The following is a 144,179-nucleotide window of genomic DNA, read 5'->3' as shown; positions in this document are numbered from 1 at the left end:
GAATGAGAATAAAGCACCATTTCTGGCAGTGAGTCCAGCACACATCAACCTATGAATAATATCCTGGCACACATTCTAGGAAGGGTTCTGAATCTGTATCCTAAAGGGTTAAAAGTATGTCTATGACTGTTATAGAGCTTTAAAAATGTTTATGTATATTAATTACTTTCTCTAATTTTCCTCACATGAACATTTTGCAAAGTAAGAAAAAAAATGTCATTTATTTTTAACTAATGAAAGGGAAAAGCAGAGAAGAAGAAGGGACGAAGAGAAAGGAAGAAACCAGGGCCTGCTGCCATGGTGGTACAGGTGTGGCAGTCCAACACGAGTACAGGACAGACCTGGAGGGTGGTATTCTCTGGAATTCTGGAGTCAAAGAATCGACGTTTTGGCTCTGATTTGAACTTGTGAGAATATTTCCAGTGGCCTTTTTACCCTCTATTTATCAATGAATACAAGGTAGCCCCATGGAGGTAGTAGAGGGTAATGGGAGTTCCCTACTGGAGAGAAATGTCTTTTGAAGGGGAAATGGCATGATGGGTTTTACTCCTGGTTTAGAATTGCTGACACCTGGATCAACCTCCAGTGATTTTATTGGTACTGATTAAAGAAAGGAAGGAGGGGAGGGGGTGAAGAAATGGAACAATACAAAATTCTCCTATTCATAATTTTCTTTAGGGCCCTCTTTGAAAGGAAAGGTGGGACCACAGATTATTTCTTTCCATCAGTGTTTTCTCAGGTATGGTAGGTGAACCCCACTGGCACACAAACCATGCATATTGCTACAGGGAAAGGCATTTTAAAACAGTTTTTCATGATATATATTTATTACATTGTGTACTAGAAAAAATATACATTAAATTCATGATTTTATCATAGTGATAAAACTTAAAAAAATGAAATCCATTTTTTTTAAACAAAAGTTCAAGCCAATTGATATGCACATATTAGGTAAACTGCAGAGTTGGTGGTACATGGATAGGGCAAAAATCAAGACAGTATGCATGTCCTTAGACTGGGAAATACTGGCAAAGGTTGACTTACCAGACCTTTCTGAAAGAGGTGAGCTTTGGGCAGTGATTCAGAGCAGTGTTTCCAAACGTGGGACTGAAAATATGTGGGGCTGGCTGAGAGCTTGTGGAAAAAGAGATTCCAGGTCTCTGCCCAGAGATTTTAGTTCAGGAGGTCTGGGATGGGGCCCAGGACTGTGTCTTTTCATGAAGCTTTCCTGGTGGCGCTGGTGAAGCTGTTTGGGAAGCTCGGAGAAGGGAGCGGTCCCCTCTTCGGGCCCGGAAGAGCAGTAGTTCTTCAAGATAATTAAACTTATTTTAAGTATTTGCTGGCTGTGAAGCCTATTCACTGCTGTTGACTGTCATCAGCACGGCTTTGTAAACTTTTAATTTTTAAACTGTGCCTCTGGGTCTCAGCATTGAGAGTGTGTGTGAAAATTAAAATACACACAAGTGAGCACACTATACCCCTGCCAAAAACACATTTTAATCTGATTTAACCAATTAAACAAACAGGAGTGAATTATGCCATTAGGCTCAACAAGGCTGCCAGAGCAAACCGACTGTGTGGTGCAGACCAGGCATGGGAGTCATAAAGTGCACGCTTCTAGAGGAAAGGAGATGCTTCTAGTGGAAAGGAGATGCTCGAGTGGAAAGGAGATGTTCGAGTGGGAGCTGTTTCACGGCAAATTGATGTTTACTCAGTGAGTTTCAGAGGAATCATTGTGAGGCAGCTGGGAGGGAGGCTCTGGGTGGCAGCACTCTGGGATGGAGAGCCGTCCTTGGGGTCCCCGCAAGGGGAGAAGGCGAGTGAGGGGAGCACACAAGAGGAGGGATTAAAAACTGAACCACAGCAAAGAGGCTGAGGGGATGGAAGACTAAGAGAAAGCAGGTAGCACCAGGCACAGAGACTCTACTGAAGGGCTGGTAAAGTCCTTCTCCAGAATATTATCCCGGAGGCCATTTAGGGAGTAGAGTTAATTCTTTTATAAAATCATTAAGAGCAAATACACGTTGGGATGCCTGGGTGGCTCAGCAGGTCAAGTGTCTGACCCTTGATGGATTTAGGCTCAGGTTCTGATCTCAGGGTTGTGACATCCAGCCCTGCATCAGCTCTGTGCTCAGTGGGGAATCTGCTTGGGATTCTCTGTCTCTCTCCCTCTGCCTCCGTCCCCTCGTCCCCTCTCCCTGCTCCCTTGGGCATCCTCTCTCTCTAAAATAAATTAAAAAAAATTTTTTTTAAAGGTGCAAATACACATCTATGTAGTACAGCAGTGAGTATCTTGAATTTCTTGTAGCAGTCGTTAGTTCAAGGGCTCTGTTTTAGGGTCCAACTGGGTGTCAGGTTATATATCCTGATTTTAGGGTCGGAAAAAATGGGAAAAGGATCTGGGGTTAGAAGCCCGAGAGGGCATCCAGGTGGCCTAGCTCCAGTGTTGGGACATATGAATTGCAGAAGCTCATGGACTCCGGGCAAGAGCGGATTCCTGGACCCCACGCAGAGGCCAGGCCATTCAGCAGGGTTTCCAGGAGTAGTAGCCACTGCTTTTCACTTGCTTCCAATCCGGAAAGTCCTACTCACAGATTCCTGGTCAAATTATTCTCTTTGTCTAACGAAAACTTTCATGTCATGCTCAAGAAACTTGGGACAAAGATTTATCTTCCTTCTTTTACTGTTGCCTCTATCAGGTTCTTCATACACACAAACTTTCAAGACTAGCTCCAGTCTTTCAGTCCCCCCGCCCCTTTTTTTTGCAGTTGTTCTTACAGAGCCTGATGTTATGCGATTTTGGATGCAACTTTCGAAGACCTTGGCCTTAGGACAATGCCTCGGTTATGCTGCAGAGTGATTAATTTTTTAAACTAAAAGAATTTGACTTGTTGAGGGGCGGGGAGGAGGAGCTGGAAAACAGAGCTTTTCCACTAGGTGTCACTCTTGATCCAATTAAGCCCGCCAGCGGCGTTTATAAATAGAAGCCTACGGTCCCCACCTGTGGGCTCTGAGGTCCCCTCCCTGGTGACCTGTGTCATGTTCTCCGGAGGACTAATTCCCATCACAGCCGCTTTTGTTGTGAGACCTCTCGGGAGGTGGAGTCTGAGCCTCAATTCACCGACTTTTTTTTTTTTTTTTAATTTTTTTAAATTAAGGTCACAGGAGGGATCCCTGGGTGGCAGAGCGGTTTGGCGCCTGCCTTTGGCTCAGGGCGCGATGCTGGAGACCCGGGATCGAATCCCACGTCGGGCTCCCGGTGCATGGAGCCTGCTTCTCCCTCTGCCTGTGTCTCTGCCTCTCTCTCTCTCTAATAAATAAATAAAAATTAAAAAAAATTAAATGTCACAGGAGCCAGCCCGTTTGGGGACCACAGTGGACTCTCCTGTGATTAGAGCTTCTGCTACCCAAATGCCTCCAGCAGGACCCCGAGGGCAAGGCGACGGTCAGGGGCCCGGGTCTCATCCAGGCCACTCTGGGGCAGTTCCCGAACCCAGGGTTGCTTGGCTTGGCTATGAGCACTGGGCAAATTCGAGTCATTTCTCGTCGGCGCTGCCTTCAGGGACTGAAATGCACGGGGGCAATTTAGGATTTACAGGAGAAGCAGCGATCTGATTCAGAGAGACTGGCTGGGGTTCTAATTAAAATATATATCTTATTCTTATTTAAATATTGCTATTCTTCAAAATGTAAGGAGATCACCTTCAGAGAAGAAAGTGGGCACTAATAAGTAATATTTGTGTAATGCTTTCTGGTTCAGGAGGTTGTCTCAAATCCGTTACTGCTGTTGTCATCAGCATAACCTTGGGGAATGGGTTCCTGTGTTTCTGATTGGGCCTACAGCTGTGATGCCCTATGCTTGTCAAACTGAAATTTTAATCCAGAAACTGTAAAGTCCTTTGAACCAGGTTCTTAACCAAGGTGTACATCAAAATGTCCTGGTGAGATCATTTTATGTAGTCCCAGACCCATGCTGGACATCCTGTCCAGCATTCCCTGATACTGGGCTCATTCAATAAAGAAACACAAAGTAGGCATACAATATTACATCAGGGAGTGATAGACATTTTGGGAAGAAAAAACACCAGACTGAGGAAGTAGAGAGTGACAGGGGTGCTATTTTAGGAAGGCTAAGTTGGGGAAGGCCAATCTTTTGAAGGAGGGGACATCTGAACTCAGGCCTGAATGAAGAGGGGCAGTGAAGTTTGTAGATGCAGATGGGAAGGATGGTCTAGCAGGGGGAACAGCAGGTGCAAAGGCCCTGAGGCAGGAGTGTGCTTGGCATGTGGAGAAGGAACAAGAGGCCAGTGTGGCTGGAGTGGAGTAAATGAGGGGAGAGTGCGAGAAGATGGATTTTGAGACTGCCTGGAGCCAGATGTTCGGCCTTCAACTGGTATTGCACAACTTTTAAAAACAGGTGCAAGCACTAGTTTTCACTTCTCTAATGATCTTTTTTTCTTTTACCTTGCCAAGCAATGAAAAGGAAAAACAGGGAAGATAAAAGCACAGCTAAAATACAGCCCTGATGAGCTGCCACCATTGCAATCACCATGAAGCTGCAGTTCAGGGCTGTTAGAGAGACCAAGAAGACTGAAAATGGTTAGTGGTGAATGAGTAGCTGCTAATTTGATAATCACCGTGAATCCGAGTGAAACAGATTTGTTCGCCTCACTGTCTACAATTTACTTTTATTTGTGATTGAATTGTAATTTCCATTTAAAATCATTATAAGGAAACAATACGTTCCCATCACGCTCACTTAAGTGCCATCCTGGAGTTTTTAGTTTTGCTTTAACATTAAATCTGGTCATGCTGTCTTTCATCCCCACCATCACGGCTTTCTCTTAAGTAGATGCTGTTCTTTTCCTTGTTGTGTTTATCGCATGGGGGCAAACCATACATGCCTGGAGAAACAATGATCATGTTTCACTTCCAGGGTAAGTACAGATTGGTTACATTAGAAATTTTCTCTCAAGTGCGTTAAAGAACTCTTCCATAATTTTGGGAGCAAAATCTTTCATGGGTGTGATTTAAAAAATAGATTTATTAAAGCAGGATTAGGTTGTAATATCCATAAAGTTTAAATCCATGATAAATACAGCTACGTTAAATAGATAGTATTCATATGCCCAGATTTATTATTTTAACTACCACCTGGAAAATAAAATGACATACTATGATTAATCACTTGCTTAAGCCAACTGGAAAAGTCAGATGAGAGGGGGCTTTAGGTGAGAAATGCAGGTAATTTTGCCTGGTATAGCACACTCAGGAGCCTGCACTCCGAATGGCTGGCACAGGTAAGGGATAAATTCAGAAAACACACACCTTTGATGGCCTCAGAATATGGCAGAAAGGAAGCAGGTTGTGGAAGTGCATGCAAAAAGCGACCCTATATTTATTTATAAATTAGATACATTCAGTAATGTCTCGAATGATATTCTCACAACATTGCCAGTGGAAGGTGGTTTCTGAGTGATTCCATTGCATATCGACATTTCCTGAGATGAACACAAACTTGTGTAGTAACAAAGAAGAGCATGTACAATGAAGTTTATATACTTTTATATTATAGAAAAAAACACCACTAAAAGATACTTTTTAAAAAAGTATTGTTTGTTGCATGGTATGAAGACCACATCCTGGTTTCCTCTTAACTTGCTTTTTTTTTTTTTTCCTATCTCACCAATGAGTTATTGATTCCTACTTATTTTACTTCAACACTTTGTCTTCCACAATAGACAACCATAGATCAATGTCTCTGTAAACTTTTTCTTTTCTTTTCTTTTCTTCTTTCTTTCTTTCTCTCTCTCTCTCTCTCTCTTTCTTTCTTTTTCTTTTCCTTTCTTTCTTTCTTTCTTTCTTTCTTTCTTTCTTTCTTTCTTTCTTTCTTTCTTTCTTTCTTTCTTTCTTTCTTTCTTTCTTTCTTCCTTTCTCTTTTTTTAATTATAATCACCCAAACTCTACACCACCCAAGAAGGGATGATCTTCCCATGTAGCTGTTAACTGTCAGTGCTCTGGGGATTGGCCTCAAGGAGTTCTGGGTTCCGGACCACACTGTCCGCTATATCCCTTCTGTGCACTAGAGGGCAGCAGATGACAGAAGGACTCGTGGGTCGTTAAGGTTAACCTCCTACGTTGACAGCTTTCTGGGAGACAAGTGAGAAATGGTCCAGGCATAGTTGGCTGGGTGTCCTAGTGACTCTGTCATTCAGAAAGCCATATGGTTTATTTGTATTGGTGCAAATTAACAACAGAATGTTTCCCTCTCCTCTGAACTACGGAGATGCAGAAAATTAACTTCTGCCCCACTGTTAGGAATTTCGGAAGATGCCAGTGACACAAATCTACACACTTAGGAATAGGACTTGCCCCAAATAAGGTTTTGTGTTTGTTTTTCAATCAGACTTGCACCCTATACACTATCTATGTTGAAGGTTCTTGGTAACTAAATTTGAGGCAGGGCTGGTCTAAAGTTGAGGTGTGAAACAAAGGTGAGCTGTTCTTGCCCTTAAGATATAGAGAATACAGAAGCCAGAGAATATGGTACAAAATCTCCATATAATTAAGGGAATGTAAAGGAGTGGTGATGAAGTAAAGACAATACTAGCGAAACGCGTTTGACTCTGAATCAGGATTTGAAGAAAGTAATGCCTGCAGATTAGAGTACAAACAGGGGTTGAGAATGGGTGTCTACTGAATCCAGGCTGTAGAAGTACTTTGAACAAATACTTTAAATTTCTTAAAACTTGAATTGTATTTAGGTGGGCCGTGAACTTTGTAGTTTGCTGTACTTTCCACCATTCCCATCACCGTGCACCTAGAACTTGACGCGTTTCCCTTCCCTCAAAGACCTTTGTGGTTGCGACCCCATCTTAGAGGAACTGGGGGAGGGGACACAGGAGGGAGGAGGCAGACATCCAGGAGCTGGGGCATGAATATGGGGCCACAGCTGGAAAGTTGTGCAGAGGGTGTGTGATCATGGGGCTGCTATATATAGCTGGGTTGGCTCAGACCAAGGGAACTTGTTGAAAAATAGGTTAGAAGGAGTTGAGGGTAGTGGAGGTGGTGGTGACTTGAGGAGTAGTTTAGGTCTGGTACTGCTGTAGGCAGGCCTGCAGACGTTTGACAACGAGAGAGTCAGGAAGTCCTAGAAGATGCAGGAATCCACCTGGAAAAGAGGCGACCACTCTATTTCCTGTTCACTCTGATGCATGTTTTCCCTATGGGTTTAGATGATTAGAACTGTTCTGCTGAAAAGAAACTGCAAACTCTGAAGCCAAACATGACTGACATGTATGGATGTTGTCCCTTATGGAGTTTTTAGTTTTGCTAAAACTATACCATACCTCACCTCTCAAGTTGAGGGCTTGAGAGAATCAGCTCCCCACATCTCGGACATGGGTTTCTCCTTGCAAGATCTAGGAAGCACTGTGGGGGTGCCCACACACTGCAGCGGAGTCAGTGCTGGTCCTGCTCCAGGCACTGACTTTAATGGCCCACTTGGGGCATAGTAACTTAATGACTGCACTTTAGTTTTCTTATCATAATTTAAAAGGATTACATAAGGCAGTTTCAGAAGATCTGTCGAGCATTAATTTCCAATGATTGGAGCTCAGATAGGAAAGGTCAAGACCCGGCTCTTAAAAATAAACCAAGTTGTCAACCAAAAGCACTGCATTCTGGAGAGGAGTACTGGTAGCATTGCATTATGGGAGGAAGCAGTGGTGGAGAGGGGTGAAGAGGGTGCAAAGAGTGTAAAGTCTAACAAGATCAGACATGGGTTCCAATTCTAATTCCACCTTTTCCTAACCTAGTGATCTTAGGAAGGGCACGGAACTTCTCTTAGTATCAATTTCATTTGCAGAGTTGATGCCCCCGGGATGTGTCTGGCCCGGTTCTTTGGGAACATAAATGTGAAGGTGTTTGTAAGTGTCTGGCACATCTTCCTGTCTACCCTCATCCCATGTGGAAGTCATTCCTGTGAGAACCAGAATCTGGGCTGGGAGAAGGACTTTTAAGAGAGAAGGAGCAAAGTCTCAAGGACACAGCATCAAGAGTTCATCTACACAAGAAGAACTGCAGAGAGCATATGTGCTGACGTTCCTTGATTAACTCAATTAAAACTCTGAATGGTTAATATGCTGTTTGCAGGCAGTTTTGATTGCCACAGCATTTTGCTGTTGCTCTGTCATCACAAGAATCAAAGGAAGAATTGTGTTCAGAATCCAGAGGCTGCTTCTAGAGGAAGCAGGCAAAGTGCCGGCTGCCCCACTGTAGCGATGTGGCAGGCAGGGGCTGAAGGAGAGCCACTGGCCAATATGCCGCTCTGCTTCTGTGCCCATGAGGCCTGCAGGTCTTCACCGGAGCCTTGTTGCTTTCACAGAGGTCGTCTTGTTCTCCCCAGAGTCATTTGATTATGTCTAGCAAGAGCCGTTGCTTTTCAGTACACCTGAAGGATATGATGCACTCTTCTCTTTAAGAGAGGCCCAGGAAAGTGCAATGGTTTGTAGGGGATTAAGAAAGTAGAGTGGGTGGGGAGAAGGAGTGTCTCTGGGTGATTGAAGCAAGCCCTCAGCAGGGCTTTTCCTCTAGAAAATCTCGGTCAAGAGGTCAAGAGTCTTTTTTTTTTTTTAAATATTTTATTTATTTATGTACTTATTTTTGGGAGAGAGAGACAGAGAGAGAGAGAGCACACACAAGTGGGAGGTGTGTGGAGTTGGGGTGGGGTCAGGGAAGAGGGGGAGAGAGAGAGAAAGGAAGAGGGCAAAAATCCCAAGCAGGCTCTTTGTTGAGCACGGAGCCCAGCCAGATGTGGGGCTCCATCTCAGGACTCAGATCATGACCTGAGCCAAAGCCAAGAGTCGGATGCTTAATCAACTGAGCTACCCCAGTGCCCCAGGAGTTTAAACTAACAATAAAGTAATGTGATCAATAACTAACTGGAAAGGCCCATCTGGTTAGACTTCATCTTTTCCTTAGATGAAAATCTGTTTTGGATAAGGACTTTGGATGGTTTCGAAGGCATGACGTCACTAAACATGATTTCACAGTTTTATAGGATTACAAAGGAAATTTCTGACTGATTTTTTTTCCTCCTGAAGTGAGGTCCAGAACTACTTGTTAACATCTGAAATTCTTGGAGGCTTGGTCAAAACTCAGCTGTGGATTCCTAAGGACAGAGCAGCTTGTTTGAGCTAGGTGGGAGCAAGGCTTGGGGTGGTATGGGAAGAAGCAGGGGCATAGGGCGAGATTCAGATGGGAGAGGAGCCACAGCGACTGGCTTTTAGGTAGAAGTCAAAGAAGGGGCGCTGAGATGACTTCCTGGGCTGAGGAGCATTTGTTGTGGGAACAGGTGACAGGTCAGGACTCTGGTGAGGCAAGTGAGCCACTTGGGCACTACATGTAAGCAGGTGCCCACTATCAGGTTCCTGTGGGTGCAGGGTCACAGCCTGAGAGTGGGTGCCTCCTGAAATTTTTATTATGGATGGGGGTGTGGCTTGCTCATCCTAGTTCAGGCCCCAGAAACAGAGTAGGATGGAGGGATGTTCTGGCTCCTCCAACATTGTTTCAAACTTAACTCCTATTTTGGTTACCCAGAGGTTTAGATAAAAATCTAAATAGCACACTTTTGGGAAAGAAAGTCTCAGATGATTGTGAGGCTTATATTGCAATAAAGATAGTGATCACAGCTTACCGAGATGTAGACATTTATCATTTATGGTATAAAAAGTAAAAAAGAGAGAGAGAGAGAGAGAGAGGGAAATCGTCCTCCAAATTAGGGTCTGTCTATATTCCAGGTATATGGCTGGAGAGCTGAGATTGTTTCCCTCTTTCCTTCCCTTCTTTTCCTCTAGCTTTCTTCTTTTCTCTTTCAACTTTTTTCCTTCTATTTCTTTTTTCCTTTTTCCTTCTCTGTTTGACATGACTGAAGTGACTGCCTTTCTTTTTTTCTTCCTCCTTCCTTTGCTTCCATGGCTTATAACAGATTCTAAGGGGAAAAAAAAGAATCAAATATCTGTTTCACAGCCATTTCATAAACAATACTGGCTCCTTTCTTTTGGTACCACAGGCAATGAAAAACACCGTGGGAGGACATTTGTGACAGGATAGTGATGAATTCATGACGACTTGGCAGCGTAGACTTGAAACAGGTCCACTGTGTTTCTCTGCATTTAGCCGAGACCAAACCAGAATGAATGCCCATGGGTGCGCAGCTGGATACATGAAACAAAGAGGTTTTCTAGTTTGTGATGAAAGGAAAATTATTTGGGGGGGGGGGATTCTACCCAAACCAGAAGTTGAGTTTGTGTTTGTTTCAGCCAAACTGCTTCAAACCCTGTCATATACTTTCATGGACCTCAATTGTTGCGGAAATGTTTTTAAAGCCTTTCAGCCTTTGTTAAACCTCTCCAGAAGTTTATTTCAAAATGAAGGAGTTACTAACATTGCTTTTTCCAACATTAGATCATATCTAACATTTCTTACTTTTAAGCAACTTGAACTTTTGGAACTAAGTTCTGTTTTAAAAAAATTGCATTTGCAAGTAGTTGCATCTCAAGCGAAACAGATTTCAGATGGATTGAAGTATTCCAGACTACTTCATAGGAGCAAAGATTAACATGGTTCATTCTCCTTTTTCCTGTTGTTTGTATGATAAAGAAGATGCAACATACTGCATAAAGACAAGAAAACAAATTTTCAGTGGGAGCAGGAAGGCCGTGTATGGTTGTGTAGAATGCACACTGCACAATGCCGGGGAATCTGTTCACATCAGAGCCATCGTATATTTATGACACTAATTTCCTAGCAAATGGCTTGGAAATGTCTTGGGCAAGTGACTCCTCCCCAATCCCCATCCTCCAATTTGCAGAAAAGGTGCCATCTGGGAAAACAGTGGCCCTGATGATGAGTTAATATTTGAATGGTTTATTTTTGCTCCTTTGGTCTTAGGCCTGTAACTGAATTGAAATGATTAGTCTAGATTGGTTGTATCCTGCTGTGCTTAAACTTAGGACCTTTCTCCCAACTTGCTGATCATTCCAAAATAAGCAAACAAAACCCAAAGCATGGGTTATTTGCATTCTTTAGCTCCCCTGGCTTCCATTTGCTTTCTCCTGAGCCTAACGGGCTTCTTGCTGGGTTCTTCCACTTTGTCCTCACTTTATGCCAGATGCTGTTCTAAGCTCCTGATGGATACTAGCTCTCTGAGTCTTATAGTGTTAACCACCCTTTTTCAAAGGATGAGGCAAGTAAGGCTCAGAGAAGATAAGTAATATTCCTGTGGCCACACAACCAGTTAATGGCTGAACTAGGATTTGAATCCAGGCAATGTGGCACCAAAGGTCCTGCTGTTAACCACTCTACTCTTCTGCATTTCCTGAGCTGGTCTCTTGCTCCTGAAACCTGGGCCATTGTAGTCCTATTTAAACTGCTCTGGCCATGCACAGCCAGACAGCAGATATCCTACCGCCTTTACAGTGCCATTCAATTGGATCTCCGCTGGGCACTATCATGTGGCACCTTGCTAGACCTCCTTGAGGACCAGCCCTAACTTACACCAATTCCCAAAGGCCTGGTTCCCTCCAATCTCAATTTTCGCCCATTTTCTGCTGACCCACAGCTGAGGCTCCAGCATGATTTCTGGTGGACCTCCCTCCCCCTGTCCACCCAGTGACACATGAGGACAGGAAGGGGCAATTACTATTGAGGACCATGCAATTCCTGAACCCTGATATGCTGCTGAAGTTAGGAATCCTCATTTTTATTCTCCTTTAACCTTTAGACCCACTGTGGCAGCCTCCTCCTTTTTAAGGGACTTATCTTTATATTCTCAGCACTTCATAAGTCTGCCCGAGATCCTTGCTATATAGATAGAATTTATTTCTTTATACTTGCTTATTCTAGAAAGGATGTAAGAAAGAGTCTCAACTATATGCATGTATGAATGCAAAATAATGAGAGAAATAAAATTTAAGAAATAAGTGGCTAAGGAGAATAGGACAGAAGGAAAGTGAGAGAGTTTGGAAAGGTCAGATAAAATCAAGAGTAAGGCTGTACACAATACATGTGCTGTAAGGCCCTGCACGTTCACTGGTGATAGGGTCTGGGTGGGGGGGCAGGGCAATGTGGAGGGAGGGGGGGAGAGGGTAGACAAAACAATGCAATCCAGGGTCACTGTTCTTGGCTGGATTGACACTGTATAGACTTTAGAATGTTTAATGTGGCTTTTTAAAATCATGTTTTAGGTAAAACCAGTTCCATGGAATTTAATAGAGAATAAAAAGAAAAGCGGGCTGATGGATATAGCTTGTATTTCAGTAAGTTTGCGAAACGCAGGGTTAGCAAAGCAAATACATTTCTTTACTAATTTTTCGTACCATGCTCAGGTGTATGGTAGGTCTCTAGGGAGGGAGTTAGGGTTACAGTTATTTCCAGATTTTTTTCAGCACAGGGGTCATTCTTTTGGAAACTTAGAGAACCACTAGATTCTGAAGAGATTTTGGGAAAGGAACTATTGATGGACAAGAAATGTTTTCCTGAAGGAGTTATTTTTAAAAGAAATGATCAGTAATTTTAAGTATATAAAAACCAAAAATATCCACATGGGAAAAATACAGAAAAAGTCAAGGGAAAATGACAAACTGAGAAAGGATGACAGATAAGACAAAAAGCTAATTTCCTTAATATTTAAAAAGTTAGGATAACTTTATATATATAACTTTATATGATTACAAACCCACTAGAAAAATGGGTGAAGGGCATGAACAGGTAAAAAGAAAAAAATACTTTATAAAAATGTGAAAAATACTTATCCTTACTCACAAATGGAAAAACACAAATTCAGTAAAAAAACCCGAGCTGCTGCTTTTTCACTTCCAGTGTTGTGAAACCTCAGGAGTTTGTTACTGTGTTGCATTGGCCAGTGCGTGGGGACACAGGAAGTCTCCTTTACTGATGGGAAAAGAAATTGCTGCAAAGACTTGAAGGGGCAATTTGGTAACCTCTGACCACATTTTAGGACCTCCACCACTGCCATTGAGGTCTCTGAGCCACTACATCTCTCAGCTGCAGTGCTGCAATGGCCTCCTGCTTCCATTCCACTCCCTAAAGTCCATTCTCAACACAGGTTCAGTTCAGAGTTAAGTATTTTATTTTATTTATTTTATATTTTATTTTTATAATAAATTTATTTTTTATTGGTGTTCAATTTGCCAACTTACAGAATAACACCCAGTGCTCATCCCGTCAAGTGCCCCCCTCAGTGCCCGTCACCCAGTCACCCCCACCCCTCACCCTCCTCCTCTTCCACCACCCCTAGTTCGTTTCCCAGAGTTAGGAGTCATTATTTCTGTCTCCCTTTCTGATATTTCCCACACATTCCTTCTCCCTTCCCTTCTATTCCCTTTCACTATTATTTATATTCCCCAAATGAATGAGAACATACACTGTTTGTCCTTCTCCGATTGACTTATTTCACTCAGCATAATACCCTCCAGTTCCATCCACGTTGAAGCAAATGGTGGGTATTTGTCGTTTCTAATTGCTGAGGAATATTCCATTGTATACATAAACCACATCTTCTTTATCCATCATCTTTCGATGGACACCGAGGCTCCTTCCACAGTTTGGCTTTTGTGGCCATTGCTGCTAAAAACATCGGGGTGCAGGTGTCCCGACGTTTCATTGCATCTGAATCTTTGGGGTAAATCCCCAGCAGTGCAATTGCTAGGTCATAGGGCAGGTCTATTTTTAACTCTTTGAGGAACCTCCACACAGTTTTCCAGAGTGGCTGCACCAGTTCACATTCCCACCAACAGTGTAAGAGGGTTCCCTTTTCTCCACATCCTCTCCAACATTTGTGGTTTCCTGCCTTGTTAATTTTCCCCATTCTCACTGGTGTGAGGTGGGATCTCATTGTGGTTTTGATTTGTATTTCCCTGATGGCAAGTGATGCAGAGCATTTTCTCATGTGCTTGTTGGCCATGTCCATGTCTTCCTCTGTGAGATTTCTCTTCATGTCTTTTGCCCATTTCATGATTGGATTGTTTGTTTCTTTGGTGTTGAGTTTAATAAGTTCTTTATAGATTTTGGAAACTAGCCCTTTATCTGATATGTCATTTGCAAATATCTTCTCCCATTCTGTAGGTTGTCTTTTAGTTTTGTTGACTGTATCCTTTGCTGTGCAAAAGCTTCTTATCTGGATGAAGTCCCAGTAGTTCATTTTTGCTTTTGTTTCTTTTGCCTTCGTGGATGTATCTTGCAAGAAGTTACTGTGGCTGAGTTCAAAAAGGGTGTTGCCTGTGTTCTTCTCTAGGATTTTGATGGAATCTTGTCTCACATTTAGATCTTTCATCCATTTTGAGTTTATCTTTGTGTATGATGAAAGAGAGTGGTCCAGTTTCAGTCTTCTGCATGTGGATGTCCAATTTTCCCAGCACCATTTATTGAAGAGACTGTCTTTTTTCCAATGGATAGTCTTTCCTCCTTTGTCGAATATTAGTTGACCATAAAGTTCAGAGCCCACTTCTGGGTTCTCTATTCTGTTCCATTGATCTATGTGTCTGTTTTTGTGCCAGTACCACACTTCACCACTGCTATTCAACATAGTACTGGAAGTCCTAGCCTCAGCAATCAGACAACAAAAAGACATTAAAGGCATTCAAATTGGCAAAGAAGAAGTCAAACTCTCCCTCTTCGTCGATGACATGATACTCTACCTAGAAAACCCAAAAGCCTCCACCGCAAGATTGCTAGAACTCATACAGCAATTTGGTAGTGTGGCAGGATACAAAATCAATGCCCAGAAATCAGTGGCATTTCTATACACTAACAATGAGACTGAAGAAAGAGAAATTAGGGAGTCAATCCCATTTATAGTTGCACCCAAAAGCATAAGATACCTAAGAATAAACCTAACCAAAGACGTAAAGGATCTATACCCTAAAAACTATAGAACACTTTTGAAAGAAACTGAGGAAGACACAAAGAGATGGAAAAATATTCCATGCTCATGGATTGGCAGAATTAATATTGTGAAAATGTCAGTGTTACCCAGGGCAATTTACACGTTTAATGCAATCCCTATCAAAATACCATGGACTTTCTTCAGAGAATTAGAACAAATTATTTTAAGATTTGTGTGGAATCAGAAAAGACCCCAAATAGCCAGGGGAATTTTAAAAAAGAAAACCATATCTGGGGGCATCACAATGCCAGATTTCAGGTTGTACTACAAAGCTGTGGTCATCAAGACAGAGTTAAGTATCTTAAAACAAAAGCAGATCATGTCACATACATGTCTTGCTTAAATCCCCCCATTGGCATCCCATTTTATTAAGAATAAAAGCCCAAATTCCCATGCTATGTGGCCCTATATGATGTGGCCCTAGAATCTCTTCCATCTTATCTCTTATTTTGTCCTTCTTGCTTCCTTTGCTCCAGCCACACTGACCTATTTGCTTTTTCTTGAACGTGTCGGTGATCATTTCATTCTAGAGTCTCTGCATGGCGTCTTCCCTCTGCCTGGAATAGTTTTTCCTGCAAGGCCAAATCCTGCACCCGCTTCAGGTCTTGGCTGAAATAGCACTTTCTCAGTGAGGCCTTTACTGAGCCCTCGATTTAAAATTGCAAACCCGATACCATTCCCTCTTGTTCTTATTTACTTATTTCTGTAGATGTTACCATCTTCTAATGTACTATATGGCGAACTTATTTATTGTGGTTTTGTATGTTTTTTTTTTTTCATAAGAATTTGAGCTCCACAATGGCAGTATATATTTTTTTCTTTATTCATTGACAATGCCTGGCAAGCTGTTAGTGTTTATTTACAAATATATTTCCAAATATTTGTTGAATATTTTTTGAGTTTATTGAATGCCATTTGATCCAGCAATTCTACTTCTAGGAATTTATTCTATGGCACACTTAAGTGTACAAAGCAACATAAACATTGATAGTCATTGAACTAGTTTTTTTGTAGCAAAAGATTGAGCAGTTCTCTCAAGAGACTAAACATTTCCTGAAAGGGGTTATTGAAAGGATTGGATAAAGTGTCAAACCAGAGAGGTTTAAGTTTATTCTATGTTCCACCACCCCTTAGAAGGTGGGGGCTGATATTGAAGACCAGATCAATTATAGTCAAAACAAATTACACCTCTGAATAAAAACTTGGAATATGTACATGCATGTGGTATTGTGTTTTTCCTATTTCTCCCAAATTGTGAATAAGGCTCAAAGTTGAGAACAAAATGGTGTTCAGTTCCCACATGCTAAATAGAACTGCCAGCAATTATGATCAGAGACTTCCATTTGGTGCTGAATTAACCATCACTTCTGCCCCCACATGCTTTTTTTCTTTTTACTTTAAAGATTCTATTTATTTACTCATGAGAGATACATGGGGGGTGGTAGAGAGACACAGGCAGAGGGAGAAGCAGGCTCCATGCAGGGAGCCGACCTGGGACTCGATCCCAGGACTCCAGGATCACGCCCTGGGCCAAAGTCAGGCGCTAAACTGCTGAGTAACCCAGGGTTCCCCCCACCCCCCCAACATGCTTATGTAAAAATATTAAGGAATAAGTCCAGTGGTTAAGGTTCCTTCTCCCAAGATATAGTGAAGGGGCTTCAGAAGACTTATTCATAGGGATGGGGACTGTTGGAAGAAGGTGCTGAGGGTGGCTGATATTTCCTCACCTGGCTGGATGCAATTCTGTGTGGAGGCTCACTGTGGTGTTATCATTGGAATGGAGTTTACTTGTTGAGAGAGCTTAACAGGTGCTCAGGTGGCTTGGAGGTAATCTGAACCCAGGGACTACTTATCTGGAGACTTCGGCGAGGAGGCTTGCAGGGGTCATCTATTGCAGTGAGAAAGGATGGGGCTCGTATGCTTGGGAAGAGGAAGTGGGCAGCCCCCACTTGAAGCTCTCCATGTCCTTTGGAAAAATGGAATATGAATTTATAGGATACTGGATCTTCATGTAAAAGAGCATGAAAGAGAGAACTGAGATACAGGCCATGAGTTTATCCAGGAAACCTCTGGGCCAAATGGATGTACAGGATTCAGAGACTGTATCAGTTTGCTAGGGCTGCCATAACAAAAGACCACACATTAGGAGGCTTAAACAACAGGAATTTTTATCTTCATAGTTATGAAGGCTAGAAGTCCAAGATCATGGTGTCAGCAACTTTGGTTTCTTCAGAGGCCTCTCTCCTTGGCTTGCAGATGGCTGCCTTTTTGTTGTGTTCTCACATGGTCTTTCCCATGTGTGTGGGCAGTTGTGGTACCTTTTTGTATGTCTAAATTCCTTTTTCTTAAAGGAATACCAGTCAGATTGGATTAAGGTCCATTCTTTTTTTTTTTTTTTTTGCCCTTTTTAAAGAGTTTATTTATTTATTTATTTTTTATAAATGTATTTTTTATTGGTGTTCAATTTGCCAAAATATAGAATAACACCCAGTGCTATTCTATAGCCCATCAGGTGCCCACCTCAGTGCCCGTCACCCCCACCCCCCACCCACCTCCCCTTCCACAACCCCTAGTTCATTTCCCAGAGTTAGGAGTCTTTCATGTTCTGTCTCCCTTTCTGATATTTTCCACTCCTTTTTTCTCAGATTAAGGTCCATTCTAACAGCTCATTTAACTGAATCACCTCTTAAAGACCTTATCTCCGGTCACATTCTGAGATATTGGAATTTTGTAATTCAATAAATGAATCTGGGGGGACACAATTCAGCTCATAACAGGGGCCTAGATTTTTTATTGAGGCTGAAAAGAGGGACAGATGCCACTCTCTGAGGTGGCTCTCAAGAGTAGAGGAAGGCATGGAGAAGCTGGACACTACGCCAAGAAAATCATCCCACCCTGCCGGAAATATCTCCCTATCAGCAGAGGCTACTAGGAGCCTGTGGAACTAGATGAAGCCAAAGCAAGACTGGGAGAGCCTCCCAAGGATCCATAGGCTTTCAGTGATGTAAGAAGTGATGTAGAAGATGCTTCTGGTCCTCCCTCCAATGCAACCTGCCTGATCCAGAAAAGGAACCGGACCCTTTCCTTCTCCCTCCACAAAATGAAAGGGCATCTCCCCACCTGGCAGTGCCAGGTTTTCACCTGGGAGAAGAGAGGAGACAAGATTTAAACTGGATATAAGGTGGGAATTTTAAACAAATTAAAATGAAATTTAACTGACAGTGGCAAGGAAGTCCTAGGATCTGCTGAAGAAGTCATGCAGGCAAGAAAGGAGCTTCTGCAGAGTTCAGCTGAATGTAATGCTTGAAAAAATAATGCTATCACAATTTAAACTCTATCTACTTGACATTTCTCAATAAACCAGATTGCTATCTCTCTATATGAATAAAGGAGCATTTCTTGTAAAATATAACAAATGTTTTTTGTTTTTAGTAGTTACCTTGGAAAGGGGAGCTCATGATGAAGGCCAGGCCAGTATGAGCAGAAAATGTACTTTTTCACTCTATACCCTTTTGAACTTTAAAAAAAAACTTTTTTTTTTCCTTTTGAACTTTTAAAATAAATATCATGTGTGTGTATCATTTGAAAAACCTCAAATAATTAAAAACTAAAGTGGTTAAAATTTTATGGTACTAATGAACAGAAGCCTGAGTTCAGAAATAGCCCTGAAAGATAGACCAATTCTGTATATGTTAAAGCAGTGCAAACAATAGTTGTCATAGGGTGAACCAGGGAAGCTCATAATGGGAAGAAGGTGAGGCAGGCTGGGCAGGAGGAGGAAATCTAGTCTATGCATTTGGAACAAGGTCTGAAGAAGATGGAGGGGAAGAGACTTGGGCCAGAGCTTGAATGTTAGAAACCAATGTGAACACTGCTGCTGGCTTGAAGGGAGATAAATGTTGTGACAGATGCCTGCAAAGCTTTTGGCAGGGAATGGGGTTCCATTTGGTATGATGCATTTCAAGGTTAAGCTCCTTTGTGTCATGTAGATATGGCATGTTTTTGGCTCCAGGCTGAACCTTGGGGTTTGGGATTTATATAATTGTGAAAGGCATTAAGTCAAGAGGCAACGCACAATGATTTGGTGAGTGACATTTGCTCTAATTCCTTACACATACATTGAAGCAATAGAAATCACCCCCAAAATATCAGGAAAGGATTCCAGCAAAATAGGAACAAAAGAGAGAGATCATTTAAGTCAACACATATGTTAAGTTTATGCATGTATCATTCATTTTCCCATACGCGATTCTTGGGTGTGTTAATAAAAATTGTAAAATCATCTCAAAAATTGGCTTGAGAGTGGGATGATAACCCTATCATCTTCCTGGAACTGACTTGGGCCGGGAAAGAAGAAGCTCTGATTCAGTGAGGTGCTAAACTGGATATCAGACTGGAGCAATAAATGTAACTCATCCACACTAATGCCTGCCATTATTTTTTTTCCTGCTATTTGACAAGATAAAAGGAGCTAAGGTTATACAATGGTAACATAAATAGTAAAAGCTGCGGGTATCTGCCTTATTTTAGAAGGAGTCTTTGCTGTTGAGGAACACACTCCAAGGAGTCTACTGGAGCTTATAAAAGACAGCTGTTGGCTTTAATTTGATGCTTGTTATTCATTGAAGCCACTGGCTTTGATGGTGTCAGGCCATTTATGTTACAGAGTGTCTCCTCAAGAAAGGACTTATATTCCAACCCCCCTTGTCTCATAAACACTCTCTCTCCATTGAGTTTTAAAATGGAAAATGTTTTTGCTAGTTTATTTAAAGCCTGGATGGTGTGAGATGTCAGGAAGCTGACTGGGAAGGAGAGGTGCTCTCTCTTTTCAGAGGGACTTGAATGAGTAAGGATGTCATTAGGTTGAAACTGTTGAAAGACCTCTTGCCAGCTTGTGGGTAGCGGTGGTGAAGCCTGTCCAGAATGTAGTAGCAATACAGAGTAGGTATGGAGACTAGGTCCAAATGAAGGTTTTTGAAATTTCTATTTTGGTTATGCTTGAAATCAAGCCTGAAAGTTGATATTTTCAGGAATGTGGGTTAAAATATTCCACTCTCTCCACCTAAACCTTTATTTTGCTCCAGCTATTTGGAGAGAGGGCTTCTGTCATATGCAATAGGAGGATTTTTACCTGTTACTGTAAAGTACTATGAAGAGATTACAACAAAAATTTGAGAGGTAGAAAGAAATGAAAAGAAACACCATAAATAGGACAATTAAATCACAATAAAGACAAAAGATTAGGAGCTAAAATGATAGATGAATAGGTGATTTAAAACAAAGATGTAGGGGATCCCTGGGTGGCTCAGTGATTTAGTGCCTGCCTTCAGCCCAGGGCATGATTCTGGAGTCTGGGATCAAGTTCCGCATCAGGCTCCCTGCATGGAACCTGCTTCTCCCTCTGCCTGCCTCTGCCTCTCTCTGTCTCTCTGTCTCTCATGAATAAATAAATAAAATCTTTAAAAAAATAAAACAAAGATATAAACAATAGATGATTAAAAATATATCAATAACTCTGAAAAAAATGGGGGTGCCTGACTAGGTCAGTCAGTTAAGCATCCAACTCTTGATTTTGGCTCAGGTCATGATCTCAGGATGGTGAGATTGCACCCCACATTGGGCTCTGGGCTCAGCGGGGAGTCTGCTTGAGATTCTTTCTCTTCTCCTCTGCCCCTGCCTACTGCTCACACTCGCATGTGCGCTCTCTCTCATTAAAAAAATAAATAAATAAAAATAAAAATAAATAAATAAATAAAAGGGAGAAAAGATGAATATAAAAGACTAAAACCTATGATGTAAAAGTTTAGAATATAAAAGTAGAGGAGATTAAGATTAAGAAAAGAAATTAAAAATAATACTAAAAAAAATTAAGCCAAAAATCTTAAAGACTAGACAAAGAAAAGAAAAAACAAAAAACAAAACCCAGACCAAAGTAAATCAGCGAGAGTCCACACAAAGTTCAAGATGGTTGTTGAAAAAAATTGTTGTTGGGATGTCTTCCATGAGGTAAAGAGCCAAGAAAGCAGAAAGCTCTTAGCTTGAACAGTTACCTGTAAATACGTAAGGATGTCTGCTAATTACTGACACAGAGCAAAACAGTGGGGGAAAAAAACCTAGCCTTCTCATCCTTGGGAAACCTGAAAAGTGTTACTCATCCCACTCCACCAGCACACACACAATAGGTACTTGTCCAATTCTTTATTGTCTGACAATTTGGCATATTATGCATACAGCCCATAGAGCCCAGTTATAGTCAATTAGACAACTGGCAGGAAAAGCAGGGAGTCACTGGATTCCTTTTTTCAAAGTATTTCCTTTTAAAGAAGAAATATATGGGGAATATGACAGCAATAAAATAGCTATAATTACTAAACATCAATAAAACTATGATTCCATTTGAGTTTACATGAGATGACAGATTTTAGCTTTGTGTTCAACAGTCTTTTAGTTCTTGAAATGCTAGAACAAGAAAGCAACTTTATATCCAATTTAATAAAAAAAATCTTTATAGTATTTTTTTATAACCCATATTTTTCAACTGAGATTCAGATAAAAAAGGATTTAGTTCAAATTGAAAAAATTTATTGGGAAAAATATTGGTATGAATGACCTTGCTAATAACTTTTTCACAAAATTAGAAATAATTAAAAGTCAATTCTCATAGCCCTAAAAACTCAGGAGACAAAAACCCAATTTGATATTCAGACTCTAGAACAATATGCTATATGAAATTTCATCAGTTTCTCCCTTTTTCTGTAATCTAGAATGCTGAGAAAACATGTTCATTCACAAAAGCTATTTTTTTCTTTACTTGCCTATACTACAGAATTTACTGTTACATTCAGTGTCAGTTTTTTTCCCTTGCTTAAAGTGTTTCCTGAAATATCTCAACTGCAGTTTCATGTATTTTATGAAATTCATTTGGAATACCTGTGAGAGTTAATTTTTTGTGTCTATTTGGCTTGATCATGGTACTCAGGTATTTGGCCAAACATCTATGGATGTTTCTGTAAAGGTATTTTTTTATACAAGATAAATGTTTAAATTAGTAGGCTCTGAGTAAAGCAGATGGCTCTCCACGATGTAGGTGGGACTCATCCAATAAGTTGCAGATCTTAAGAAAAAAGACTGACTTCTCCGAAGAGGAAGGAATTTTGCCAGCAGCCTGCCTTTTAACTCAAACTACATTAATTCTTCCCTGGGTATTCACCTACCTGCTTACCCTAGAGATTTTGGACTTGCCAGCCTCAATAAGTACATGAGCCAATTCCTTAAAATGAATCTTTCCATATATGCACACATTCTATTTGTTCTTTTCTCTTGAGAACCCTGACTCATACAGTATCCAAATTCTTTGAACAGCAGAGAATTGAAGGAGATTTATTTATTTTTTTGCAATGGAAAATGTACTTGGCTCAGAAAAAAAAATATCCACTCTTGATCAATAGAGTGCAATATCAAAATGTTGTCTGCAACATCTCAGAGGAATGTAAGTATCTTACCTCTTTCCTCCATTAAATATTTCTTAAATGAAACATACTTAATGGACAATTTTAATTATTATGAGATCTTCATAGGTTGCTAATCTTTGGGATTCACAAAAATGAAGTCACTCTAGTCTTCCCAACCCAGCAGTTCCCCATGCCCTCTACCAAGAACTTCATATAGAAAAAAAATACATAATGTTTTTCTGATAAGTGCTGGCATTTCTTTAAGAACATAAATAATTATTTAAAGAATTTTCTTGACATGAATTAATTTTCAGCATCCTCTATATTATTAATTCTGAAAAGATTATATAAAAGGAAATTGTTCTATAAATATTAAGAAGACTTTTTAAAAAAAGATTTTATTTATTTATTCATGAGAGACACAGAGAGAGAGGCAGAGACATAGGCAGAGGGAGAAGCAGGCTCCCTGCTGTGAGCCTGATGGGGAACTCCATCCTGAGACCCTGAGATCAGGACCAGAGCTGAGGCAGACACTCAACCACTGAGCAACCCAGGTGTCCCTTAAAAAGTCTTTTTTAAAGGCAAATTTGCAGAGTAATTATTTACAGAGTAATAGGACAGGAATAGGTAAAACAATTTAGGAATATGGGCTGGAGAATGTCTTTAGCATATATCAAGACTCTTTATAAAGTTGCAGTAATTGGGGAGCCCTGGGTGGCCCAGCAGTTTAGTGCCGCCTTCAGCCCAGGGCCTGATCCTGGAGTCCCGGGTTGGAGTCCTACTTCGGGCTCCCCGCGTGGAGTCTGCTTCTCCCTCTGCCTGTGTTTCTGCCTCTCTCTCTCTCTCTCTGTGTGTGTGTGTCTCATGAGTAAATAAGTAAAATCTTAAAAAAAAAAAAAAAGAACTGACCTTATAAAGCAGTGGGATAGACCCACAAACCTCAAATCATAAAGGAAAAGATTTTTGCCTGATAAATTTGGTATGCAAATTTTACGTGGCAGGTATCATAAGCAAGGTGAAAAGAAAAGACATTGACCAAAATAAATTATTTTCAAAGCATATAACTGAGTAAGAATTAATACTTTGAATATGCAGAAAATTTCTATAAATCAGAAAAACAAAAGCTTAGTTGGAAATTGGACAGGAGATGTGAATAAGAGATTAATATAATTAGAACCTGAGTGGCCAATATGCATATGAAAAAAATGCTCAAATTCATAATCAGGAAACTGAAAATTTAAAAATGAAGTTACTCAGAAGGGGCATTTCATACTCATTAAAAGTCTGAAAATACTGAGTATTATTGAGGATGAGGGGGAATTAGAAACCCATACCCTGTTGATGGCAGCATAACTTGGTATGCCACAGTGACAGCAACTTGACTACATCTAGTATAGTTTAAGCTTCCTATACTCTGACATATATGCCCTAGAGAATGCTTACAAACATGCACAATGAGACGCACAAAAATACTCTTTGGAGCATTACTTCTAATAGCCAGAATGTATATATAACATTTTAATAGAGAGATGGGTAAAAATTGTGGTATATTGAATATATATAGCAGTTAACATGAACAAACTGTGGTATCACTTTGAATAAATATAGAAAACGTGGTACTGGGTGCCTGGGTGGCTCAGTAACTGAGCGTCTGTCTTGGGCTCAGGTTGTGATCCGGGGGTCCTGGGATGGAGTCCCACATTGGGTTCCCCGCAGGGAGCCTGCCTCTCCCTCTCCCTTTCTATCTGCCTCTCTCTCGGTGTCTCTCATGAATAAATAAAATCTTTAAAAAAACCCCAAGAAACAAAACCTGGTACTAAATGAAGAAACAAGTTGCAGAAGGATTCATAGGCTAAACTAGTACTGAAGTAAATCTTTTAAACCATCCCACATCATCCCACATCATCAGATATGACTTTGGGGTAAATGCACACAGAGTAGAAGTATAAACACATGGACAGAAACAACAGACACCGTATTCAGAGCAGATGAATTAGGAAGGGTGAAGAATTTGGGAAGGTTGCAAAGGAGTTTTAAATATACCTATAGTGTTCTTCGAATCTGGTGAGGATGGGATAGAAGTGGAGGAGGAGCTAGCAGCACTGGTTGAAAGCCTCACTGCAGCAGTGAGTGGTTGCTCCATTGTTGGGCTGGCAGTGCCTTTCTAATTCTAAGCCAGGGCAGACAGTGGGGAGGGGCAAAGCATCTTTCCACCTTCTTTTCAGCCATCAGGTTTTCTGCGACCCAGTGCCAACACATTCACGGATCACCAATTGTACTTCTCAATCCAATTCTAAGGGCTTTACAAATAGTGGCCATTTCTCTAGATTTTGGCAATGAAGTGCCAGTTCTAGTTTTTATTGCTGTGAGTTCTCATCACTTACTGGGGGGCTTTTTAAGCATCTATATTAGTCAGAGTAGGCTAGACTATAATAAATATATAATAAATAAAAAAATATAATATATAAAAATATAATAAATAAAAATGCCAATCGCAGTGGCTTAAACTAGCCCATGTTTCCTTCTAGTTTCTTTGGTATCCAGTGCAGCTATTCCTGGTCAAGAGGCTTTTCTGGGTAGTTCTCAAGTGTACTCATTGATCTAGGCTTCTTCTATAGTACAGCTCTGCCACCATAGCCATAGGGAGGAGAGAAAGATGGTGACAGATTGTGAAGGACGGTCGACAGCCAGCTCTGAATGTGGTATACTTCACTATGGCCAATGCCACTAGCCAGAACCCAGTCACAAAGGCCCAACTAGCCACGAGGGGGCCAGGGAATGTAGCTTTTCTCTGAGCCTGAGAGGAAAATAAATGAGTTCGGTGAATTTATAGTATAGTCCAGCCACCACATTTTATTGAGAACATAAGACTCTGAGACAGAACTTAAAACCATTATATTTTGTTTTTTTTTTATCTTTTACTTTTAATTATTTACTTAGTTATCATTAATCAGGTGATAAGCCCCTGCAAACTCACCACCCTAAATAGAAGCAAGGACCTTGACAAAATCCTACAACTAACTAAATGATCTTTCCTACCTCCATCCTCTGCCTCTCTACACAAGATTACCATCATCCTGAAACTGTATTGATTGTTTTATTGTTTTTTCTTTAAAAAAAAAATCAACCATTGTCTTCAGATAATTTGAGATTCACACACAGTTGTAAATAGTAACACAGAGAGAATCTTTGTGCCTTTTACCCAGATTCCCTCAGCGGCAACATCTCGAAAAATTACACTACAACATTATAAACAGGATGTTAACATTGATGCAGGCAAGATATAAAATATTTCCACCATGAATAGGATCAGTTATGCTGTACTTTTATAGTCACACTAACTTCCCTCTGGTCCTCAATCCCTCCTTAGCCCTGGTAACCCCTAGATTGTATCTCACTTTTATAATTTTGTCATTTCAAGAATGTTATACAAATGGAACCACTTCATTTTGGGAGTGGAATTTTTTTCTGTCTCAGCATAATTCTCTGGAAACTCATCCAGATTGTTTCATGTTCCAATATTTCATTCCTTTTAATTGCTCAATGGTATTCCATGGCATGGATTCACTGCAGTTGCTTAACCATTTACCCAACAAATGGTAACTAGATTGTTTTCAATTTTAAGCTATACAAAAAAAGTTCCCATGAATATTTTTGTACAGCTTTTTTTTTTTTTTTAACATAAAGCTTTATTTCTCTGGGATAAACGCCCAGCAGTGGAATTGGTGAAGTTTGTGTGTTAGCTATCATGGTTCTCTTGTCTTTCCCTACAAACTCTAGAATAACTTTGTCTACATCTACAAAACATCTTGCTGGGATTTGGTAGATATTGTGTGAAATTTGTACATCAATATGGGGGAAACTGACAGCTTTATTATATTGAATTTACTAATCCATGAAGATGGTGCAGCTCACCTTTTATTTAAATCTTTACTCCATTAGTGTTTTATAGTTTGTAGTACAAGTTCTGTACATGTGTTATGAAGCTTATACCTATTTTTGTGCAATTTTTTAATGATATATTTTTAATTTCAGTGTCCACATGTGTTTATTGTTAGTGTATAGAAATTTAATTGATATTTCTGTTTATCTTGTATTTTGCAACCTTACTGAATTCACTTATTAGACCTAGGAGGTTTCTTTTTGGAAATTCCTTGGGACCTTCTATGTAGAAAATCATGTTCTCTGCAATAGGAATACTTTTATATCTTCCTTTCTGATCTGTATGCTTTTATTTAATTTTCTCACATTATTGCATTGGCTAGACCTTCTATGTGGAATGAAAGTGGTGAGAGTGGATACCCTTGTCTCGTTCTAATCTTAAGGAGAAAGGGAGAAAGCATTAATCTTTTATCATAAATATAATATTAGCTGTTGGAAGGTTTTTAAAATTTTTTTTTAATTTTTAAGATGCTCTTTATTAGGTTGTGTCTGCCTCTCTCTCTTTCTCTCTGTGTCTCTCCTGAACAAATAAATAAAATCTTAAAAAAAAAAAAAGTCATGAGGTTGTAATGTACAGCATGATGTTTGTCTTACAGGTTATAGGCAGGGTTTTTACCTACACTTACTGGGAGGAATAGGGATAAATCCATCTATGCTCCTGGAAGTGGAAGAAGCTGCTTTCCTTTTCACGTGGATAAAGTGTATTTTTGCTTTATTCTTTGCTTTTAAAGATTTATCTGTTTGTTTTAGGGAGCAAGCGAGAGAGCCCCTCTCCTGCTTATGTGCCCCCGCACTTGGGGGGAAGGACAGAGGGCGACTCTCCCCGCGGACTCCCGCTGAGCCAGCAGCCAGGGGGCTCAGCCTAAACCAAGAGTCAGAAGCTGTACCCCACCGGGTCACCCAGCTGCCCCTGTTTTTACTTATTCTAACTTGGCCTTTATTTTAGTTATTTTTAACTTTACAAGAAGAGCATCACGTTCAATCTATTCTTTAGGGCCTTTTCCCCCCAGATTAATATCACATTGATAGGAGTTATCCTTATATGGCCATAACAAGTCCCGTGTGGTTAATTCCGTCTGCTGTGCTTGCATAGCAAGGTTCAGCCACCCAGGTTACCGTCCATAGGTATTTGTGATGTTTGCAGGTTTTTGCTATTGTGAACTGTGCTTTACATGGGCGGTGGTTTACACGTCTTGTCCTACGGATGCTAGTTTCTTTCTTTCTTTTTTTAAGATTTTATTTATTTATTCATGAGAGATACAGAGAGAGGGGGAGAGAGAGAGGCAGAGGGAGAAGCAGGCCCCATGCAGGGAGCCCGGGGTCGGACTCGATCCTGGGTCTCCGGGATCACACCCTGGGCCAAAGGCAGACTCTCAACCACTGAGCCGCCCAGGCGTCCCGAAGTGTGTAAATCTTCCACTATATCATGCTAAATTCTTTAACAAAGTGGTTGCGCTAATTTACCTTCCCACTAGCTTTGTGGTACAGGTAACAGCAGATCCTTGCTGAGCTGAAGTCTCCCGGGGAGTAGGCCGCTGGGTGACTGTGGGGCTTCCCTCAAATTTCCTGCTCCCTCTGGCATCACTTGCTGTCAATTGTTGTGTTAATGACCCCAATATCTAAAAACTATTGTTCCGTATATTTTGCCTTTTTTTTTTTTTTTTTTTAGTTGTTTCTGGCAGATGAGTCACTCTGGTCCCTGATTCTCTAACTTGTTTGAAAGTAGAAGTCTTTTATAATCATTTTAACTCCAAATTTTCCTGTAATAATTGCCTCTTTTTATTTCCGAAATCATTTGTGACTGTTCTCTACGTATCTTGATTAGTTTTGCTAAGGTTTACTTATTTTGTTAGTTTTTTCAAATAGTTATAGTTTGGCGTTTTATCTTTTGTTGGTCTTCTCCATGTTTTCATTGATCCCTTATCTTGTATTTTCTTTAGTTTTATCCTGTTCCTTTTCTGATCTCTTAAGATGGACAATTAATTCATTAATTTCAAGACTTTCAATTTTTTCCTTTAATTTTATAGGCTATAAATTTCCTGTTTAAGGTTATAAATTTCCCTGTTTAAGGCTATAAATTTCCCTCCAATCACTGCTTTTCTTGCATCACACAAATTTTGATAAATAATTAAAAACCATTTAAATCAGTTCCAGGTATTTTAAAATTTCCATTATGACCTTATTTTAATCCATGAGTCATTTATCAGGGCCTTGAAAAATGAATTTCAAATAAGTGGGAATTGAAAATTTATATTTGTATTATTAATGTCTAATAATGTCTAATAGTATATTTTTTTTGGTAAAATTGTTGAGTCTTTATGGCCTAATTCATGATAAATTAAAAAAATTTTTTTTCATGATAAATTTTTATAGTCATCTGTATTTGAGACTTTTTATTCAAAGTGTCAGATGTGTATTAGGTTATATTTTTTAATATATCATTCAGATCTTGTATATCTTTGCTGTCTTTTTTCTCTATTTGACTTTTTGATAATTGAAAGAGGTGTGCTGAAATCCCTTACTATGATGGTGGATTTATTACTCTGTCCTTGCATTTCCAATAAAATTTACTTCATGTATTTTCAGGCAATTTTATTAGTAACCATGTATTTAAAACTACGTTATCTTCTTGGGTAATTGCATTAAGTAGTGGATTGAATTTTCTGTCCTTAATAATACATTTTACTTTGATATTTATTCTATATATTGTTAGTAATACCTGTAGCAACTTTTTTTTGGTTGGTTGTATTGCTTCATATTTATTTTTCTATCATTTTATTTTTATGCTTTAGGAATAGCTTTTATAAACAGAATATTTTAGATTTTGTAAAATCAAAACTGTGACTTTATCTCTTAAAATTTATTAATATTTATTTATGCTAGTTATTAATATATTTGGACCAGTTCAAAATATCTCAACTTACTATTTCTCTGGGTTTTTTTTTCTCTATTTCTTTTCACCCACTTCTTCTTCTCTCCTTTAAATTAATAGCTGTATCTACTCAAAATACTCATCTGAAAATTGTTACTGATCCATAAGGATAAGGTCCTCCTGATAGAATTTAAAATAAGCACCACTCCCTTCATTGAGAAAGTATGTAAAAATCATGTTATCTGAACTAAGCAGTGTTTTTAGTGATGCAACTGGTACACACTTTAGTGCAAGAAACTTAAGAACTGATGAACAGTTCACAGATCAACTAGCTTGGTGGACTACAGTTTGAGTTCTTAAATACCTTATGAGAATGTAACTCTCAACATACTGATATCATCTAAGTTTTTATTTTTATTTTATTTATTTATTTTTTAAAAATATTTAATTTATTTATTCATGAGAGACACAGGGAGAGGCAGAGACACAGGCAGAGGGAGAAGCAGGCTCCATGCAGGGAGCCTGATGTGTGGGACTTGATCCCGGGACCCCAGGATCACGGCCCCGGGGCTGAAGGCAGAGGCTCAACCACTGAGCAACCCAGGGATCCCTGCATCTAAGTTTTTAAGTAGGGTTTATTATAAATATGTTTCCTCTTTTTAGAATATGTTAATAAATTTATCTTATTTTAATTCAATCTGCTATGTTTCCTCTTTTATTTTGATGATAGATTTCTTTCTCACCCTCTCTCTTTTTTAAAAATTTATTTATTTATGAGAGACACAGAGAGAGGCAGAGACACAGGCAGGGGGAGAAGCAGGCTCCATGCAGGGAACCCAACTTAGGACTTGATCCAGGGACTCCAGGATCACACCCTGGGCTGAAGGCAGGCACCAAACCCCTGAGCCACCCAGAGATCCCTCTCACCCTTTCTTTAGTATAGCAACCAACTTTAGCATAGCAACCAAGGTATTTAATCTCTTTTATTCACATATCACTTGCAGCATCTCTTGTTTGTCCTTTTATTTACCTTGTTTTCATCATGGATCTTTGCACGTCAAACCTTCTGAGGCTTTATATTCCTGAGATGTGTTTATCAAGGCTTTAGATTTGTTTTATATTTGGGCTGTGTATAAAGTTCTAAATTCTAAGTTCTTTTTCTTTAATAGTTTGGAATAGTTTGGAAATTCTACTTCCTTAGTCTTTAGGGCAGTGTTGCTTCTGAATAATTTGATTCTTACTTCTTTGATACAATATGCTTTTCCTCCTTTTGTTAGATTTTAGGATTTTTTTTCTATTTCTTATTCTTAAATTTTAATATAATGTGGTGCGGATTTTTCTTTCTTTTTCTTACCGCTTTATAGACTATTTCCATCTTAGGCCTGTTATCTTTAAAAAAAATTGAACATTTATCTACATTGCTTCTTCAAATATTACTCCTCTTCAAATTTTTCTCTTTCTGTGATTTGGATTTTAGCACTTCTCTTTCTATTCCTTATGCCTATTGAATTTTCTTTTATATTTCTCATTTCTTTGCCCTTCTTTTCTGAGCAGTGTTCTTTTTAAAGCATATCATTTCTGTGTTATTTCAAACATTATAATCTTGTCTTTAAACACCTGCTTCACTCTTTTTAAAACATTTTTAATCCTGTTGATGCATTCTTTAATCCTAATGATATATTCTTTAATCCTATTGATACATTCTTTCCTTTAAAAAATATTAAGCTGATTTAAAGTTATCGGTGTGTGTATTTTTGCTTCTGATAGAATCTGAAAATCCAGATAGTTGTACTCCTCAAATATCTATCCTTTTGACTTATGGGTTTGTTTTTCCTGGGGTTATTCTGTCAAGCAGAGCATGTAGGGGAAGGTCAGACCCCTGCCTCTGTCATTTCCATTAGCTCAGAGGGTGGGAGTAGGGTATATGCATGAGGCCTAGGCAGTGAAAAACTCAGTCTCTCCTCACTCTAAAAAAAGGACTTAATGTAGGGCTTTTGCTCTTTGCTCCTCAGGAAAGAGTAGCTTTACGTGGGGATCTTCCTTAAGCATAGCAACTTAACTGGAGTCATTACTTTGCTTTGCACACCATGTCGCAGTAACTCCTGCCATTGATTTTCCTTTATTTTTGAGATCCCTTGGACCAAGTCTGAGTTGCTATAGGTGTAGGATGGATATTCTTTATCCCAATAATACCTTTTCTATTTTATTCTATTTTCTATCCTCTCTATACTTTCCTGGGCTGCTTCGTGTGCTCCCTGAAGCCAGTCTTTCCCTCTCACATCAGTTCAAAATAGCCCTTTGTCTTCATCTCAGGGACTTTTTATACCTCTCTTGGTGTATCTTTGGTTGGTCTTGGGAGTGAAAGTCAAGAACGATTGCCTGTTCACCTTCCTAGACGGATCTGAAAATGGATCCTTCTACTCTTTGCTACTGTTTTTAGGGACCATCATTTTTTTTTTCCAGCACAAAGTAACATAGTTTTTCTCATGGTTTCATTTTCATAAAAGGTGTTCAGAATATAAATAAAAATGTAGAATGTAAAATATACCCGAACTCCTTTGTGTTCCATTTCCAAACTTTTGCCACATGCAATCACATTTTCTTTTTATGATACAGGCTTTTTTTTTTAACCATACATTATTTTGAATGTATCTATTTTGATGTATTCTTTTTGTTTATTTTTATGATTCTACAGTGCTTATTTTTAACATATTGCATAACATTTTTAAAAATTATATACCAAAACTTACTAAAGCTCTCTTAGGTTTAGATTATTTTTACTTTTCACTATTAGAAGTGAATATAACATGTTTATAAATATATCTTTGTCTTTTGATTTATTGGTTTAGATTTGTTTTAAGAATGAGATTACAAGGTCCATGGATATAAAAACTTTATGACTCTTGATAAGTATTGCCAAATTGCACTTCAAAGAATGATGCTATTCTTTGAATGGCTTTCTATATACTTATTCTGATGTATACTTAATTGCATATGCACAAACTTGTTGTATATCACTTAAGACAAATCCTCTTCTTTTTACACTACTCTGATTACATTTTTTAAGGATACATTAAATTAAAATGGTGATAGACCATCTCCTTTTTTTTTAAACCACTATTACTTCCAAATAGCCCTGTAAAATCCTCTTAATTCTAATTCTAATTTAAGTAATTAGGAATATAAATATAAATTAAGACAATGGGTGACATTTACTCCCTCAAATTCTAGCAATATAGACAGCATGTATTACTTACATAGTTTGAGGTCTTAGGTGTCCCAGAAAGGTACAAATATTTTTTGAAGTCCATTTACTTCCACAAGTTGTCTGAAAGTCTGGCCCTCCCCCACTGTTTAGGATCATATAAGTCCTGAGGGTTTTGTATCATGCAAGAAAGTGATGGGGGATGGAACAAGGACAGCTATTAGACTTGTTGGCAATCCTAATGTCTAGTGCTCAAGCTTAGATATGATTTGATATAGAAAATGTAAAAATAACATTTTTTACATTTTGAAGCCCTGCTATTCATACCTGCTATTATTTTTAAACAAAAACTCTGAATATATTGCTTACATATATTGCTTACATCATGCTATATAATTTACAAGAGTCCTGAAATAATTACGGTTACTACGTGCCAAGCACTGTTTTAGATGTATATTTGATGCTTGTGGTAATTTTTGCTGCATAGTAAACAATGTCAAAATCTTGGGGGTTTACAATAATAAACATTTTCTCCTTTTTATGTCTGTGGGTTGTCTGAGGCTCAGCTGAGTTCTAAGATTGCCTGGCCTTGGCTCTGGGCTATCAGTTAGGTTCCTTTCTGCTTCTCTAGTGCCAGTGGCTGTCTGGGACCATGGTCTTCTTTTTGTAGACAACTGAAATGTAAGTAGGCAGGCTAAACTACACAAACATATCTAAAACTTATGCTTGCATCACATCTACTAAAATTCCATTGTCCCATGCAAATCACATGGCTAAGTGGAACTGCAGCAGGTTGGGATATATACTTTGCCCACAGTGGGAGGCACTGCAAAGTCATGTGGAAAAGAGTGTAGATGTGTAACTTTATAAAGAAGTGAGTGAAGAACTGAGAATAATAATCCTATGCACCATAATTCTCAATGCAGTTGTACAGATTGTCTCTTGTTAACTCGCCATCATCCCCATCCTCTAAATGATATTAAAGCTGCTGATTGTACTTCATTTTAGGAGAGAAGGCTAGTGTATTAAGTTAGCTTGGGCTGCCATAACAAAATCTTATAGACTGGGTGGCTTAAACAACAGAAAGTTATTTCTCACAGTGGTGGAGGCTGGGAGCATCAGATTAGGATGCCAGCATGACTGGGTTCTGGTGAGAGCTCTCTGTCTAGCTTGCGGCCTTCTCACTGTTCCCTTAAGTGGTAGGCAGAAAGAAGGAACCAGCTCCCCAGTGCCTTCTTATAAGAGCACATTTTGTCATGGGGGTCTACTCTACGTGTCAGCAGGTAGGCAGGTAAGGGGCAATGACAGACATGAGGTTTATTTTTAGTTTTGGACGTTCTTTATAAGTCACTTGCTTTGGTGCTGCCAGCAGCTGAGATCATCATCAGAGGTTTTCTGTGATTCTTTAAACCTTCTGACCTCTGAAAAGCCAGTCGTGGTTTTCCCTAACCTTGGCTCCCTTAGATCTTCCCATAATTTTGTAAGCACTTGCCATATTTTATTGAATTTAAGATGCTATCAGTTGTGTTGCTAAGAAAGGAAAAATAGCTGATTAGTTAGATTAAAATTTTTTTACCCCTAAGATTTTTGTTCCATATTTTTAGAAGAGGCTCTTTTAGACTTAGATAGGTTTTATGACACCTACACATACAATTGTACATACATAAAAATAAATATGAGCACAATAAATCCACTGTTAGTCCTGAAATAAATTCATATTCAGAATTTTGCTCTTCTGAATCATTATTTCCACTTAGAGTCCTTGGTGTGCGGTTTTCCATTCATCAGGAGGCATTGGGAGCACTGGTAGTGGATCATTTCTTCAAAGAGTACTCCATCATTACCTACTGTCTTTTCTTCCAAGCTGCTACCAAACATTCTGCCAATTTGGCTGGGATTGTCTTAATTTTGTATCAACTCCTATTCCATTTACAAACAGTACTTAAATAGTTTGTGGATTCGGTGTGTAAGGCTTTACAATGGTTAAGTCATGCCAGTGGGAATGACCATGAGGTTCTGCACTTCTCTATGAGCTTATTCTTTCTTCTTCTTGATACACATGTCTGCAATGCATCAAGAACTGATCAGTGGATTGTGTAGGGTTCCTAGGTATCTATTCCCAAGAATTTTAGCTAGTTCAGTTGGCATCTGTCTGTTTTCTGAGCACATACTATGACATCTTAGGGGAAGATCTCATTTTTGTATACCATTTTACAATTTAAAATTAAATCTAAAACCCATGGAATGTATAACAGCAAGAGTGAAACTTTAATATATATATATATGGACTCTGAGTGATAGAGATGTGTCAAGTGTTGATTCATTGATTGTAATAAATATTATACTCTGTTGTGAGATATTGGTGGTGCATGTGTAGAGCAAGGGGTATATAGGAATTCTGTGTTTTCTGCTCAATTTTGCTATGAAACTAAACTCGTTCTAAAAAATCTTAAAAAGTCTATTAAAATATTAAATATAAAAATAATCTTGTTATTGGTAATTATTTGCAGTTTTATAGGGTTAGGCTGCTTTTTATAACCTGTGTCATGATGTTGTTATCTTTAGCATCTTTAGTAGTGATAGTATCAGCACTTGAGTTTCTTTAGCATTTTCTATTTCACCAAACAAATGGTTTTATTAATTTACTCAATTGAATCACAGGTTACAGGCAATTAAGTAAGTTCTATTCATAGTCAGCAAGACGTTTCTGACAAATTGATATTTAGGGTCTTAAGGATAATCTTTGGTGGTACATAAATGATTCACAGAAACCTCTTTTTCAGCTCTTCTGGATGACTTGGCAATTTCTCCTGTCTTGATCTCCCTGTTAGTTTGAGTTCACCTAAAAGCAGAGCCTGAGATAAGGTTGTGGGTATATAGAGAGCACATATTTAGAAAGTGCTCTCTGGGGGTGCCTGAGTAGCTTAGTCAGTTAAGTGTCCAACTTTTGATTTTGGCTCAGGTTATGATCTCAGGGTCGTGAGATCAAGTTTCGCTTCAGGAGGGACATTCAAGCTCAATGGGGAGTCTGCTGAAGATTCTCTCTCTCCCTTTGCCCCTCCCCTGCTTGCTCTCTCTAAAATAAATGTATAAATCTTTTAAAAAAAGGACTGCTCAGGTGACTCAGTCAGTTAGGCATTTGACTCTTGGTTTCAGCTTAGGTTGTGATCTCAGGGTTGTCAGATTGAGCCTTGTGTCTTGGGCTCAGCGGTCTGAATGGAGTCTGTTTGAGCTTCTCTTTCTCCTTCTCCCTTTGCCCTTCCCCCTGCTCATGTTTGCACACTCTCTCTCAAATAAAATAAATAAATAAAATCTTAAAAAAAGGAAAGTACTCTCTGAAAGCATGTGACCCTCTAAGGCCACTAATTTCACCCTTGGGCCATTTACTGCCCCCAAGCCCCAATTGCCAGGGTTCTCTCAGATAGAAGAGTAGAGACACCTTATTGTTTTGAATAAAGGGAAAGAGCAATGATGAAAACTGAGAGTTGGCTACTGGGAAGCATATGCCAGTTTTATTTTTTCCCTGCATTACTTGCTAGTCCAAAATGCATAAAGTTGAGACAGTGTGATCTTATGACATTTATTTTCCCAGCCTTTTTGTATTTCTGCCTCTATAATAACTACTTGAGATGGATGCGTACCTCAAGTGTATCTACTCTGCTTTCTCCATTTCCTTCCAAACCCCTATAAGCCCATAGTAGATGAATAAGTTGGCAATCTTATGTGGAAGTCAGACCTTAGTGTATCTGGTTGACATGTGTTTATTTAGCAGAACTTGTTTATCCTCATCACATTTCTGCACATCAGATTCTGAACTGTGGTCACTCCACCTAGGCGTTGCCATCCCAGGAGGCCCTGCCAAAGCAGCCTGCCAGGATTGGTTTTATCCTTACTATGTCATAAATGTGTTAGGTGCTGTGGGAATAACAAGAAGTCCATGCAGTAGTGGCTGATTTTAGGAAGTATAGATGCATGCTCAGGAATAACCCTCCATGAAGGGAAGTTTAACAAGGCAGTAACTCAAACTTGGAGTGGTTGACACAGAGGAGAGCTTGGATGGCCTGGAACCTTTAGGAAAGGCCCCATGAGGGGGCCAGGTCTGAGTAATAAATTTGAATTGGGAGAGTAGTTTTGATAAGGGCTCCTAGGACATGTTCTGTTTGGAGATTGGACTTCCTAAGCAAATGTCATTTAAAATGTGATCTTATTCCTCTTTAATTACCAAATATTGTTGGAAGTTGTTGAAGTCTGCAGACCTTAAAAGCAGGCAACTTGATTGTGGGATTGAGGTTGAATGTGGATTCAAATGCTATGTTTGCCAAAGAGGTGGGTGACTGACATTTAGCAGTGTCCTTGAAGAGGCTTACCATTGTGTATGGAAAGCTCAGTTTCTGGAATGCCTGGCACCTCTGGATAAGAGCCATAGATGGAGTAGAACCTATAAAGAGGAGAACCTAGTTGACTTGCTCATTGGGGCAGCCAGACATACTTAGGTCCATGTACTTGGTTCCAAGCCATTGTGTCACCTGTGTTCCGCAGCACAGGTGGGAAATTGCTGGGGGATTGCTGGCTTGTTGGATGATGCTGACCAGCTCCTAGGTGAACTTGTACTTTGTAGAGCCGTTGCATACCTACCCGAACAGCTTTCATCACTAGGGAAGAGTACCATTTACTTTGGTTACATTTTACCATGGGCTATAGTGGCAGGAGTCTAAGGTGGCTAGGTGGAATATTAAACCTTCCTTTTATTTTTTCATTCCTTGTGAATCTGTGTTGCCCTTAAACTGTCACATGTTAGAGTTCACTTTCAGCTCTACAGGCCTTGAATGGTGTACCACAAGGACTTATGGTCACCTTTGGAAGGCAGAGTGCTTGGTTCTCAGACCTAGGTTCAAATCCTGATGCAGCAGCCCCTCTGATGAAAACTACGGGTTATTCTCTGAGATTCTTTGAGTCTTGATTTCCTCCTTTATATGGTGGTTAATTATTCTGTTTTATAGCCTTGTTGGGAGATAGAATAAAATATGATTAAAGTCCCTGGCACAGAGTTTCAGAGATGTAGTTTCCTTCTAATAGAACCTATTTTGTCAGTTGTGATACCTGAAGCTAAAGTTTTAAGAATTCAATTTGAATTTAATGAAAAAATAATATATTTATGCATTATTAAAAAAACAAAATGAGAAAAATGTTTAGATTTAAACCTGAGGAATTTTGAAGGTAGAATTATGGTCTTATTTCCTAAATGCATTTGTTTCCAGTGACTATTTTATTCACTTTATATGGAAAAAATTATGTTATATAGAAGAGATAGCCTTGGTATAAAGGCATCTGATGAAATGCAGCTAATTAAACACATAATTTGGTACAGACTGTGTACCCAACATATTTTGGCACATAAAATATTTACTCTGATAGACTGAAGCTGTTATTTTGAACTGGGTCTCAGTTGTTATTGAGACTGAGTGTTTTTAATCTAGCAAACGATAATGACTTCATCACTTCTGACTTTGTGTGTCTGGTTTCAGCCGGGAATGAGATTTTATTGCTGTGCTTTCAGCTTTCGGTAAGAGTGCTTGATAGACTATCACTGCTAAGATCCTGTTTTTGAAAAGAACATTAAATACTTGTTAATTTATATTTATATTCAAAACTCTAAATCTGTGCTAAACATAAGTAAGCCTCCTAATTATGATTTCCCTCCTATTTTCATTTTACGTGAAAGCCGGGAACTTGAACAGCACAAAAAGTAGATCAGCTCAGAGTTTCTTTTCAAAATGCCTTGGTATTTTGTACTCTCCCCTTCCTGCTTTGTTACGCATTTATGTTAGAAAAAACGGTATAGTCTTGGTCATATTCTAAGTAGGTATATTTTGAGGAACCGCCCCCCCCAGCTTGTGCTGTAAGAAAGCACTGTTTGAGTTTCAGTTTCATGTTGACTTAGTGTATTTAAATTTACTTCTTGAGTTGCAAGTTCTACTTTAGTTCAACCTTAGACCTTAGTTTCCTTCACGAAGTCTCAGGTTATGCTGAGGCTACTGGTCTGAGGACTACAATAAGTAGAAAGAGCTCAGTGTGCACATTTGAAAATCGGACTGCTTGGGTTCGAATGCCTTGCTGTACTGTTTATACCCCTATGACCTTGTGTAGGACGTTTAGCTGCTCTGTGTCTCTGTTTTGGCATCTGTCAACATGGGAATGATGAAAATGGCATTTAGCTATAAGAGTTCATTTGAAGAATATTTTGAACTGAACTGATAGAGCCCACATAAGTATTTAACACCTAATAGCAAAGTGATTACTAATAAATATTAATATATATTTTCTTTGGTGAAAATAGTTTTCAGAAAACTGGCAGGGGAGAGGAGGAGCCCTTGAGAAACATTTCAGTGCAACTCAGTGACCAATTGTCCCAGTTTTCCCAGGACTGGGTTTTTCAGTGGTTTTTTAGTACTGAAAATCTCTTGTCCTGGGAAACCCCTCATTTCTGAGCAAACTGGAAGAGTTGGTCACCCTTATGTTTTATACAGTTCTTTTTAAGTCTTCACAATAATTTTATGACATAGGTATCATTAACTGAATTTCTCAGATAGGCCGTGGCTAGTAAGTAGTGAAGTTTCTATTCAAATCTGCCTTTGAGCGACTTCATAGTCCTTGCATGCTTCATTACATCTGTAGGATAATCAAATGTTTTTGCTGTAATCTTATGTAGTCTTTCAAAATGTATAGCAGAAGCATATTTGGTTTAGAATAAGAGAATAAAAGATATTTAACTTCCATAAAGTTCATAAAAAATAGGTAAATAGGAATATACTGGACATGTAAGAATCATGCAACTTCCCTGGTCTAAGGTCTGAGCAAAGGTGACTCATCTGAAAGACTTGCTTTCTCATCTCAAAATCTGCTTTTTTGTAGACTAAATGAAATGAGCAGTTAGGTTACCATGAAGCTTAGTGGCAGGATATTTATATAATTCTAGTAGAGGATGTAAGTTTGTGGAAGGGGCCAGGAAAAACCTGATTTTACTACTTTTTTCTTCTTGACCCTTTTCTTTCTAGTCTTCTGCCAAAATGGCCAGACAGGTGTTCCTTACCTTTCTTTCTTCATTTCTTTGCCTTTGTAAAAAATTAATTGGAGTGGACACAAGTGAACTTTGTCAAATGGCAACATCAAGGGATGTCTGAACATAAGAAAGTCCTCATATTATCCCATTACCCTGTCTAAGCTTTTTATGTGACAGCGAGAGAACCATATCAGCTGGAATCCTTCTCTTGGTCTTCATGAAACAAATGCTCTTAACTCTAAAAATACTTCTACAAATACTTCTCACAGAATTTGCTCAGTTTTACTATTAAGAAAGCTAATGCTTATTGCCAAAGGAATTCTTACAGTGGTTTCCAAACCAGAGTTTCCTTAGTTGGATATAGCCCTAGTGAACCTGGGCCTCAGGGGAAGTCACATTTTTTATGTTCTAAAAATGGACTTGGGTATGACATTTAACATAAAAGCTGAAAACATTTAAAAATTCAATATGTTGATGTAAAATATAAATAATAAAAAATAAAACCAGTTATCTTAAAATCTGTAGAATCTACAAAATTTTAAAGAAGGGATCCTTTGTTAAACTAATTAATGTATATTAATGATGTATTTTAGTGTGTAATGGATTTGAAATGTGTAACTATTCAAATGCTTGGTTTTGCTATTTACAGACATTTTTATAGAAGATAAGAATTGAAATGGAAATATCCCAATTTCATCAGTTTGGTCTGCCTACAATTTTAATTGAAGACAAAACCCATGAGTAAATTACTTTTGCAAGTAAACTACATAGCTCAATAAAGATCACAATAATTGAAAAAAAACCCCAATCATTGAAAAATAGAAGGAAAATTTAGGATTATTCTTTATCAGTGGTTTTGAAAGTGTGGCTTTCAAATATCAGCATGGCTTGGGAACTTGTTAAAAATGAAAATTGATGTGTTCCACCCCAGACCTGTTGTTTCAGAAACTCTGGTGGAGGGGCCTCACAGTCGGTATTTAATCTTCCTAGGAGATTCCTGTACATGTTCAAGTGTGAGAATCTCTGGTCTAGACCATCTAGAAACGTGTCCAGTGGGTCATTAAGATGATATGCCTTTAGCAAGGTTTGAGAGTTAGAACCTAAATTGATGACTCAGGAATTAGCTAAACTCTTTTCCTCTTTGCCTTTGAGAGAAGTGATGATCATTGGACAGTGTTGTATAATAAAAGAATTTGAATTTTGAAGTATGAAGATCTGGTTTCATTTTGCTACTTTATATATGCAAATCGCTTAAGTACTTGGAGCTATTGTTTCTAATATATAAAATGGGGATAATGATAGCCTCCCCACAACTCAGTCTCATAGAATTGCTGTGATCAAATGCAGACTGCATGTGAGGGCAATTTTTAAATTATCTGGTGCTGTGCAAATGTTACTCTTCATATGATCATTACTGCCAGTATGATTGCAATTCTCAAAACTTACCTCCTCACCTCTTCTGTCTTTGCCCCATTAAAATTTAATTGCCTCTTGAAATTTAAGTTTGCAAAGCAGAGATTAAAAAAAAAAAAGAAACTGGAGACTTTAAACAAGAAGAACAGAGTTCTTGCTATTTCTTTTACATATGAAATGATACATATGGATTTTTCTTTGTTTCATGAATAGTCTTTTAAGCTTTTAATCCACAATGTAAAATGACCCAGTAGCACACTTCAGTGATACCGTAGCAATAATAATGCATTTGGAACATTAACTGTCAAATTTCCCTTACATATTTCAAAAATTGTTTTACATTTTTTTTTTTCTGGTTTAACCTCTCTTGACACCAGTGAACTTAAGGCTTGTAATTGAAGGATAAGTGAGCAAAAAAGCAGTTCAAGTGATAATATATCCATTTCAATTCCTATTTTCTGGACGGAGACCTTTTATGCTAAGTTCATGGGAGAATAAATTTTTATGACAAAATTATAACCCTCAGATCGATGTTACTCAGGCAGCTGAGATCTGTCCTGATATAATGGATTTTGTGACAATGAAATGCAAGACAGTCTCCCAAAAGCTTTGCCTAAGGAATTTCTGACAGTAGCCTATATGCTACCAAAATTTTCAAGATGCTATTATGACTCATTTCTACTCATTACAGAAAAATGGTTTGGTATTTTAATCATAAAGATACAGTCGTGTCAAAGAGGAGAAAGAAGTGTAAAGACATAATCTTTGAAATATTGCCGTGTATTCATATTAGCTGAGCTATTTAGTAAATGTTGCTTTTACTGTGGCTTTTATTTTTATTTTTTTATTTTTTAAGAAGATTTATTTATTGGAGAGAGAGAGAGAAAGAACACAGAGGGAGGGGCAGGAGAAGAGGGAGACAGAGTCTTAAGCAGACTCTGTGCAGAGTGTAGAGCCCAACTCGGGGCTCAATTTCATGATGGTGAGATTATGATCCTGAGATGGTGACCTGAACCATAACCGAGAGTAAGATGCTTAACTGGTTGCACCCCCAGGTGCCCCTTATGGTGGTTTTTAATTTGGAAGCTTGCATATATTTGTTATTCCTAACAAATAGCAAATTTTGGAAGGTTGCACGCACTTGTTATGCCAGTTTGACTTCCAGTCATAATATTCTGCATGTTGAGTGAAAGGAGTCTTCTGTAAGGCGAGGTGTGTTCTGTAATAAGAGGTAATCCGAACTTCACATAGTTTCCTGTAAATTCTTTCTTCCCTAAGTGATACTACTTCTTCTCCCATTTCAGTGGGTTCATATTTTTGAGGGAGAATATGTAAAGTTATTTCAAAATATTGTAACACATGCAGTTGAAAATATAGCGTCTGCAAGAGCTACATATTTTTTCTTCCCCCCCGTCAATTTTATTGAGTTATAGTAACATAAACATTGTGTAGGTTTAAGGTGTGTACACTCTGCTGATTTGATACATACATATATTGTGAAATGATTATCACAATAGGGTTAATTAACACCTCTGTCACCTCACATAATTACCTTTTTTTTTTTCCCATTTCCGTGAGAACATTTAAGATTTACTCCCTGAGCAACTTTCAAGTATATGTTATGGTGTTGTTAACTACAGTCACCATGCTCAGTGCTAGATCTCCAGAATGTATTCATCTTTTAGCTGGATGTTTGTGACTCTTGAACAACATCTCCCCATTTCCCTTAACCCATGCCTGGCAGCCACTATTCTGCTATTTCTGTGAGTTTGGCTTTTTAGATTCAACACGTAAGTGACCCCATGCAGTATTTATTTATCTTTATTTGTCTGACTGATTTCACTTAGCATAATGCCCTCAAGGATCATCTGGGTTGGGGACACCTGGGTGGCTCAGTGGTTGAGCATCTGCCTTTGGTTCAGGGTGTGATCCTGGAGTTCCGGTACCGAGTCCCACATCGGGCTCCCTGCGTGGAGCCTGCTTCTCCCTCTGCCTGTGTCTCTGCTTCTCTCTCTCTCTGTGTCTCTCATGAATAAATAAATAAAATCTTAAAAAAAAAAAAGGATCATCTGGGTTGTAACAAATAGTGATTGTCTTTTCTTTGGATAAATCTGACAGACTTACGGGGACTCCCTTATAAATGATAAGCTTCTTTCTGTTTGCTACTTTTTATATTCTGTTTGTCTTTGATTTTTGCCTGTTTTATTGCAATGTGTCTTGGAGAAGATCTTTAGAGTTGAATTTAGTTGGGGACCTATGAGCTTCATGAGCTTGGATGGGCAAATCTCTCCCTAGATTTGGGATGTTTTCAGCCATTATTTCTTTAAATAAACTTTCTGCCTCTTTCTCCCTTTCCTCTTCTGTGACTCAGTAATTTGCAGATTGCTTCTCTTGATGATATTCCATAATTCACATAGGCTTTCTTCACTCTTTTCATTAATTATTATTATTTTTTCTTTTCATTAATTAAAAAAGCTTTTTTCTCTGGCTGGATAATTTCAAAGTCTTTTATTTCTTGGATTTTTTCTTCTGCTTGATCCATTCTATTGATGCTCTTTATTGCATTTTTTTTTCTATTGCATTTTTTAATTTCATTCATTGTTTTCTTCAGCTCCAGAATTTGTTAGGTTCCATTTTTATGATTTCTATCTCACTGTTAAACTTCTCATTTTGTTCATGTAGTGTTTTTTTTTGGGGGGGGGGAGAGGGGAGGAGAGTTATTTTTCTCGATTTTCTTATAGCTCATTGAGCTTCCTTAAAATAGCTATTTTGAATTATCTGGTAAATTGCAGGTCTCCATGTCTTTGGGGGTCAGTTACAGGAAAATTCTTGTTACCTCTTGGTAGTGTCATGCTTGTTTGATTTTTCATGTTCCTTGAGATCTTACGTTGCTGTCTTCACATTTGAAGTAGCAATCACTTCCTTTAGTCTTTATTGACTGACTTGGGGAAGAAATACCTTTCTGTAAGTCCTGCTAGGGATTCTGAGGTTTTTTTCAGAACTTCTGAGGATATGCCTGTTCTACGCTTCTTGCCCCCTCTTGTGGCAGAATTCTTAAGCTTGTAGGCCTTGTCCTGAGCTTGCGGTGGACCAGACTGGGTTCTGATAGCCTCCCTTTTACTTTTCCAAGGGCAGAGCTAAATGTTCAAGTTTGTGGTTTCTTCTTGGCCTGCAGATTGAGGCCAGCTTTTGGCACATGTTCACTATTTGTCTGCCAAAGCTTGTTCTCACTGCTGTCAGGAACACACACATGGACCCAGCCATGGAGTGTGGGTACATGTGTATGATGAGCATGTAGCACTATGGTGCTTGTGGGTGAGATGGGAGGTATGCATGTGAGCTGTCTCAGTGACTCGTGGGTGGACCTTATGATGGCGTTCCTGATAAAGTTAGAAGCTCCCATGTCCTCTAGATATGTTCCAAACCCTGGCCTCCCAACTGCTGATTGCTTTCCAGTCAGCTCATGACTCAGTACTCTGGAGGCAAAGGATAAATGGGCCTCCTTGGCAGCATCCCACACAGCTGTGGAAGCCAGGTGCTCATACATATTCTCTCCCTTTCCTCTGTGGGAAAAATTGCAGGCCAACAGGGCCCTCTTGGGTTGAGCTGTGCCACCTTGCAGGAGAGGTGATGTAGGTAAAGTAAAACCGTTCCTCTTACCCTCTCCAGTGTGTTCAGACTCAAATATTTTTGCTCCAGTGGTGTGCTGGAATTTCTCCACTGGACTTCTGGACTTCCACATAACAAATAAATTGGCAGGCTTTAATAATTTTGTTAAATTTTAGGATATTTAATTTTCTTGGTTTTGGTAATTGGAAACGTAATAGGTATTTTATATATCTTTTCTGAATATTGCTAAGCAAACAAAAAAAAATCCATAGTAACAAACAACAACAAAAAGGAAGCAAAGTGCACCACAGACTCTAAGTTCTCTGAGTTGGAGTTAAGACTTACTTTGATATATGCAAATGTTTTTTCAAATTATGTTGGATTTTTCTGTTGTTCTTAAACATTTGAGGATCAGTAATCCTTAGACTGTAAAAGTTTGTTGAAAGCTTTCCATACAGGAAAATGTATATCCACACATGCACCTGTCACTTTGCTTCCTATCACAGCAGAGCCTTGGAGAAGAGCCACACTTGAGAGCAGCAGTTGTGCCATTGTTTTTGTGCGTCCAACACCTACCTTAATTAGGAAGCCACCTGACCTATCTTTAAGATAAGTGTACTTTGTTCCAAATACGAACAAAATGGAAATTAGTGGCTTACCTTGTGAGCATTTATTATTTCAAATACTATCAAAACTCTAGAAGGTAAGCAGGGCAGGCGAAGGGTGATTGTGTCTTACTGGATATCATTTGGTAGTAGATTCAGGATTTTAACCCAAACTATCTGATTTCTAGTCCTGTGATTTTGTACAACACAACATCATTCTCCAAGGATTTCTACCCAGGAAATGTCTGGAACTGTTATGCTAATTGTCATGAGCATAGGCTTCTACTATCAGTGTTTTTGCTTCAGTTCTCGAGGGCATTTTATGGTTCAAGATGATTGCTTATCATCAGTCATTACAATTGTATTTCAGTATGAAAGAAAAAGGGATGGAGAAGAAGGACCGAAGTGTATATGCCAGAGATCTTTGAAGTCAGCTGCCTAGACTTTGCCACATAATGTTTGCTCTTCAAAATCACTGGCCAGAGTAGTTCAAGAGCCACCTCTTTTTGGAAGGGAAGTTTTGAATTTGAGACTTTATTTGAGTGGCCATGTGCCCAGTTCAGAGTTAGGAGACCTATTATTAGGGAAGAGGGAAGAATAGATTTTAGGTGACAACTAAAAGTTTTTCAAGTCGGGCAAAGTTTCTGGACCCCATTATTTCTTAGAGATGCTCAAATAAATTAGTGTTTAACCAAGATTGCTTACTGCAGCTGCTTTGTATTATTTGTATCTTGGGAAATCAACATTAATTTGATCCTGCCACATTTCATTGTAGATTTTTGGAACCACTGCATATTATTTTTTACCTTTTCTATATAAATGGTAAAAGATTATAGTACTGAGGGAACCACGTGGTGGAATCAAGAAGAGTTCTCTGTGATCTTTTCTCATGTCCAGGAAAGCCCAACATCCATTCATTTGGAATGACCAAAACAAATTAAACTCTTTTCTGAGAACAAGATGCTAGGGGAGAATCTGACAACAGTCTTTAATGAGAAACAGAAACTCTTGTCAATAAACCTAATGTTTACTTAGCCAGCGAGCACTTATATAGTTATAGAAGATATACATTGTGTGGTATGTGGGGAGAGAACCTCTAATACAACATTTAAAAATCAATTTGGAGTCACATGCCCACTGGAAACTCATTTATTTGTGTTAGGAGAATAATTAGCAAGATGTTTCATTTTCTCACATAATGGAGATGTATGTCTTAGCCACTAGACCAATGCCATAACATAATAAATTTTCAAAATATTAAACACTGTCTCGAGTTAAAACTAGAAAAGGAATGAAGATTTAGAAGATATTTTTTGGTGAGACATATTGTTAAGAATATCATAAGAGCATAAACTTGTAACGAGTACAAAGTCCTCTTATGGGTAAATGAGAAATGATGAGAAGAATCACAGCACTCATTCAAACTTTCCCATAAAATAAAATGACATTTTATTTTAAAATTTTAATATACATGGGCAGCTCTGATAGCTCAGCGGTTTAGCGCCGCCTTCAGCTCAGGGCGTGATCCTGGAGTCCCAGGATGGAGTCCTATGTCGGGCTCCCTGCATGGAGCCTGCTTCTCCCTCTGCCTGTGTCTCTGCCTCTCTCTCTCTCTCTCTCTCTCTCTCTCTCTCTCTGCATCTCTCATGAATAAATAAATAAAATCTTAAAAAAATAAATAAAAAATAAAATTTTAATATATGTTTCTTCATATATTCATTTCTGCAATTCATATGAAATCAAAAAAGCAAATACTCTGAAATGTCATGCAAAAGCTATTCAATTATGATAAAGAACAATCTTACTAGGATTTTTTTATATTTAGCCACTCAATTTTTGTCCGATTGAGAAAAGAAATATTAAACTACATAAAACTCAAATAAAATGGTATGTGAAACTTCTGTGTCTTTCATAATCTGCATAATGGATGAGCACAGGAGATAGTCAACAGTTGGGATTATCTTTCTTACCTCTTCCACCTAAAGACCCACTGGAATTAGAAATATTTATGTTAAAAAAAGAAATATTTATGTAAATTTTAAAGCTAAAATTTCTTTCAGTTCTTTCTCAGTTTAGTAAGAGTGAGTGAGTGAATACTTGCCATATGGTTTATTTGATGGAATGAATTTGCATTTCCATTTTCTGAGCCAGTTTTGAATGCTAAATATTTAGGTTTGATATTGATTTTTATTAAGAGGCAGTGTAATCTCATAACCACTGTTCTGCCTTTTACTTTCTTGACTCTTGTCACCTTTCCCTCCTCTACCTATCAAGCATAAAATAAAATTTGTTAGTGTTATATTGGTGTTATATTGGTGTCCTCTAGACAATTTTTCATGGGAAGCTTTTACCTACCTCGTAACTATCAGAAATACCATCACTTTGTAGATTTGATGGCATTATTTCTTTTATGGATTAATGAGGAATGTTTGTTTACCTGGTTTCTTAGGATCTTTAAGGATCTTCAAAAATTTTGTCCAGATTGTTATGAGAAGTCAGTTTGTAGGAAGTCAAGGAACTCTTTACTTGTCCCTCAAATTCAGGCCAGGTGTCTGTGTTTTGAATTTCTAGAATGTAGACACTGCTGCTGTTCAAATGATGAGGCATTGAAAAATCGTAGTGCTGGAGGCCGTGGGGGGGTGGGGAGGGGGAGGTATTTTATAACTCTATCTTAAACAATAGGATTATAAACAGTATAAAAGTATAAATTACTCTAATTGCTTTTTTATCAACGTGACTTTCTCTCTTACACTTGTACCACATTTCTAGGTTTTTTCCCCCATTCATTTTGAGAGCAGAGCTCACAGCTGACCAGACTGTTTTGGCTGTGTCTGTAACTATCAAGAGATGTTTTGGCAGGTGGTTTCCTTGTAATATGGCAGGCTAAATTAAACAATTTTGAATTTAATATATATTATGTTGATGAGAACTGGATTGGTTGAAGCACTGTATGAACATTTTATTTCCTGCTACGACATCCTTTTGCTATTGTGAAGATATAAACAATGTCTACTATTAAAAAGAAATATATATGCAGGCAAAATATGTATTTGAATTGAAGATATTATTTCTTATTAACAGACTTCATGAGACATTAATATTGATTATAAATGCTAGTAGAGAAATGTAAAGAGTATAATTTATCAAAAAATAGAAAATGCATTTGGAATAGTTTATTTTATTATATTAGTACATGAAATGATGAAGCCACATGGAAAACCTGATTCTGGAGAAACTGAAGGTTCTCATTTCTTTTCTGTGACTCACCGTATATCATGTTTCAAAACACTCAATACTTTTTCCTGGGTTCAAACTTTATTTGGAGCAAAGAAAGGTAGTTGAAAGCTTTCACTTAAAGCTATTTGTTAAGGTGCTATTAAAAGTAAATAAAAACAAAGGACGTAAGTGAGCAGGAGAGGGATCACTTCAGGTAATGTGGAAACTATATCTAGGGATAATTGAAGATTGACTTTCTGATAAAAGGCACAAAGAAGGGTTAATTGGCTTATTCCTAACTGAGTCCACTTCTTTAGGAAGTATGCTTGAGAATATATTTGGCAATAAATTTAACAGCTAGCAAGGTTTCTTTACAGGTTGACTTTATCAGAGATTCTGGAAGGAGAAAACCATATTTGCCTTTATCTCGGAGTTCAAAGGCAAATGTGTGTTTGATGCCCACGTTGTAAGCCCAGTCTAAAGAAGAACCTGATGTCGGGTCTGTAAAACATAAGCAATAAATATTTAATTAGAAACAAATGCTAATGTTTTTCTTGAAATAGAAATTCACTGGTGTAAAATTAGCAGTAAAAAATAATTATGTGTACAGTTAATTGCAGTAATGAATGGCAATAGTGGTCTACATAGTATAGAGTGTAGAGTAAAACATAATCATGGTTTTGGGATCCACCACAGATTTTAAATACGTGCTGCGTTTTCTTTTTTAAGATTTTATTTATTTATTAATGAAACACACACACACACACACACACACACACACACACACAGGCAGAGACACAGGCAGAGGGAGAAGCAGGCTCCATGTAGGGACGCTGGTGTGGGACTCGATCCTGGGTTTCCAGGATCAGGCCTTGGGCTGAACGCGGCACTAAACCACTGAGCCACCCAGGCTGCCCTGTGCTGCATTTTCAAAATAACATTTTGCTTGGGTCAGTACTCTAAATTGAGTTTGTTTCCTGGGCATATACTATTGCAGATGGAGGTGGTCTAGGCAAGTGCAAGCAGCTGTAGAAACCAACTGAGGAGGGTCTCTGGGCACTGAAAACTCAACAAAAAATCATTCACACAAGCTAGGCAAAAGTAGATTTTTTTTTAATAGGTCAGGTCTCTTTCTAGTCATGTTGCTTGGATAAAATATTTTATAGGTAAAAGACCAAGAAAGCTTAAATCAATTATTTTAAGGATGTATTTAATCTCTTAATCCAACTTTTCAATGTCAGGTTTTTTTTAAGATTTTATTTCTTTATTCATAAGACACACACACACATATACACACACAGAGGCAGAGACACAGGCAGAGGGAGAAGCAGGCTCCATGTAGGGAGCCCGATGTGGGACTCGATCCTGGATCCCCAGGATCAGTCAGTCCCTAGGCTGAAGGCAGCGCTAAACTGCGGAGCCACCCGGGCTGCCCTCAATGTCAGTTTTTATGAGATTTTACTAAGAATATTATTATTTGAAAATCTAAAGAGATATCTATAAGCTGTGTACATGTGAGGTTTGTACAAGTGCATATATATATATATATACACTACAAATGCATTTATGTATATTTTGTTTTGCATAATAAGAAAACTGCCTTCTTGTGCATAAAATTATTTATGTTCTAGGACAAGTAATGAGTTTAACTAATATTAATATTTTAGGTTTGGATGATGAAAATTCAAAGCTAAAGGCGATGAAAGAGAGAAGAAATATTTCGGTAGAAAGAGGATTAGATCTTAAACTATTCAAATATTGATTAAAGGTTTAATATTCACAGTGCACTTTACTTGGCCCTATGGAGGACATCTGTGCAGGGTGCAAAGACAAAGATGATATTGGTGTCTTTGCAAACTTACTGTTTAGGGGAGAGAAGTCAAAGATTGCAAATCAGTAGAGAGACAGGGAATAATATGTAAGTACCATAAGGAAGGTACAATGTCCAATGCCTACTAAATGCCACCTTCTTGATGGAGAGCCTTGAAAGGTATTTTTCCAGATAGAAATGGAAGAAGGGCATTCTGGTCAGTGAGCTGCAAAGATGGAAAAGCACGGAGGCCGTTTTAGGGACCAATGAGATCCAGCTGGACTGGAACCAACGGAGTAGTGAGAGTTTGTGGGCAAAGCTCAGAAAACCTGATACATTAGGACATGGTGTTTTGTTTGGGAGGCAATAGTAGTTATTTTAGTGTTGCACTGAGGACAGTTAACCTGGGCTGGAAAGAGTAGAGACCAGTCAGGAGGTATTGTGAAATGAAAACCTGAACTTATGTAGTCACCACACTAGGGATAGCATTGAGGGCTTTACGTCAGAAACACTGGAAACGAAGAGTCACAGAATCTGATAAAAATGATCGAGATTTCAGTCTGCATGGCTGAAAACAATCTACAAATTATTAATAGAAATAGGAACTCAGATAGTGATGGGGAAAAGAAAGGATAAAGGAGAGAAGACAAAATAATGTTTAGCATCAGCCACATTTAGGAAGGAGCTTGTGAAAATGAATTTTAAAGGTATTGGCAGAAACATGATAGGTGAAATCGGCTTGCACACATTCAGGTTCATTATTTTTTTTTAGTGGATTGATCCTTTTGTCTTCATTAATGTCCCTCTTTGTTTCTAGCAAATTTCTTTGGTCTGAATTTACTTTATCTGATATTTAATATGGCCACTTCTCCTTTGATTAACATTTGCATGATATATATATATATATATATCTTTCTAGCCTCTCAGTTTCTATGTTATATTTAAAGTGAGTTTATTGTAGATAGCATATTGTTCAATTGTAGTTTTTAAATCCACTCTGCCAATTTGTTTTTATTTAATATCTTTAGGTAAATTATTGATATGACTTAAATCTGCCATCTTATTGTTTGAATTTTATTTGTTCCTTTGTTTTTCATTCCTTTGTTTTTCTTTAATTTACTTTTTCTTAAATGAACATTTTAAGGATTCTATTTTGATACACTTATAATAACATTTTTGGGTATATCACTTTGTATAGTTTTCTTAGTCATTACTCTAGGTCTTAGAATATACACACATAATTTACCATCATCTGCTGATATCAGTGTTTTGCCATATCAAGTGACATGTAGAAATCTTACTTGCATTTAGGTTCTTTTCATCTTCCTCTTTTTAAATATAATCATCTTGAGTACTTTTGTACATGCATAGAGCACCACATCAAATGGAGTTATATTTTGTGATTCCACTATCATGAAGAGAAAGATAGTCTTTCATTCACTGACTCATTCTTTATCTAATCTTTTGTTCTTGCTTCCTTTCTCCAGTTTTAAGGCTTCTCCTCTTATATTTCGTTCTTATTTGGACAGCCTCCTTTAGCCATTTTTAAAGGGTGGGTCTTTGGGTGATGAATTCTCTTAGTTTTCCTTTCTTTGAGAATGTCTTTATTTCCTTTTCACTTCTGAAGGATATTTTTTTATTGAATATAGAATTTAGGGTTGGTAGTTCTTTACTTATAGCACTTGAAAAATATTGTCATCTCGTTTTAGCTTTCCATGGTTTCAACGAGAAATCTTCTGTCATTTGAATTACTTTCCCCTCTATATTGTTTCTGTCTAGTTGCTTTCAAGAGTTTTTTCTTTGTCTTTAGTTTTCAGAATTTTAATTATGATGTACTCAATGTGAGTTTCTTTGAGTTTATTCTGTTTGGCATTCACTCAGCTTTTTGGTATGTTGGTTTATGTTTTTAGGAAATTTAATAAATTTCAGTCTTTATTTTTTCATAATTTTTTCCATTCTCACTTTACTTCTGTTCTTCTGAGACTTTGATGATATGAATATTGTCTTTTGTTACTGCATCTCAGCTCCCTGAAGCTTTGCTCATCTTTTTTTCAATTTGTTATATCTATTCAGATGGGCTGAATTCTTATTCTGTCTCCAAGTTCATTGATTCTTCTCTCTGTCATATTCATTATGCTATGAATATAGCATAATATTTCAGTGAGTTTGTAAGAATTTAAGTTATTTTCCAGTGCAGCGATTTCCATTTGGTTCCTTTTCATATCTTGCATTTTGGGGGTGAAATTTTCTGTATTTTCATTTGTTTCAAGGCTATCTAATTGCTTGTTGAAGCATTTTTATGATGGTGACTTCGAAATTCTTCTTAGATGATTCCAACATGTAAGTCATCTCAGTGTTGACATCTGTTGATTGTTTTTTCTCATTCATGATGTGATTTTTCCTCATTTTTGCTGTGACAAGTGATTTTTTTCCTTGTATTCTGGACATTCTGACTATTATGTTAAATCTTAAATCTTATCTGCAATCTATTTTAGCGATCATTTACCCTCTTTAGACTTAGCATGCAGGCCCTGGTGTTCTTTTGTAATTTGTGGTTCCAGTGACAATATGGTTTTTAGAATCTTTGCATTGCTATTTTGGTCTGGTTGGTTCCCCTGGTGCTGCTGCTGGTTTCCCATTGATGGCAGCACATAACTACTACATGGGTGAAAGGTGATCCCCTTAGCTTGGCCACCTGGTGCCTCTAGGTGGTAAATGAGGATTCTAGCCTGTAGGATAGAGAGCACTTCCCTGATGAGGAAGAAGCAGAAAGAGGAGAGACCTGAAGAGAGAACCCAGTGTAGTATGTGCATAGTGTACCTGTTTTCTTGAAAATGTCTACTTTTAGAGGCAGTCAGCGGAGACAGAGTAGAAAAGAAGGAGGAGGAGGCAATCCATTGTAAAGAAGGCAAAGGAATGGCAAGAAGAAGGGATATCAACAGGGTCCAGTGTTGTAGGGAGTTTGTGGAGTGTGTGAACTGAAATAACTATTGGCTTTAGTGATCAAGAAGTCTCTCATTTTTAGCTAGAGTTAGATTTAAGTTCATTAGAAAATGGCACGTTAAATTTGATAGCAATAGAGGTAGGTTGAGTAGGAATTTTATCTTGTATGGTGATTTAGAGTTTGCTAGGCATTTTAATAAATTAGGGCAATTTCTAGCTGTACTAGTTCCCTATTTGCAGTTAAATAGGGAACTGCAAATAGGGGATAGTGATTTAAGAGTTAAAGAGTATGGCTATTTCACTGACAGATTTATTTTATGTGAAATTTCTCATTAAGATTAATAGTGGTTATTGAGAATGTATATAATTTGTGATTCTTCATAATTGTGTGATGTTATTGAGTGTAACACATTTTCTTTTATGATACTACTTTTTGTATCTTCAAAATGTTAAATTTGCAAACAAAAACCACATAAGGCATAAAATAAATGCAACAATGAAAGCTTTTTACTTGTAAGAATACATTTTTATAGAACTTAATCTATTGAACACGATATTTAGCCTTTTATTTATCTACCTCTATACTTACCAAGATATGTATATATATTTATAAAATATAATAACCACTTGCTAAATATCAGGTACCCTTTATTGCTTTATATATGTTAACTCATTTCATAAATTTCTATCACAACCTTAGGATTTAAGCGCCAACTGCTTTACAGAAGAGGAAATTTAGAAGAGATTGAACAATTTGCTCAAAGACACTAGTACATGGTTGTGTCAGGAATCAAACCCAAGCTGCGTGTCCTCAGAGTTTGTGCTATTAACCATTATATTGTCCTATCTACTATATGTCAATCTATAGTCCTCCCAATGAAAACTCTTCTTTGAGTTCTACAAGATAATTTTTGTTGTTAACAACATTTTTTTAACGTCATTAAAAAAATTCTATGCCTTTCAAGGCATATTAGATGTACAGAACTTACTGTAATACCATCAAAGCAAGTCAGAATAGGGGATCCCTGGGTGGCTCAGTGGTTTAGTGCCTGCCTTCAGCCCACGGTGTGATCCTGGAGTCCTGGGATCGAGTCCCGCATCAGGCTCCCTACATGGAGCCTTCTTCTCCCTCTGCCTGTGTCTCTGCCTCTCTCTCTCTCTCTGTGTCTCTCATGAATGAATACATAAAATCTTTAAAAAAAAAAAACCAAGTCAGAATAAAACTGAACCAAGCTAGGAATCTGGTTTCAGCCCACAGGAATCTACATAACAATGCTGGTGGCTTAACATGTGTTTTTGAAGAAAGTATTATTGACCTGCATTAAACATAATAACCTGCACTTTTGTGTCAATACTAAGTGAAAGTTCTAATTGAAGCAAGAGCTAAGCTAGAGGTATGTGGGCATAAACTTTGCATTCTTGTTGCCCCTTAATATAACCTTAGCTTGAATGTCTTAGTAGATAGAGATTGGGTGTTGTGAGCTACAAATTTGAGAACTTGATTTTCTCTTTTTCACACTGTAGAGTGGTACAGAGTGTGGAAAACAGTACTGGGTTGAGAGACTGCGTTGGAGCAGATCTAACAATTTGGTGTGTGAGGAAGGCCACAAGAAAGACACTTTGAAATTAACTTTTTAATTTATGATGTGATTCACAGATAGATGATATTAATGATGCAAGCTATATGTCTCTATCAATTCAGTGAACTAGTCTTACTAACTAGGTACTATGTTCAGTTATTTCTAAGATGATAAAGGATTGGGTAGGTCACCAATATACAAATGTAAACATTTCAAAATCTTTTACATCAGTTTTTTTTTTTTTACATCAGTTTTTGTGCCATCTAAACATTGTTGTTTTGTGGCAAAGTAGGTAGTATATATACCATTTGACTCTGGTCTGGAATGCTAATCTTTGTTCCTATATTTCCCCAAATTGATAAAATTGTTCTGTATCTTATTTTTTTCTTAAAAGATTTTATTTATTTGTTCATTAGAAACACACAGAGAGAGGCAGAGACACAGGCAGAGGGAGAAGCAGGCTCCATGCAGGGAGCCCGATGTGGGCCTGGATCCCGGGACTCCAGGATCCTGCCCTGGGCCGAAGGGAGGCATTCAACCACTGAGCCACCCAGGCATCCCTCTTTCTGTATCTTATTTTTATAGTCTATAAATGAGGGTTTACGCTTAGACCAGTGGTTCTCAAACCTAGTTTCACTTTGGGTAGTTTAAAAAAATGCAAGTGACTGGCCCCCACCACAAACTAATGAAATCAGAATTTCTGGGGGGAGGGGGGGTGGGGCCTATTCAGCCACATGTTTTAAATGCTCAGATGATTCCAATGGGAAGTCAGACTTGAAAACCTTGAATTAGATAATCTCCTAGATTTCCTCCTGATTTCAGATTTTATTATTTTAATTGATTTGCTATATTTGTTTCTTAGGTTCAAATTGCAAACTTATTTTTTCTGGAGGTCAGAGTTCTCTCCATAATTTGGGGTTTAAAAATGTTCCCTCGGTCCCTTTTCTTTGCTCTCCATCAAATCAAAGAGGGAAAACCACCAGCAAATGCTATATAGATGCTTTCCCCACGTCCTGGGACTTGTTAAGTGACAACCAGGGTACTGGAATAACTAAACTTTAATTGTGGAGTGCTCTTCTTTCCTGTTCTTACCAAGTCAACAACATGTTGCTACCCCCTGCTTCACATGAATGTTTGATTAACATTCAGTCAGATGCTTTATTAAAGCAGTCACTCCTAAAAAATTTTAAACATCTATCAAGCTGCTGCAGCCCTATATGGAAGAGGAAATTCTTTCTAAATCTGCATTAAAAAAAATCTTTTAATATAATTAAAAAAATTTAAATTTAAAATACTGCTACACAGTTGTACAGAATAGTAATTCCTCTCCCCCTATCTTCTCATTTTTGAAAGTGATACATGATGGCTTGGAGCCATGTATTTTTGGCTATCTGTTTCTCCCAATTAGAATCTACCTCTTGAGAGCGGTTATTATGTCTTAATTCTTCTAACCTATCTCTCAAAACTCCAAAATTCTGGACTGTGAGGGAGGCATTCCATAAATTCTTACTATTAAATGACTGTGATACAATGCCATGCATGGCTTTAGTATGCTCATAATTTGCATATATATGTAAATATACATAGCATATATATATATATATATGTGGAAAGTGTGATAGTAGTAATCCTTTGGTGTTCTAGTTGCCATTTGCAAAGTATGTTCCTATTTGGACCACTTTGTTTTTTGCTGCCAAGAATATCTAGTTTGTCTGGTCCTGCAATTTCTCAGTATCCATTAAGAAGGCTGCCATTTTAAACCGGTGTTCTAGTCTGTCCTCTTGTTCTTAACTTTGCTCACTTTTGGTCCACTTACATAACTGAGTATATCATCTTTGAAATCTTATTCCCATCCACTTGTATGTGTAATGAATGTCTAGCATGGTTGTGTTGCAGCGAGAGATCTATTTGGATGTTAGTGATTGTGTCACTTTTTCTTCAGCCTTTTAGCAACTACTGGTTGATAGGTGATTGCTGATTAATGTTCTTTAGGGATGGGACTTATTTGTTTTTTTGGGCATTTTTCTAATTCCACCGAAGGAGCTTCCAGTAAGCTGACTCTAGAAGTTGTATGTGATGATTCTGGCATTTTAAATTTCTATAACAATTAGCAATTACCTAGGGTATAGATGTTAGTTCCAGGTTTATACTTGTATCTTGGGTTAGGGAAGTAGTTTATAAGGTGTGGCCAGCTAGAATTATTGCAAGGAATCCACGGATTCACATATATATGTGTATATATATATTTCTATTTTTCAGTCCACAAATTTAAAAAGCATAATGGAAATAAGTATAGGTATTTGGTGGTGGGTTGTTCATGAAATGTTTAAAGGCTAAATAGCAGTCTTCATGCTAAAAATATTGGATGTCATGGCTCTAGAGAGTGATGCGGCTAAATTGAGTCTAGTCTTGTGGTTTCAATCCACGTTCACTCTTTTTGGATCAGTCAGGGTGTTATTTTAATTGAACAAGTTTATGGGTATTAATTTTGCTGTTGTTACATGTCCTGCACTGTGCTAGATATTATGTGGTCTGATAAGAGACCTGAAGTGTAATTCTTTCTTTTAAGGAATTAAGTTTTGCTAAGTAGTTAATGTTTCATAAGCAGTTCATTGGGAATTTTCCATTCTTCAGTTCTGAGGATTGAAGCTGAGAAATTATTTGGAGACAAGGCATTTTTCTACTGAATATTTCCAAACTAAGATCAGTGGGATCTTGCCATAAGAGAAAAAACAATTTTACTTCCCATGATCTGAGTTAATGGTCTTTGGTGAAAATGAATGGATTTCTTTTCATTGCTTAAAAATAGAAATACCTGGTTATGTTAGCTACAGAAACCAAATGAGAAACCATCATGCACCGTGGTCAAGATTATAGGTTTTGGTTTTGTTGAAACTTGGGATTAAATCCCAGTTTAGGGGATCCCTGGGTGGCGCAGCGGTTTGGCGCCTGCCTTTGGCCCAGGGCGCGATCCTGGAGACCCGGGATCGAATCCCACATCGGGCTCCCGGTGCATGGAGCCTGCTTCTTCCTCCGCCTGTGTCTCTGCCTCTCTCTCTCTCTGTGACTATCATAAATAAATAAAAAAAAAAAAAAAAAGAAAGTAAATCCCAGTTTAGCCAGTTACAAGTATAGCCTACCTCATAGGATGTTGTGACAATTAATTGAGATTGTTAAATCAAGGGCCAGCCACAGTGACTGACTTGTCAGAAATCTGTCATTAATTAAAAAAACACACAAAGTCTGAAAATAGCGAAGAGTAAGAGGTGCTTAGACACTAAAACAAAAGCAACAGAACTAGAACCTTTATACCTCTTTCTTAATCTGCCACATAAATCTCAGTTTAACACTCTAGGAAGGGGCTGGTGAGAAGGACAAGAATCTAGTTTCACCTGATCAAAGTGACTGAAAATTTGCCCTGCTTATTTTCCTGCAGGAGCTAGGGAAGACTGTGCTTGCATAGGTCAAGGCCAAAAAAGGAGAGTCCAATTAAACAGCAACAATAACAACAAAACTGTTGAGTTTGCCCCAACTAATTCTCTTCAGTTCCTGTGAGGATAAATGTTGTTGTTGGGGAACAGGAAGGTGGATAAATTAAACCATAACTTCATATTGATTTAACAATTTCTATTGACCTTGTAACCTTGTAAAAGTTCAATGTAATTTGCTTTTCAGAAAAATCTTATCCCCCACAAAGGGCAAAGTGTATCCCCTGGATTCACATGTAATTCAGAATCACCTGTTAAAATTGAAGTATAATGAGCAATTCTAGATGTTCTAATCCTAACTTACAAATTCTAAAATTTCCTTTAATATTTATAAAAAGAATTAGGGAAAATAACAATAAGTAATAGGAAAAACTTACAGTAAGTTGATGCTATTGGGCCATAGATGTAGCGGGTTTCATATCGAGTTGCTAGAGCATCTGTGCCGATCTTTGCAACTTTGTCCTGGAGAAAAAGGAAAGTTAGAATTGGCTTGATAAGAAACCATGTAAGTGCTATTAATTTGTTGGGGATTTTAAAAAAGTAAATTTTACTGGTTATTTGGCAATTGAAGATCAAAATAAAATCCGTGGTTAAATGAGAAATTTATTTTTGGTAAGATATATTATCATTGTGAAGACTTCTAAATGTGAAATCAGTTATAAACAGTAATGCCATATCTCATTTTGGATTTCTACTCTTTCTTCTCTCTCTCTTGTTTCACCCTCTCTCATTCCTTCTTCTTCTCCCTTTCCCTGCTTTCTTCCTTTTGTCGTTTCTTGTAAAAAACACATTCTTTGTACTCCCTTTCAGATACTTTTTGGCTGTAGATATTTGTCTCTTCCAAAGCCAGTTTCTCCCATGTTCCTACTTCCTTTGTTTTTATGGGTGCCACACTGCCAAAAGGACTTTTTCCACATTGGATTTTAGCATGTTGAAGGAAGAAATGTGGTTGACTCTTCTTTAAAATGGTTGTTAAATTAGAGTTTCTCTTCTAGGGTGAATGCATTTCATGACCTTTAATACACATTAGTTTTTCATGCTAGGAGAATGATTATTGGAATGAATTTTAATAGAATATAGTAACTAACATATTTGTACCCTCAATGAAGATTTATTTTTAGTTTGTATGTGTAATGTGTATGACCAAAAGATAAGTTTTTTCTTAATTTAGTTGCTGTGTAAAAACTCTACTCAAAATGGTTTGTTGCGTATATTTGTAATTTTAATCCATAACACCGTTTTCCTAAGGGCAGACTGAAATTGCACTGCTATAGCTTTTCATGAACTAATCAAACTCATGGGTTCAGATTCTCAACTATATTGGCTAAATAAATGAGTACGGGCCACATATTGCTTGTATATTTTCTTTGTTGTATATATAAAGATGGTTTTAATGACTGGTAAATCTCTGCTGCAACTGAAATTGAATGCTGTTGTGTGGAATACAATGGACGGAAGTCAAAATGACAATTGTGACTTCTTTTTAAGAAAATTATTTTTAAAAATATGAGGCAGTATTGGAACCATAGCTTTTACTGAATGCATTATATTTGTCAGCCCCACATGGGATCTACGACACTGAACTTTATCTGCTTTATTTCTTTTGTTTTACAGCAATTAAAAATATCCCTTTTTATGGATATTCACATTGCTGGTCCTTGTGATGTACTGGAACCCATATGCAGAAGTTTTGTTTGTTTGTTTTAAACCATATATGATCAAATTAGTTTTCATACAAAAGAAAAGGATGCATAGTGGATCTTTGTTCTTGAAAGACAGTGTATTCTCAGTGAGGAAGCTTCACAAACATTCATAGCGTTCTTTCTTTAGATATAAAAGAATATTATTTCCAAGTTGATTAGGAGGATAAAAATACAATGAATTTAAATCAATATGGTGTTTTAGGGACAGAAGTAGGTATTTGCTGTTCTGTTAGACTTTTGCTGCATGTGGTTTTACAGTATGGCTATGGTAAATGTTTAATTTAACGATCTGTATAGTAATGGAATTCTACTCTGGATGGCTTAGATAATTTTCCCTATTGGCTTTATCGTAGAATCACATTGAAAGATTTATCTATATTTTTTTATCACATGAAAAAATAATCTAGGAATTAATGATTTACTACTCTGGATGGCTTGGATAATTTTCCCTATTGGCTTTATCGTAGAATCACATTGAAAGATTTATCTATATTTTTTTATCACATGAAAAAATAATCTAGGAATTAATGATTTTAACTCTAAGGTAAATTTTATTCTTTCCCTTGGTACTAAAATGTGAAACTCTTTCAACATAATGCAGTTGTTCATAAAAGTCAACGGTGGTGTCTGTCAGTGTATAACCATAGTTTTTTTTTCTACATACCAGGTCCTCATGGTTAGATGGCAGTTTTGATGTATATCCATAGGGAAACAATAGCATCTGGGAATAAGAGTGGAAGGTGATATAGGCCTTGATTGATTTCAGATGGCTTCGTATGAAGTCAGTGACAGCTTTGGTCTCTTTCTCAGACTCTGGTTTTGGGCCCCGATATATATTTGCACATGGATTCTTGGTGTTCTGAAAAGCTGCAGTGGACATGGGTGGATGAGATCACAATCTGTTCCCCATCAGAAAAACACCTGTCTCTTCTGACGTGGGCTCACAAAATGTTTTAAACATTTTCATCTCCCAGGCTTACAGGGCTGCCTCAATGTCTCTGGTGTCCTAGTCATTGCAGACCAACTTTGTACACACAACTCAGTGTGTGACAGACCCAGCCCACTGGAATATTCTTAACCTTATTTGTTTTGCCTCTGTTTCCCAGGGTTATAGGAATAATATACCAGAAGAATCCCAGAGCCTGGAGCCGGATAGACCCCAGTTTCATTTCAACCTCAGTCTAACTTGCTGGGGACTGGTATGAATTACCTATTTTGAGTCTGAGTTTCTTCAACCCATTTCAGCAGGCAGCTTTTGCTTAGCGATAGCTGTTATTATCATATTTACTGGTAGAATAAAATTAAAAACTGAGGGTATTTTCAACCAATTTAGGTAAGAAAAAATGTACGAATTGAATTAGTGGTGGTAATTTCTCCTTGAATATATGCAATGATGAAGTCACATTTGTGTAGCAACTAGAGTGTCATCTGATGTAGCCTGCCTCTGCTTATCATTGCATTTCCATTAAACCTTTTCACTTTCTTTGCCCCAGCTGTTTCTTTTCACTAAACATCTGAAGAACTATCTGTATGCTGGTTTTAACCACTGATATTTCTCAGCTTTTATCAGACCAGGAAGAGGAGGGACCTGAGACCTCTCTTCAGATTATCTGAATTTTTGTACATCTGGATTATGCCTGATTTTTAGCAAGCTAGATGTATTAAGTAAGAGATGGTTTGATAAATAATCCCACCCTCCCACTTCCTCCCATATAACAAAACATTCATAGTATTTCTAAGGTAGGGATGATTATCTTTTATTATTTAGATTAGAAAATTTAACACTCAGGAGATACATATTTTTACTGAAATAAGTAGTGGTTTAACTGAATTTGGTATCTGAATGCTCTTTTATAGATGTTTTCTTTGAGATCAAGTCTACTACTCACAGTTCCACGAAGCATTAAAGTTCCTGTTGAGGTCAGTGCCAATGCATTTGGAGTTTTGGTTCTTGGAACGATTTTTTCTCCACATGCGGTTCTGTGGGATTTTGAATGATAGAAGTGTTTACATCAGATCAGTTTGCATTTTTCAGTTTGATCATTTCAGATCCTCTCTGCGGGTTTCTATAGCTTTATTTGAAATCTACCTAGTTAACTTGAGGTTCCTTTTCATAAAGAAAAAAATATACTGTTTTCCTATAACTTGTAATATTTTCAGAAATGTTGTTTTTTACATTAATATTCTAAGATCTTGATAAAATAATTTAGGTAGCTTTAAAAACTGTTGATTAGTTCTCGGTACTAGAAAATGATCAACAATGTTCTGAAATTACCTGTAATTTAAATTATAACTTTATTGTATCTTTTACCATTTATAGATTTTAGATGTAAAATAGGCTTGTGACTATTAGAACATAATTGTCACTATTTTTTTAAATTTTTATTTATTTATGATAGTCACAGAGAGAGAGAGAGAGGCAGAGACACAGGCAGAGGGAGAAGCAGGCTCCATGCACTGGGAGCCTGATGTGGGATTCGATCCCGGGTCTCCAGGATCGCGCCCTGGGCCAAAGGCAGGCGCCAAACCGCTGCGCCACCCAGGGATCCCAATTGTCACTATTAGAACATAATTTTCAGAGAAGAACTGAATGTGGTAGTATGTGTCTGAAAGTTCAGTATTAATCTTATTTTGCAACAGTGGGTAAATAAAGGATCCTGTTAAAGGACAGATAGACATCTTTGTTACTCTTTTATTTATTTATTTTTGATACATTTATTTCACATCAAATTCTGTTTCAGATAGATTGGAATACAGTGCCTTTTGCTTTGAGAACTGTGTTCATAATGTCTTTAACTGACTTTTATTTTTAGGTAGAATGTGCTTTTGCCATATCATATCACATACATTTCTTTTATAATTATTGCTTTATTTCATTTTTTTCATTACTAGCTTCAGCAGTGAAAATTTTATATTTTTTCAAAGACACCTATGCAACCAGGAAATCATGCTTGCCTTAGCTTGAAATTGAAATTCTTAAAAATATGTTTGAGGTAGAATTAACTGGTTACTCAAACCTTAAACTTAATGCATAGCAGTCAATGTACATTAAAGTCAGTAAATACTATAATCATTCAAATGCAAACGAGACCATAGACCATTACCTGTGTCCATGACCAAATATATCCATCAACATTGAATACAGGAAGAACATAAAAATTCATTCGGTCCAGGAGTTTGGTCATAATTTTATTTTTTCCATAAGTTTTGGTTGCCTGTAGGAGTAGGAAAAAATTTAGCTATTGGTGTAAAGTTTATCACTATGTGGAGAGCTGTGGGTATAATAGTAATAACTACCACTCTTTTTGTCATTTGCCCAATATCACATGATTTTAAACATATATCCCCTAAGTAGCATAAAAATAAGTGACCCATATAAAAATCACTTATTCAGACTGGTGAAATTAATTGAACTGAATATTCTTTAAAGGGTCACTTAATTGTCAAGGCTGTAGCATACTGCCTATAGCATGCAAGGTATGTTTTACAGGAAGAACAGAGACCAAGTGAAAAATTAGCAGCATACCTTGTTTTAAATGGATTCTTTCCCTTACATCCTTTAGGTAAATATAGAATGAGTTTGTAAGCATAGAAATATGTGAATATTGGAGAGGATTCATAAATTAATTATAAATAGGATTAAAGAAAAAATATTCCATTAATAAAAAACTCAAGCATTTCATTTAATAAAAAAACCTCAAGCATTTAGATTGTCCAGTCAACTCCTTTTTTTCCACCAGATTTCCCATCCCAAATTTCTATAATTATCTATACTTTCTATGGCTACCTAAAATCTTTCTCATTCCTGAAAAATCTCTTCCAGGTACATCTGTTCCAGAGCCACGGGATTTCTCGTAGCCCTATCACATGTATATTCCTTTAAAGGTCAAGTAAGGGGAGCTCTTGGCTATCTGCTGGAAGAGATGAAACAACTGCAGGGATAAATCAGTTCTGGCAGATTCATTCCTAGTGGAAGTATCCATGCCCAGAAAGCCATTGTCATGTTGTATGCAAAAGCTGGTGTAAAAGAGAAAGTTAAAAGATGGTAAGGGCCAGAATAGACTAGAATGAGAGGAATAACAACTCTTAAGCTGGATTTACCTTTAAAAAAATGTGAGTTATTTTTCACTTGGAAAGGAAATTAAGTATGAAAATTCCAAGTGCATGATTGGCCAATTAAATATCTAAACAGAAACTAGAGGTCTGTGCTTTGAGCTCACTGAAGAAAGGCCAAGACTGTAGGTTGTGATATGATTATCCATATTTCACTGTAGGATAAACCATATCATAGCCCCCCAAAAATTCATTTAGTTTTATAAACTGTCAGCTGGAATTCAAGCCGTTTGAAGGAAGGTGTCAATTTTATAAAAACCCCAAAGATGAGTAAAATCCAGAGCATTTATTTCTTGACAGCACCAAATGTGGGCCCTTCTAGTTAAGTGGAACTGCACTCATTTGGAAAGGGGTGTTGCCACTCAGTGAAGTGCTGGAGATTTGACAATCAAAGGAGAATTGCATGCGCGTTCCGATTCACTTACCTGATAGACAAACCACTGGCAAAATGCTGGGGAGATCCATTCTCGTGCATGAATGCCACAATCCATAAAAATAGCCTTTTTTCCTTCATTCCCTTTCCCAACCTATTTAAAAATGAACTTGAGATATTATTTTGCATGAGCTCACACATTGATCCTTTGTTGTCCAATAACTCATTCCTATGCTCAAAGCAATTCTTTCCCCTGTCTTCTGTTGAATAACTAAGTATGTACATACTGTTTTCAGGGAGGACCATGGCACATATCCTTAAATGTCCATACATAATTCATAACCTGTTACATAGTCTATTTTTCAAAAAATTTTCCTGGTGTCAGAGTTGCTTTTAGGGTTTTTAAAAAAAATCAAAGTATTTTGTTTTTATTATTTTATTGTTAACACCTTTTGGTCTGAGAAATAGATTATATGTTGTTTCTGTTTCTGCCATTTCGTTTTGTTTTTCCGGGTTCATTAATGGGATGTTTAGCTTCAACTGGAAAAGATTTTGTAGTTGTGTTTGCAGTGGGGAGGAGGAACAGTGGCTGGATATTTGAAGGGCTGTCATTTTGAAGAGAATTTAGATTTGTTTTGGGTAGGTGGAGAGAATGACTGGATGGGAATTCAGGGTAAGGAAGGACTTCCCAGTTATTAAGGGCATGCTTCAGGGAACATTGGCTTGGGATGTAGAAAAATCCAGCAGCAGCTCAACGGTAATTGTCAGCTCCATTGTAGAAGGAAATTCCCTGTCAACATGGGGTTGAAATGCCTCATGTACTGTTCCAGGATCCTATGATTCTGTGATACTTAAATTTCTCTTTTCTTCATGACATTTAGTCATCAGCTTTACTGAATTTTAATGGATGGAAAACTGTTTTATGTACCAGAGATATAATAAATTCTTATAATGAAGATTTGGGATAAGATATTTGTCTGAGTTTGCCCTTTGTGTCCCACCTAAAACTACCTGTCACTGCTACTTTTGAATGGGTATTTAGAGGTTATATGTGTTCTTCAAAATTTTTTTTTCATCTCAGAATTCATTAGTTGTGTGACAAATTAGCTTTTAAATTCATATTTTTCAACAATAATAAGAGTCAGTAGTTCTTGAGTTAGTTTTACCTTGAGAACATATAGAGGATTATCTTCAACAGTGGTTCCGATTTTAATACGAGAGACCATATCAGGATGCTTATGAACCATTTTTTCAGTCCAAGCAACAATCTTAAGAACAAAACCAATTTTGAGGGATTAGAATTAAAAAAAAAACTAAATGAGAACAAATGTTAAGGGTTATAGTTTTTTTGAAGTACAGGTACTTTATACTGTACCTTGTCCCAGTTATTATATTTTGCATAGCTGTGCCTGCCTGGGATATCTTCTTTAACATCAAACTGTTTCTCAATCTCTTCTTGTAGATCATGAATCAAGATTCTGTTTGACAGGGGAATGATAAAATACACATTGAATGTAGAAAAAACCCCCGCAGTTATCTTTCATTTACAGATATTTTCTCTTCCTTATTCTCTATCTTAGATCAAGTTTGCTCTGTTTCTTCATTATTCTCTAACCATCTCTTTTAGAAATGTCGTGTGTCTGGCTTCAAATCTTCCCATTTATCTAGAGCTATGCTTTTCACTATGGTAGTCTAGCCACACAGGGCTATAGAGCATTTAAAATAGGGATTCTCCAAAAAAGAGGTTGCTGTTATGTCAAATATATACTACCTTATGAAGACTTTGTATATAAAATTCTGTAAAACATTGCACTAATGAGTTTTAGATTCATTACATGTTAAAATAATAATATTTTGAAGTAATTATATTAGGTTAAATAAACTATTTTGCTAAAGTTAATTTTACCTATTGCTTTTTAACTTTTTTAATGTGGCTACTAGAATCTTTAAAATTGCACACATAGCTTGCATTGTATTACCGTTAGTTAGCATTGGTCTATAGTAACTCTCTTTCTTCACACACACACACATTCACATACACACCAGACAGGCAACAGTGCATATTTTTATGCACAAATTTGTTGACCATCCCTTATCACTTCATATTTGAGAGGTGGGAGAAACTTTCTTTTTAAAGGTTTTATTTATTTGAAAGAGAGAGAGAGAGAGAGAGAGAGAGAGAGCTGTGCGGGAGAGTGCACACACAAGCAGGGGGAGTGGCAGAGGAGAGGGGAAAGCAGACTTCTTGCTGAGCAAGGAGCCTACCATGGGGCTTGATTCTAGGACCCTGGGATCATGACTTGAGATGAAGGCGATGCTTGCTTAACCAGCTGAGCTACCCAGGCACCCCAGAGGTGGGAGAAACTTGAATAACAGTAATCGTAAGCATTTAGCACTTACCATGTGCCATTCATTGCTTTAACTACCTTATGTACGTTAACTCATTTAATCTTCACATGAAATTATTATCCTCATTTTACAGATGAGAAAACTGAGACACGAAGTGTTACTTGTCCATAGTCATAGAGCTAGAAAATTGTTAGGGTGATTTTGAGAGGGTGAAATTAGAGGCAGAAGGAATTGTTAGGAGCCTAATGTTGGGGACCCAGAGAGAGGCTTTATACCTCAACCCTCTTTTCTATTTTCATCTCTATTCCTGAGTTATCTCATCTTATCATCTCATTAAATTCCATGGCTGTAATGGTTGCCCATATTTGTGCTTCCATTTCTGGACTCTCCCCTGAAGCTACCACTACCCTGGCTCTTCTCCTACTTCTCCTGTGGCTTGTGCATCCAGCTGCCTACCTGATATTTTCACTTGAACATCCATTTGTTTAATACGGGACAGGTCCTGCTTTACATACATTATTTTGTTTTTATCATGTTAATATTATCATCATTTTAGACATGAGGACATTGTTGCTTAGAAAGCTTAAATACCCATAATTTGTGTGTGTTGGGGTTGGGAGTTTGAATACAACCTTGCTTGACTTTAAGATTTATGTTTCAAAAATACCGTTGTCATCTCATATGTACTCAAATATTTTTGTATATTTTGTCTATTTGAGGATTTTCTATTGTGCTCCAGTGAAGTTATCCTCCTCTTGTGAAAGAACTAAACCGTATTTAATAATATTTGTAATATTGAATTTTATTATTTAATGGAGGGTATCCTTATTCTTGTTTCCAAGTTTTTGACTAATTTTACCTGCTCTTAGTAAATGTTTGGTCTGAATCATTTTAGAAGTTATTAGAATTATTAGAAAAATATAAGTTTTCATTAGAATTGTACTGTTAGAAATAAATTTGAGAAGAATCTTACTCATAATGGACCATAATAAAGCTATCTTTTTGATTCTTCAGTAAAATTTTGTATATTTTGTTTATTCGTATATCTTTAATAGTCTTGTGAGTGGCTTTTTTCTCATTAACATTTGAACTGGTCATTCATACATTAAAAAACATCTCTGGTTATACCTATCGATTAGCCACCTTATTAGTTAAAAACGATCTTTTTACTTTTGATAATTTTTTAGTTATACCATTACGGCTTTAGGGTAGTTATTTCTTTTATAAAAAATTATACTTTCTGCTTTTTTCCCAATAACTATTTTTCCCTCTGCTTTATTTCACTGATTAAACTCTCTGGACAATGGAAAATAATAGTGGTAAAAGAGGGCATTCTATTTTTTTTTTCTGCTTTTAACAAAAAACCCCTTTCACCACTACATATAATGTTGATTGCCACTTGAGATTAATATGGTGGTATCTATATGATCAAATTATTATAGTCCATTGGTGTCTAGTTGCATTGAATTTTATTATTAAATTCATTAATATGTTAAATATAAGTTGCAGCCATCAGAGATTAACAAATGCCCTCACAAAAAGCTTCATCTTATTTTAGATATTATTATAAAAGTCTTATTTAGTCTAGAAGGAATCCATTGGACATAGGTAAAATGATTAATAGAAAGCAAGCATACTATCAGTAGGTGATGGTTAACAGCCAAAAAAAAAAAAAAAAAAAAAAAAAGGAAAATAAACTGCATAAACAGAAGGATTTAGCAAACACAGGGGTCAGTACTTTGGTGTAAATCCAAGTGACCCACCATATTTTAATAAGTAGATAGCCTTTATGGATATAATTCTTTTATTTTTTTATTTTTTGATATAATTCTTTTATAGCACAGTGTGGAAATTTGTGTTGGTAATGGTAATTCCTTAACCAAATTAAACTATAGTATTCACTATATTTTGCAGGGTAGAGATCGATGGCATATAATAGAGATATTTCAATGAAATATTTAAAATCAAGTATTATTTGAAGTTGTACTTGAACAGTTTCCTTATTTGGATTATATTTTCAATTGACTTCTTATTAAAAAAAGGCATTATTATTATTGATGAAATGCCTATATATTTTCCTTCTGTTAGCAGTAAATCCTATGTAGGAAGATGCTATTTTTTAACATGTGTTCTAATCATTTAGGACAGTATCATACACTCTTTCACCTCCATGAACCTAATCATAAAAGGAAGTAGTGACCTGGTGGGAAGAGGCTCTGTGGTCATTCTTGAGTCCCAGCGCCATATTGGCTTAATACTTTATGTGATCTTGGATGGGTTAGTTATCTCTCTGAGCCTCAGTTTACTCACTTTTACAATGGAACCAAACGTGTCAGCCAGGATTGTGGTGAGGATGAAAGGAACTGAAATGTGGGAAGTGATTAGCAAATCATAGGTGCCCCATGAAGCTCAATATGATACTGAAGTTTAGTCTCAAAATTGACAACCACTTCCCAGACTTAATATGTCTTTAAACCAGGCTTCGGTGATGTGTAGTTGTTTGACTCTGATATCTTCAATTTCTTATGATAATGAACTATGACACTGTAGCACCCACTCTACTTGTCGGTTTTTTCTCGCTGATTGACTGACTGATCTGAGTTTGGAGACAGAAGATAAATGAGGAATACTTCTAATTAGAGTTTATTTAGCACATGACACCAAGTACTACTCATGAATATTGATTCCCATTAACATTACTGACAAACACATTATTATGCACATTATATCTAATTCACTGTATGCTTGGCTTTTTGACTTCTGGTGAATCTGGGATTTCTCAGAAGAAAAAATTATGACAACAGATTAGGAATCAGGTGTGGTATGTTGCACTAAAACTCATAAAGCCTGAGAGAGTTAGAAATTATATTTTGGGTGGTCACTATAGATATAATGAATTTCTTTTAAGTTTTTGTTTAAATTGTTTTAAGTTCTAAAGAGGGTGTGAAGCTTTTGCTTTACCTGCATTTATAGAAGTAGTGGAACCAAGCAAAAGAGAAATATTATGGTCCCAGAGGTTGATTTGTAACATAAGGTAGTATTAATTAGTCACAGGAAGCTCGTATCTAAGAATATTTTTAGACTTACACATATCAATTTAGCTCTTGTGATAACAGCAGCAAAAGAAAGTCGTGTGAGCTAAAATACGACCTTTCCATAAAGCAGCTGCATGAGGACATCAGAATGGTGCCAGATTGTTGCTGATAGGGACTAGAAATTAAGCCTAAGGCTGGAAATTAAGAACCAGGGCCAGATGTTATTTTCATGAGCCCTTCTACTAACCAGCAGCCAGGCTTAAACAGATGAAACCAAATTACTTTCTCCCAAATATTATTTTAGCGCTCCAAGATTTGCTTAATTTGTTAAAGAAATTTGTAAATGTAGATGAAAGGATAAATAATTATTATTGAGGATTTAATGATGTGAATGGCTAATGTTTATCGAACCTTTCTTATGTGCCAGGCATTCAGCTCAGCATGGTATTTACATTTTATCATTTCATCTTTATATCGTCACTATTAATTGGGTACCATTATCATCCTCAAAGGTTAGATAGGGGTTTCCAAAGTTGACACAACTCTTACAATGCAGAAGTGGGGATTTGAACATAGAGGTGTCTGACTTCAGTAATCCAGCTGTGAGCCATTATATAACAATGCTTCCAGTCACAAGGAGTGAATGAAATCCCTGGGTATTGACCTTAGACCTGTAGTCTTCTTAGTCTACTGAGTATTGTGCAAAGTTCTCCCAGTTGACTAGCCCTCCTGGAAGTCTGTGTCCCAAGGTTAGGAAGTAGATAATTTCAGAGAAGAGGCAAAATAAATCCTATTTTGACAATTTCAATGTTCCCTCCATCTGTTGCTTTTAGAGAGTAACTAAGAAATGGAGAATGGTAGGCCGGCCAGTGTATGTGACTGCCATAGGATCTAGGGTGTGTGTGTGTGTGTGTGTGTGAGATGGCAAAGCACATTCCAGGAATGCAGAGTCATTGTTAAGCTGTTTTATGAACTGGAGGTCTGGATTGCCTCTTTTCCTCCATGCCCACATTCCAGCATAAAGGCTACTCCAAAAGCATGATTTCAGATTTCTACAAGATCCCATTTGTCCCCAGTAACTACCTAATTGGGTTACCATGTATCCAACTTGGCATTTACTGACATGGATTTCCCAAATTTGAGGCACACCTCTGTGTTGGACAATAAACTTTAAGGCACTAATTTATTTACTAGGAGGGGAAGGGAACATCTAGTGATAACCTCTAGTTATCCTCTGTTGTAGAGAGTGTGTATGTGTGCATTCATGTAAACACATGTGAAGTGGTCTTCTCCTTACTTGTGAAGTAAATAAAGAAAATAGGCAAAGGGCAATTTTTATGGTCCCAGTCAATCTTCATGAAACCTCTATGAAATACCACTTTAGAGATGAAGAAAATGAGGTGAAGAGAAGTTAAATAAATTGTCAATGTTTAAATACCTAATGTGTAGTTTAAATGGGACTGGACCCAGACAGCCTCACTGAGAATCCACATTCTAAATTACCACACTTTATGCTTTCCATCATGACCAGTTTCTCTTTGCCTTTTGTAGCAGGTATCAACCTAACCTGTTTTACTCTTGGAAATTACTGTATAAAAATGTAGAACAAAAGGAAAAATGAATGGGACAAGACATTAGAATGATTTATTTGATTGGAATACTTATCTGATAGTAGTATATATATACACTTGACATATGAATTTGTGTCTGAACATTATTAGATAATTAGACATTAATATGAAGTGTCAATGGTGAGTTTGATATAGATTGGTCAGTTTGATGCAGATTTCTTTTGCATTTCTCATATAATCTTATGTATATCTTACTAAGGTTTCACTTAATCGTATCATTTGTTTTACTATATTTGTGCTATACCATATATATTAGTAGTTTATTTCTGTTTTCCTTCATTAATAGTTCTTTATTTTCTAATTTTACCTTTTGATCAAAGAAAAGATAATCTAAAATGTATCAAATACAAATATCTAAAATACAAAAAACTAGTAAAAACACTAGAGTTTTTAACTGCTGAATCTAAATATGGTTTCTTCTCCTGTAGACTCAGTCCAATAAATGTGCTGTTGTTTTTTTTTAAGATTTTATTTTATTTATTCATGAGAGACACATAGAGAGAGAAGCAGAAACATAGGCAGAAGAAGCAGGCTCTCTGTGGAGAGGCCGATGTGGGACTTGATCCCCGGACCCCAGGATTGCTACCTGAGCCGAAGCTAGACGCTCAACCACTGAGCCTTCCAAGTGCCCCTCTTAGGACATTTATTCACTAGGCTGTTCAGGTTTGTTGGTATGTAGGTATTATTTGTTTTTCAGACTTAGTCTTTTATGATTTTGTAAAAGTGTAAATAAAAACGGAGCAAATATGCTACTTTAAAATCAAATCTGTCTTAGTAATTTAATTTTCTAAAAATTAAAAAAAGTCAAACACACATACTTTAAACTAAATAGTGGTTTATATGCACTGTCTAATGAAGGGTGTCTAAGTAAATCATTGTGTCAAACCAGCCTCTAAATGTGGTTTTATTCAGACTGGTGCCTGGGTCCACCAGATGTTTCTGTTCTTAGAACACTGTTCTGTTATTGACTGACACCAAGTAACACATATAATTAATATGCAAATAAAATTATCTATATAATTAGTACTTGGAGACAAGATTTAAATAGTCCTTGTCTGCACAGATCACTTTACATATTTATATTTCTGAGGAAGGTAACTATCTAATTATGTGGCTTTCCCACAACTGTGGCTAATTTGGACCAATTTCTAGAAATCATGTCTTAATTAGATAAAACTAATTTTTATTGGTAGTTTTAACACTTTGGTTCTTGGGTGCCTGGGTGGCTTAGTTGGTTAAGTTTCTGCCTTTGGTTCAGGTCATGATCCCAGGGTCCTGGGATTGAGTCCTGCATCCTGCACTGGGCTCCTTGCTCAGTGCAGAGTCTCTTCTCCCTGTACCCTTCCTCCCTGCTCATACTCTCTCTCTCTCTTTCACCCCCCCAAAAAATAAATGAATTTTAAAAATCTAAAAAAAAAACCCTTTGATTTTTGATGTAGATAGCAAGGAAGTATTTTGGCATAAAAACAAAGTGAAAAACACATGATATTTGTGAGGATCTGGATTTACACCTCTGAGTCAGAATTGTTTCAGCCTAAGAGAGACCTAGAGGTCCAAAGAGGAGGTAGAGGTGCATATAAACCACTATTAGTTTAAAGTATCTGTGTGTGACTTTTTTAAATTTTAGAAAGTTAAATTACTAAAAAATTAAATTAATAAATTAATACTCAGCTACTAAATAAATCAGTGATTTATTCCATTGTCCACACTCATGTCAAGCAACTAGCTTTTTGTCTACATTACCAGGATATTAAGGAAAACCTAATACTTTATTCTTCTGTTGCTGTTCAAATCAAATTAAACAAAATTGACCAGTTGAAATTTATTTTAGCTTAGACTGGATACTTTGTAAGAATTAGTTGATCAGAGGAAATTGGGTCAGGTCTACACTAATGAAGTAAAATAAAGAGTATGATAATCAAGGCACATATTTAAGAAGACTAACTGTGAAGTGAATCAAGAGGCACAGGTACCAGGGAGTATATGGAGTGGTGTTGGTGGTGATTTTTTTTAGATGAAAAATCAAGACCATCTGAACCTTAGTGTAAGTAGAGAGTCTCTAATGCATTACTAATTTCTGAGACCTTGGAGGTCCATTTATAAAGTGTCTTTCTAATTTCAATGGTGCAACTTATAAGAATACAGGAAAGCACATATTGACATATTAACTAGAAAGGATTAAATGCTGATATAAATTAATTTTGAATATGTGCTCCTCAATTATTAATTTCTACATTTGCTTTATAACCCTCTTGAAACAACAGCAAAAACAAAGACAGTCATCAGCAACAACCACAAATAAGTGATTAAGCCATGAATAAGAATTTTTTTACTTGCCTTAGATTTATTTCTCTTTCCTTGATTTCAATAGAGTTTATATTTATTAAGAGTATTTTAGCAATAAAACATAATCAAGTCAGGATAAGCAGGAGTAAATCCTGTCCTGCGATATTGACCTGATATGTTTCAGCCAGAGTAGAAGGATTTATATAGCTCTATGTTGGGTAGCAGAGGCACGAAACAGCAAGTCAAAAAGAAAGAGCTAGCGCTTAGCAGTGTTTTAAATGGTGAGTGTCTCAGTAAAGGGAATTACTGGGATGACAAGGGCTGGTGGAGTTAAAACAGGACCCCTGAGTACATCAAACACATTTTGTTTTCTATGTTATGTGTAGATTTGTGATATTTATCACTGGGCTCCCTTATTCACTGCCTATGGTCCAGACTGTGCATGGCTCATGTTTGGTTTTCAGTGAGTTCTAATTTTCCCTTATTTCTCTATGGGACCACAATGACTCATTTCTGCATCTTTGGCCATTTGAGAATTCTCTCCTGTTAGATTTAAGTTTTACTCTTATTGCATTGCTTTTGTTTTCTCTGGAGAAGAATTTCTTTCATAAAGAATTATTTATATATATATATCTTATTTCCCACATCTATGACTCAAAGATGAGCACAGTTTTTTTGGGTCTCCTTTAATGTAGCAAGAGAATTCAAATTCTCAAGAAGGCGGTGCTGGTAGTCGCTAGTAGTGCCTGAGCTCAGTGTTGATTACCTGTCAGAGGCGAGGAGTATGGCTAAACCATCCATGCCTGCGCAAGTGCACAATGTCCTTACTAATTTTTTATTTTTGGAGCTGATTTTTGAGAGGAGAGGGCAGACATAGGTAATTGTCCTTCTTGAAGATCAGAACAAAAAAAGATGGAAGTTGAATAGCTGAGTGATCTCATCACCTCTTGTAAGCAGGCCTTAATAGTCTGTTTGGAAGTAATTGTAAATTTTTATCTCATAGAACTTTATTTTTTTGGTCCAATTAAAAAATAGTACTTCCTTCTTAATTTTAAGATACCCCAAACACTGAATTTGAATTTTGGAATATTTCATAGGACTTACTCATAGTGCATATTATTTTGATCCAAGGCAGACTGGATGGACTGGGATTCCTTTTCACTAACTCGGAAATCTATCGTCATATTAGCAGTTACGTGGTGGGTGGCATCTGGATACCAGAAGTCAAGCTGTGAAGATGAATTCAATGTTAGTCACAGTTATTTGCTCATGCAACACATATTTTCTAAGAAACATATGTGTCATACACTACAAAAGGAATTTGGGGTTCAATGTGGCCAAGGTATGGATCCTTTTCTTAATAGGCTTATGAGTGTACAAATATACTGTCGAATATTAGGGAGTGGGAGAGATCATTTGTACTGATCACTTTTTTAGGACATAGGTAATGTCTATAAGTGCAAAAAAAGGGTAGTTTTAATTCATCTGTCTCCTTCTACCATCTTTGGGGTTGATTTGGGTTGTTTCACAATTCATTTACGTAGAATCTGTCTCTAATTGCGAATATAGATTAAAAATATGGCTCCCCCCACCCTGCCCCTGCATCAGGCCTCAAAACCAGTTGTCCCTGTGAAGTCTGGAATTCCTGGAAGGTTTGTGTCCAACAAAAGGCATAATAATCTCCAGCCTTGTCATTTTTCTGGCAGTATGTCCTTGGGCAATACTAAAACTCCTTGAGTTTCAGTCCTTTTCTCTAAAATCTAGGATTAGGAGGACTCCATTGGGAATGTTGTAAATACTGTGAAATAAATATGAGCTCTGGGACCTGCAGGCATTTAACGGCTGCTGATTCCCTTCTCTTTTTCTTCCTCTAGCTGAGAATTTCAGAAATTTGGTGAATGCGCCCAAAAGGATAGCATTCAGGTTAAAATAACTTTTAGAAAATTCCAATTCTTGTTGTTCTTCGAAATCATATTCAATTGTGAAACCAAATGAAGTACAGTTCCCCAACCTGGGAAATGTGAAGGAAATGCTCAATTCCCACCCAGAATTCCAGGCTTGTAGACATGTCTAAGTCCACCTGGGTATTTTGTAGTTGAATCCCACTCTACCTCTAGGGCTGTCTGTTATATGCTAATATGAGGTGCTAGGAATCAACCAATATGTATTGATTTATTTTGATCAGAAAGCCACAGCATAAACTGGACATATGAGAGATGTAGTGTGTTTTAAAGGCATTTTTGGTGTTCATGGAGCTTTAACAGTGAGAAAGAGGGTGGAGGAGCAGGAGACTGGAAAGACTGGCAGTTTGGCAGATCATGAAGGACTTCAAATGTCACACCAATACCAACAGAAAATGCTTCTGCCATGCTTAATTATGAGCAGGCGCCCTTCTGAGCATCACCCAATTATTAGCTTACTTAGTCTTATAACAACCTTAGGAAGTAGTTATGATTATTATCCTCACTTTACAGAGGAGGAAACTGAGATCCAGAGAGGTCAAGTAACTTGTCTAAGGCCACAGAACAAGTGTAGAGCTAGTATATGAAACTTTGAAGATCATGCTCTTTCCATACTAGGCTGCCTCTCACTAGAAACCTTCAAATGGAAGAGTATAATCATTCAGTTTTAGAGCAGTCAGGCTGTAGTGCCGATGAGGCAGGACTATAACCTGAACCCCGGATAAGGGGCATTGAAATAGTCCTGGTAAAATGTAGGACAGACATAAATTTGGCAGTGGCAAGGAAATGAAGAGGAAAGTATGGATTTGAAAAACATTTGAGAAATTAGAACACCTGAACTTTTTATTAGTTTGATGTGGTGGTGGTGGTGGTGGTGGTGGTGGTGGTACTAAATCGCAGATTTAGTACTGGATTTAAGTCTGCTGTGTGTCATCTTGGTCATTTAATTTACTGTCTTTGAACTTCGGTTCTTTTGTGTTAAGTGGGTTCAGTTATACCACTGACACTGAAAATCGGTTTGAGAGTTTGAAATGACAGGTATAAGGTAGCTGGCACAGTGTGCCTTGTGTATGGGAACAGCTGAATAAATGATAAAATGATTGTTAGTTCATTGAATTTTAAAAGAATGATCAAACTCGAAGAGTTTCCTTTTAAAATGGACCTACTCTTGGGAATGGTCGCATCATGATACTATAAAACATTACTTTGATGTTACCATTTAACGAGCACCTTGATGTTATCATAATTTTAAGAGAAACTATGCCACTGGTGGAGATCAGGGTGGGAGAGAGGAGAGTGAAGCAGGCAAGGCGCTAGCAGGGAGGGGGAGAGGCTCCCAGAAAGATACCAAGAACACCTCCTCCTTCTTTCACAATTTCACCTAGAAAAAGCTGTTGTTTTGCAAAGCTTTTGGGAAGGAAAACAGGAGTGGCAATTTGGGGACAAAAGTAAAAACGAGGAAAGCACGATAGTGGTAACTGGCTGAATTCTCCAAGTAGCTCCAGCCGCTCCCCCCATCTTTGTCTTTGGAAGCTCTGTGTGCATTAAAAATAAAATACAAAAGAGGCAGCTTTTAGAGCATGGAAAGAAAAGATAAAATAACCCTCTAAATGCTTTACCTGGTTGGTTTGGGCCAAGTCCTTTATGATATTTGCTTGTTTTTCATCCTGGGGCTTCACGCGGAATACCTTCTCCCTTTAAGAATGTAGAAAGATGAAACATGTGAACTGTAAAGCATTCCTTCCTTCCTTCATTCTCTCCTTATATAGAGACTGGAACGCGGGACAGTGAGATTTACCTGTCAAAGCGGACAGGAGCAATTGCAAGGGTGGTAGCGATCAGACCCACAGGCAGGATGAACCACATGGTTCTTCTTTGCCTGCCCAAGACCCTCTGCCAGTTTTATGCCTCAGCTCTTATCTGGAAGAGCAGCTGATTTCCTCTTAGGGTTCTGGTGGATGAAATGTTTTTCTCTTTGTGTTTTCTAGTTGGGGAGGGAGGGGTAAGATGGCAATACCAACACTAAAGTCCCTTTTGTGGCAGATGCAATGTCATGCTACCCTTACGCAGTTGGGAATACCCATTTTACAGAGGGCAGGCAAATTCATTTTTTAGGAAATAACTTGTCCAAAGTAGCAGAGCTAGGATGTTCACAGAATTGAGATTTAAACCCAGTTCTTTGTTCTAAAATACAGCTTTTCCACGTGCTGAATTGAATGATGGAAGAAATCACTTTAAATTTGTACTCACCTACAGAATCTTGGTGGGTGGTCTTTAATGACATAAAATATGTTTTTGAAGCTACATTGGTAACTTGTTAAATCACAAAATATTTTGAATATACTAAAAATACTATAATCTCAAAAATACTGATTTGTTCACTGTCTAGCTTTTATACTTTTGCCATATTTTCTCTGTACCTCTCTGTAAAGAAGTAAATGTTACAGGAAGAGCTAAAGTAATCACATCCCCACTCCTTTCCCCTTCTCTTCCTCTGTCTCAGAGACCCTTATTCCTAAAGCAACTTGAGGACTCCTAGAAGGCACAATAATATGGTTGCTCAAGTGTTTGTTCATTGGCTGCTTTCTTCAGGGTTTGGATACAGGGTTCAATAAATGCCTTCAGAAAGTCAAGTTGATGAAAGCCATTTATAGGCCATTTTAAGTAGAATTTCCTTTTTAAAATTTTTAAAGAGATTTTATTTATTTATTTATTTATTTATTTATTTATTTATTTGAGAGACAGTGAATAAGAGAGCACAAGCAGGGGGAGGAGCAGAGGAGAGGGAGAAGCAGACTCCCCCCTGAGGAGGAAGCCCAAGGAAGGGTTCAATCCCAGGACCCTGGGATCACGACCTGAGCCAAAGGCAGACACTTAACACACTGAGCCACCCAGGCGCCCCTAGAATTTCCTCTTAAAAATGACTACTTCACGTTGAAAAATGTATATAGATCATTCTATAGGAAACTTCTCAGAGTCATGGTTATATATTTTTATTAGCAAAATATTATGGTTTGGGAGATGCCCGTGTTACCCATAGAGCAGCTTCATTCCTCTCCCTTTGTTAGATGTGCACTAGGACATACCCTCCAGGAGGCTCCCCTTGCTCCAACCCTATACGTAAGGGAGAGGAGGGTTTTACAAATGCCTTCATGTTCCTGACATTGGACAAGCTTATCAGCACTAGAAACTCCCAAAATAAATGTTTGCTCCATTGCTTCTAAGGATATATTTGGTGGGGGTGCAGAGTAAAAGAGCTTGACATTGCAATTAGACACATGTAACCTCGGAGTGGCTCCTTCACCCTGAGCAGGCTGCTTAGTCATTCTGGGCCTTGGTTTCCTCATCTGTAAAATGGAGATGCAAATTGGACTGTGCTGTGAGGCAAGTGCTGTGAGGGCTAAACCAGATAGCATATGTGAAAGACTTGGTGGATAGTAGGTGCTAAAAAATATGCTCGTGTCTTCTAAGCACTTGATAAAACTGCCAGGTTCTATAAACAGACTTAAAGTTGGCCATTGTCAACTGGAATATCAACATATATCATGTGGTAGATTAAAGTGGTGGCTGTGTCCCTTAGGGGTGAAATATCTTTCTGTATTTGGTTTAATGTGGACTATTTCAGGAAACATTTTCTATGTTACAGCTTTTCTTTTTGGAGTTTTATTTTCGGATTCTTCAAGCAATATCTACTAAAAATAATTTAGCAAAATACAGAAAATTTGAAAGAAAAAATAGACATCACCCTTAATTCTAGCATTCTTCTATGTTTTTCTTAAAGTCTCTTTCTGTGTGACTAGTTAAAATTGTGGAGAAGACTTGTATGTCTGTTTTTCAGGTCAAATAGGAAGGACACTTCTGTTTTATTTGGGGATCTAGGTAAATGTATGAAGGATCCTGGTATCTCTCAGGATAAGACTCTGATTATAAGTAATCTTGGACCTCTTAAAATCTGTTATGTATTTCAGTTCTCTGTTTCTGGAATAGGACATTGACATGTGATACTTTTAAGACTTTTCACTCCTCCCCAATTTATTTAGCATCTGAAGAACAGATACAGTAGATGGATTTCAAGAGTATTCTGGGGCTTTTTCTCAGAACAGGTGGGATTTCTTGGCAGGCATAGTTCTGGACAATCTTATATTATTGCATCAAAAATTATAAAAATCTTGGCATATGTACAGAATAGATGAATAGTTGTTGGACAACATATCTTTTTAGGATTGACTTTGTAAGGTGGTGTGATGTTTCATAGGGCAAATTAATCTCTTTAAAAAGATATTTAAAGTTGAATATCTCACACAACAATATTTTCCGTCTTTCTGCATCTTTGAATTCCTAGGAGTTTTATAGTAGTGTATGTGTAGCCACAGTTTAAAATATTGCTTTATTTTTTAACCTATACTTTTATGCATATTTAAAAAAATTATCACTGTAAAAGAGATATCCTAGAAAATGAAAGTGAAGATTCTCTTGTGATTTTACTAGAATCTTTCAAATAATTCTCCATCTTCAAATCAAATCCAATAAACTGGAATACCTTTAGACATCTCATAAAGGATATGTTGAAATAAAACTTTGTTGCCTTTAATTGTGGATATTGGCTTAACATTGAAATGAAGCTGCCCAGCAAAATGCTGCAGGAAACTTGTCTTCATTAGTTGAAGGAAATATGGCATTTCTGGACAAAGATGTGGGTGTGTGGCTCAGGCAATGTCAGACCTGGCCAGAGGGGGAGTGACTGTCTGCTCAAATGAGATGACCTAAGAAGATCATTAAGACCCCAGTTGGCCCCCAAATAACCTCATTTGCTGTCATGTTTCCTTCTGTTTTTTTTTCCTGTGCCTGAAAATTTTTTGAGCAATTCATATAGGTTAGCTGGCAAAAGCAAGTGAATCCATGGGATATTATTCTGGATATGGAGATCTCCCATATTCCACACTGGAAAAACCAGTCTTGCTATGTTGTAGCAATACCGTTTGAGATAGAAAAGATTCAGGGAGCCATTTCTGTGCTGTTGGTTAATTACTGCTTTGGAGCAATCAGAGCTTGGGACTGAGGAAGGGCACAGAGCATGTCCTGGAATCTCAGTGAGGGAATAATTTGAAGGAGGGGGGAAGAGAGATTCCCCTACAGTCAGAGGCCCCTGGGTGGGCAAGGCTGAGCAGGAACCCTTGGCAATCCCTGGTCTGCCTGGCAAGAGGTCATATGTTACTATTGCACTGGGAAGGACTAAGGCAGACGTCTCTCTCTCTCTTTTTTTTCCCCTCAGTTTAGCTCAGGCAAGTGACACTCCTAGCCAGCTAGCTGTTGACTTTTAGTCGGCCAAAGATATAGCAAAAATGTTTCTGATGCAAGACATCTTGGAAATATGGGATTTTAAATGAGAATATTTGCATATTTACTTTCCTAGTCACTATTTTTCTTAAAAATTCCTTGGAATTTTTGAATATTCCTGATTTCTAATTTAAAGCACTCAATTTAGAGACTTTAAAGGGTTCTTTATGGTTTACACACATGACCCCTGAACTTTGGGTCACACATAGCATTTATTAATTAGAGGTCAGTGATGGGATGGAGTATGGGAGTGTCGTGTGGAACTATCTATGGATTGAATAATATATGTCCAGCAAGATGACTTCACTTAGGTAACTCTGGTTGAGTTAGCTTTCCAATTCCCAACATGGATATAATTTAAATAAAATGGGAAAAGATAATCTAGCTAAATTACATCTGTTTTTTTTATTACCATCAGTACTGCTTGAGAATTCATGGAAATTTCTTTTTTTTTTCACCTACGTGTCTATTTAAATGATGTATTACTAAATTATTTTGAAGATTGCTTGACAAATTGTAGCAGCTGCACTGCTACCATCTAGTGGACAATTAGTGCAATTAATCATTCTTTGGCTTGACAACTTCCAAACCATTGTGACTTCAAAGTATTCTTCTTTTGAATAGGACACTATCATAGATATTTTAACATGTTTTGCTAGATATGGAATCTTATTTTCCTTGGATCCACATAGAAAACAATGATCTTGTATTTTGAAGTAAATTGAGTAGTAGATTTTAAATTAAGAGATGCCCCCAAATTGTAACTAAATACCTATTATTATATTTTAAATTTCAAACTGCATAATACTCTCTGACATTAGCATGTTTGGTTTTAGTTCTGGGACACTTCAAGTCATGGGGTAATATTTGCCTTTTTTGTTTAAGGCCTAACACCCTTCTCTTTTATCTCCAATCTGCTTTGTAACACCCTCCTGTAACAATCTCCTTGTAACACCCTCCTGACACTCTCTTGTTTTACCTCCAGTCTGCTTTCCATACGTTTCTGGTGTGGTATGGTATGGTATGGTATGGTATGGTATGCTTTCCATACCTTTAAACAGAGTTTAAAAACTCTGATCACCTCTTTTGCAACTGAAGTCATTTCCACGGCTTCCCATTGTTCTTAGACCAATTTTCCAAATCCTTAGGCCCTAAGCTCTGCCTGGTAGTCCCTCCCTCCCTCCTCAGCCCCTGTACCAGCCCATTTGCCCTCAACTCTCTAGGTTCTTTGCTCTCTGGCTTTCTTCCTACTGGTTCTGCATAGTTACAAGGCTTGGAAGGGGCACTCCTGAGCTAATTGTGACTTATTCTTCAGGTTCCAGCACTCCCTGGAAGACAGCCATCTCTCCATCAGGGAGGTGGACCTCGTATGTGGCCTTTTTATGTCATTTGTCTAGAACTTACTTGCTTAATATAAATTAAATGATGAATGATTAAATAATTAGTGAAAAAGCAAAATTACTTTTTTCATGTCTGTCTTCCCAAATGTCCATTGAAGGCAGAACTGTCTTTTTTTTTCATTGCTCTGTCCCTAATTACTTAGCAAAGTGTTTGCTATGTAGTACCTAGTTCATAAAATAAATGAGCTGAGATGAAAGCTAAAGCAAGATGGGGTGTTTTTACCTATGCTATATTTTCCTGAATTTCCCCTTACTTGTCTTCTTCCTCATGAGCCCCCATTACAACCTGTACATCTCTGCACTCTGCTAGTATTGGCAAACACCCCGAAGACTCTATCTCCAGTAGAGCTGATCCACATCATTAACTGTGTATGGCTTGCCTAGTCATTGGTTTGCAACTTTTTTTTTCTTTCCCAAAGAAGTAGACAATTTGTCAGGTCTCTAATTATAATGATTCATTTTTATTATGATCAGTATTAAAAGATCCAAGTAGTTTAACAGAGTAGAAGCTTATAAAAAGACTGGGATCTGGAAAATATCCAAGCAGACAAAAATAAGATTTTAGGATAGAAAAGAGAGTGAACACTTTGAAATAAGGTTGTCAGCATTCTCTACTAGTACAGATGTTGCAGGACGTATCTGGCAAGGTGCTTGATGGCCAGCAGTGTCTCCTCACAGGTTGGCCGAATCTGGGATTCGGGGAGGGCAAAGCCGTATCTGCCTTTGTCCCGGAGTTCAAAGGTAAAGGAATATTTGATTCCTTGATCATAAGCCCAGTCATCAGAGCCCCCAGCAGCAGGATCTGAAAGGTGCAAACAGCAAGAAAACAAACAAACCAAAAAACTTTAAATCCAGGAAGGAAATTAAAAACAAAAACAAAAGCTAGCGATCTTTTATAATTACAACTGTTTTACTGGGCAAAATATTTTCAGTAGGCCAATTTTGTAGAAAACTGGATTATAAAAGATATGGGGGCTGTTTTAAAAAAATCAGTCCAGGGACACCTGGGTGGCTCAGTGGTTGAGCATCTGCCTTCGGCTCAGGGCGTGATCCCCAGGGTCTGGGATCGAGTCCCGCATTGGGCTCCCCGCAGGGAGCCTGCTTCTCCCTCTGCCTGTCTCTGCCTCTCTCTTGCTGTGTCTCATGGATAAATAAATAAAGTCTTAAAAAAAATCAGTCCAGTCTTACCTCTAAGCCTAATTAGTGGGAATGTTGTATTTAATACCCCAGGAAGTATGTAATTTATAATATAAGCTTCTCACTGTGCTTGTATGCTGTGGTACGCAATATCATATATAATTTGTTTGCAAAAGATGTATAATTTCTGGGAAGAGAATGTTTGTTTTCTAGGAAAATAGAGAAAGCTACATGATGACTGGTGATAGGAGAGAACTCCAAACCCCACTGAAACAGTGCTGAGTGATGAAATTGGAACCCCTTGAGGTCAGGGCTATGTCTTTGTGTTTCCTCTGGGCCTAGCAGATGGTCTGGCATAGGTTAGGCATTTGTTTAGTTCTCCATTCAGTAACAGTTACGATGTCACTGCCTTGTGGATTTTGTATCTATTCAGTCACTAGTTCATTCGTTCGTTCGTTCGTTCATTCATTCATTCATTCATTCATTCTTTCACCTGTGATTCAGTCAACAGTTGTACAGCCCTCACTGAGCAGCAGGCCATTGGCTCTACTCTGTAGATGCCAGAATAGAGGAAAGACGTGACTTCTGCCCTCCAACGGCTCACAGTGTAATAAAAAAAGAATCTTCACTGAACTAGTCAGAATAAAACATATAAGGAGTTCCCAGTATATGAATAGGTGGGCTACTTCTGCTAGAACCCCCTTAGGAAAACAGTATATTCCCATATGATTAAGAACAGGTTGAAAAAAGGACCGGGATATAGAAAAACTGTATTCTATATAAAACTTAAAAAACAAAAATAAAAACAAAACCCAGGATTCGAGCCTCTCCAACTGCATGGGAGGCTCTGTAATGACAGGATTGGGCCTTTTCCCTTGTATTTCTAGTCCTTTGAGATCTGGGGCAAAAAGAAATCATGCAAAGGCAAAGGAAAATGTAAGTAGAAATTTAAAAGAGGGCCTTCAGGATGTGTCTTCCCAGTAAATTTAAACTCTGTAGCATCTAAGTGAAATCTGAACTTTGAGGTCTAGCCCCTACCTAACTCTCTTGCTATGTGTCTCTTGCCACTTGCTTGAACACACCGAGTCACTGGTCAAAGGGGTTGACATCTACCCCTGGAAAGTGACCTAAGCCTGAATTAGCCCTGGCACCTGCAGTCTGTTTAGTCAGGAAGACATGCCTTCTTATGCCTTTCCTCGGTAGTTGTCCTTCAGGTAAGGCTTCTGTGTCATTATCCTGGGCAGTCATCCCTGATACTGTGGGATGGGCTGGTTGGTGCTGGAGTGTGTTCTTTCCTTGTGTATCCTGTTATAACATCTAACACTTCTTATAGTTAGTTTTCCTGCTGCCCTAGTGTGTATTCTTTGAAGACTGTGCTGGTTCCCCTCCTTCCCTTTCTCCTTTTCTCTTGCCTTCTCTCCATTCTTCCTCCCCTTCTTCCCTAGCACCTAGTGAGGACCTGGCACATAGTAGTGGATGCTCAATGGATGTTTACCGAGAGCACGTGTTTCTTGGGTTGAAAGGGATATTTTTTCTGAACAGAAAACTGATACATGCCGTATAAAAAATTCACTGTCAGGCAAAAGCCACATGCTTTAAATGATCTGAACGGAAAGGCTCTGGGCACCATTTGTCGCCTTTTTAGGCATGTGGTCTCTTTGCACCATTCTGAAGCCAACACTCACAGATTGTTGTAGCTCCCGGGCCATATGTGTACTTGGTGCCATGCAGGGTGGCAAGTTCTTTTACAGTAGCTTTAGCCAGGGCATTCTGCAAAAGAACCAGTAGTTCGTGAGTTAAATAAATAAAAGCACATGCTGACAACAAACAAACATCTGTACGTTATTTTTAAGACATCGAAGAGGTATAAGACACACTTTGGGTCAGTTTTATACCTGCTCAGTGCCCATTCCAATTTTTCTAGCTAACCTAGTCATGTGATCCAAGTGAGTGTTGTGAAAACAGGTCTTCCCTAATGCCCTCTCCAGGCACTCGCTCTGAGCTTCCCTCTGTAGCACACAGAATGTGTCAGATTGTGGCAACACCATGGGCTGGCCTCTGAGTTATCAGGGACTTTTTCTGTCTTTTATCTCATTCTTTAGGGTCTACACCAAGGCTTACCACTTAATGGTTGTCCAGGAACTATTTGTTGGAACTCTGAGGATAATCACCACTCTTCTTACCCTCTTATTTGAGAATTAGGTCTTCACATTCATTTTAAATAATCATTGGAGTAAAGTGTGGGTCATAGCAATAACTTCTATTTTAGTCAGAGGACAATCTTTTACTTTCTTTTCTTTTTTATTTGCATAGAACTTAGTGTGTCTTTTTTTCCCCCAAATATTCTTACTTAGGTTTGTTAAACTTTTTTTTTTTTTTAAACCTTAGTTCAGGCTCAAGAAATGAGGCTATAGCAATCTATAACTGTCCCAGATATCACATTCATTGATATAGTAAAATGTCACTGTGTATTAAGAATTAGGTTATGTCTAAGAATTAGTTTGGCAAATCCATATTGTCTCTGGAGCTTGTAAGAGAAAAGCAGGAGACAAAGAGGTCTCTGTGGTTGTACAAAGAGGTTGTCAACCTAATACAGGTAAAGAAAAATCAAATACATGCAAAATAACCCCCCCAACAAAACAAAACAAAACAAAACAAAACAAAACAAAACAAAACAAAAACTACCTGGAAATGTGGCAGGTTATAAAGCCAGGATAAGATAGGATTATATGAAATGGGGGAGGAGTATTAAAAGCTACACATATGAATGATTGGATACTCAATACTGTGGTTACTGCCAGCATGGGGATATTTGGGAATTGGCAGTTCCAGGGATGAGGGTGGTTTTAGCTTGGAAGATTTTACACTGAAGAATTAGACAACATCTATGCTATTTCAAAATGAAAAACACTCGATTTACAGAATTAAAAAAAAAAAAGGCAAATATTATCTTATGTGTATTTTTTCTTTAAGAAGCAGCTTCATTTTCTCAAAAGATCCATTGCTTTTCTGTACCCCTGTCCCCCAACTCTTCAGGGACAACAGCTCTGTACCTCCATCCCCCCTGTGCTGCAGACTTTCTAACACCCACTGACATATACTGCATATTTAAATGAATCACTTGAAAAGTAGGGCCTGACTTGACTATCTTGGGAATACAGATTTGAAAATCTGATTGTTTACTACAGGAGAATTAGCCATAATTCATTCTGGTTATGAAACTAGCTATATTTCATACTTTGGCATCATGATTATGTCTTGTACATATGCTTGGAAAGCTATGAGGTTGGTGATGAATCAAAATACTCCTCGTTTTACAAAGTAGCAGCTTCCTTTAGTCCTTGTTTTAATATCAAAATCAGTTTAGTAGTATCTTATGTCAAATTGACAAGGGCATATCTATAAAACTCCAAAGTTTCAGCTCCCAAATTGTTAATGCTTCCCCATCCAAGTGGTAAATTAGAAAATTTAAAACGAATTTTAAAATATAAGTCATGATTTTCTGGTCTGGTCCACTGAAATGGTGTAATCAGTTTCTTGGAACTAATTTATTATTCTCAGAGTTTTGGAACAGTAACTTGAAAATGTTAGGGTTTTACTTCCCCTTTTTCCCCCATCTGGTAAATTAATATCTGCTTTCTCTTACTGCACTAAATCTTTACTGTTGTGATCTAAATGTATAGTTCCTATTTTTTAATCTTATTCTGACCAATGCACTAGAGCTAGGTCTTCTCTCCACCTTTTAGTATAGGGTCTGTTGCAGATTGAAATGAAAATAATAAGTTAATAATTGCAGAATGTCTAGAATATATTCAAAACCATCCTGTGTGAAATATGGTGAGGTACTCATTTTTTTAGTAAGTAAATAGTACATTTTTTTTTTTACTATTCCATAATTTCTTTAACTTGCCATTCATCTCAGGACATCTGTAGTTATTTTTCTGTAAGGCAGAAACTCTGATTATAAAGAACTCTTATTCCTTTCCTGCTTTACCATTCTGAGGCTTTTCATCTGTTCTGGTTCCTCCCCTTCCCCTTGAAGCCTTGAATTATTACTTCTAGTTAGAAATACAATTCTACTAAGTTCTGGGGATCTAAGGTACAGCATTATGACTATGGTCAGCAGTACCGTGCTGTGTACTTGAAGGTTGCCATGAGAGTAGAGCTTTAATGCTATCACCGTAACAGAACAACATAACAGCAACAACAACAAAATGGTAGTTATGTGAGGTAAAGGTTGTGTTAACTAATGTAGTGAACATTTCAGATCATTACATTATACCCTTTAAACTTACACAATGTTATATGACAACTATATCTTAATAAAGCTGTAAAAAAAAGAAGTATGATTCTTCAGGATTAGTTCCAAACAGTTATGAAGACTAGAGAAGATTGAAGACAAGAAGATCATCATCGTTATCTATTAAACTCCTGTGTGTCTGTTGACCTTCACGTCTCAGTATGTTCAGTGGTGTAACGTAATATAGGGGTTATCTGACAAAACTGAAAGGGGCCTACTTGTGATCTGTTATCTCTTTTGACATATCAACTTATCATTTTAGTCATAACTACCATTAGGGCCACACAAAAATGTTCAGTTTGCCTTTCCTCAGACTGATAACCAAGTGCTTTCTGATACTTCATAGGCATCTTCTGGAAGCAATTGTTATGCCTTTGGTGCTGACCATAATATATAAGATTGATCTTAGTTTACAAAGGATGTTAATATGTTCCTGTCACTGGTGCACCTGCAGGAACATTTAGTTTGTGTCAGCCTTTGCTCTCCTTGTCCTCAGTTGCTCTGTCGTCTTGCTGCCTACCTCATCACCCATCTTCTGAGTGTCATCTCATCACCACATCTTTCAGTGGCTTTCTCACCTTCAGTTGAAGTGCAGCTTCCTTTCCGGGCATAAAGAGCATGATCTAGCCCCTTCCATCTCTTTCAGTCTGCATTATGGGCTGTGTATTCTGTGTTCCGTTTGAGCTAGGTTTCCCCGAACTTCTTCCTTATACACCTGTTCCTGCCTCTTACCTCCCTCACTTTGAGTGTCCTTCTCCGTTTGTTGGAATCTTCTCATCTTTGTTCATTTGGAGATTTACTGTTGTTCTTCTAGATTCAGTTTTAGTGTCACTTTCTTTTTTGAAGCTGCCCCTAACTCTCTTATGGAGCATTGATTCCCCCTCCTCTGTGGAGGCTAACATCACCGTCAGAGTTCCTGTCATCCTGTTCTATAATCAGTTGTTTTGGCATCTATTTGCCTCCCAGGCGAGTTCATTGTGGGAAGGGACTCTTGGCTATTTGTTTTGTATTCTCAACAGATTGTATAGCATCTAGCACATGGTTGGTTGATAGAGTCTTATCCTAGGACTGAGGCATTATAGATGGCCTGATTTGGGTGGGTGTTCTTGATACTGAGTGCTGCAAAGGCTGTGATGAATATGAGTGGAGATTGGGGATGTTTTAGGGAGGGTGGTGATACCATGTAGTGATGGTTGTTGGGTTGCCACATTTACACAATGACTTCTGCTGTGCATTTTGCTTATTTCCATTAAGGTTTTTTTTTTTTTTTTTTTTTTTTTTTTTTTTTTTTTTTTTTTAATGAAGTCTGTGGACCCTTTCTCTCTGCCCCTCTGAGGTCAAGAGACCAAAAAAAAAAAAAAATCAGATCAGACATTAATTGACCAAAATATCATATTTTAAATTCCAATGATCTTAACAAAACTCCCTGGAATCAGTGTGGGTCTTTTCTTTTGAAGAGTTCAAATAGTTTCACAAATGTTACTCATTTATCTTTCCAACACTATCTGTCCACATTTCATCGGCATAGAATTTTCTCGCAGAATGGAATGCCACGTGGGGCAGCACGCTCAGTGGGAACGTTCCAACCAAGCTGGGTGACTGACCCCAGGCAGGAATGGTAAAAGAGAGATAATTCCTGCATTTGCTAAAATGTTAGAGTGGTAACTCCTTCCCCTTGTACATTTCTGTAAAAAGGGACTAAGACAGCTGACGAAAGACCCGCAGAAGCAATAGCACATCAGAAAGCGTTATCCACATCTTGAAACTCCAATTAAAGACACTTTCTATACAACCTGTCATTTGAGGGACATCTTACATCCTTGCTCAATGGGTTCAAAATAAGAACTAACATTTACATAAAACCTTAGACTTTACAAAGAGCTCTTGATAAGGGCTAGATATTTTTATCCCCATTTTACGGATAAAAGAACTGAAACTCAGAGAGGATAAAAGAACTTTCCCAAGGGCATGCAGCCCCATAAGTGGCTGACTTGAGCTAGGTTCTTCTTGCTTTAAATCCTGTGCTCTTTTTCACTTCTCCTTGTGGCCTTCGAATACTTCAAAAGAAGTGTTGCTGGAGCTGGTTTTACCAATTGTAAAGAACAGAAGGAAGCTAAATATAAATCAGCCTCAGAGAAAACTTTGCTTTCAGTCAAGGCCAAACATGGCCAGCCTTTATTAATCCTTAGATATGAGTTTCCTACCATGTCTTATGCATGTTCTCTTTTGTCACCTGTTTTCTTAAAAAGAGGCCTTGGTCATAGAGCAAAAGACAGAGAGAGTCTAAAATGTCACATCTAACTCAAAGCCCAAGAGACAAAAGACCAACTAGTGTAATGTTTCCCAGGCTCTGAGCTCCAGGGGGCTGGTAAGATGAATACGGTGAGGGTGTTCTTTTCCGCTGACCTGCCTTCCCAGGTAACATGTGATCAGGAAACCCCTGCCTCATGGCTGTGCTCATGGTCCTCGTTGCAAGCCAGTGTCATGGGAGGTGGGAGGCCGCCTCTTCTAATCTTCCACTGGTCCATTATTACAGTACAAGAAAACAAAAATTCCAAACTGACTATGGGTTATAAGCCAATTCGAAGGAAATTTTCTCCAGAACTTTGTTTCTAACTTGAAGTTCTGAGTTTAATTATTCCTCTGGGTGAATACATGTGATAATGGAAGCATCAAAATGATCTTTAACTGCAGTTTTCTTCCTTCTGTTCTGTGATAATGGGTAACTTACACCAAGGGACCAATGAGGAATTTAACTTTTATAATTTTGATGCAAGAGGAGAAGCCCGCAAGGCCTACAAGCAGGCACTGAGGAGAAAGCCTTTGGGATTTGGAAAAAACAAATACGTTTCTGAGAAAAACAGGAGGATAAACAAGCACAAGCTCTGGTTGCAAAGCCTGAGATTAGAGAAAGGCAAGGAGTTAGGGGAGAGGCTTGGCTTGGGAGAGCAGAGCCTGCCCATCTTGGCAGAGCCTCTGGGGAGTGTGGGAATGCTTTCACTGATGTAAAGCAATTTTTTTCTTTGGCTGGTCTGCATGCATGTTCTTAAGCTCTTTAAAATTCAGGGAAAATGTGAAACGTGAGTCAGCCGAAGTTGCAAAGTCTAGAGAATTTTTGTGTGTGCATGTGTGTGGAGGTGATACTTCTTCCAAATAAATTATTAAAAAATAAATGCTGTATGATGGGAATGTACTAGATCTCTTGCACTTTCAGATTCATAGAACACTGTAAAGTATTTATGAGGAGGGTGAAAGCCAGGGGCCTTTAGCCAGGAATGTGACTCTGTTCTTATCTAAGCTTAAAGCAGGGTTTCTCAACCTTGGCACTCTTGACACGTGGGCTGGATAATTCTTTGTTGTGGGGGCTCTCCTGTGCATTGTAGAATGTTTATCAGCATCTTCTGGCCTCTACCCACTAGATGCCTGTGGTGCTCCCACAGTTACGACAACCAAAAATGTCTCTCCAACATTGCCAAATGTTGGAGGTAGGGAAGGGGCTGGGGAGGGGGCAAAATTGGTTTAAAAGAAATCAGATAGGATACAGTCAACAAAACTAAAAGACAACCTACAGAATGGGAGAAGATATTTGCAAATGACATATCAGATAAAGGGCTAGTTTCCAAGATCTATAAAGAACTTATTAAACTCAACACCAAAGAAACAAACAATCCAATCATGAAATGGGCGAAAGACATGAAGAGAAATCTCACAGAGGAAGACATGGACATGGCCAACATGCACATGAGAAAATGCTCTGCATCACTTGCCATCAGGGAAATACAAATCAAAACCACAATGAGATCCCACCTCACACCAGTGAGAATGGGGAAAATTAACAAGGCAGGAAACCACAAATGTTGGAGAGGATGCGGAGAAAAGGGAACCCTCTTACACTGTCGGTGGGAATGTGAACTGGTGCAGCCACTCTGGAAAACTGTGTGGAGGCTCCTCAAAGAGTTAAAAATAGACCTGCCCTACGACCCAGCAATTGCACTGTTGGGGATTTACCCCAAAGATTCAGATGCAATGAAACGCCGGGACACCTGCACCCTGATGTTTCTAGCAGCAATGGCCACAATAGCCAAACTGTGGAAGGAGCCTCGGTGTCCATCGAAAGATGAATGGATAAAGAAGATGTGGTTTATGTATACAATGGAATATTCCTCAGCCATTAGAAACGACAAATACCCACCATTTGCTTCAACGTGGATGGAACTGGAGGGTATTATGCTGAGTGAAATAAGTCAATCGGAGAAGGACAAACAGTGTATGTTCTCATTCATTTGGGGAATATGAATAATAGTGAAAGGGAATATAAAGGAAGGGAAAAGAAATGTTGGGAAATATCAGGAAGGGAGACAGAACATAAAGACTCCTAACTCGGGGAAACGAACTAGGGGTGGTGGAAGGGGAGGAGGGCGGGTGTTGGAGGGGAATGAGTGACGGGCACTGAGGCGGACACTTGACGGGATGAGCACTGGGTATTTTTCTGTATGTTGGTAAATTGAACACCAATAAAAATTAATTAAAAAAATAAATCAGATAAAAGACATAATTATGGTAAACATGAGTGTGTTTTAGAAAAAGAATTAAAAAGGAAGACAACTGGTTTTGAAGGTGCTCTGAATGCCTATCTTCTTCGCTGATGATAGTACAAGTGCCTCTTAACCACTGCTATTAGGTCATCTCTGCTAAATACACTTTACTAGCAGGATTGCCAGACTTAGCAAAAAACACAGCATACTCAGTTAAATTTAAATTTCAGATAAAGAGTGAATACTTTTTCAGTATAAGTCTTCAATATTTAGAAGATATTTATACTAAAAATTACTTGTTCTTTATCTGAAATTGAAATCTAACTGGGAGTCTGGTATTTGACCTGCCAATCCTATTTACCAGGTTACTGGCTCCGGGGCCTGCTACAACACAGGACTCAGTGTGACATTTTAAGTCTCTCCATAATCTCATTACTTCACTTCCACTCTTTTACAAGAACACTAGAAAACAGGCTGATCCTTCTCTTTCCATACCCATTTTTCAACCCTCTTGTTGCACATTTGTTGGCTCTTTTCCCTGCCTAAAGTGTACTCTTCTGTTCTCTATTGCCCAAATCCTGCCCATCCTTCAGGGCGCAGAAGAAATGGTTTCTCCTTTCTATAACCTTCACCAAATAGCTTCATTACATATTACCATTTATTTTCCTGCCCTAAATTCCTACTACTGTGCTTAGTTTGAAACTCCCAATTTTGTACTTCTCTTGTATGGTTTCCGGTATCTGAGTTTTACCATTTCAGTAAGGTCCTGCATTCTTAGTAGCAAAGACCGTGGTTTATGCTGAGCACTTAATAGGTACTCAGTGAAATTTTTGGTAATTGTCTGATGAGCTGTGTACTGACCAGGCCCCTGTAGGAGAATTTTAACAGGCGAAGAAGTCACTTAAAAAGTATAGTGATAAAGCAACAACTGGTTTCTCTAATTAAATAAATTCTGCATTTTATTTTAGATTATTATAAGTGAAATTGAAAAATTCTGAAAAAAGTACCTGAAATGGATATTTTGTGCTGCAGGTCCTGTCTCCTAAGCTGCTGGTAGCCTGCTTGACAGCGTGACTATGGCCTTGCTATTATTGTTATTAGGCAGGGACATGGGGACAGCTGTGATTGGGTGTGCACATGGCCCTGCAATTATCCACCTTCTAATCACAACATTTCTTCCCTCTGATTTTTATGTTTGTCTCTAATCATGTCTTGCTTTATGCTCACATGCTTGGGTGGAGCAGTGGATTTCTATCTTGGTGGCTCATTAACTCAAATTTTAATTAAGAGATAGTGAGGTACCAGTTGCCTGGAAGGTGTTAGACTTTAGAAGCAGTTTCATATCTTTTGGTAAAGTTTAAGAATTTTTCAGAAGGACTGTCATCTTTCTCCTGGTTAATGAATATTTGCTCATGAAAGTATAGGGCCAGAATCATAAAGATGGAGTCCTGAGAAGTTAGGCATTTCAGCTGACCACTGGAAATCCTTAGCAATGTCCAGGGACAGAGATAATAAGGTATTTGTGTGATGAAAGACCATTTGATGAATGTTCTGCAAAATGGCTACCAATATAGAACACGGTCACACAAGTGTATATGGGTATCTGGACATTGGGGCAGTCTAGGAAATTCTTCAGGATCCAATAGCTCTGGGCCCAACAGTGCCTGTACTACTGGTGTTGGCTTAGCCAAACCTTCATTGTTTCACCTGGGAAGTGAGAAAGCGGAACCAAAGAAATTCCAGGATTTCTAGCTGTAAAATTTTGTGCTGCTTATGTAGAAATGTGGTGTGAGATGTATGCCCTGAATCAGCACTGTGGTGTAGTGTGTAGTGCATATCAGCTTCTAATTTGGTCATTCTGAGGAATGGTTTAAAATATTAGGTTGGCCAGTTATTATTCTGCATTTCCTGCTTTTGGACTTAGAAATAACATTATGGTAATAATTATAATTATTAAAAGTGCTACATACACCTTTTTGGGGGGAACGTAGACCAAGGATTTGGAGCTCCTTCCATGCTCAATAAATAAATGCAAAGATATGGATAGATTGAGGAGCCTTTTCAATTAAGTCTCCTAGTTTTTATTTACTCTGGCAATAATGAGGTCATACAATTCAATATTTCATTATCCTTCAGAATTTTGAAAATGTACGTATATTCTTTATGTGGGCCTTACAACTTCCTTTGAAGATAGTGATACCTCCATATTGAAGAAGTCAACACTGAGGAGCTGGAAGGTGTATGAAGCCATTGGAAACTTTGTATTCATTCTTTAAATAATATAGTATAAATAATATAAAAGCAGATAGCAAACTGAAAAGCATTATATATGTAAGGTATTTTTACAATTCTTCATACTTTTTACTGATCTGCTGCAGATATATTTTTTGGTAGCTTTCTTTGTAATCTTTATTACTTCTTTTGCTTCATTGGTCTTTTGCATTTTTCTCTCTGCCTTTCTTCCCTCTGAAGATTGTCTTATGATATGAATAATGTTAGATGATGTACATGTAAGATTTTTCATAAATGAAGCCACATACATTTTTATCATGACTCAGATATTAAATATTGCTATATATGTCCTAACTTTGGGCTGACAATGTTAATATAAGTACAGAATAATTTCCTTCAATTTAGAGTCATATTCTCCTTGAAGCATTTTTTTGAAGCATTTTTTTTTTTGCTACAAATATAAGCTGAAAATTTTTGTAAGTGTAAAGATAAGTAAGAATCACATCTGTATCTATGCACGGAATTCTGGATAAGATAAAGCCCACTTTGCATTACTTTAAGAAATTCTGAGTTATCCATAATGTGATATACTAAGAATGCATCTTATTAGTCTTTTCCTACTGTTAGTTTTCTATAGCCGGGTCACATATTTCTAGCTGAGAATTCATACAGAAGCACTAGATTTGGATGGAACATTTATTGTGCCTAGATAAAGTCTTTTACTTTGTTTTTCTTGATATCTTCATTAAAAATAAAAACCATGAAAAAGATAATATTTTTCTTTATGAGAGACTTATTCTCTTTTGGCTATATATATATATACATATATATATATACACACACACGCTCATTAAACACTACGGTTATGAGTTGTTCTTGCAAAATGTGCTTAGGAAGGAAGTGAACTGGAATTATGCAAAATAAGAAAAATATGGCAAGCATCTCTAGTTATTCAAAAGATTTAAGTTGCTTTGGGGTGCTGAACTAAATTCAGATTCCCAGTGAATCAACTAATCAGATTAACATTCACCTTAGATATTACTAGTGGGGTTTAAATATTTCTTTTAAGATGCTAGGCAAAATCTTAATCATAGAAAAAAATTGTTGGAAATTAAAGTAACTCTTATTTTATTTTATTTATTTTTTATTTTTGGAAATTGAAGTAACTTTTAAATCAATTAGTGTGATATACGTGCAATTAAATTTTGCAGTCTAGCCACCTATTTTATTTTGCTTGGAAACGATAAAGAGTAGCATGTACTTTTTGAATTTATTAGTTTTGTGAATACAAAATTAAACATCCAAGATAGATTTTTCTATGGTTTGTGCTTTTGTTGAGAATAGATTATGAATATTTTATTGTGATATAATTGTTTATTCTACTTCTTTGTTAATTAGAATTAACTTATTCCTCAAATAAGAAAAGGTATTGAAATTTTGTAAGGCAGCTCATTTTCAGAGAACACTCTAAGTTTTTCTGTTAGCACTTGTTGTAGAATTTATGTTTGATACTAGTTATATTAAGCAATTTGGATATATTATTGTTACACTTAATGTGGTTTATAATTTTAGTTTTAATATTTTACTTCTTAACTCATTGGTGCTTAGTTATTATGGCTTTGTCTTTTTCTTTTCTGATGTGGTACAATTTAAACACATTCACATGAATAAAGCAAACAACATAGCTCCACCTTCCCTCCTCTGGGACTTAAATCTGGGATTGAAATGAGGAGCTGACCACACCCATCTCTGGGATAACAGGACTTTGCGCACCCACTGGGAACACTTAACAGATGGAGCATAATTGGAAAACTGAAATAGTTAAAGGTTCCAACTAATGATGTTTTCCTTTGTTTTTTTGGCTCTGGAGAGAGAAAATGTGAAGCTTTTTGAAAAATAGCATTTTTTTTTTTTTTAATGAAAAGGACGTGGCCAACTATTAGCTATCAATTTTCTAAGAAGCTGAGTTATTTTTCCATTTTGCTCTTAACAAAATATTTATAGCATTACATGTTTTATTTGGTCTCTGAAAGACTGAAAGTACAAAACAACCATTTCCAGTTATTAAAGTTACTGGGTCTTCAAATTTATGCATTTAGGTAAGCCAAATATCTATGTCATTGTCTAAGTGCAACACTTTTTTTTGGCATAACTCAAATGCTTTAAATCTTACACTTGTTCTTTTAGATCACTAATCCCAACTTCTGGTAGCCAGATGTTTCATAAATTAGAAAAAAAATTGTTTGAAGGGTTCAAACCTGCTGATTTAAAAAAAATTATGCATTGATATGTGATTTTTGTTAATGTGATTGCTATAAAACTCTTGTATTACTTAACTTTTCATGTGGTTATATCATGATTCTCTAACAAGATTGCTAGTTTTTTGAATCATGGATACTTAAAATTTTTTTGCATTATTTTCCATATTTAGTAAGGACTCATTCATATCATTTGTTCATTGATTGTTTACTTCTTTGTCTCTCCTGATCAGCAGCGAACTAAGCAATTTTAGGATCTCATCGCTTAACACAGTATCAACCAAATGTGCCAAATTCCTAATGACATCTGCCATGCTCCGCCTATGTCAAATCCAGTTCAAGACAACTTGACAAAATTGACTTTCTGATTGTGTGTGATGAAGCAACTTTGTTGATTATCCCAGATGCATCTGAAATCAGCATGTGAGTTAGTATTGTGGTAAAAGCAGGAATAAGTGTACCTATTCCCATTTTGAAGATTAGTGCCTAAACTGGCTTAACATGTTGGGAACAGTTTCCTGTATCAAAAGCCTATCTCTTTTAGCTAATTTATCTAGCCAGTTCTGGATTCCTTGTAAATCTGTAGTAAGATTTTTGCTTCTGCTATTAAATGAATCATGGAACCTTTAGAAATTGTTCTTAAAATTTTTTTTCTCAGGAATAGGATTTTAAAAATCTTAACAGTGAAATACCATATTTACTACCACAACTACTTACCAACTCAGCATTGTTCTCTGTGAGTTTATAATCATAGGAGTAAGGGTAGAGCATCATTTGAGAGTATGAGTGGATTGTCAGATATGCTTTAATGGAAGAGAGGTTGCTGCGGATGAAATTAGCCAGGGCCTTGGTCTCTTTTTCAGACTCTGCAGCAGGTCCACAGTAAGTTTCATCACAGGGGCTCCGAGAAGCTCCAATTTCTAGAAAAACATGTTGTTAATAGGATGGTCACCTACTAAAGTTATCACAAGGCATGTTTCAAACTTTCAAATTAGAAAGTTAAAAATAAGCTGTTTTTACAGGAGTCCTTATGATAATGTGGCATATATTATAAAGCATGCATGCATTTAGTCACAAGATTAGGTTGGTATGTTAGTTAAAAGCTAATAGGATAAAAGTTGCATGTAAAATCATCAGTGTGTTCTTGTGTAGTAATATACAATGAGATCAATAATATAGAAGAAAATTATAAGTAGGAGACAAGCTAATATCCATGAGAAATTTCCTTATTACTGTAATCATTTTCGGAGAGTTGAGTCACAAAATTGGAATTATATCACAATTTCATTTAAATAATTTTTAAACGACTGTCTCCTCTAGATTATACATTTCGAAGTAGTAGGATTGTGTCTGGATTGCTCAGTCTTGTGTTTCCAGCATCTAACACAGCTGGGAACACAATAGAGCACATGACATTTTTTTTTTTTTTTGAGTGAATAAATAAACTGTTTATTTTCTGTGCTTTTAGAAAGGTAGAATGCTAAAATATGAAACTTGTTATTTTTTCTTGTTTTAGACACTGTTGTGTTTTCCTGTGTTATTTTTCCTCCTATGCTTTTCAACAGATTCTTGCAGAATGGTCAATCAGATACTTACTGCACCAACCAGCATCAAAATTTCTGTTGGGGTCTGTGCCAACGCAGGTAGTTCCAGTCTGAGTGGAGCGGGTCTTTCTCCACATTCGGTTCTGAAAGTGGATGATGTGGTTAGGCCAAGTATAATAGAAAGTGGATTGGTTTTAATTTCATCAGCCCCTCTGAGTATTGGTTCGTATACCTTGGTCCAGGTGTAGACGTAGCCGTCAATATTGACCACAGGCAAGACATAAAAGTCTAACTTGTCGAGAAGTTCTGTCATGTGGATCTCTTGTCCATAGGTGCGAATAGCCTATGTGTGAATTAGGAAGAGAATTTCATGGTAAAATGGAATGTGTGAGGCTACTAAAATTTACATAGACTGGATGAATGTTCACTTTGGTAATGGCAGCTATATCCCCTATTGAAGTGGACATTATTGATATTTAAGAGGCAGTTAGCAAAATATTACCCATAATTTTGGTTAAAATAGTTTCTTTTTAAGATTTTATTTATTTATTTGACAGAAATGGAGAGAGAGAGAGAGAGAGTGAGAGAGCACACAAGCAGGGAGAATAGCAGGGAGAGAGGGAGAAGCAGGCTCTCCGCTGAGCAGAGAGCCTGACATGGGGCTGGATCCCAGGACCCCGGGATCATGACCTGAGCTGAAGACAGATGATTAACCAACTGAGCCACCAAGGCACCCCGAAATGCTTGTTTTTAATCCTTCTCTGTTTCCAGGATATTCTATTATATCTATATATAACTCACATAATTATTTATTTAACTTTTTGCTATAAAGATGGCCAAAGATTTAATAAAATGAAATACTTTTAAGAAACATATATTCACTTTGTAGTAGTGACTGCAATATTTTTTTTTTCAAAGTCAGTAGGATATGAGGGCAAGACTTATTTTTAGTAAGTAAAAAATGTCTATGGATGGCTGTGCATGTTTCTGATATCATCTAGAAATTTATTTAAGTTTTGTGAAACCTCCTGTAGATAGTCTCACTAGAGAGTATCCAGAAAGGAAGAAGAATGAGAAAGCCTCCCATTATGAAGTAAGCTCACACTGATGGATTTTGGGTGGCTCTCACTAAGGCTCTAGGCTGCATAATCATGAAAGTCTCCTTCTTATTCCTCTATATTGAGTAAGGAACCCTGTTAAGAGACTAGTCCTCTCTGCTAAGCAATGTGGACATTTCTCTATGAAGGAAGGAACTCATGCACATTTATTATGTTCTTTCACTCATAGTTCCTCAGCTCCAGGATCATATTAAACCTAAATTCAACTCTTTCTTAGGCTTTCCTGAATAGACTTAAAAATATTTAAAGCTTCCATATATTAATAGTTTTTATATACTTTTCATGACTTTTTAAAATGCATGATTTTTAGGCTGGAAAAGCTGTAGAACCATGTTCTTTTAGTGGTCTAATCTTGGTGATAACCAAAATAATGATAAAAGTTTTTTCCTTCTGTATGGCAGATGGTGAGATATCCATTGAAGTTAAATGGTTAGAATTGGATACAAAACATGTCTAGAAACCAAGATCATGACAAATAGATACAGAAGTGTTTCACACAAAAGACAGTATATTGTGTATAATAATATTCTTATATTTTAGAAGTACTCCAGTATTTTAAACTTTTAATTTTGAAGTGATTTTAGGCTTAGAGAATAGTTGCAAATACAAGGAATTCCCATATACCCTTCATTCAGCTTCCCCTAATGTTATCATCTTACTTAACCATGGTACGATGATAAAAGGGAAGGCATTAACATTGGTACAATAATATAAATTAAACTATGGGTTTTATTTAAAGTTCACAGCTTTTCCACTGTTACCCTTTTTCTGTTCTAGGATACAATATACAGTCCCACATTGCACTGGTTGTCACGTTTCTGTTGTCTCCTTTTTTCTGTGAGAGTTCTTCAGTCTTTCCTTGTCTTTTATGATTTTGACCGTGTTCAGGAGTACTGGTCTGTCTGCTTTGCAGAAAGTCCCTTAATTTGAATTTGTCTCATTTTTTTATGATTAGAAGAAGGCTTTATGAATTTTGAGGAATGATACCATACAGATGATGTGTCTTTTCAGTACGTAATATCAGGGGGTTCGTGACACTGATTGTCTTTATGCTGGTGATGTTATTGATGATGTTAATCTTGATCCCTTGGTTAAGTTTCTGCTAAGTTTCTCCACTGTAAAGTTTGCCTTTGTAATTTTGTACATATTTTTGGGGAGATACTTTGAGACTGCAAATATACCATTTGTCTTTGAACTTTCACTCCTTAATTTTTGCAAACATACATAGGTTTTAAGGAAATGATTCTTGCCCTCATGTTCTAATGATAATCTTCTGGCTTGTTCATTGTTTGTACATCCTTAGTTGTAATTGTTCTTTAAGAGAAAGTTGTTTCTTCTCTCCCTTTTATTTATTTATTGAATAATTTATCTGTATCAATATGGGTTCATGGATATTTTAAAAATTCAGCTAAAGGGCTTTTACATATTTTTTATTATTATAATTATAAGGAATGAAAAACAGTATCATTTGCAGTAGGGACAGCCATGTATCGTTTTCTTTTTTTTTTTTTTCTGAAGTACACAATGATTATTGTTCAGAAGATAATGATCAAGCTAGTGGTCTATCCACAATCATTAACTTTTAAATGATCTATGTAGTATACTGCTGGTTTCAGATGAGTCAAATCTAAATAAATACAATTTGATAACTGTCTTAAAATCTTACCTTACAACGGTCTCTTGTGAAAGTTGAAACTAATACCCAGAAATGGAAACTTGGAATTATGAGTTTTTTTCTGTGTTATTATTCTCTCTTATTATAGCTAGATTATAAGAAATTGACTTAAATAAAAAATATTTTCTACTTCCCTCGGCCAAAAATTGTTCTACACAGACTGACCTCTCTCACAAACCATTGGCAAAATGCAGGGGAAATCCATTCTCTGGCATGGAAACCACAGTCCATGAAAATGGCAGGCTTATTTTGTCCAGCTTTGCCAACCTATTGCAAACAAAAGGAAAAGGGAAATGGTGATTTATCACATTCAGGGGTTAACATTCACAACCCTTCTGGGCTTTGGATTCAACAGGTGAAACTTGACAGCAGCAAGAGATATATCCCATGATTAAATTAAAACATAATACTAGCACAGTATGTTCTTGCCTCTAGACACAATGTTTGAGCTGAAGGCTTACATGGCTGTTTATTATTTTTATTAAGCTTGACAAGCTCATATTTTCAGAAGATGCTGATTACCCTGCTTAATTGTACTCACGTGGAGGTTATTTTCAGCTGCTATTATTAGGTGACATGACCAAGACAACTGGATGAGTAATTAGAAGTAATCATGATTGTTGCTAATCTTGTAAGAATTTTTCCTTCTCTCCCACTTACTCCTTGTCTTTTTATTTTCTTCATTAGAATTACATGACAAAAATGGCATTAGAGGATGACAGAAACAAATCGTTGATACGCTTTGTAATGTTGTCTGATAGACGTGAAGTTTATGAACCTCTTTAGCAAATGGATTTGCAAACAACATCTGGGAGAGAAGAATTTCATCAAGGTAGGTGATCATTTACATTGCTTACAGGAATGTGGTTAAATTTATAGGACTTCTCTTATTTTATTGCATTTTCCTTTTGAATAAATCAAAATAATGATTTAAAAATCCACATATGATAAAAGAAGTTGGGGAATCTGTTTGATTCCCTGGGGCATATAGGCAGGGAAAGAGTTATAACAATGTTTGGGATGAGCATGTCTGGGAAACAGATGTTAATGTGTTAGAATTCATTGATTTAAAGCCTTGAGACATGGCAAGGTCATGGTTAAAATAATTACCTTGAGGAGGTATATAGGGCGTCCTTCAAATGTGGTTCCGATGGATCTGCGAGAGATAAGGTCTGGATTCTCACTGGTGACTTGTTGGGTCCAAGCCTCTATCTACCAATGCAACCATTTGTGGATTAATGTGCCATTCTTAGTTCAATTCCCCAAGAAATGTCTGTCTAAATAATATGCACGTCATACCGTTTCCCATCTGTTGTACTTCTCATAACTGTGTCCAGTTGCACGGACCTGGCTGTCAAACTGACCTTCCAGCACCAATCTCAGGTTGTTTATCAATACCCTGTAATAAACCAAAGGAGATGCTCCTTTGAACATAAGAGTATTTCACAGTGAACATATGCAACAAACCAGAGTCACTGCTTTAGTAAATGGTGCAAAAAACTCTCCACTGAGTCACATGTGTCCTCTTATTGTTCCTGATGCCCTTTAACCTGAGCTGCTCATCACAAAGAGTGAATATATCATTAGAGTGCAAGCAAGGCAGGCCCTTTCTCAGCCTAAACTGGACATATTTAGGTGTCCTTAGATCCTAAATTCAGAAAATGGTTTTCTCTGGTACATGGGGTATTTTGGATGGGGATCTTAGGTTGTCACACTAAAATATGCAACTGAGCCCTATCTGTGGTCTTTCTTCCTCAGGAATTTCCTGTTTTTAGCATTAAAAGTCCCATGTCCCTGGAACCAGTCAGTCCCAGGTAAACTGGGATAGTTGGTCACTTGAGGGCCTTTCTCCAGGTTTTGAGAAAAATATCTTGATGGATGGAAATACAGAAATATTAATAAACTAAACATTTATTAGGCAAAAAATGCTGGGTTTAAAGAACTAGTTTCTGCTTGCCTGTTTTTTGGCTAGTTTAAAGTAACCAAAGAGTGATTCTGTAGCAAGGTAATATGAAAATTGGTGACAGATCTTTGAGGCCTGCTTATTTCTTAGATTGTTCAGGTGAAAGTTTCTATTAAAAAAGGCAGGCTGGAAGGTGTGGATATATGTGACTTCATTTGTCTTTGCTACTGTTGAGTGGAAAGTATGTTCTGAAGGAACAAAATTTTATGAACATTAATGTCCTTGATCACAGCATTGTGAATATTACGTACAGAAGCTAGTTTGCAGAAACTTCTATTATCCACAGTCAAGCCTTGAAATGTTTTTATCTGACACACAGAAAATTGTAGCCACACATCAAAAGTCTACTTCTCCTGTGGCTGCCCCAAGGGCATTCTGATGAAGTATGTCAGGGACATCCTCTGAACCTCCCTCCTACTCTCCTTCATTTGGTTAACTTGGGAATGAACTTGTCTGTTTATGGAAAAATGCAATAAATTAATGCTAAATGATATTTGCTTCCTAGCAAGAGGCAAAATACTATTTTAAAGTCTTAACTGTCTTAAGGTGGTATTAAAAAGAAAAGGGAAAAGGAGGATATTTAAAAATTTAGCTTGTAGAAAGAAAATTTCTCCTTGCGCAGCCATCAGCATTTTATTAGTGAATTAGTATCTATGGCTGCTGTAAATTACCACAGATGTGGTGTAAAACAACATGAATTGATTATTATACAGTTCTGCAGGCTAGAAGTCCATCTGTCTCAATGGGCTAAAATCAGAATGGCAGTAGGGATGTACTTTCTAGAAGTTCTAGGGGAGATTCTGATTCCTTGTCCTTTCCAGCTGCTAGAGGCTGCCCATGTTCTTTGGCTTTTTGCCCTTTTCTTTTAACTTTGAAGTCAGCAACAGCAGCTCCAGTCCTTTGCCTGTCACATCACTCTGACCTCGTCTTCTGCCACCCTCTGCTCCTTGTGAAGACCCTGTTATCATGTTGGACCTATCTGGACAATCTGGGATAATCTATTTTAACTTTAACTGCTTAGCAAACTTAATTCCATCTACAACCCTAACTCCTCTTTACCATGTAATGTGACATATTCAGGTGTTCTGGGGATTAGGATATAGACATTTGGGGGGCCCATCATTCTGCCTGCTATAGTTAGGCATTGTCGTAATACCAAAGATTGTAGTTTAAGTGCTATAATTATATTCGACATCCAGATTGGATCGCTAGGGGATAGGACAGAAGTAGAAGGAATCCAGAATTGGGAATCAAAAGGTCAGGGGTAGTAGTTTTGCCTAACTTGTAAGTTGATTTCAGATAAATCATTTAATCTCTGGTCTTACTTTTATAATTTTTAGAATGGGGCATTTGATTAACTGGTATTAAGTCTCCTTTACAGTTCTAAAATGCAGTGGCTTGACTCAAATCTGTAGGCCTTGGTCATGGATGTCTTTTGAGGCTTATTAAAAAAAAATTTAAACTAAAATGCTGGTTACCATAAACTTCATAAAGTCCAGGAAAACACCTAGAATAGATAGTTCAGGAAAATGATTTTCAAATATGACATTTATAAAAATTAAAAACAAACTAAAACCAAAACAAAACAAGAAGAACAAAAACCTTAAAAAGAAAACAAAAAAAAGCCTACTGGCCAAAATCTTTTTTTTTCTTTTTTTTAAGATTTTGTTTATTTATTCATGAGAGACACACAGAGAGAGGCAGAGACATAGGCAGGGGGAGAAGCAGGTCCTTGGGGGAAACCTGATGCAGGACTAGATCCCAGGACCCTGGGATCATGACCTGAGCCAAAGGCAGATGCTCAACCACTGAGCCACCCAGGTGCCCCTCAACTGGCCAAAATCTTAATGAAAACTGATATATTCCCAAATCATCAGTTTGAAAGAACAAATCCTGCATAACAAAGATGAACTTCTCGGGCTGAATGAGAGAATTTAAACTCCAAGAAGAAATGGTAAGCGTGGAATGCCTGGGTAGCTCAGGGGTTGAGCATCTGCCTTTGGCCCAGGGCGTGATCCTGGGAACTGGGATTGAGTCCCCCTTTCGGCCTGTGTCTCTGCCTCTCTCTCTGTGTCTCTCATGAAAAAATGAATAAAATCTTTAAAAAAAAATAGAAATGGTAAGTGACATCTACTTTCACTTAACAGGATTTTTCATTGTCAGTGAGTGAGTACAATATCATCTAGGTCTCACATGGCTTGTTAGTGAGTGCCCAGAGTAAAGAAATCATCACTTAAATGCTCCCAGGCATTTCACAGCCTCAAGACATTCAATAGACAACTGTATCCAAGACCATAACCATGGCCAGCTCTGATCTATCAGGAACCAGCTGAGTAGAGGGGGCAATTGACCTTCCACAGCATATTGCTATCCTTTCTCTGCACCTAATATTTAAATTCACATTCTTTAGGAGAACCAGTGACTATGTAGGGATTAATCTTTTGTTTGGTAGTTAGATGAGACATTCTGTTAGAATTATTACTGTTTAACTATTAAACCTTTACATAAATAATCAGGATGAAGAAGCATTAAAAAAAAAAAACCTGTTAATTTAAGCTGACACCCAGGAGTAAAAGTACTCTCTAGAAAGTTGCAAAATAACCTCAGATTGAGGCTAAAATGTGGTGCTAACTTTTGCCTGAAGCCAGGGGATTGACCTCAAACGATCCTTTCCAGCCTTGTGATTATTTGATTTTATTAGATTTAAGACAAAGCACTACTTTAGCTATATTACAAATATTATTACTAAATAATGAGCTTCTATTCTAGGAGATTAAAGCAATGCCTCTTAATGTAATAGGACTGTATTACAGCTCCAAAATACAGAGGCACGTATACTATTTTATACTTTTATATGTTCTTTTTATAGTGCTATTCAACTTCTTTTTTATAAACATGCAGGCAAATTAGATAACAGGAACTCCCAACAAAACAAGGAACAGGATATCTGAGAAGGAGAGAAATGATTCACTTTTCTCCCCTTATAGATTCTTGAAAAAGGAGTATTTGGTTAGTTCCTCTCCTACATTCCCATCGCTATGGAAGAACACTGTTATGTACCCATTGCTGTTCAAGGACATGTTCCTTAGTTTGAAATACACAGGAAAATAATGTTATAGAAAGTTACTAACAGTCTCTCCCTAGATTGGATAGGGCAAAGACAACCTTCCTGCAGTTTGTAGGAAGGTATTCTGTGGAAGCCTGTCCACCAAAAGGTCTGTCAGTGTGGCTTCAGAACAGTAAGTTGGAGGTTTGCACCATCCTGTTCCTAGTCTGTCTGTGCTTAAGGGTGAGACATAAGCATAAGAAGGCAGTTATTTTTCTTGGTGCAACACATCTTGAAATTTTTTTCCCATGGTAGCTCAAACTGGTTAAAGCTGCCAAAGTGATACAAGTCTTGGTGAAGAGGGATAGAACCATGGAAAAATCTGCAAAGCTATTTTGGTGGAACTAGTGCAGTAGATGGTTCCTGTTGGAAATAAACACAACTACAAAATCTTGCCAGCAGGAAACTGTCTAAATACAAATTAGTTACCATATGAGGTAATAATGGAATACACAGGGACTACTTGCAGCCCCAGCAAGGATATTGCTGGTGTGTTTCTCTAGGGTTTCTAGGGACTTACTATTATTTAATATTTAGAAAATTGTGTGCTACAAGAGTGCTAAGCAGTGAACAGAGAAGCAAAAATTAGCAAAAGCTTAGCTCTTGGGGAATAGCCTATGTTCTAGGTGAGACAACATTCACACCCAATTCCAAAAAAGTTTATCTACTAAAAAAGGATGTGAATTTTTCCATCTGATAAAGGGAGATTGATACATGATTAGAAGCCATTTTTCTACTTTGTGATATAGGTAGAATTAGGACATCATTCAGGTAGCTAGGGTTAGCTTATGGTCTCTGATATCCCTTTTGTTTTTCCTCAAAGAATTATAAAGAAACTGTCATTTAAAAACTATTACTGAAGGCTCCTACAGGCTAGGATTTTAGACGTTCTTCCTAGTGTTGTAAGAAGAGCAAAAAGTCACAGACATGAATCTTAATCAAATTTTGAAACTTAACTGTATTATATTTTTGTTTTAAAAAGCCAGTCAATTCTTAAGGTCATATTTTGACACTTCCCTCAGGCAGAAGCAGATAGCTAAGCTATATGAAGCATGATAATGGGGTTAAACAAGGCAATTTCCTTTGACCTTTAAAAAATGTATTATCTCTCTCTGTACAGTAGGAAACCATAGCAGCATTCAGTAATGGTAATATCAGTTGCAATTTACTTATATATTGTTTTAGTTCATCTTCACAGTCCTTTGAGAGAAGTATTATATCTTTAAGGAAACTGAAGTTCAGAAAAATTAAGCGATTATCTAAGGTCACACATCCAGGAAGTTGCAGAGCTAGGATTTGAATCTGGTCTATTTTTCTCCAGGGCATTTACTTGTTGTGTGATGTTGCACAGACTTTATAGATAATGATTCTGATGTATTCACTAGCATAAATACGATTCTATATTTTTAAGATGTGAAAAACAAGACAAAATTTCTGTTAAAAAATTTTAAGTTACGTTTACTCAAAATAAAATGAAGACTTGAGCTTGTCTTGAGGTGTTGGGTAAACATTTGAATGTTCAGAACTGGAGCTTGACATTGCCTCTTTGCTTCTTACTGATCTACTTCCTGGAGGAAGAACTCTGTTTTAGATGAGAGATCTCATCTTTCTTCCCTCTAGTGCAAATGCTTCCAGGTTAGCATGGTCTCTCCCAGTTTTAAGCTTACCATAGTCTGTTTGCTGCCTAGAGTATGATTTTTTCTTTTCTTTGGCTAACTGGCTCATCTTTAGGTTCTCAGCTGAAGCCTCATTTCCTCTGGTGGCCTTCCCTGATTCTTTAGAGTTGGTCAGTTCCCCTTATCTCCAGCTTTTTACTCTTCATGACATGTATTACATTATTTTGCTACTTTTTGTATAAAGTTTGTTTTCTTCTGGAGGAAGTGGGGCCATATCTGTCCTTTTTGGTACTTGGTATATGTAGGCACTTCCAACCTATTTGTTGAATCAACAATGGACAACTGCTTGTACTTAGGAAGGCATTCTTATCTGAAAAGGCTTAGATGGACCAGTGTGGTATTTGGGGAGAGGAGACATGGGCTGATCAGCTTAGCCAACTCTAGTCTAGGCCTTTAGGGAATCACTTGCCTTTATTTCAGTCCTTCTCTCCATAACTTCTACCATTAGAGATAGTGAGAGAGCTGTAGGGGGTTAAAGGACAGAAGAACCATTGAGTCCGACCCTATTATTGTCCTTAATCTCAAAGGAGCGTGAGGAAGAAAAACAAAGCTGGAGGTATCACAATTCCAGTTTCCAAGTTATATTACAAAGCAGTAGTAATTAAAACAGTATGGTACTTGCATAAAAATAGACACATAGATTATAACAGAAAACCTAGACATAAACCCACAATTATATATGGTCAATTAATCTTTGACAAAAGAGGTATGGATATACAGTGGGAAAAAGTCTCTTCAACAAATGGTATTGAGAAAACTGGACAGCTATATGCAAAAGAATGAAATTGGACCACTTTCTTTCACCATACACAAAAATAAACTCAAAATGGATTAAAAATCTAGTATGAGACTCAAAACCATAAAAATCCCTTTTTTTTTTAATTTAATTTTTTTTTTTTTTACCATAAAAATCCTTGAAGAGGGCATAGCCATTAATCTCTCTGACATTGGGTCTAGCAACATTTCTCTAACTATGTCTCCTGAGTCAAGGGAAATAAAAACAAAAATAAACTATTGGGGATGTATCAAAATAAAAAGTTTCTGCACACTGAAGGAAATAATTAACAAAACTAAAAGGTAACCTGGAGAATGGGATATTTGCAAATGACATATCCGATAAAAGGTTAGTATCCAATTTATATAAAGAACTGATACAACTGAATACTGAAAAAGCAAACAATCCAATTAAAAGTTGGGGAGAAGACATGGACAGACATTTCTCCAAAGAAGATATCTAGATAGACAACAGCCACATGAAAAGATGCTCAACCTTATTCATCATCAGAGAAATGCAATAAAAACTACAGTGAGAGACCATGTCACATTTATCAAAATGGCTAAAATAAAAAACGTAACAAACCACAATTGTTGGCAAGGATATGAAGAAAAAAGAACCTACTTGCACTGTTGATGGAAATACAAATTAGTGCAACCATTGTGGAAAAACAGTATAGAGGTTCCTCAAAAAAATAAAAATAGAACTATTCTATGATCTAAAAATCACAGTACTAGGTATTTACCCCCAAAATACAAAAATACTAGTTCAAAGGGATACAAGTACTCTACATTTATTGTGACATTACTTAAAATAGCCAAATTATGGAAGCATCCCAAGTGTCCATTGATAGATGATGGATGAAGAAGATGTGGCATATGTATCTATATATCTATATATAACACACACACATAAACACAAATATGTATATATATATGAATATTACTCAGCTATAAAAAGAATGAAATCTTGCCACTTGCAACAACATGGATAGAGCTAGTGTATAATGCTAAGTGAAATAAGTCAGTCAGAGAAAGACAAATACCATGTGTGGAATTTAAGAAACAAAACAAACTAACAAAGGAAAAACAAGAGAGAGAGAGAGAGAAACAAACCAAAAAACAGACTCTTAACTACAAAGAACAAACTGATGGTTACCAGAGGGAAGGTAGGTGGCGGAATGGAGGAAATAGGGGATGGGGATTAAAGAGTACACTTACCATGATGAAAAAAATCAAATGATAAAAAAATAATATATGAATAATTGGTTAAGTTGAAATAAATATTTATTGAGTCCACACACACAAAATTAGGAGCGTGGGGAGTCCTTAGAGCTCATAATAGGTTTGGCTGCTCACTTGGGAAGAAGACTTGATATGATTTGGGACTGAAACTGTGTCTAGCTGATAATAGAGTGTTCACTGAGTTGCCCTATGGTCTATATATCATTTGTAAACCAGTAGTAAATCAGATATCATGCTGAATTGGGGTTCAAGAGTCAAATCCATTTTTTTTTATTAGAGCAAGAACTAAATACAAGATCTATCAGGCTTAAAGTCTTAAGATTGGAATCCCGGGCCAGTTTTGCTACAATCTATTTGTGGGCTCCAGGGGAGCCATGGTCTTGGTCTTCCTTTCACTTTCCCAGGATTATTCAGAGGCTCAGATGAGAGCATACATGGGAGAGAATTTTAATAGCTATAAAACAAACTTACTCATAGTGTAGTTCATTCTGCTTCAGAAAATCCTCCACCGTCAAAATGTCTTCTGCTTTAACCCGGAAGTCAGCTGTACTGTGAGGTTTGATTTGTGTGACAGAATCTGGTTTCCAGAAGTCAATCTGAATAAGGAGTAAGATACATCGTATTTGACACCTCTAATTCAATGGGTGAATTACCATCAGCAAGCGCACTATTACTCTACTCCATTGAGTTCTTTTCAAACTCAAATTATCCATGAAATCTCTTAAAAATGTCTCCTTTGAGTGAACAAGAATTGGGACCAAGCAGATATCAATAAAAATGTTTATACATACATACGTGGCCTTAATTGATTATCATCAAGCATGAAAAACATATAATTATTTCCCATAATGCTAGTTAATTTCAGTATTCTATAAATGATTCTTTTCTATTTATTGATTTTCTAGAGCAGTTACTTATTGTGATAGCAGTGTTTGTGGTAATGGATAAATATGCTGAATGGATGATGATGAATTAACTGGAGCCACAAAATTTAATAGAAAGGAACTGATTTTTCCTTTTTTCCTTTATTTGATTTATTTAATTAATTTGTACTTGGAACTCAGCACTGTGAATGTCATAGTAATGTGCAGAACCAGGATCTGCATGTCTGACCTGTGGAGGAGATATTTTGGAAAGGAAAATGTATTCTCCCCAGTGGTCATCTTGGCATCACGACCAGAAACAAAATGCTCTCAAAGATCCAGACATTTTTATTTGTTCAATTATTCATCAGCTGTTGTTAAGGACCTACAATATGCTAGGCTCTGTGCCTGAGACCAGGAATACACTAGTGAGCAAATCAAATATAGCTTCTGTCCTTTTGGCGGAGATTTTAGAGAAAATTATGCACAAAAATAACCGAATAACGTATTTGATGATTCTAGTGTTTTTCTTTGTTGATGTGTGGTTTCAAATATCCTTTTTCCATGGAAAAAAATTAACCAAGGATGTGTTGCCTCTCTCGGGTTTCTGTTTTCTTGTTTCTTCCTTGAGCAGGAGAAAGTCCTGCAAGCTTGAGGTGAGCTTAATGGTGGGTCTTTCTCTGCCCCTGTGTCTCACCCAATCCCTGTTTAGGTGTTTATAAGCTAGTCTCAGGTTGGAGATGTGGCAGGTGATATTTAAGACCATTGCTTGGAGACTTAGAAGGGAGTTTGGGAAAGACTTAGAGGTCATTTAGTAGAAACTAATCAGATACGATATTAAGAGGACTCAATTTCAGATGCACTTGCCTGTGAAGAATCCAATAACCTATATCCTGTTCTGGTAATCTTTCGACCACTGTAGATGTCTAGTGGGTGCTGAATCATGAGTCGGGGCCATAGGGAATATCAGGGCAGTAGGAGGCAGAGACATTAGGACAATATCAGAAGGGATTCCAGAAGAAAAATGTGAGTGTGGTTGTCACTAATGTGTTGAAAGGAGACAGTATTGATGATTTGATATGGATTGGCTACACAATGTGATTTAGTGAGTCAAAGATGAGAGGATAAGGGTGAAAAGTTAAAAAAATAGTGGGGAAAGTATAAAGACATGCCATGATAATAACAGAGAAAGCAAGGGGCTGGTGATGAATTCTAGTTAGCCAACATTGTAAAAAGGAGGGCAATAAAGACAAGCATGTAATAGGAGAAAGCATGTTTTTAAAAGTTAACTCTGTGCTTCTACTAAATGCTTGTCATTCCAAGGTAGGATGGAACAAGGATGTGTATCTTTATTATAGGCACAGAGGTTTAGAATTGGTAAAGTGCATAATGTCCTCCAAACATTTGTAGGCAACTTGACAGTGCTCCACCCATACATAATGCTGGGACCTTTCCGTGTACTCAGGGGACTCCCCACTGTTAATATCTGCATCTCTGTGTTTTAAAACTATTTCCCTTAGAACTGGAAAAAGCCAAGCTTAACAGCTTGCAGCAGGCAGGAGGTGGCAAAGAACTCTTTCTAGGGAAGTGCTCAACCAGAGAGCCCGGAAAGTGGATGTCTGAATCCTCCAATTCTCTCATTTCTCAGGTGTAATAATTCTAAGATGTATGATTTACACCCTTTCCTAGAGTTTCTCTGTAGGATTAAGCTCTAGTTGTACTCCGTGGTAGGTGTCTTAATAGTGTCAGCGTTGTTGGGTTGCCTTCTCTTCTCTACATTACTCCTCACTTTTCTACCAGTGTTCCATGTACTTCCCCAATAAAGTCTTTGCCATCAAATCTTTGTCTAAGATTCTGCTTTGAAGAATCTATATTAAGATGATAGCTTTTCACTTAGAGCAGCATATACCTGCACAGGATATTGGTGATGGTTGTAATACAATCTTGAGTACATCTCGTACACTTCAAAATAGCTTAATTGCTTTAAACGGGTTTTCTTTGCAATATTAAGCTGAAACTTGCCTTTCCTAATCTCTTACTTCTTGCTTATTGGTCTCGACTCTCCTAAATATTGGGAGGTCGATCTCTTTCTATATATTTATCTGCATTTCTACATACATATCTACACACACACACACGTGTGTGTGTGTATCTATCTATATCTATATCTATATCTATATCTATATCTATATCTATATCTATCTATATCTGTAGAGGGAGAGTGAGAGAGACAGAGAGAGAGAAAGAGAGAGAGAGACTTTTAAGATTATGCAGTGATTCTTTAAATGGGGTAGAGAAATCTCATGAAAATGTTTGACAGAAAACTTGCAGACCTAATCTGAGGTACCTTCAGGTTTCAGTTTGACATGGAGAAAATTGGTCAGGAAATATACCAACACCCAACACTGTGAAGTTCTCCAGGTGTGATCACTATGATCTCCACTTAGTATGATACTAACTATACTGGAGTTAATTCCCAGTGCTTCTTAGGATAAATGGAGCCAAAAATCAGGAGCAACTCTAAAGGCTCATAGATGTTTACCAATGCATCAATTATGGAGACAAATAATAAACTCAAAGTATTATCATAAGGAGATAAATATATATTTCAGTAATTACCAAGACCTCTGATTGAGATCTATATCTGAAATGTGGAAATAGAGCAAAACATATATGAGATATGGGGAATTGAATTATATGCTAATAAATTACAAAACTGAGGTTATAGAATTATAAATCCAGGAATCTGAGTTAAAAAAAATCATAACATTTGTTGGAAGATAAAGGAATATCTTATGTGATAACACTGTGGGAATGTCAACTTAATCAGCCATCTGGCTAATAACTGAAGAATCTTTCTTAAAATATATTAAAAACCAGCACAAAAGCAAGACAAAGTAGTATATATACTATAAATTCTTTTGGGCTTAGAAGAGAGTAAATATTGGTATTGGGGATCTTTGGTTCTTTACAAATTTATACAAATTTGTTTCTTCACATTTCTTGCATTTGACTATAAGTGGAACATCTGATAGACTCTTCATTTATCTTATGGAATTTTCTTTTCCTCTTGGAAGAAGTGAGTTCTAATTGAGGCTTAGTTCCAGACAGCAGGGAGGAACTCAGTAGTAAAGTTCAATGGGAGCGATGGGAACCCTGGAAGACTATAGCCATGTTACTCTGGGCATAGATTAACATGCAATTTACCATAGAGAAATAGAGTTCAAGAAAGTACAGAGAAAATAGAATAGGTTTTATGGTTAACGTATCTAATAAAGGAACAAGTGCAATTCTGACTGCAAGGAGATGAAATAAAACTCTTACTATATAATTACAGATGAAAAGAGGAGGTTGCTGGAGTCCCATGTGGTCACAGCTCTCCATTACACTCAGCTTGTAAAAGGATATGTTCAAAAGCTGGGAGGAAGGACACATGGCCAAGGATGAATACAAAGACTAGATGCCCTTGTAATGATCTTATCAGGAAGGCTACAGTCCAGAATATGCTGCACTTGCAAGATTGCTGAGGAGAATAAAAATCTTCTTTTCATTCATGTTGGAAATAAAATGAATGAAGAAGAAACATGCAGTCCCATTGTTGGAGCTAAAGCATGATGTTTGCAGCTGGAAGAGAGAAAGTCACCCTATTTAACAATTGTTTGGCCTTTGTCTTTTCCAAAGGGATATACTGTTTTTTGTTTCTTCTACTCAGGAGAGATGAAATTACCATAAGTAAAGAATTTGTCACATGTTATGATTTTTAGCCGGAATACCATCTTTGGAAAGAGAACATTGAGGCCTAAGAGAAATGAAGAGAGAGGAGATTATACTGGCCATGGAAATTGCATTCAAATTTCCAGTTCTAAAGATGGTAATAATAAATACTTACCTAGGTCTCACTATTTTTAAGTTCTTTCTAAGTGCTTTACTTATATTAGGTCTTTTAAATCTCACAATACTATAAGGCAAATATTATTCTTCCTCTCACTTGACAAATGATAAAGTTGAGACCCAGAGGGGTGTTCAGGTCCAGCTAGCAAGTAGTAGAACCAGGAATTGAACCCAGGAATCTGAGTCCAGATTCTCTGCTCTAGCCTATTGTAAAATGCTGAACTTTAGGTAACTAAAAAAAATAACTGCACATCTGATTGCAGAACTTTTCTCAGCACTCTTGGAGGAACCAGAGCTTGAAGAAATCACTAAGGAGTAGAGGGGGTGAATCTTGGATTTCATAAATAGGAAGACAGGTGAATTCCAGAAGCAGGAGCTCCTGGGGCCTGGCATGGATTCTGGCAAAGCTGCAGAGTAAACTGGAAGCAGATGGATTGTGAATACTGAGAAAAGGAAGCTGTGATCCCTGGGAGCCAGCATGGTTTAAAGCAAGAGTAAGTCAGGCCTAATTAACTTCATCTTATTATTGAAAGAGACCACTAGCCTGATAGAATGCTGAATCTGGATCTTAGCAAAACATTTGACCAAGTCTCTGCATTTATAATCTTCTTTATGAGCTGGAAAGCACAGTTTTAGCTACAGCTAACAGTAATGTGGGTAGTTGAGCAAACTTATTTGCGGATAGTTGGTTAATGCATGAGTTTCAATACTTAATACATTGGAAACTCATGATAAATATGTATTGAATGAATGAACCATAAAGGAGGCTTCTACTTCTGTGGTAACCCCTGATTGACTTAATATTTTTCGTTCTCAGAGACAAAGATAAAAGTCGGAAGGCATGCTTGTCAAACTTGCTGGTGATGCAAAGTTAGGGGGAAGAATTATTTCCTTGGACGACTGGATTTGTTTTTGAAATGATCCCAACATGCTGAAAACAGGCTATAAAGATAAATTTTAACAGGATAAATCTAAAAATCCTGCATTTAGGTTAAAAATAGATTAGGCAAGAAAAAATAATACCTTGTTTGAGGGTGATTCGTGTGAAAGAAGAATAACCTAATGGTTTCGATGGGACAATAGGTTTGTTATAAACTAAAATTATTCTATAATTTTCAAGATGTTGAAAAGAATCTCAAGCCCCTTTAATAAATGTGTGCTTTATAGATGAAGACAGGGAATGGTCCTGTAATATGTATTAATCAGGGCATACCTAGAAGTCTTTTGTCAATTCAGAAAGCCACATTTTAAAAAAGAGATACAGACAGAAAGATTGAACTATATTCAGAGGTGACCAGAATGATCAGGTGTCTATATACCAGTGTTAAGAGAAATTATAGAAAGCCTGGAAAAAATAAATCTTAGAGGTGAGAACATACTTGGCTTAGCTAGGTCCAATGGACCAAAGAGAAGAAGAGAAGGTTGCTTTCAGCTTCATGTAACAATTAGAATGACTAATAAGGCAGATGTTCTACCCTGAAAAGCAGTATTCCTGCCATCCCTGGAGATACTCAAACAGGTTACATTAGGGCTAGCCACCAGAGATGGTATTTCTATGGAGTAAATTCCAGATTTGAGGGGAAAGCTAGAATAAATGACTTTATTTTCTTTCATTTCCAAACTTTCGAATGTTTCAGATTATGATACTGTACCTTCTTTTTTCTCCCATATCTTTTTTAAATAAAGATTTTATTTATTTATTCATGAGAGACACAGAGAGAGAGGCAGAGACGTAGGCAGAGAGATAAGCAGGCTCCCGTGGGGAGTTGATCCCAGGATGCTGGGATCATGACCTGAACCAAAGGTAGATGTTCAACCACTGAGCCACCCAGGTGCCCCATTTTCTCCCATATCTTAAAAGCAAAAAGAAAAAAATTCTATAAAAAGATAGAAAGGTAGATGGATAGATATAAATAGCTGGATATTTAGGGACTAGCAAATTATTTTGGTTTATATTTTATGAAGATACATGTTTGGCCCAAGTGAACTATTTGTGGTCAGCAATAGCTTCCAGCTAACTAGATATATAATTAAAAATATCAGTTCTCATGCCATATACAGTGGGTTTTTTTTTTTTTAAGTAGCATAGAGATTTTGGTTTCTTGAAAGTAAAAGAAAAATATGGAAATCACTCATGGCTTTTTACCTCTTTTGCCCCCACCCTTCATGTCATATCATTAAGAGGGCCTGAATCAAGGTCATGAAAATTCAAGCTGTTTGATTTGGAATGAAAGAAAATCAAAGGGAACAGATGATACATGGGATGTGGAAATGAATTTCAAGTTGGACAGACGCCCAGTTTTTCAGTAATATCCAAGTTGATCATTTTTCACTTTTGCCTTAGAAGGGAAATGACTGTACATTAGATGTTGTGTGACCTTTGCGACAGTTCCAACTCATCCAGTTGTCATGTCCTGTCAGCTCCTTAAAAAGTTGCCATGGATTTATAATCCTATAGGGCTATGGCAATCTAATTTAGGCAGAAAAAGAAGGTATTGTGGCACTGAATGTTTTTCAAGTTATTTCTTGCTATGGTTAGTATTTTAGTCATTCTTCCTTTGATGGAGTCACAGTGCACGCTAAGATTTTAAAGTAAGTGTGAAGCAAACCTATATTACAGGATCGTTATTTACCTGGGTGGTGCTGGCCAATGTATGGAGTAAGTTGATATGATTTTCATCTTCAACATTGACGCGGAACACCTTCTCACTGAATGGTGAGATAGTAGAAGAAGAGACAATTTATAGTTGGGTAATGCATTCAAATTTGGGGGACAGCAAGGAAGAGGACTTGCTCATTTAAAGAGTTTCTTACTTACCCTTCAAAGTGCTCACCAGAATGGTGAGCAGATGCTAGGGCCAAAGTCACAAGAATCAAGAACGCCAACATTGTGACTGACTGACTAGGTCCTTTGGATGTTTTTTACCTGCTTTTATAATCCAAAGTGTTCTTTGTTTTCTTCTTCTGATTGCAGATAGGCACTATCAAATCTTGATTAATGGTTTTCCTGGCATTGTTGCCTTGGTAGCTCTGTAAAGTCTGGGAGGATATCTCTCTCAACACCTGTGAATACAGAGCAAATAATCTCAACTTCAGCCTATCTAATGTGGGTGTCAGACCTTGAATAGTTTGGTGATAAATGAGTTTTAAATAAAATCCATTTTGTAGTCTTTTTTAGTAGTATTTTTTTTCATTTTGAATTGAGAATGACATACTATAAATTATATAGATTTAAGTGTAACAATTGATGAGTTTCGACAAATGCGTACACTCATGTAACAAAGATCCCAGTCAAGGTATAGAACATTTCTATCACTCTAAGAAGTTCTTTTGAGCACCTTTCCAGTCTCTTTCTGGATTCCCCTCAGGCAATCACTATTTGGATCTCTAGCTTCGTACATTAATCTTGCTTATACCAAAACTTGTGTAAATAAGGTCATGTCATAAATACTTCTTTGTGTCTGGCTTCTTTCATTCAAGATAATATTTTTGAGCTATATTAATATTTTTATTTGCATTATTATAATATTCTTCATTAATAATAAGTAACATTTCATTTTATGAATATACCACAATCTGTTTATCCATTTTCCTGTGGATGGCTATTTGTGTTGTATCCAATTTTGTGTTCTTATGAATAAAGCTGCAATAAATATTTTTGTACAGAACTTTTTTTGACACATGTTTTCACTTTGCAGGAGGCAAAGATCTGAGTGGAATTGCTAAATATTATTGTAGGTGAGGGTTTAACATTATAAGATTCTGCCAAACATTTTGTACAGTAGTTGTCCCATATTAAGCTCCTACCAGTACGCAGTGGCTCTCTGTTTTCTCCAACATTTTGGTATTAATTAGTCTTTAATTTTGACAATTCTAGTGGATGTGCAGTGATTTATAATTGTGATTTTATTTTGTATTCCCTGATATTAATATCTTTTGTATATTTATAGACCATTTGTAAATCCTTTTTTGTGAAGCATCTATTGAAGTCACTGCCTTTTTAAAGAAATTGGTTATTTGGCTTTATATTATTGCATTGTAGCAGTTCTTTATATACTCTGGACACAAGTGCTTTATTAGAAATATATATCACAAACATTTCTTCTCAGTATGTGGCTTTCATTTTCATTTTCTCAATTCTATTGATGAGCAGAAGTTTTAAAATTTGATGAAGCTTCAGTTTGTCTATGTTCATGCCTTTTATATTCTTTCCAAGAAATCTTTCCTTATCCCAAGGTCTCAAACATATTTACCTACATTTTCTTATAAGAGCTTTGTCATTTAGGTCTTACATATGGTGTAAGGCAGGGATCAACAAAATCTTCAACAATGGATATCTGGTAGATCCAGTACTATATCTAGAGAAGTCTTCTTTACCTATTTAATTACTTTGGTTTCTGTGCCAAAATTCATTTGGCCATATATGTGTGGTGTAACTTTGGACTTTATATTATGTTCCGTTGATGTATTTGTCTAGTTTTATACAACTATTATGATGTCTTGATTTTTATCCTTTATAGTGAGACTTAAGGTCAAATAGTATGCAAATCCCCCAACTTTGTTCTTTTCCCAGTTTGATTCCAAAAACTTTACATTTACATTTATATTTTAGCATCAACCTATCAATTTCTATGAAATATCTTGCTGGAATTTTGATCAGGATTGCACTGAATCTATAGATCAATTTGTGAAGAACTGGTATAATTACAATATTTAGTCTTTCAACTCATACACATGCTGTCTCTGTACATTAATTTAGGTCTCTGTCAAAAAACGGAAGAGTCTGAAATTTTATCCTACCTACAAGATATAAAGTTATTCTGCCACAAAGTTATTCATAGATACTGGCAAAAGACATGAAACTTCTGGGCCAGAATCAAAAGGCTTTATTATGCATGACATAGGAGGTAGTGTAGACTTTTTTTTCTTTTAAAAAGATTTTATGTATTTATTCATTAGAGACACAGAGAGAAGCAGAGACATAGGCAGAGGGAGAAGCAGGCTCCTCGTGGGGAGCCTGATGTGAGACTTGATCTTGGGACCCCAGGATCACACCCTGAGAGGAAGGCAGATGCTCAACCACTGAGCCACCCAAGTGTCCCAGTAGTGAAGACTTTTGTGTCACTCCTCTAATTTCCCAGTCCCATGGGGGATGATGTGACCGTATCTCAGCTGGATACTGGGTACAGAGGTTTGTGTCACAGTTGAGGTATATTGAGTTTAGGAAACTCTCAATCTCATGAGGGGGCTGCTAGCAAATCTGCTCAACCTTTACCCCTTAGAGGAGATATTAGCTTTATTGCCCTAGAAGGCTAACAGAACTTTCCCTTGCCCCAAAGGGAGCTGTCATTTCTATCTTCCAAGCTGTTTGCTATGTAAACATTTTTGAAAAGATAGTCCAGAATAAAAGCTGTCACAGGATGTGCAGAAACAGAGGGATCCATGGAGAATTCTCTCAACAATACCTACCCTTTTACACTCTTGACTTCTGGTGAATTTTCTCATGAGCATGCTACTCTGTTGGTCGGTCTGATTAATCTGACTGACAGTGGCTAGGACCAAATTCATTTTATCTAATGTGACATTTAATTAAGGTTAGTATCAACAGGACTCTAAGCAGCATGATGAAACCATTCTGTAACATTGGCCTCAGCTATTCTTCTCCAGGGTATCAGACCCAACCAGCTGAACAGGTTCCATAAACCATCAGTGTTTGCTTTAGAAAGCCAGGTAGCTTTCTTCTTCCGTTTCAGTATTGACTATTTCGCTTCCCCTGAGGCAATACTACAGTTACAACAGGATCTGTTAGCTACTGCACAAATTCTACCATGGCCTGCAAAGAGAGAGTCTATGGCATTTCTACCACGCATAACAATCCTGGTCTAAATGAAAGAAAAAACTCATTATTCATACAACTGAAGTGCTCAGCAGTACTGCTGGCTTCACAAGTTCAGTTGATGATATATATTATACCCAGATCTCTCTTTTTGGTGAATTCCACCATGTGATAACAAGATGGTCACTAATAGGTTCAGTTTTGTATACTACTTAATTGACAGTTCTATTGGAAAGATAGTTTCTTCTCAAAAATTCTAACCCAGATCTTCAGATTAAATCTTAGTGGGCTGACTTGGCACATTCACTTCTGTATCCTTGAGGCAATTCTGTAGTCAGGATGATGGGATGGGCTGATTGGCCAGACCTAAGTCATTTGACTACCCTTAGAACCTTAACATACACCCCATGCAAAAAATCTCATATAGCTATTACTTCTGCTTTTGCCATGCTTCCCAGGATGAATCTTGAGCAGTCCTCACTTGTATTTGTCACCAGCTCCCAAGTCAAAGTCAAGATCTTATGTTAGTGCCCTAGCTTCAAGAGAGGCTGGGAAAGTAAGATTTCAAACTTTAACTTTCATAGTGGGAGCCTTGTATAACTCTTTACCTAGAGCATTCTCCACACTTAGAGAAGGAGTTGAGATCTGGATGGTTAAAAAGAATGACAGATATACACTAAAAGGGGACACAATCATTTGTGGGTGATGTGTGGTCTTGTACTTGGAACTTTAAGCATACTAGACAGTTTATTTTAGTTGATGCTTTGTGAATGCAAGTGGAGGGCAGTTAGGGTGTTCAGTTAATAATTAAAATTTGTTTTTGTTAATTGTAATAATTTTTTCATAGATACTGAAATTTCTGCTTCCAATCTCATGTTTATATATTTAAATTCTTTTTAATCCACAGCTTGGTGATTAATAAGCCCAGAGGCACCTTTGTGTCTCTTTGTGTTTCATGTAACAGCATGAGATTTTGGAGAGTCTGTAAACTGCCCCATAGTGTTATAATTCATCCTATATGATGTCTTACAGTTTCTGGAAAAGCATTTCTCCAAACACATTCCATGGTGTTAAATAGGAAAGGGTTCTGAGGTCAAATGTGTTTGCTTTATACTAAAACAAACAAGCTCCTTTAGTGTAGGGCTTTTTAGAGTCTTTAATATGTATGGTAAATCATCAAAAAGGAACTCTGATAGCATTTCCCAAATGTATCTCACAATAGAGTGCCAGGTTTGTTAAGTCTAGGTAGAATTGGAAGACTTAGGACCGTTGCTACATTCAAGTATGTGGCTGTGAAACATCTTTCTTCAAACGCATCAGTTAGGACCAGTGATTTTGGGAACACATTTTGGGAAACTCTAGACTGAGTTCACAAATGGAATCACATTAACTTAAAAGTTTGGTTCTGTGGATTCTTGGTGTGTTTTGTACAAGGCCAAAGAATTTATTGTGATTTCAACGTTAAGGTCACTAGGTTAAGTGCTATGGAGTATTTAGAGATGAAAAGGGCTTGATTTCTGCTCTTCAAACCCTGCTGTGCCAGACATGCAAGTGGTTAGGCACAAATATTAAAGGAATAGTTTTCTTGACATCTTCCTTCTTTGTTTTAGAGCATGGGTTTAACAATTGGGTCAGTTGATGATTCTGAGTAAATCATTCTCTCAGCTTGCATGCTGTATAGAACCAGTGGGTGAGAACTCTTCTTCACTGTTAACGGACTGAAAGATACATGGGAAAGAGATAAATTAGGGAATGTGTAATTTCTGTTAAGTGAGAGAAAACAATTTTAAAGACTTGGGGGAGTCCAAGTACTTTGTACATGTATTTGTGTCTGTTGATATTAAATAGAAATTTTATATAAAACTTATTTTTTTCAGAAATCTTCTATTATCATCATCAACATTATCGTATTCTATCATCATTGCTAGACAATTTACAATGAAAGGAGAACTTTGGTATTTCCATTCTGATGTTACAATGGGATTTTAGGTGATAGAGGGGAAGCTCCTGAAAGCTCCAGAAAGAGTTAGCTTTTGCTTTTGTTTGCATCTAATTAAGACAACTGATTAGTTCAGTCAAGTTAGGGAAAATTCTGCTAAATCCTTATCTTAACTGAACTGCCTGGTTGGTTGTGAAGCAACTAGAATTTCCCTGTAACTTGATGGGTAAAACTGATTGATGACCTGATATTTTGGTATTGCCCCAAGGAGGGCAAAAACAACCAGAAAATGCTATCCAGGTGCACCAATGGCCTGTTAGCTTTGTGTAATTATATTTAATATTCGAATAAACTGCTTTTTTATGGATATGAAGAGGGAAGCTAGTAAACATTTTCTTGGCAGGTTTTCTCTCTGGCATCTACTGATGTTGATATATGTTTATATATATGTTTTTAAACATGATTATCATCATTAATGGGTATTGTCTACATATCTCTGGGGGATATAGTGTTTGTTACTGAATTGCAGACCAGTATTTTTGAAAGCTGAAAGATAAACAGGACTATTTCATCCCATAAATCTTACCACCTGACTCATCAATTTGAGATTCCTTATTGAAACAAGGAAAACATCTTTAATCAAGCAAATATTTGGAAACTGCAAACATATTTCTATTTGGAATTTGGGAGATAATTAAAATGGACAGGTTATGATTGATTAACTCTTGAAGAATGGGTTAGTTCAAAGGTAGTTGGTTCTCTTTCTATCCTTATGTCAACACTCCATCAACAAGAATTAAGGAAACAGCATAACTAGGCTCCAGCTCCTTGCTGAGGGCAATTAATCAGGACAGAAGAGTGGGGAGGTAAATTGGAATGGTGCCAAATAAATCAACCTGTTTTTGTACCTACATTTATCTTTGTTAATTCTTATAGACCATCTTAATATTTTGATATTTGTGTATTAGATTATGGATTTTTAGGAAGAAATTCCAAGGTCTTTTAATTATTAAATGAATAAATTAAACATTGTATTTCTATATTAACATCTTTATTGGAAACAAACTTGTAAGAAGATGTACATTTGTACCTTTAATTCAAATACAAGAAATGTTTGTTTTATGCTAGTTTGTAAGGTAGTGGGGGAATTACCTTTTTCTTAAAATGCTGTGACACTTTAAAGTTCTTCAAAACTTTTTGAGGAAATGGCAAGATTTTAATAAATAAATGTTAATAATATAAAATGCTATATGGGTAGAGAAATAAAAGCATAAAATCATTTCAAAAAAGAAATATCGATATTTTCTGACAAGCTGTTTAATATTTACCTGATATGAATCTTCAAAAATGTCTGTGTTCTACTTTGCATGGCTCCAGTTCAATTTCAATTTATTCTTAAAATTAGTTTGGAAGGGCAGCCTCCAGAGACACAGATAATGCAGCTGATGCTGTCATTTGGCAGTCTGGTTCTAACTACCAGATTGTTTTTTTCTGTTCCCAGATTCTAACTCATTGAGACTCTTGTGTTTCTATTATATTACTATGAAGTCATTTGATAGGCTAACCGTATGACGACCAGTCTGGTTGACATTTGACGGTAGGTTGACAGTAGATTCTCCTGGAGTCATTTGAAAAAGTTGGCATTTAAGTGCTTAGAAAGATAATCAGTACTTGGATTAGCACTTGGATTTTCACCCTTTAAGAGGGATATATATATACATATATTTTTTTTCTTTAAGAGGGATATATTTTAATGTTGGAATGTTCTATAGTCCCTTTGAAGAACTAGATATCTTATCACCATTCTTTAAAATAATAAAATCCTTCCAAAGAATTTTGAGAATTAAATACCTAAATTGACACCTTAATTGAAATTTTAAAAAAGATTCAGAATCTTTGATTATTCAGTTTTCTTTTACCTTCAAAGTTTTGGTCTCCAAATGCAAGGAGGGTTGAGGTTGCTTCACAATTAATGACCTAATTTTGCAGCACTGCATGCTGTTCCCCAACATTGATCTGACTTGGAGGCAAGTAGGTTAAACATGATGTCAGCAGGAATTATTTTGACAGCTGCCAGAAGCAGTAACATAAGGCTCAAGAAGTTTTCATTTTAGAATGTGGTAGCCTAGAATATTGATCTGCATACATATTAATGGGCAATCAAAGATGGTAGTACAGTGTTCGAGAGAAGAAACTACAAAGAAAAGTCATCACATTAATCAAACAAAACACCAGTTTTCTCAGGAAAATATTGGAAGGTAAGACTGAAACACATGAAAAGTCCCTGCTAACTTCAAATTAGACCAGCAGAATCGAAAGCACATTCTTTCTTTTGATGGTGTCTGGTATTGCTTTACTGCCCTGAGTAGTGATTCCAAACTATATGAAATGCCATTCCTGATATGTGGAGTATTGGCTGTTGACAGGTCCTCCTTAATTTGAGGAGAGTGCCTTTGTGGTTGGGCTATAGTTTTCATTTTCAGGATTGATGATCCAGCATCAGATTATATGATAAACTTGCTCAAAGTATGGTCTTGTGTTTTCGAACACTGTTAGAAACATTCAGTGTCTGCATTTCAGAATGGTAACACAAGGATAAATCAAATAGCAAATTAAAATTAGGTGTGCCATCTGCTGCCTTTGTTTTATGAATTCCAGCCCATAGGACATTGACTGGGCATGAATGTATAAGCCATTGTCTTTTACTGTTGGACTTACTACAAATATTGGACAAATGTTCATCCATGATATCAGTCTTCTTGGAAACAGTAAAATTCAGCAAAAGTGAATTTTTTTTAGTTGTTGTGAGTTTTTTGTTTTAATAAAAATGAACCACAACAGAAGAAAAAACAGCATGTATTCGTTTCTCCGAGTGCAACATCTCAGCAGGCTTTAGGAACTCATCCACAAGGGGTAAATTGTCTAATGCGTAATTGTAAGCAGAACTGTAAACAGCCATATTAGGCTTCCATGATTTTATTCTCTTCTTCTGGTAAAAGGTCATTACTTCTCCCTGGGCCTCTAATGGTTAAGCCTTTTACAACTTCTTCATTGCCAAGAAAGTTCTTGATTTCTTCTGCTGGTGACTCTTATGACATGTCTTTACTGCATAGTGGTTTCTGTAAGACATTAAGGTTTTCCAGTGTTTCTGAGGAAATTTTTTAAATATTCCTTTAACACTTAAACTTTAAAAAGTATCCACTTTTGGAGGGAGTATACAGATTTTTTGGGGGGAAGTTTAATATAAAGTATGAATTTATGGACATGAAATTACCTTTTGGTGCTATCATTTAGAAGCATTTTAAACTTTTGATATCTATTCCTACCTAGTCTGATTTTGATATCTATTCCTACCTAGTTTGATATCTATTCCTACCTGTTCTGCTGCAGTGGTTACCAGGACGAATAAGAGCTGCTTTTCAAGGACTTTTGTAGATTTTTAGCTAACACCATAAAATGAATTCTCTATTTCTGAGGCTAATAAAAGTCTTAATGATATGTGCATCCAACAGATGGGACAGAGGGCTATTTTGGCAGTGGGCAGTTGAAATCTGCCCTCAGTTGTTTGTATAAGGCTCACAGTAAAGTCAATAAAAGGTAATTTTCACACACAATTTAATTCAGAGTATAAAATGTGGGGAAGAGTAGCTGGTTTAAGTCCAATGGGCATAAGGGTAGCATTTGGTAAAAGTTTTGTTTGATGGCAAATTTTAACTGACAGACAAGTTGATCAAGAGAAATACAGGAGCAGGTCACAAACTGTGGAAAATGGCAGGGCTTCAGAGGCAAAGCAAGGGCACAGTTGAAATAATTATCCTCAACATCTCTGGCATAAACCTTGATGATTAAAAAAAAAAAAAGCCAGACTCTTTCTCTCTCTCTTTTTTGTTCCCAGTTTTCTTCCTTTTTCACTCTCTCCCTTATACACATTTTTTAAACCATATATCTGCTCATGTTTCTACTTAGCATGTTATCCAACAAAGAAACTGTTCACATAAATCAATACCACCGTGTGGGAACATCATGATGGGCATTAGGCAGATCCAGAATATGTACTCCAGCCATGTAGGGTTAGGTGTGTGGCTCAGACCTCCTGATATGACAGAAGCACTCCTTATATTCTTCCTGGCTGGGTGAGGGGATATGATGTTTAATGCAAATAAAGCTTAAAGGAGCCGACAATCTAGAGACAGATTCATAGATGAAAATTATGCATAGAAACCATTAGTGACTGCTTTTCCATGCACTTATTAAATGATTTTTTGTGATTTATTCATATTAATAGCTTACATGTATTTTGGGAATAATATTAAAAATAATATTTAAGGGATCCCTGGGTGGCGCAGCGGTTTGGCGCCTGCCTTTGGCCCAGGGCGCGATCCTGGAGACCTGGGATCGAATCCCACATCAGGCTCCCGGCGCATGGAGCCTGCTTCTCCCTCCGCCTGTGTCTCTGCCTCTCTCTTTCTCTCTGTATGACTATCATAAATAAAAAAAAAAAAAAATAATATTTAAAAAGTCAACAATGTTTTTAACATGCATTATTTTATCTGTTGGCTGATGAGCTCTGAATGTGGTTTAAATGTATGCATTACATGGCATGCTTGGGTGGCTCATTGGGTTAAGCATCTGCCTTCAGCTCAGATCATAGTCCCAGGGTCCTGGGATTGAGCCCTGCATCAGGAACCTTGCTGAGCATGGAGCCTGCTTCTCCCTCTGCCTCTGCTTACTGCACCCTCTGCCTCTCTCTCTCTCTCTCTCTCTCTCAAATAAATAAATAAAATCTTAAAAAAATAAATGTATGCATGGGAGGTATGCAGTACAGGTTTGTATTCTGGCTCATTTATTATTAAATCTTTGAAGGCAGGTACTGTATAACTCTATACACCAAGAATATATGTCAAATGGGAAATGACTTTATAGTCATGGAAGTAGTAAGATTTTGTTAGACTACTGCAGGTTTTCTCATTCTTATCACTGTTGACATTTTGGGCTGGATAATTCTCGGTTGTTCAGGCTGTCCTGTGCATTGTAGGTGTTTAGTACTATCCTCTGAGAGTACTGATTAGGTGCCAGTAGTAACATCCCTTATTCCCTCTGAGTTGTGGCAACCAAAAATGTCTTTAGACGTTGCCTAATGTCTCCTCAGGGCTAAATTTCTCCTATGGAGAACCATTGGCCCACTGATAGGATAAGCTTGTTTCCAAATCTAGCTAAGGTTTCCTTGAGCTTTAGTAAGATTGTAGACTTAGATGGAGAAACAAATCAGGAAAAATTGTATGTGTAGTAGATTATAACATTGGTCATAACTTTTTGATGGCTCCACCAACATACCTAAGAACCTATTAAAGCATTAAATTACAAGACAGTATCAGCAACAATGAGGTACTTACATGCTAGCATGAAAACTATGCTTGCTCCAATAGATTATTCTTGGAGTTGTGCAGAACAGGGAGAGAGTTTGGCAGCCTTATAGGCAGCTGCAGTTTTGTGAGATGAAATGGAACAACTTTACCCAGGGTAGAAGAAATCTTGCAGCATGGCTTGAAGAGTGGAAGCTGAGATTGACAAGTTGGCTACAAAGAGGGCAGAAGTTATTGAGTGAGAGGCTTTTCTTGAATAGAGCTATTTCGATTTCTTCAATATGCCATGCATTCATTCCATCTAAACATCTACAAGTGCTTCCTTCCAGTCCCTCAGGGAAATTGAGTTCCCTGCACAGTCCAGCTGAGCCTGGAGGCTGTGACCATAATAAATAGACTGTATGCCTCTTATTATTCCTCATCTTTCCTGGGCTCTATTCTTTCTACCCTTTCCAGGTGAAGATGAGCTGGGACAGGAACAACAAGGACCTGGGTACTAATGTCTCCTTCCTTTCTGTTAGTTATGATACTATCTCCCAAAAGTGAAGTGAGGAAGAGGGACTCATTTCTTGCTAATTATTGTCACTTTATGATCCAAGTAAATGACTTTTGTTATCCTTGACATTTTCCCATAGACTATGGAACATTCTGGACTTTGGCCTGTTTAATACTGTTAGTTAAAATCTATGCAAGCACTAGACATTTGTCCTTACTACGTTCCTTAATCCTTTCATCCTTAACACATATTTAAAAAAGAAAACTCCTTATTTAGAATTTTAAAGAGCTAATATAATTTTCTAATTTCTGAGTTATGGAATTCTTTTTTTTTTTAAAATTCTTTTTTTTAAAAGAATTTTTTAAATAATTATTTGTTTATTTATTCATGAGAAAGAGAGAGAGAGAGGCAGAGACAAGCAGAGAGAGGAGCAGGCTCCATGCAGGGAGCCCGGCGTGGGACTCGATCCCAGGTCTGGATCAGGCTCTAGGCTGAAGGCAGCGCTAAACCACTGAGCCACCTGGGCTGCCCTGAGTTATGGAGTTCTTAAAAGTGTATAACTGCTCACTAGGTGATTTTAAAAGAGGGTACTTTCAAGACTGTAGTGAATGGTGCATTTTCATTTGAAATGAGACTCTGCTTTAGTGAGAGTTGGAATGTAGATGCTGAAGTACGTTTCAGAGGTAGATTATGGTTAATTGTCAAAAGCCTGCTTAAGTGTTCAGATATTTTTGATAATAGATCTATTTCAAGTTGTCTTTGGTCATTCCAGATGCCATAGTTGTCCAAACAGACCAAATGTTTTCAAACATTCATCCCTTTGTTCAGTGCTTGAAATACTTTCCTTTCTGAAATCCAGCTGAGGGACTCTTTTACCTCCTTACTATAGTTCATTGAACTCAGGGCACAGTGTTTCCTGGAAACCTCCCCCCTGCCCACCCAATTTTAATATGTCTCAATTAACTGTGGTCCTTACAATGAATACCATGTCATAATTGAATTGGTGACTTTTTTCTTAATGATTTCTAAATGGTGGTGATTTAGATTTGATGAAATACAGTATATGAATGTAAACTGCCAATGTGTTATCCAAGTGGAAATGTGCAGTAAGCCGTTGGAAGTGAATGGGGTCTTTGGAGAGGTAAAAGTACAAAATGTATTCACCCATCTCAACGTCCCTCCAGATCTTAGTGCATTGTAGTATCAAGCATAGGGCCCAAACTACTGAGAGGTCATGTAAACTAAGAATTGATGAGGAAGTAAGTTTACAAAGTTGTGTAACTATCACTAAAACTCAGATTTAGGTAGAACCTTTCTATTTCCCTGGACAGAGCTCTCAGGCCCCTTTAAAGACAATCTCTGCTCCTGCCCTCAGTTCCAGGTAATCACTGATCTGTATTCTATCTCTCAAATTTTTATTTTCTAGGTATTTCAAATGGAATAATAGAAAATAGGTCTTTTGCACCTGGTTTCTTTGATTTAGCATAATGTTTTTGAGGTTCATTTATATTGTAGCATCCATCATCGATAGACAATGATATTTCATTGTCTCAATGGGCCACATTTTATTTATACATTCACTAGTTCATGGGCAGTTGGGTTTCTTATACTTTCTGGTTAATATGAATAATGCCACTAAGAACATGCACATTTAAATCTTTGTGTGGATATATGTTTTCATTTCTCTTGGGTAGAGACAGAATAATTTCTTGATCAAACTATGGATTTTTGTCTCAAGAGCAGGATGTTGTTCTATAGACATCTTTGAAATTTTCTTTTTACGTGGGGTTATATTGAGACCTTGAGTTATATACCTAAAAATTAAAATACTAATGAGTATGTGAATATGAGAAGTGCTGCTAAAAGGCTGTTAAAATTTACTTGGCATCTGGTACAATTTACTGTCATTCACTGGTAACTACCTCCAGTCTTCCTGTCTGGAATAAAAATGACATATACATTATATTTACTACTCTGCTAATACCATCAAAAAGCCTAGCAATTGTCATTTCCAGACTGTCTGCTGTGAGGTGATGTAGCAATCTAATTCTTTAAAACTGTGTCCTTGAGTGTATCATTTTATCCCCTCCCTTTTTGTCCTTTTATGGTTGAAGGGCATTTCACATTTGAAAAACTAGGATTTAAATAGATTCTTAAAGGGACCAAGAGGAAAAAAGTTAAAACATTTCTAAATCCAGAAAAACATGCAGGATATTTTATTAATTTACCAGGGAATTTAGGAGATTAGAAAAATTTCCCCGTGATCTGCTCTATTTCCTTACCTCTTACACTGCAGAGCAAGGTAGAGCCTAACTCCACATTTGCACATTTTTGATAGTATGGAGAGGGAAACTGTTTTCTGATGAATGTTAAAATAATATTAGCAGCACTTCTCAGGACATTTCTGCTAAATTAGGAGCAATTGATTAAAATTCAGAATATGGTATTCATTCAGTCATCACTAAACTAGCCTTTTATTATTTCCAAAGACATTTATGTAGAATCTTCAATGTGTAAGGCACTAAGCTAGGTACTTAGATGACAAACGTGAACAGCAGTCTAAATTGTACATGGTAAAGAAGCTATTTAGCAGATGATTTTGCCAACTAATTTAAAGAAACTTAATTTGCCTTAGGAAAGGAAATTTGCAACTTTTGGTTACTTGATTTAAAGATCTTTGGGGCTTCCCTTTGCTTCTTTGGTGGAATAACTTGGTGGGCATTTTTCCTGAATAACCCGTTGGTTTGGTATTTAGCAGCTTCTAAGACCAGGAAAAACGTGCTCAAGAACAAGAAGAATCATTCTCTAAGGTGAAAGTTCCAAAACCTCCAAGATGAGCTCTTTTGAACCTGGATGACAACTTTTTTTTTTCCCTAAAGATTTTATTTATTCATGAGAGACACACACGGAGAGAGGTGGAGACATAGGGAGAGGGAGAAGCAGGCTCCCCATGAAGAGCCTGATGCGGAACTCGATCCCAGGACCCCTGGACCATGACCTGAGCTGAAGGCAGATGCTAAACCACTGTGCCACCCAGGTGTCCCTCTTGTTGAAACCTAAGGATAAAGATATAAATATTGCTCAAAAATAAAAATATGAGCTTAGTTACAAGCACTTCATACAGAATAAAAAATATTGTGCTGTGTCCTACACATTTAAAATTCTTGCACATTTTTAACATTGTTGATATTGTGTTAGATGTTTAGTGCTTGCTTCAGTTGAATGTGACATGATAGATCTTTAGTTGAAAATGGCTACTTGCTTGGCTACCAGATTCCCAGATAAAGCATATTTAATTGTTAAATTCAGACTTTCCTGAATCACAACAAGCACACTTCAGGTGACAACTATGGAGTGAAATTTCTTACAAATTAGAGAAAATGCTAGTCTAAGTGTTGAGAAGAAAGCCTAGAAACAAGTGATGCTATCATCTAAGAGAAAAGCCATTTTCAAAATAGGTGTATATCAAGTTACACTTCAGACTTACCGAATTCTGATTTAAAGGGGTATGGAGTTGTCCAGGGACCTTATAAAGACAATCTTACCATAGTACAGTATCTATATTTTCCAAAGTGTGGACATTTATAATCCTGGTTGAGCCACACCAAGATCACTCCTGTTTTTTCTGACTTTTCTTATATAATATTAGCAAATATTGAGTTCCATATTGTGGTACTGTGATTTATAATAAGAATTATTATTTGGTTTTTGTCCCTGTTCCTGGCACAAAACTCCTAAACCCTTGGAATTTCCTAAGTGATAAGAGTGATAAAGATGTCTTGATAAAAGGTGTCTTGATACCAGAACAAGCCCCTTTCAACCACACCTGTGTTTAGGCTAAATAGGTGTTTGGAATGCACCTAAAGATAGGGACTGGTTGCCCAGGGGCTTGATTAGGGGATTGGAACTTCCATTCCCACCTCCTTGACCTTCTTGGAGGGGAGAGGGGCTAGAGCTTGAATCAATCTCCAATGGCCAGTGATTTAATCAATCATGCCTATGTAATGAAACCTTTATAAAAACCCCAAAGGTTAGGGTTTGGAGAGCTTCCAGGTTGGTGTAGAAGTGGAGATTCAGGGAGAATGGCCTGCCCAGAGAATATGGAAGCTCTGAGGCCCTTCCCACTTACCTTGCCCATCTCTTCCATCTGGTTGTTCCTGAGTTATATTCTTTTATAACAAACTAGTAATCCAATATGTACAAAGTTTCTCTGAGTTCTGTGAGCCAGAACTAGCAAATTAATGGAACCCAAGGCAGGAGGCTATGGGAGCCTTTGGTCTATAGCCAGTTGGCCAGAAGCACAAGTGACAGCTTGGATTTAGAATTGGTGTAGGGGCAGTCTTGTGGGACTAAGCCCTTAACCTAGCCATTAGCACTAGAACCATTTTGGGATCTGATGCTATCTCCAGGTAGATAGTCTCAGAATTGAGTTAAATTGTAGGACACCCAGATGGTGTCATAGAAAATTGCTTGATGGTGTTAACAACACACATCTACACTGCACACACATGCACATACAGACCCCCTAGAAACATCAATGAATGCCAAATTAGTAAGTGCACTTTAAAGATTCCTTGTCAGTTTAGCTTTTAAATAGAAAAACTGCATTTAGTACTGAAACATTAGAATGGAAATATAGCTATGTTCATCGTCTGCTGGGATTAGGATCAGAGAGATCTAAATACCATAAATATACCTCTACAACTGCAGGCCCACTGGAGGAAGTGGGGCTTTTGAATACCAAAGGAAACAGGCCCTAAGGAACACTCAGCCTCCTGTTTTCTCCTGGTGCTATGCATATGCTGATGGTGGCCAGGTGGAGGATTTGGCTAGCCCAACTAATTGCTTCTATCTGGAGGAATAAGCAAATAGTGCCGTAATAGTGCACTACCCCTAGATACAAATTAAACAGCACTAAAGTGCACTTAGAAGAAATTAACAAAGCTCCAGAATGGAAAGTGACTTTAAAAAATTCATTCTCTTTTTATTTCAATTTTACGATTAATGGGAAATGAATAAATGAAAAGAACAAGGAGACAGAGGCAATAGTAAAGGATTATTATCACAACACAAAGCTTTTATAGATATTATGTTTGAATGGGATGAATAAAGGAGATGGAATTTTAATCATTTTCCTAGTTTTAAAGATTACTATTACTTTAAAAAAATATTATTTTGGAAATCCTCAGGCTAAGCCAATGAACTTTGTATTTCAAACTACAGAAATCACAAAATTTCATTTATTCTAACAGAAACAATGGTATAGCTGTTCTCTCTCCAGGTGGATGTGATTTTTCTTTATGTTACATCAAGGCAGATGATACAGTCCTAGGCACAATAAGAGCTGCTTGAAATTAAAATCATACTTCTGCCAACTTTGATGTGTGAAAAATGGCATAGCATTTGCATGCCATTGGTATATATTTCACCAAATATAAGGGGAACAAAATAGATTTCTATACAAGTAAAAGGCATTCCACATTACACTAAATTTAGCTCTGCTTCCTTTTCATAGTTTCAATATATTATGTCAGTTGAGTGGATCAGCTGAAGACTATCATATTATTATTATTTAAAAAAATATATTTATTTATTTGACACAGATAGAGAGGGAGTGAGCACAAGCAAGGGGAGAGGCAGGCCAGAGGCATGGGAGAAACAGGCTCCCTGGTGAACAAAAAGCCCAATGTGGGACTATATTTCAGGACCCTGGGATCATGACCTGAGACGAGGGCAGATGCTTAACTAACTGAGCCACCCAGGCACCCCCACCATATTATTTATTGAGAACTTACTCTGTGCCAGGCTCAGAACTAACAATTAAATGTGGATTGCTTATACTGTTACTCATAATTGCTCTTTGAATTACTCCTATATTACATTTGAAGAAACTGGGACTTAGGAAAAAGTAACTGCTTAAGGTCACACAGTTGGTCAGGAGCCAAGATTTGAATCAGAGACATCATGTTTATTTGTACTTGAAACAACAAGCCGGGACACTTATGTAGTCTGGGAAGGAATGAGTCATACGAGAAGGAAGCATGCAAATTTAGTTGTGACTTTGACACAGATGCTTCTGCCTCCGTCCTGATTGGCTCTTCTTCATCAGGAATTATGAATAAAATAATGCAAAAAGCTTCATGTCAGAGCATTGAAGTAATTGGAATAGTTCTCGTTTTCTTTGGCTAGATGACGTGGTATTAAGTGCTTTTCACCAATTGGCATCCTTATGAATTATTGTTATTTTTTTCAGTTTTCTACCCAGGTGGCTGGGTTTTTTGTTGTTGTTGTTGTTGTTGCAAAATTAGTTCAGATGGTCTTACACAAAATTACATGAAATGCTGTTACATGTGCTTTATTGAAATGAAATATTAAACATTTAATGAATTCCCCTGCCTCATTGGTAAGTCTAATCTATTCAGTACAATTTAAAAATAAATTTCATTCATGAGCCTCTTGTTTTCCTATTGTTTCCATATTTATTCAGTATTTTTTTTTAACTACTTATTGGGTGACTTAATGGTTTTCTGGATTACTCAGCAGTGGTCCAGAACGCCAACCAGAAAATTCAGTGGCCTCTAAGAGAATAATCATATAAGATGTTTCTAGAATATTATTTGAGGAGGAGGGTGGTAATTGTGTGTGTGAAGTATGATTATATTTTTGAGTGCCAGTCTATGGTTGTGCATTTGAGCATGTGGATAATAATTTTAAGTGTAAGCTTAAAAGACTGTAAGCTTCCTTACAGATTTTTGACTGTCCAGAAATATTTTTATTCTTGCTAGCATTAATTTCTATTATGATATTGGAGTAACTAATGAAACCTTAATATCTATCAGAAGGATTTGATATCTAAGTGATGAAAATCATGCCTGTAAATTTTCTACTTTGGAGATTAGATAACTTTATTGATTCTATATTGACTAAAGTGAACAAATAATTGCCCATTTTCATTCTGAGCTGTGGAAGTTGCTTTCTTTCTTTTACTTATTATGAAGAGGTCTGGCCTGGAGCAAGCTGCATCCATCTTATATTTTGGCTGCATGTCATGGTACATTTCCCCTTTTGCCCAAACTTTATCTATTTGCCATGAACAGACTAATTCAAGGGCCTGCTCCTGATGATCATGTACTGAGTATACTAAGAAGTGGATTATGAAAAGTGAGAGAAGAAAATGAAATGAAGGAAGAGAATGGGAGGAGGAAGTAAAGAGATAAATACAGACAAGAAGTAGAAACTGCAGAAAAAGGGCACAGAGGAGGGGAATAAGAGATTGAGGACAAGTTGGGGGAAAGGGAGAGGAATGGAAAGAAACAGAGAAGGCTCTTCTTCCTGTACCTTTCTTCTTCTTCTTTTTTTTTTTTTAGATTTTATTTATTTATTCTTGAGAGACACAGAGAGAGGCAGAGACACAGAGGAGAAGCAGGCTCCATCCAGGAAGCCTGATGTGGGACTCGATCCCGGGACTCCAGGATCATGCCCTGGGCTGTAGGCAGGCACTAAACCGCTGAGCCACCCAGGGATCCCCCTTTCTTCTAAGGCAAGATTCTCACCCTGAGATCCATGGAGAAAACTCAATGGGACCATGAGTTAGGATTTGAAAAAATTACATCCTCATTTTCTCTTACTTCTAACAATTTGACATTTCCCTCTACTGTGAATATAGGCCATAAATCACTGTAGTATTAGCAGCATCATTAATGGCATTGTCTTTCATAGAAATAAATATTTTCATATCATGATGGAATTATTATAGATATCTTAAAGTATTATATTCTTAACTACTTTGAAATTACGGTAGTTACAAGATTTGCCACTAGATCTTCTTTTGTACTGCTTTAATAAAAAAGCGCACATACTACATCATACATATGTTTTTATTTTTATTTATGTATTTATTAAAAGATTTTATTTATTTATTCATGAGAGACCGAGGGAGAGACGCAGAGACACAGCAGAGGCAGAAGCAGGCTCCATGCAGGGAACCCGATGCGGGACTCGATCCCAGGTCTCCAGGATTAGGCCCTGGGCTGAAGGCGGTGCTAAACCGCTGAGCCACCTGGGCTGCCCCATACATTTGTTTTTAGATATTTTATAACTGTAGTTCGATATAATCAGTTTCCTTTTCAATCCTATGAATTTTATGTATTTAGAGAATATTATTCTGAGAAAGGTTCTTTAGGCATCACTAGATACTGAGGGGATCTGTGGTACAAAAAAAGTTAAGAACCTCTGCTGGACAGCAGAGCTTCCCACAGGAATAATTTACAGTGTGCCCAAGGTATTTATTTATGCTCTCAGTCTCCATCCAGCGTGGCAGGACCTCGAACAGCCTTGTCTGTACAAACATTAACTTTAGTATACTGTGATATGAGAAAGGTTGGAAGGCACTGATCTAAATTACTAGTGATTTCACTCTTTCTTTTTGGTAAAGGTTTTATTTATTTATTCATGAGAGACACACACAGAGAGAGGCAGAGACACAGGGAGAGGAGAAGCAGGCTCCATGCAGGGAGCCTGATGTGGGACTCGATCCCGGGTCTCCAGGATCACGCCCTGGACTGAAGGCGGCGCTAAACCGCTGAGCCACTCCCGGCTGCCCTGATTTCATTCTTTTAACTGGTCCTTCAAAGACATCTCACTTGTTCAAATTGTATCATACATGGTGCTGGTGTGGGTGACTGTTGAGCACAGGTGGCCAATTATCAATGTAATCTGTGTGTCTCACAGAGCATAACGCTAACAGTGTCTTGAAACATAGGTGGCTATAAAAGAAGTGTTTTCTTATTGTTCAAAACTTTTTGTGAGAGGTTTGGTGACTTTGTCTTCATGTAGTTATTTTCCCTCTTTTTATGTAATATGTAAGGTCAAGTTGTAAGAAATCCATAGTCAGGCTCCAGATGTCATTTGGATGTCTCTAGTCTAGAATATGTTTGCAGAAAATGCCTCCTCAGTTTTTGAATAATGAAATTATTAGAAGAAAAGGCATTGTAGTTGATTGGATTGTTGGGTCTTTTTATGCACTCCTGAAGTTTTCTCTGTATCACTTGGTGTCTAAGTCCCCAACTTTGCAGTAAAAGGCTTTAAAGAAAAGGGAATCTTTTCCTTTAACCAACAATGATAGTCCAAGGACTCTACTGAAAGTGTCACACTCAGATGAGCAGTACTGAAGTATAGAACAAGATCACTAACTGCCCATCGATGACATATCTAGTTTCTCGGTATCTAGGAGACTGAAAATCATTTGGTTTTCTTTATCTAGGCCACAGCTGTCTTGGGCCTGATTCCAATCATTTTGATCTGGTGAGGATTCTTGTTGGCAACATAAATGCAGTTGAAGAGGGGCTGTAATGACATGGTAGTGACAGCTGAAATGCATTTCCTCATTTTGATCTACGTGAATGTTCTCAGTAGTATTGCTGGAGACCATATGCTTATTCCTCTCACACGTCTAGGAGAAGATTTTCTTTTAAAGGAACCAAAAGGTATTTTTTTCTTCATTAAACTCTGGACAAAGAGCAATTGTGAGCCAGTGTTGGTTAATCCATCATATTATAAAGTATGAAAACCAATAAATAGAAAAATGCAAAGTACCCCTTTGTGCCTCCCCTCCCCCACTTCCAAAGAATTCATTCATCAGGAGAGGCAGCATCACAGCAGATTTGTTAGCCTAATTATGATGTATTTTCTTTTAACCAGTTTGTATGCAATAATTGATCAAAAGTCTTCGTAACAGGCTTCCCAGAGCAATTCATTAGTTCAGTAAAACAATGTGAATAATAGTTGGAACACACTTGCTTCATAATCATTTTGTTAGAGAAAAAAAAAACCCGCAGCAGCTGTAGTTCAGTGTAGATGGCCATCAGAAACAGTTGATTTATCAAAATGAATTGATCTTGGCAGTTTCCATTCTGGGGTTTAGATAGAGCAACACAATTAGAGTTCAGTGCTGCTCACATAGCCAGAACAAAGTAATGTTGGCTCATTTTCCACAAACATTATGGGTTATACCATAGATAGAAAATTCAGAATTTACCCAGCTGTACAGATTAAGTCACAGAACTAACTGATCAATAAATGGAGTAAAAGCATTTCCTCTTCTCCCTCCATAGGAAAATGACAAGTCAATACCATCCTTTAAACCTGGACCTGCTATCTTATCCTAAAGCACAGAGCATCAGTAGTAATATAAGAAAGTCTTGTATATCAGGAAAACAATGAACCTAGAAAGTTAAAGCTGAACTTGCATAATTACTCCTCATGACATTCCTCCCACCCCATCCCCTGCCCTGGAAATAGATTATTGCTCTGACCCTCCATAGGATAGGGTTGTACTTTGGGGAACTCTCAATTAGTGCATATAATCCTGATTTTTAACCATAGATCATAGCCCTGCACAGTCATGCATCCATAACTTCTGTCCTTTTCCAATACACATCTCTCTTCTTAAAAACTATGGCTTGATTCATTTGGTTTAGCAGCTGCCTCCTTATAGCACTTGCCTCCCAGATACACAGATTACATTGATAACCGGCCATCTGTGCTCGACAGTCACCCACACCAGCTCCAAATCTTTTTGGCTTCTATTTCCAAGCTGTCAGTGGGATACTTGACCCTCAGGTACTGGGAAGCAGTCAGAGATGCAAAGAGCTTTGGATTGCACACAAGGGATGCAGAGCTGAATGACTCCGAGCAAGTGGCCTCTTTGGGAGTGTAACACTCCTCCCCCCTTATTAAATGCAGATAGATTCAGCAAATAACATCAAACTTATTTTCATATTACCTACATTGTCTTGCCTGAGAGAAAGCAGATTTTCCAGGCCAATGCTCATTTTTTGTTGCCACTAAGCTTTTAAGATCCAAATCAGGCTCTCACTCGTACTGCCAGGAAGAATGCTCAGCTGAATATATTATCTGTTTCCAACATTTCCTTATTCTGGAGACTATGTGGTCTGCCTAACTATGTTGCCATGGGTGCCAAGTCGGTTCTGTGGGGACCAGCTGGGGAACTTAGCAGAGAGGCAGTGAACTTGCTCACATGCTAGGAAAGTCGTGATCACAGGGCTAAGGGAAACCAAATTCCCACATCCCATAGTAAAAAGTCTGTGGCTTATTGCTGAAGGCAGGAGTGAAAGGGCCATGCTTGGACTAAGAGGATGGTGCGACTGAAAAGAATTTCTTAAAGGTCCAAATCTGTTAAATCTGTTCAGTAGCCTGAGGCCCTGCCTTGACATCCATTCTATTCCAGGTTAAGCAGCATTAACTCCCAAGAGCTGCCGGGTTCTTATGATCAACTGTATTCATGAGCCACAGTACAATGGAAAGAAGTTAGTATCTGGGATAACAGAGTAAAGACTAGAGATTTGATTTGTACACTTTTACTTCGTTTTCTGTGAGAACTAGCCATTATTGTACCTTTCATTGTGCAAAAGGCAGACCGATTAAACAAATGATTATAAGGGCTAAGAACCTAGGATTGGGATCATAGCTTGCCTCCAGAGCTAATCAACCTCCTTTTTGTCCATGTCCTTAGGATGAAGGACACAGGGAATGATGATTACTGAGCAAGGATGAGTTCCTCTCCTTAAAGGTCTTTAGATCATATGATTTCATGGTATTTTCAGCATTAACTAGTAGCTCTTGTTTCTGATTGATTTCCTCTACTCGAGCCTTTCCCCCAAATTAAAATGTCTTCATGGATCTTGTTTTCCATATATTTAAGGTCATCAGTAATGTCCATCAGAGGAAGGCCAGAGGGGGACAGCATGGCTTGGGCACAGAGCATTGAGTTGGGAGCAAGGCATAGTGGGTAACTGTGTGATGTTGGACAAGGCACTTAACTTTTCTGAACACAGTGCATTGCTCTGAAAAGTGAGAGGGTTCCTTTGACAATAAGATTCTATCATGACCCTTGGACAGAAAAATCAAAAGATGTCGGAAGCCTCCAAGCACATACAACAGGTCTACATTAGTATTTGTAAATAGAAACTGCCATGTCAGCACCAACAAGGTATAAATAGAAAATTAGTTTATCTTGGCACATACTTACAAAGTCAGTTTACTTCCTTTCATCCCCTCTCCTGTTCTATATCAGTTTATAGTTTTGCTGTTCCTCAGGGATTTTGAGGATGTTATTTAATATTAGCAAGAATAGGACATAGTTGGCCATTTTGTGGCATAGTTGTCTTTAGCGGTTTATGAGAAGCACATCGTCGCCAGTTTGTGCTTATATTGTTGCATTCTCACTGGTGCCCAGGGCTTCTCAGCTCTTCAGTTGCCTTCTCCCCAGAGCCTGATGTCAGAGGCAATACATGATTAAGTAGGCTCTGTCAGGAAAACTCGTGGTGACCCTGGAAACGCTATTTAACCTTTCCATGGATCAGCATCCAAATTGCAAAGCAAAAATGACAGAAGCTGCCTCTTTCACAAGGTCTAGGAGTTATGACTTAGAAGAGGATTGTAAAACACTCTGAAAATCCAAAGTGCTATGGTAACGTCTGGTGATGTTAATAATTCACCAGCTCACGCCTGGCAGCCATCACCAGACCCTTAAAGCCAGTTGCTTTGTGGAAGTCCAGGTCATTTCCTACTGGAAATGGCAAAGACATGAATGACAAAAACTTTGATTAGTGTTAGATGATTGTTAACAGGAAACTGGATATTCTGAAGTTCCTGTGAGGTATATCAGCACTATAAGAAAGTGTTTCTCCTAGGCTTACAATGAGGTCACAAAGACTGTTAGTGTGTGTGTGTGTGTGTGTGTGTGTGTGTTTTTCACCTACACTAATTTCACAAAAGTCTCTTTATAATAAGGTATTTTTTTAAGAGAAGAAAACAGATTTTGCATAAGTCCTATGACAGCCACAATGAGGCTTTCTTATGTGTGAAAGACATTGACAATCAGCCCCACAGGGTTTATGTAATTTGAGAATATAGTTTTAAAAATCATATTACAGGTGACAGTACTTAAGATTAATACAGAGGCCATTTACCTTTTTATTACATGTTTTATTAGCACTTAGCTGGTTGATTTATGAAAGAAAAAATTGAATATAGTGTGTCAAAGGAGAAAGACTTGGCTGTAAAAATTAATATGAGAAGGTGACACTACACTTCTCAGTGTTAGGAGAGAAAATTGTGGAAAGTTCTCTGCAGAGCGTAGCTGATCATCTGGGAGGTGATCTTCCAGGAGAGGCTACCTAAAGAAGAATTAAGAGAGGACTCCTTTGGGAGGGTGCGGATTGGGGGAAGGCTGAAAGGAGCATTTATTATGGGATGTGGGGGAAAATGCCAGACCAGTTTAGGCAGAGGGAACAGCGTATGCAAAGGCCTCAGACAAGAAAGAGGTTGTCATGTTCCAGGAGCTGGTCGAATAGCGTGGCTGGGGCATTATCGACAGGGTGGAGCATGGCAATGTGGAGTTTAAGAGATACACAGGTAAGAAATTTTTACAAAATAGTTTGTAAAGTAAAACTTTAGTTTGCTTGTTCACAAATCAAGTTATTGCATCTATAATGAAATTGTCTTCATAAACTTTAGCACAGTTATTCCATTTCTAAGGATTCCAAGCACATGATTTTATACACACACACACACACACACATACATACACACACACGTATGTAGCATTTTATATCCAAGGATGTTTACTATGGTGTTGCTAACTTATTTTTTTTCAATAATGCTCAGTTTCTATGGCTTTATTCTTTATCCAGCTTTCTTTTCTTTCTTTCTTTTTTTTTTTTTTAAGATTTTTATTTATTCAGACACATAGGGAGAAGCAGGCTCCTCAAAGGGAGAGCCCTTTCGTGCTTTTTCTACTTTTTTACCTTTCAATATTGGTGTGTCTTTAAAAATTCTAAATAATTCTAAAAAATTCTAAATAATTCTAAAAAATTCTAATAGTACATCTATCCTCCTCTGAGCCAATATCAATCCTTAACTCTGAAATCTCTCCCTTATTTTCTTTGTCTATATTGAAGTCCCCTTGTTTTAAAATAATTTCTGTTCTAGGTTCCAAACATTAATTCACTATAAGCTTTGCCTATTTTACTTTTTAACATTTCAGTTTTTAAAAAGACTTATTTATATATATATTTTTGGAGGAGTGCATGCATGTGCACAAGCATGGGAGGGAAGAGCAGAGGGAGAAAGAGGGAGAGAGAATCCCAAGTGGACTCCACACTGAGTGCCACATGGGGCCAGATCTCACGACCCTGAGATCATGACATGAGCTAAAACAAGAGTCAGATGCTTAACTGACTGTGCCACCCAGGCACCCCTAACATTTCAATTTTTTAAGTAAGAAACAATTTCAAACCTAGAGAAAACTTGTAAGCATGGGATAAAGAACTTTTTTTTTCTGATACATTTAAGAGTAAGTGATGCCCTACACTTAACGATTATTTCAGTGTGTAATTCTTACAAACAATGAGATTCTTCTCCATAACCACAAGGAACATCAAGATCAGGAACAAAGATCCATTACTACTATCTAATCAGACTCCATTCCAGTTTTGCCAGTTATCCCAGTAATGCCCTTTGTAGCAAAGGATGGACATGGAATCACGCACTGCATATAGTTTTCAGATCTCTTTAGTTTCCTTGAGTCTGAAACATTCCCCAGTCTTCTTGACTTTCATGTTGAAGCTTTTGAAGATTATAGCCCAGTTATTTTGCGTAATGTTCTTCAGTTTTTATCTTGGCTTGACTTAATTATCTATTTTGATAGGAGTATCACAGAAGTCATACCATATTTTTATTGCATCCTATCTGGTGGCACATGCTTTTGATTTGTCTCATTTTTGGTGATCATAATCATGATTAAGGTGGCATTTATCAGGATTTTCTACTGTAAAGGCACCCTTTATCTGTTTGTAATTAATAAGGATTTTGTGGAAAAAATACTTTGAAACTATATAAACATACTTTTGTTTATTAAACTTTCACTAAGTAGCTTTAACCATTGATGTTTCTTGAATTAATTATTACCTGATTGTTATGAAACTATGATTTGCTGATTTGTTTATTCTATGTCCATTTATTCATTGGAAGTCTACTGTAAGGAAGAGTTTTCTTTTTTCCACATTTACATATTCTCTTATTTATATCAGCATGGACTCATGAATTCTTATTTTATTCAATGGATTATAATCTCCTACAATAATTATTTATTTTGATATTCAAATTGTCCAAAGTTTAGCTAGGAGTTCCTTTCCACTGGTGTCTGTGTCTTTGATATTTCCTCATGATTCTTTGAGCATTTTCCTACTTTCTGTCCTGAAGATGTTCTAGGCTCACCTTATACTTTCTTTGCTGCAGCTCTTGTAGCAGCTATTTTTCTAAGGAACCCTGGTTCCTTTCAGTGGAGAGTGGTTGTTTAAAAACTAAGATCTGAGTGTTAAGTGTAATCATTACCATTATTCCCAAGTTCTCACACATTCTCTCTCTCTCTCTTTCTTCCCATATACGTAAATAAATATATATACACACACACAAATATACATACTTCTATATTTACTTATCAAACTGTCTAAGTTGACACAATGAGTGTCACTGATACCTTAATTTCCAATACATTTTGTTTTTTCTCTTTCCATATTTACCACTACATTCCCCAACAGTGAGGAGACCGACTCCCGTTATCATCAATGTTCTTATTTATTGCACCAGTCTTACCTTTATCGTAGCCCATTTCACATTGCAGCTGTGCCTCCCACTCGGTGACCTTGCACAGGCATCCATTTTGCTCAGCTGAACTTAATGACTTTTGAACTGAAATATTAAAGTTTTATTTTAAGATTACATTGAGCATATATTTTTATTCCTAGGATCTCTTTTAAAAAAATCTCTTTAAAAAAATCTCTGTGTGTGTGTGC

The 144,179-nt window shown here is 37.3% G+C and overlaps 2 protein-coding genes across 2 annotated transcripts; both read right to left on the bottom strand.

The window, feature by feature from the left end:
* Positions 1 to 48,214: 48,214 nt before the first annotated feature.
* On the bottom strand, positions 48,215 to 77,480 carry CPA3 (carboxypeptidase A3). Its single transcript, XM_041734308.1, has 11 exons — positions 77,412 to 77,480; positions 77,233 to 77,308; positions 74,757 to 74,881; positions 65,727 to 65,829; positions 65,518 to 65,619; positions 64,404 to 64,505; positions 62,970 to 63,080; positions 61,755 to 61,845; positions 60,530 to 60,732; positions 58,540 to 58,624; positions 48,215 to 48,842 (listed from the first exon to the last, which is right to left on the bottom strand). Exons 1-11 carry the CDS (start codon positions 77,477 to 77,479, stop codon positions 48,655 to 48,657), a joined length of 1,254 nt encoding a protein of 417 aa, XP_041590242.1. The 5' UTR covers position 77,480; the 3' UTR covers positions 48,215 to 48,654.
* A 5,355-nt stretch (positions 77,481 to 82,835) lies between these two features.
* Positions 82,836 to 117,662, bottom strand: CPB1 (carboxypeptidase B1). Its single transcript, XM_041734555.1, has 11 exons — positions 117,486 to 117,662; positions 117,301 to 117,376; positions 110,385 to 110,509; positions 102,449 to 102,548; positions 102,260 to 102,361; positions 101,315 to 101,416; positions 98,589 to 98,699; positions 98,409 to 98,499; positions 97,530 to 97,732; positions 85,173 to 85,257; positions 82,836 to 83,152 (listed from the first exon to the last, which is right to left on the bottom strand). The coding sequence occupies exons 1-11, from the start codon at positions 117,554 to 117,556 to the stop codon at positions 82,965 to 82,967; spliced, it is 1,254 nt and encodes a 417-aa protein (XP_041590489.1). The 5' UTR covers positions 117,557 to 117,662; the 3' UTR covers positions 82,836 to 82,964.
* Between the last annotated feature and the right edge of the window lie 26,517 nt (positions 117,663 to 144,179).

This window comes from Vulpes lagopus, chromosome 19 (genome assembly GCF_018345385.1).
Source record: "Vulpes lagopus strain Blue_001 chromosome 19, ASM1834538v1, whole genome shotgun sequence".
NCBI classification, from domain to species: Eukaryota; Metazoa; Chordata; class Mammalia; order Carnivora; family Canidae; genus Vulpes; species Vulpes lagopus.
This window is presented reverse-complemented; position numbering and strand designations above follow the sequence as displayed.

What these genes read in the sequence shown, in the direction of transcription:
- CPA3 (XM_041734308.1), bottom strand. Translation starts at nt 77,479, where the DNA reads ATGTGGTTCATCCTGCCTGTGGGTCTGATCGCTACCACCCTTGCAATT. An exon ending in GCTCCTGTCCGCTTTGACAG is followed by an intron (nt 77,309 to 77,411) that starts GTAAATCTCACT and finishes ACATTCTTAAAG; the next exon opens with GGAGAAGGTATTCCGCGTGA. An exon ending in ACTTGGCCCAAACCAACCAG is followed by an intron (nt 74,882 to 77,232) that starts GTAAAGCATTTA and finishes TCATCTTCACAG; the next exon opens with CTTGACTTCTGGTATCCAGA.
- CPB1 (XM_041734555.1), bottom strand. Translation starts at nt 117,556, where the DNA reads ATGTTGGCGTTCTTGATTCTTGTGACTTTGGCCCTAGCATCTGCTCAC. An exon ending in CATTGGCCAGCACCACCCAG is followed by an intron (nt 110,510 to 117,300) that starts GTAAATAACGAT and finishes CTCCTTATTCAG; the next exon opens with ATTGACTTCTGGAAACCAGA. An exon ending in AGTACAACAGATGGGAAACG is followed by an intron (nt 102,362 to 102,448) that starts GTATGACGTGCA and finishes TTGCATTGGTAG; the next exon opens with ATAGAGGCTTGGACCCAACA.